Here is a 125,235-nt window from a genome sequence, read left to right as displayed (position 1 = left end):
CTGGTGAACCAGAGCAGCGCACGGAAATGCCGTTTACCTTCCCGCCGGAGCGGTACCTATTTATCTACTTGCACTTTAATGTGCTTTCGAACTGTCAGGTTGGCAGGAGCAGGGACCGAGCAACGGGAGCTCACCCTGTCGCAGGGATTTGAACCGCTGACCTTCTGATCGTAAAGTTATAGGCTCTGTGGTTTAACCCTCAGCGCCACCCGCGTCCCTTGAGCATCCCTACCCCATGATTAATTTTAAGCTTAGGAAAGAGATCAGGTGTTACTATCACATGGCTGCCATATCCCGGCTACAAATGTACTTCAGTTCAGCCATGAAATACAGAACTGTTTCTGAGTTCTCTTAGTTAGCGTTGCCATATTTCACCCAAATAAATTTTGGGGGGAATTTCAAAAATCCAGACTTTTTGTTGATTTCCCGAACCCCCCCCCCCCAAGACACTAATTCCGTCCTTGAGATCCTGGACACGTCCAAGAAAATCTAGACATGTGGCAACCCTATCTTAGCCACCCGGACAAAATCACAGAGAAGCTCAAAGAAATGGGTCTGCAAGAGTTAAGAGTTCTGAAATTCTTTTCCTATTTAAACATTCCAGTGGCATTGAGAGCTTGACGAGGTTTGCTGCAAAGCCACAAACAGTTTCCTGACCGTTAACAGCCGGGGAGGGTGGGGAGAAAATATTCATTGCTTCATGAGCACTTTGTCAAAAGCTTCTCTTTATGGTGATCCATTTTCATAATGCTGGAGCTCTCTGCCAAGCCCACTCCTGGCAACTGCCGCAATCAATATGAATAAAAGCAGGTGGCTGCAGAACCTTTTAATCTCAGCGGCCGAGCAGCACAGAAAGTTTTCCTTGACTTCACAGACTGTTAATAGGTAGGCACAGTGAAATCCGCACCTGAAACCATTGTATTGGCAGGCTAAACCAGTCATTCAGTGGGAAATGGCAACCGGTGTGTGTGTGTAAATCAATGTGCCAAAGGCATCCCTGAACCAAGAGATACGAGCAGGGAAGAAAATAAATGACTGCAGTGTGTAACTTGGAGCAGAGCAAAAGAGACTTCGAGAAATACCGACATTTTCTGGATAAAGTCCTAGGGTGCTTCTGATGAAACATTTTCAGATTCTTAAGAGAAAAAGGGGAAAGCATTTGACCTTGCTAGGCAGCTCCCAATATCAAAACAACTTAGGGTTTCTACAATGGCAGTAATTAAAACCAATTGCATAAAATTGCAAAACACAGCAGAGCAGATAACATCCCACAAAAGGAGGATGGAGTTGGAAGAATTAAATGCCATCAAATGTCTGAGCGGACACGGCAGTTTTTACTAGGCATCGAGAAGACACCAGAGTATGTCTCTAGGAATGGGACTTCCTAGTACTTCAGCTGGGGTCCCAGTACCTGGCAGGTCCACATATATGCTCATATCTTCTTTTCAGCCACTTTCTTGCAGCTTTCTGATCACCGCAGGTCAATTGGTGGCTTGGCACCTCCCATTTCACTGCCATACAAGGCCCCCAATGTTGCATCACTCTGAGGCATTGTGGGAAATTGGTGGTTCCCAGAGCCAGCTGCCCAATGATGGCTGGTGTTTTTGCTGCTGCTGCCGCCACCAGGAAAGTGCAGTGATATAGGAGAGGGGCTTCATGGAGGGCACCTTGCCAGCTCTCCCCTCTCAAACCCTGCCAGATAGGGAGTTCTGCTAACAGAGGGACAACCTTGTTAACGCCCCTATCCCTTGCAGCCACTCAGCTTACCTCGTAAGTAAGGGTAGCTTGATAAAAATCTCGGATGAATAAGCTAATGCTCAGGCAGACTTGGATGGGAAGATGCAGTGCAGCGCGCAGTGTGAGCCTAGACCTTGTTGCAGTGATGGCTGGTCCATAAGGGAAAATGCAGTTCTTCCCCATCAACCTCAGCCTGCCCTCAGCCAACCTTCCCTTCGTACTTATAGCCACATTGGCAAACTGTGAAGTTCTTCAACTTTAGTATCAACAGAGAGGAGGATGGGGAGAAAATAGGAATGAGTTGACTCTGCTCTTGTGCCACCTACTGTTGGCCTCCCTCCTTTCTGCCCCACCAGCCACGACTGGTGTGTTTAACTTGCTCCCAACATTTTCCAAGTCTTCCCAGGTATATCGTTTATTTGTATTTATTTTACCAATGAGATTTCTTCCTCTCCCTTCACTGTAAGGAACCAGGGGAGGCTACAAAAACAAGGCAGACAGTTACAAGAACAGACAAAACAGTTGCAATTATTAAAAAGTGTTGGTGCTGATCTTTAAATCCCTAAATGGCCTCGGCCCAGTATACCTAAAGGAGCGCATCTACCCTCATCATTTGGCCTGGATACTGAGGTCCAGCTCCGAGGTGCCCTCACTGAGAGAAGTGAGGTTACAGGGAACCAGGCAGAGGGCTTTCTCAGTAGTGGAATGGCCTTCCACCAGATGTCAAGGAAGTAAACAACTATCTGACTTTTAGAAGACATCTGAAGGCAGCCCTGTTTAGGGAAGTTTTTAATGCTTGATCTTTTATTGTGTTTTTAATATCCTGTTGGGAGCCACCCACAGTGGCTGGGGAAACCAATCCAGATAGGCGAGGTATGAATTAATAATAATAATAATAATAATAATAATAATAATAATAATAATAATAATAAACACCCAATTCTTACACAGAGCAAGTCCCACAAAACAAAACACCTAAACTGTGAAATGTCAAGCTAAAGGAAAGCATCTTCAATATACCAGGAAAACTATACAAGGAAGATGTTGGACGCACCTCTTTGAGGAGGTGGTTCCATTTTTACGATCTGCCACAGAGAAAGACATCTCCTGGTCCACTTCTGAGGGTGGCAAAACTACCAGGAAAACCCATTTGCTGATCAGAACATCCCAGAGAAATTGTTATTAAGGGCAGCTGCTTTTTAGGTATTTGGGACCTTTTTATAGTTGGGGGGGGGTGCTCTACACATCACAGATTTGCAAAATAGCAACAGCAGCAACAACAACAACATCCACTTGCTACAAATTCTGAACTGGTAAAGAATTTATCCACCCCACCATTTTACCTCCTGAAAACATGGCCCTCAAATCAGCCTTGTTTCAGAAGTCTTTAAAGCGTGTGTAAGAAATATTCTCTCTTGAGGGTGCAGGAGAAATTGACCTGCCCATTCTAATTGCCTGGTGGTAAATTTACAAGAAAACAGTGAGGCAGAGACTCTCAGGCAATCAATGGTACTGTAAATTTTCCTGGAGAATGTGACTTCACTTCTAAACTGCCGTGTGTGTGTGTGTGTGTGTGTGTGTGTGTGTTTAAAGAAGTCATGTCCTTCGACCAAATTACAATGCTGTAGTACTTTCCTTGGAAAAATGACGCTTTGGCGAGTGATGACAGGAAAGCAACGGCAGGGTGGATTCTGTAATATCGCAGGAAACAAATCCTGGTGTTCAGTTACAATTTTGGATGGCTACTGACAATTTCACGAGGACAACAGGATTGTGATCATGAGTCAGTGGCGTAGCGTGGGTTGTCAGCACCCAGGGCAAGGCAAGTAATTTGCCCCCCCAACCCGTGGATTTGCGCCCCCTAACCCTAACCCCCAGATGTTGCGCCCGGTGCGGCTGGCCCCCCCTGCACCCCCCACGCTACGCCACTGTCGTGAGTGGTTTTAAAATGCTTGCGATATTGTGCCCTCTTCTCTGCTCACAATTACTTCCCTCCAAATTGCTGCCTCTAACAATCCTCCCCTCCACCACCACCACCCCTGCTTGCAAAACCCCAGTGCAAGCAAAACAAACATTCGGCAGCTGCTACACCTGCAATGGCAGTCACCTTTCAAGAAGCAGCACCTCCAGCTTGAAAAACTGGGTGATGTTGTAAGCCAGTATGTTCTCATTTAACCTACCGAAACAGTGGCTTCTGCAGGCATAGAGAGGTATCAGGGCACACAGTTTTTCACTGCAAAGCGAACAGTTGCACAAACTCCTGTTGTTGTTTTTTAACATGGTCATAAAGAAATGGAAAATGCGGATGACATGAGGGTCGTGCTCACATTGGCCATGTGAAATTCACCCAGAGGTGCCGTGTTATTGGAACCAATTGCTTGCAAATGTAACCAGCCCATGGGCAACCAATCTCTGCACAGCTGGCATATAGACATATGCACAACATAGGCTAACTGATCATTATAAAGGTAAAGGTAAAGGGACCCCTGACCATTAGGTCCAGTCGTGGCCGACTCTGGGGTTGTGGCGCTCATCTCACTTTATTGACTGAGGGAGCCAGCATACAGCTTCCGGGCCGTTTACCTTTCCGTCGGAGCGGTACCTATTTATCTACTTGCACTTTGATGTGCTTTTGAACTGCTAGGTTGGCAGGAGCAGGTATTGAGGAACGGGAGCTCACTACGTCATGGGGATTCGAACTGCCGACCTTCTAATCAGCAAGTCCTAGGCTCTGTGGTTTAACCCACAGCAATAATCCCATAAGATCATCCCAGGGCTTCTGTGCTTCTCCCCATTGCGTCTATTTTCTTCTGTCTCTAGTGGCTTCTTCCCAGGAGTTTCGGGAGAGCACTGCACAGCATCCCTAATCACACACGCAGTTGTGAGTGCACACCATGACATTCTCACCGGAAGAGGCTGCCGAGAGGCAACATACCACTAGGATTATTAATGCCAGGGCTGGGGTATTCACCCTCTCCAGATCAAGGCTGCATCGCTCAGAGTTCAAACAACCCTCTTCCTTGCAACGGGGTGGGTGGGTGAGAATGACAAATTGGACAGTGGAATTATCATGATGCAATCTTCCCCAAAGGGACATCTGGGGCCAGCGATGCCCTGCGACAGATTGAAGATGCATCGCTCCATTTGTCGACAGAGGCAGGCTTGCCTTCTCATTTTCATGCCCAAGTTCTGTGCCCAAAGGGAGGAGGGCAGACGAGGATCAGAAGACTGGCGCAATGACCTTGCAATGACAGAATTTTAATGCGCGGCCCGTGCGACTGAAGCAATGCAGCAGCAGCCTGCCAGCCTGCTCCTCTCTCTCTCTCTCTCTCTCTCTCTCTCTCTCTCTCTCTCTCTCTCTCTCTCTGCCTCTCATTCTCCTCCTTGTGCTCCAACGTACACCAGACATTTATGTAACTCCACTTCTCGCCTTCCAACTTGTCCTTACCTGGGGTCAGCAAACAAATAGCCCAATATTTATTTATCAAACCGTCAGGTCCGTTTACACTCAGAGAACTGCTTTACATAACTGGCGACAAAGGAGTTAAGAAGGCAGTGACATTCAAAAGCCAAATGCAGATGCTTAATGCAGGCAGGCACAGCATGTTGGCATCAGTCATGTTCTTTCCCAGATAGATATTCACCTCACACCCAGCCCAGCAAAGTGTGCACCAGTCGATGCAACACAGAGGCACGTCATGATGCTCATTCAGTCCCCATTGAGCGTGATGAGATGTGCATGTGAAGACTTATCAGTAGCTGCTAACCCTGGTGGTTGTGTTTTACCTCCATTGTTGGAGGCAGTGTGTTTCTGAATGCCAGTTTCTGGGAACAACAGGAGGACAAAGTTCTGTTGTGCTTAGGCGCTGCTTATGGGCTTTTCACTGGCTCTCCAGAGTGGAGTTCTTTCCATCCTGTTGGTCCAGTCCTTGGTCTTGGTGCTACCACAGGTAAGGTTGGTCCAGGAGATGGGATCAATGAACATAAGTTCATAAGATGAGTCTGCTGGATCAGGGCCGTGTATAAGGTAAAGGGAAAAGGGACCACTGACCATTAGGTCCAGTCGTGGCTGACTCTGGGGTTGCAGCGCTCATCTCGCTTTACTGGCCGAGGGAGCCGGCATACAGCTTCTGGGTCATGTGGCCAGCATGACTAAGCCGCTTCTGGCAAACCAGAGCAGCACACAAAAAAAGGTACCTTCCCGCCGGAGTGGTACCTATTTCTCTACTTGCACTTTGACATGCTTTCGAACTGCTAGGTTGGCAGGAGCAGGGACCGAGCAACGGGAGCTCACCCTGTTGCGGGGATTCGAACTGCCAACCTTCTGATCGGCAAGTCCTAGGCTCTGTGGTTTAACCCACAGCGCCACCCGCATTCCTTAGGGCCGTGTTTAGTTAGCCCCAAAATGGAAAACAAGCGAGGTCCCAACCAAAGAAGAATGGCAACTTAAACTATTGGAATATGCACAGCTTGCGGATCTAACTTATAGAATAAGAGAACAGGAAGAACATTCGTTTAAAGAAGATTGGAAAATGTTTATTGAATATATGGGGTGATAACTGTGTACACTTGGAAATGCTGGCAGCATTAAGATAAATTCAACAGTGTAAATAAGTTTGATGGAAGTAACAATGGAATTACTGAATGGTTTAGTTTATATAAAATATGTAGGGATTTATGTTATGCAAAATGAACCACAGAAAGAGAAGAAGGGAAGTCATTGATTCTCACAGTGCCCAACCAGATGCAACAGTCCTCTTCCCATAATTTTCAGCAACTGATATAGTAAGGTATACTGTCTCTGACAGTGGAGGTACTACATAGCCATCTTGGTGAGCAGCAACTGAGAACCTTATCCTCCAACCTCCATTTATAGAATTAGAGTTGGAAAGGACCCTGGGGATCATTCTAGTGCAAACCCCTGCAATGCAGGAATATGAAGCTGTCTAATATGGTGATCAAACCTGCAACCTTGGCATTATCAACACCACGCTCTAACCAATTGAGCTAGGTTTTAGCCATCCACATTGATTTGCATCAGTATATATCGTGGCTGCGGATGCCATACAGTGTGAAGAAATACCTCTCTTGGAAAGTCAGGGATTCAGAACTCTTTTGAAGAACCGAAGTGAGGTCAGACAACTCGTGGTAGGTGTCTGTTCAAAGCACTGGTTGCTCTGTTAAAAATCACATCCTCCCCCTCTTTTATTTCTTACACAAGCACAGATGATAAATCAGGAGGCGTCTCTTCCCGTTCAGCAGTATATTGATCAATATTAACATCCTCCCATACCTTCCCAACTTCCTGAATTCTTCTGTGGCTTCTTCTGTCATTTGATAAATGTGTTATGACACAATTTACCTGCAGCTCCAGGGCTTCTCCACCCAGCAGGAATAATACAAATCACCAGACAAAAGGTGTAGATTTAAGAACTAGAGGTGGGAAGTTGTTTTTTGCAACAGGAACACTGGAATGTAATTACATTTCCCCCAATATTGGTGGAATCTACAAAGCTTTAAATATCATTGCATGCACAGAACAAGCAGTTCTGTGCAACGACGCTTGCATTTATCAATGTGTTAAAAAATGCATGCAAAAAATTATCAAAGAGATCCCCCCTGAAATTATCATAAGGTGGGGACACATCATCATCATCATCATCATCATCATCATTATTATTATTATTATTATTATTATTATTATTATTATTTGCTTACCTTACTTTTGAAATGGCCAAGGGGTGTTTGTCAGCATCCTATATTCTCTCCTATATATCATCTCATCACTTCAGCCTTCCCGGGTGCCCCATGTAGTGTATTCATTCATTTATTGAACTTAAATCCCACTTTTATCTCCAAGGAGCTCAAAGTGGGGTACATAGCTCTCCTCTCCCTCATTGAATCCCCATAACAACACTGTGAGGCAAGTTAGCTTCAGAATCACCAACAGGCCCAGGGTCACCTAGGGAGCTGCATGGCCAAGTGGGGATTTGCACCCTGGCCTCCCAGGTCCTTCTCTGATATTCAAACCACTGCACCCAACTGGCTAACTTTAATAATGCTGCACATGTTCAGTAGGAAAGCGACCCTTATGGGCAAACAGCTTATATGACCTCATCGGGGGGATGCGTGTGGCGCTGTGGTCTAAACCACTGAGCCTCTTGGGCTTGCCGATCAGAAGGTTGGCAGTTCAGATCCGCACAACGGAGAGAGCTCCTGTTGCTCAGTCCCAGCTTCTGCCAACCTAGCAGTTTGAAAGCACACCAGTGCAAGTAGATAAATAGGTACCACTGTGGCAGGAAGGTAAACAGTATTTCCGTGCACTCTGGTTTCCGTCACAGTGTCCCGTTGCGCCAGAAGCGGTTTAGTCATGCTGGACACATGACCCGGAAAGCTGTCTGTGGACAAACACCAGCTCCCTCGGCCTGAAAGTGAGATGAGCACCTCACCTCATAGTCACCTTTGACTGGACTCCAGGGCTCCTTTACATTTTTTACCTTTACCTCATCACAGTTGGGGTGGTGCTTGTTTTCTCCTTTCTGCAGCCCCTGAACACTTTGAAACAGGATGGAGGTGACACTATTGTGTATATGCATTTGAAATGATGTGTGTCATTCCTCAAAACGGTTAAGTTTCTGTCTCTTTATAGTGTTTCTGTGTTTTATAAGGGCTTGCAATTACTTTTCCTGGAACAGCACAATGGAAACAAGGTCTTGGGGAAGACCCTGCCAGGGCCAGTTTAAGAGACAGAACTTGGGTGAGGGGACCGTGCTCCTGTGTTAACTGTTAGGTTGCAATTTTTGCGATTGCGATTTAATTTGCATTATGTATGAAAACCCTCGCATAGGGACCCACTGGAAATCCCTTTGCTAGGGTCTTCCTTCCCCTCGAGGTGCCCGCCTTGGCAGTTTCAGCCATTGATATTGATCCTTATCAGTGGATCTGTTGTGATACAGGTGAACATTCAAACCGCAGGAGACATGGAAAAGCATAATGTGTACAGAGGTATTCAGTCTCGTGGAGCGCAGAATAAACAGAGTATTGGAGTGAGTGTCTGCATATATAGCAGGTATGATCTGTTCCCTACAAACTATATGCAGGAGGGGGATACCCCATGGACCTTGCAGAACCTTTCCCCTCTGCTATTAATCCTGAACTTTGCTCAAAGCCTTTCCGTTTCAAAATCGCTTTATTTATTTGCCAGCGCAGAGCAGCATTTTGCTTCCAATACATTTCCCGCCCCCCTCAGCCTGATTAATCTAGTGCCCCTTTCTAGGGCTTGCTGCCCTGAGATGGAGAAACTCTAAATAATGCACAGATTGATCTTAAAGCCAGCCATATAAGCCACGCTATGCGTCTCTAATCGCCTTCAGCTAATTCAGGCCCTCTGTAAAGATGAACGGCCAACTCTTAAGATATTTTGGCTTTTGTGCTAGAGCGTATTTTGTTTTGTTTCTTTGCCTTTCTAGAGTTTTAAATAGTTATAAATTACACACACACACAAAAATGCACAGACGAAAGACTTTGGCTACTCTTTGGTATGCGACATCAGGCTAATTCCACTGCTCGCTTTCGAAGTCTTTTCAATTGCACTCAGGCCTTCCAAACAGTCCCTATGAAGCCCCGGGGGCTTTCAGCTGAAGGACTCTTTGTTGTATTCAAACCTCGTCCCATAGGGGTTGCTGCTGTTGCTCAGTTTGTGGAGGGCTTTCGAGATTCCACTGGGTCCGCAGCAGAAAACGCCAACTGTCTTCCTGTGGAGATCAAAAACAGGGTCACCCAACTCATCCATGATAGCTCAATACATTTGTATGCCTGAAGCAGAGCCCAGATTCCCTCTCCTCCCCCAGCTTGAAGACCTTAAAAAAAGAGGTCAGGAACCATTTTGGCCCAGAGTGGTCCAGATCCTGATCTCCTCACACCATTGGCCAACTTTGACAGGTGGGTTTTGCTTGACAAAACTAATTTCATTGGCTTGTATCCAATGTAGTGCTAGATAACTCCTTCCATCAGAGCAAGGATTTCCACTTGCACAAATTATTATGATAGTGTCAGAGCTGCTTCCAGATCCGAGCTCACAGAGGATCACGCTAGCCAGCGTTCACTGTATAAAAGTCTTTATTGATTTACAGTTTCCATTTCCAAGCTGCAGCGCGCAACTCTACGTCTTATAAGCTAGACCGGCGAAGCTCCGTCTGAGTCCCCGCCTCCTGTACACCAACTTAATACCCTAGCCTTACTCCACCTTTTCCTCCTGACCGTTCTTCTCTGGGTCCCTCTGCCCCCCGTGGTCTCTTCCTTCCGGGACTCTTCTGACGCTGACCCCCCGGACCCTTCTGTCTCCTTGCGGCGGGCTTTAGGACCTGGCTCCCTTTCCGGGCTGCTTACTGTGCCGCCTTCCTGTGCATTTGAACTTGGCGCGCGCGCCCAACCTCCCACTTTCCGTTTGACCGTTTCTTCTCTCTCCGATGGAGGTGTGGCCACTCCTGACTCATGTCCTCCCCCCTGCGGCGAGCCGCCTGATCCCGATGCCTGGCGCCCTTCCTCCCCACTGCGCTCTGTTGGGGATGTTGGCCCCGATTTCCAACTGCTGCTCTCTGAACCCCCTTTTGTCCCTTCTTCCTGGGGTGTCCCCCTAAGCTCCCCCCTTGCTCTGGTCACTGGCGCTCCTTTCTGTGAATCTTCCGATTCACTGGAAAGACTCGGAGATCTCGGGTCGTCGTCATCGCTCATCTTTCCTTCGGACTCCTCCCCTTCACTCTCTGTTTCCTCCCTTGCCCTCGCCTCTGCTCCTGAACCCCTGACAGATAATAATAATAATAATAATTTATTATTTATACCCCGCCCATCTGGCTGAGTTTCCCCAGTCACTCTGGGCGGCTCCCAATCAGTGTTAAAAACAGTACAGCGTTACATATTAAAAACTTCCCTGAACAGGGCTGCCTTAAGATGTCTTCTGAATGTCAGGTAATTATTTATCTCTTTGACATCTGATGGGAGGGCGTTCCACAAGGCGGGCGCCACTACCGAGAAGGCCCTCTGTCTGGTTCCCTGTAGCCTCACTTCTCGCAATGAGGGAACCGCCAGAAGGCCCTCGGCGCTGGATCTCAGTGTCCGGGCTGAACGATGGGGGTAGAGACGCTCCTTCTGATATACTGGACCGAGGCCGTTTAGGGCTTTAAAGGTCAGCACCAACACTTTGAATCATGCTCGGAAACGTACTGGGAGCCAATGCAGATCTCTCAGAACCGGTGTTATGAGTGAAATGGAACTTGCCCATCTCCTCCTCCTGTGTGCCCCCTAAATCTGTTTTGGGTTCCCCCCAACCAGCCCTCCAGAGCAGAGATTTAAGAAGGCATGGGGCACATGGTGGGAGAGGTATAAATACATTATTATTATTATTATTACAGTCATACCTTGGAAGTCTAACGGAATCCGTTCCAGATGTCCGTTCGACTTCCAAAACATTCGGAAACCAAAGCATGGCTTCTGTTTGGCTGCAGTAAACTCCTGCAGTCAATTTGAAGCTGTGGAAGCCCCATCGGATGTTCGGCTTCTAAAAGAATGTTCAAAAACCGGAACATTCACTTCCAGGTTTTGATTGTTTGGGAGCCGATTTGTTTGGGAGCCAAGGCATTTGAGATCCAAAGTACGACTGTATTTTATTTTATTTTATTTAATAAAAAATCTGATTCCCTTTTCTGCACATTTCCCTTCCCTGTCATCTCTTTTGCGGTGCAGTGATCAGGACCGTGCCCACTATTCCAAGTGATAGGCCTAACTTTATTTTCTTCTTTCCTAACAATCTCTAGCATGAAATCCACCTTTCTCACAGGTACTGCATACTGAATCAAAGTTTTCACCGAGTTATCCCACCGCAGCCCCCAAATCTCTTATCTCAGCTCAGAGGGTCTGTTTTTAAGACGAGAGCAGGTGGCTGTCACACTTCACCAAACCTGTCCAGACAGACCTCTATGGGGCCGATGGCAGGATGCACAAATTCGCTGGCATCTGTCCATCTTCGTAAGGAACGAGGCTTTCAGTCTCCCAAGGGGAGGCTGTAATTAGTTTAATTGGTCTGGTGCCCAAAGAAGCTGATCCCGGATTGACAGGACCCACCAAGGGTCTCCCACCTATAATCTCCCGTGGGAAAGTCACAATTAACCATTCTTTCAACACTGCCAGGGCCACTTCATATGTGACGACCCAGATATTTATGATGCCAGATGTTCTAATCACTTCCCAGGCATTAATGTAATTTTTCAAAGAAGACTAAAAAACAACAACAAAAAACTCACCAACATCCTATTTTGCAAATTAATTCTACCTAAAGTTGCAGACTGATTAGTGAGCTTTGGAATTACAGTTTGTGTTTCTTTCTGTTGTTATATTTTGCTGAATGCTTCAATAAAGGTGGTTGGCTTTTGTTTTGTTTTTAAAGGTTTGGAAGCACCTTATAGCTCTTGTTCTTTGCCAAAGTTCTGAGTTGTCCTATATCAACATTATTCAGCCATCTGAGAGACCCTAGAGGGGTTTATCAATCATCCCCTCTTCCCAGGGAACTCTCTGAGAATTGTAGCTCTCCAAAGGAAATAGGGTTCTCACTGTCGACATGCGGAGGGCAGGGAGGCCAGCTGGCTAGCCCCAGCTGGGCTGTCTCCTTCCAGCCATCCCGCTAAGAAGACCATCGGCCTCTGCTCCGATGTAAATCAGAGACCCGGGCTTCAAAGCCAGGGCACACTATCAGCAGATCTCACTGCGCACACAGAATAGGCCTGAGGCTTGTCAAAGCATACTACAACTACAGATTTATCAATCATAAATCAGGACAAAGAAACATGTCTCTCTCTTCGTCTTTTCAGAGAGAATAGGAAAAGCAAAAGCTATAAACACAATGGAAGTTCCCAGCAAACTGTGCTGGAATGTAAACAGACATGTGACGCAACAGTTCCACACGTCTGCTCATTGAGGTGGAATAGAAATCTCAACACTCACAACAACTCTCTGTGTCCTGAACAAGCTACAGCTCCCAGAATGCTTTGAGGGAAGTAGCGGCTGATTAAAGTGGTACCACAGTGATTTAAATGTGAGTGTGGCCTAGCTCCATAGTGACTGGCAATGGCTCTCCACACCTTCAGACCGTTATCACTACTAGCCTAATCTACAGATGGCAGGGATTAAATGAAAGATCTTCTACACACAAAGCAGACACTATGGCTCTACAACAATTGTTGCTTTGAGATTCTTCCTGTCGTGATAGCTGCCCCATAACAACATCGTACCAATGAAGTTCAAGCATATCAACTTAGGTGCTATCTACTAAACAAGACTCTTGGTTCATCTAATCCAAAATTGTCTCCTCTGATTAGCAGCCAGGGATGGGGGAGGAAGCTGATTCAGTCTGCATTTAAAGGAGAATCTATCAGTTTTGTGTTTTCCGAAACAACACGTGAATCGAAGCACAACTATCCTTTGAAATTCACTCTTGCCCAGATTTCACAACCAAGTTCTCCAACCAGACGTTCACAAAAATACCTGCGTCAGGAGAAAGTGCGCCTAAAAACGAAGATAGTACTAAATTAACACCAAAAAATGCATTATATGTGTACTTTAGCCAAATCCGTGTATGAACATGTGTTTGTTGGGCAAAATCTCTGCTAAAAAGAGATGAATGCTCGTGAGGATTTTTTAAATAATAATAATAATAATAATAATAATAATAATAATAATAATCACAAATTGCTGCAGGAAATGCAGATTACTGAATTAAGAGTGAAATAATGAGGAACTGAGATTAACAGACCCGTCCATTCCTATGGTCAGGCAAGGCCTTTCCTTCCTAGCAGCCCATGCTCCTATTATCTTGAAAAGCAAAACTGTGCCTTGGACATTCTGATTGCAATGCATCCAATATACTAATAAGCCAACTCATTCTCCAAGGGCTGTTCCTTAGATAACCCAAATGTTGCTACTGACACAAGAGAGAGGTCTTTCCAGGCTCGTGGGAACCCCACCGTTTGCAGAGGTACCGTATTTTTTGCTCTGTAAGACTCACTTTTTCCCTCCTAAAAAGTAAGGGGAAATGTATGTGTGTCCTATGGAGCGAATGCAAGCTGCACAGCTATCCCAGAAGCCAGAACAGAAGAGGGATTGCTGCTTTCACTGCGCAGCAATCCCTCTTGCTGTTCTGGCTTCTGAGATTCAGAATATTTTTTTTCTTGTTTTCCTCCTCCAAAAACTAGGTGCGTCTTGTGGTCTGGTGCGTCTTATAGAGCGAAAAATACGGTACCTTGAATGTTAAAAGTGCTTGCTAGCTTGTCGCCAGTAGATGGCACACTTTTGCTCAGCATTGTTCAAATGAAGAACGAAGATGTAAAGCCCTGCTAAAATCATGAAGGCATCAGAAGGGAAAGGCTGTGAAAGTTCGTACCACATTCCATTTGCTGGTTCTGACGGAGTCGCCAGATTCTTCGTTCCTTGTGATGCAATGTGGCAAGAATTTATCCCAAGGGAGCTGTGGACAGGGATCTGTTGTACAACGAGCTAGCTGGGTTCTTAGAGGTGCTTGAACTGCGGTCCCTACATCCTTAAAAGTGTTACATTTTTGTGCCGACGAAAGAGACAAGAAGAGGTGTACATCAAGGAGGAGATGAAATCTTCTGGTGAAATTGATTGGTAGCAGATTCAGGGCGGGCAAAACAAATCACCTCTTAAAACACCGCACAATGGACCTGTGGAACTCCTTGCCACAAGATGGGATGGTGGCCAATAGCTTAGGTGGCTTTTAAAGGGGATTGGGCAAATCCACTGAGATAGGAACAGGTCAAGTGGCTTTTAGTTGACTCCAGGTTCAGAAGAAGGATGCAACTGAGCCCTAGTTACTATGAGGTCAACAGCAGAGAAAGGCATTAACAGTGGGTGTCCCAGAACCATCTTTTTTTGCCATTGTTTGCAACAAAGCACTGTCTGAGCTTGGTCTTTGCTCTGGCCCCCCAGGGCTGCTCGTATATTCCCATGCAGGGTCTATGTGTGCTTCTAGGAACAGACAATTTAGCAGCCCTCTGTCATTGCCGCTCTAAGCTGGAAGTGGGAGACTTCTAGAGTGCCAATAACATCAGAGGCAGCCATGATGCCCTCAATAATAATAATAATAATAATAATAATAATAATAATAATAATAATAATAATTTACCATTTATACCCCACTCATCTGGCTAAGTTTCCCCAGCCACTCTTGATGGCTCGCAATCGAGTGTTAAAAACAATACAGCATTAAATATTAAAAACTTCCCTAAACAGGGCTGCCTTCAGATGTCTTTTAAAGATAGGATAGCTGCTTATTTCTTTCACATCTGAAGGGAGGGTGTTCCACAGGGCGGGTGCCACTACCGAGAAGGCCCTATGTCTGGTTCCCTCACTTCTCGCAATGAGGGAGCCGCCAGAAGACCCTCGGTGCTGGATCTCAGTGTCCGGGCTGAACGATGGGGGTGGAGACGCTCCTTCAGGTATACAGGACCAAGGCCGTTTAGGGCTTTAAAGGCCATACATTCTGGACTAAAAAAAAGTCCCATCAGCCCCAGCCAGCATGGCCGTTGGTGAGGTCACATGGGAGCTCTAGTCCACAGGATGCTACTCTGTTGCATACAGGTAAGCAGCCCCTTTTTCTACAGCCCTAAATGTTGAAGGTGGATGATTTCCATTGAGACCGTGGGGTGGGGTGCAAGGCTTTCAATATGGCACCCGTCCCTTGCTACAATCTCAATCCTTACTGCCCACCTGCCCAACTCGGAAGGAGGAGAGGGAAAGACAGGGATCGTGTTATTTGGAAAGGAAAGTGTTAAAGCAGTTGATTCCTAGAGAGCAGAGATGGGCTGCAGAGAAAGTGCTAGTACAAGCTATACAGGTCACAAAGGGCCAAACAACCTACTGAACAGCTGTGCAAGGGAACATTTGCCCTTCGAGAATTGTGCCGCTGTTCCATTGTGTTGAAACAAGTTGGATTTCCTAAGTTTTAGGGGCAGGAAGGGAAGCTGAACAGTAAGAAGACGGGAGGGAGGGCATTTTGACCACAGCACCATGCAGATACGCTGTAAAAGTGAGTGATCAAAATGGTTTTTCTACAGTAAAAACTCAGTTTAGAAGCAGCGGCTATCTTCAGAATTTTCATTAAGGCAAAAGTATTTCTTGAAAAGAAAAATAGCACTTTTTCTTTCTTTCTTCGGTATATTATTATTATTATTATTATTATTATTATTATTATTATTATTCCACCCTTCATCATTAAGATCTCAGGGCACTTCACAGAATAAAGTACAGGATAAAAACAAGTAAATAATTATAAAACAAAACAGCAAAACAATATCCCCCCTTCACACAGACACATTTAAAAGGCTGTAGAATATTAACCAGCCAAAGACCTGGTTGAAGAGGAATCTCTTTGCCTGGTGCCTAAAAATATATAAGGAAGGTGCCAGATGATCTTCACCTGGGGAGAGCATTCCACAACAGGGAGCCACCACAGAGAAGGCCCGTTCTTGTGTTGCCACCCTCCGGACCTCTCATGGAGGTGGCATACAAAGAAGGGCCTCAGATTATGAATGGTTTATATGGGGAGAAGGGATGTGGGTGGCTCTGTGGTCTAAACCACTGAGACTCTTGAGCTTGCTGATCAGAAGGTCGGTGGTTCAAATCCCTGCGACGGGGTGAGCTCCTGTTTCTCTGTCCCAGCTCCTGCCAACCTAGCAGTTTGAAAGCACGCCAGCGCAAGTAGATAAATAGGTACCGCTGCGGTGGGAAGGTAAATGCATTGTGTGCTCTGCACTCATCACGGTCCTTCGTGTGCCAGTAGCGGTTTAGTCATGCTGGCCACAAGACCCGGAAAGCTGTCTGTGGACAAATGCCGGCTCCCTCGGCCTGAAAGCGAGATGAGTGCCGCAACGCCATAGTCACCTTTGACTGGACGTAACCATCCAGGGGTCCTTTACCTTTGACCTTTTATGTGGGGAGAGGCAGTCCTTGAGGTGTTGCAGTCCTGAGCTGTTAAAATAGAGGACAGCACTGTTGGCCAGGGAAAATATGGCCAGATCGCTTAGCAGTCCTCCGGTGCAAGCCCTACTGAAATCAATGGGAGGCTTGTGCAGGGGATATTCCCTGTGCAATGCACCCTAAAATGATTTGGGACAAACCATCTGGCAGCGCAGAACCAACCCGTATTGCCAGACAAGGCATTTCAATATGGAAGAATGGAGCAAGACACCAAATCTCTGTGCATGTTATGAAAATGTATAAAGCTCCCACCGTCCCCAGCAGTTCTCCGGAAGACGAACTGTTCCGATTGTGGAAACTGACAGTCCTTTTGTTAAAGCCCCATTTCTCAGATGCGACAGATTTGATAACGCCAAACCATCAGGCGCTTGGGCGCATTAAGTCATTTCCATACAAATACAGTTTATTAAACTTGCCCAATTCCCTTTCTCCGAGATACTGCGGAAGCCGGGTTAGGAATCTCACTTACTGTCGGTTGCACTTGGCGATTTCATTAAACAGGAGTTTCCAGCGAGGCCGACCAATCAAAAGCCGGCGGTTCAGCACTTGGTATTTCTCGCCAATTATTTTCTGCAAGAAACAAGACATCCCCTTTGGTGCGCCTCGCATGACGGCTGCAGATCAATCACCGGCCACTTTGCACGTCAGCCTTGTGCATATAAGAGCGGCCTGGTAGGCTGCTCGATCCATTGCAAGCGCCTGCTCTGGCATGGCTGGATTTGCAAGTGTGCATCTGTGCATGCGAAAGGATTGCTATGGGAAGTCTACAGGGTACCAGCGCCCCTGTGCCCTGGCAGGGCCTACTGCAGAAACCTGCCCTGGGACCCACCCTCTAACTAACAGCCTCTGGCCCCATAATGGAATAAGAATCTGACACTTTTATGAATTTCAATAGGGACAAATATAAGGTTTGACACTCAGGCAGGAAGAACCAGTTGCACAGTTATAAGATGGGGGACACCTGGCTTGCCAGAAGTGCACGTGAAAAGGATCTAGGGGTCTTAGTGGACCACAGGCTTAACATGAGTCAACAGTGTGATGCAGCAGCAAACATAGCTAATGCTATTCTAGGCTGCATCAACAGAGCTCTAGTGTCCAGATCAAGGGAAAGCGTGTTCTCCTTCATGGAGAGCACGTGTTGCGGTGGGGTCTGCTGAGCCACCCCTCTGTTACCAGGTAGGGTCTCTAAAGATGGCCTGTGGCAGTGATTGGTTCACTGGGTTGCTGGGGTAAAAGTTATGTTGCAATTTTGGTGGGAGGGGTAAAATGTTTAAATACTCTGCACACAGCCTGGAGCTTTCTCTTTGCTGTGTGCAACGGATCACCCGCCCACCCGCCCTTGAGCAAGGGGTTGTTGCATTGACCTTGCTATGCCTGTCATGGGGTCGTCCGCCTTGGAGCAGGGGCCTGGTAGGAATTTTGTCCATCTGGCAGATTGGCTGGGCCATTTGGTTTTGCCTACTGCGTAGCAAATCGTCACAACTTGTAAGGTTGCGGTTAGGCATTGGTTATAAATTGGTGGAGGAGGGGTTAGGATAGGCTGGGCCTGCCCCTCCATGGTTGCTGCAGAAAGGGAATTCCGTTAAAGGAATCCTGGGGCTTGCCATCTTTTTGTCCAATCCCTGGAATGGGACTAGGGCCGGCAAGCCTTCGGGGAGCAGGCGGGTGAGAGGTGAGGGTCTGTGACTCAGCTCCATTTCTCCCCGACTTGCTTTCCCCCGCACTGTCTTTCGGTGGTGCCCGGAAGTCAGTTCTGTCCCCAGGCGGGGGGACAGATAGTCTTAACCGATGCCTAAACAACCACTCACGGTTTTGTATTTAAATAAAGTTGTGGCCAAAATTATGCCAAAAACCTTAAACAAAAATTAAGTGTGCATTGTGAGTTATTTGGGGGGTGGCTTGGGGACCTCGACACGCAATTAAAAGTACCACTCTATTCTGCCTTGGTCAGACGACAGTTGGAATACTGTGTCCAGTTCTTGGCACCACAATTTAAGGAGGATATCGACAAGCTGGAAGGTGTGCAGAGGAGGGCGACCAAGATGATCAAGGGTCTGGAAACCAAGCCTTATGAGTAACAGTTGAAGGATTTCCATTAGCAGACCATTCATTTTTGGACAGAGCGAAATGTGGTGTTAGTGATGGGTTGGGCTGGAAACTCTCGCCTCCCCAGTAGCAACAGATTATCCACAGTGTTCTAGCCCTGTGGCAAGAGTCTCTCTTATGACCAGATTAGTTTCCAGTTGTCTCCCCAAGGCCCCTCTGCAGCTGGGCATACCTGCATCCCATCTGTTCGACTGAGGTACAGTTGAATGTTTACAAAGTCTGGTCGATTTTCTTGCCAGAGCTGAAACAGGAAGAAAAAGGAGTAAAGTGTTTGTGCGGAGGGGAGACATTAAGTGAACTTGCGCATTTCCTCTTAAGCAGAAACAAAGATTCTCTTGCCAAATCCCCTGACAGAGACAAATATTTAACCCATCATGTCTCTGTGCCACATGTTGGGTGGTATTCAGTGAAGCTGGGCCAAAACGCCCTTGGACATTAAAGGTAAAGGGACCCCTGACCATTAGGTTCAGTCACGGATGACTCTGGGGTTGCGGCGCTCATCTCGCTTTATTGGCCGAGGGAGCCGGTGTACAGCTTCCGGGTCATGTGGCCAGCATGACTAAGCTGCTTCTGACGAACCAGAGCAGTGCACAGAAATGCCATTTACCTTCCCGCCGGAGCGGTACCTATTTATCTACTTGCACTTTGATGTGCTTTCAAACTGCTAGGTTGGCAGGAGCTGGGACCAAACAACATGAGCTCACCCCGTTGCGGGGATTCGAATCGCCGACCTTCTGATCGGCAAGTCCTAGGCTCAGTGGTTTAACCCACAGCGCCACCCGCGTCCCAGTTTAAGTTTAAATTCAAAGATTTGTTGAAATCTCATAAATGATAATGATGAATATGATGATAAGGATAATGACAGTACAGTGGTAGCTCGGTTTTTGAATGTCTCAGAAGCCAAACATTTTGAAAGCCGAACGCTGAAAACCCGGAAGTAAATGCTTCCATTTTCGAATGCGCCTCAGAAGTTGAACGGCTTACACAGAGTCTCTCCCCCCCCCCAATTTTCTCTGTTGTATTTGCAGCCAGCCCTCTGCGCCTCAGTTTTCAAACGTTTCGGAAGTTGAACGGTCTTCCAGAATGGATTTCGTTCGAAAACCAAGGTACCACTGAATTTTTTGTCCAAGTGTGTATGTGTGCATACACACATGCATGAACACACACCCTGTGCATGTTTGTATGTGTACACAGGAACTAAGCATGTTATGCATGTTGCTGTGTACACACACACTGCAAACCACCAGTGTCTGCATAGCTTTTCAAAATACATGCTTAATTGCCAAGTGTCACCTAAATTCAATACCCAACACTCAGCAGGCTACCCCAAGAACAAGCGTTCTTTCAAAGAAAGGGTTGAGGTTTCCTTCAAAACCAAGTCCAGGGAAATATTTTTTATTCGTCTTACCTTGTTATGCAGCTCGCAAAGCAGATCAGCAAACCAGCGGAACGACGCAATGTCCCTGCACACCCATACGAAGTACAGCCTTCTGAGCTTGTAGTGTTCCCAGCCGTCACTTTTATGCAAAGGCCACGTTTCAGGGAAGAAGGAAGAAATTGCTATTTCAGAAAGCTGCACCAGCTTTGAGAGGCATTGTGTTTATGGCACACAGTTTGAGTTGCTGCAGTTCAACCAGAGGATGGGCAGAACTAATATGGACAGCTCTGCATCTCGAATGGGACTTCCTTTCCTGACTCACCTGTGCATGCAGGAGACAGAGGCTATCTCTTGCAATGTTATGGGAAGCAGCCACTGATGATGAGGTTCGCTGCCAAGGAACGGCAGACCAGAAACCGCAAGGCAGTTGGGGTCTTGAGAGTGGCAGAACCAAAGCAGATGCAACAACAGTTGTGCATGACCACCCCATGTTCTCCTCCTCTCTTCCCTTCCCTCCATCCCCCTCTCTTTCACACTCTCTTCAAACTCGGGAGGTGCCGATTGGCCATCAACTTGGATGGCTTTAAAAGAGGACAAACTGATGGAGGGAGAGGACTGTTGATGGCTGTTCTCTGCCCTTCACAGCAATGTTTCTGAATACCACATGCCAGAAACCACAGGAGGGGAGAGTTTACAGGCTTTGATTTGACTTAGGGGAGAAGGAGTACCTCTGCTGAGGGAAATGTCGTGCTGCGAAAAGTGAGGTTACAGGGAACCAGGCGGAGGGCCTTCTTGGTGGTGGCGCCTGCCCTGTGGAACGCCCTCCCACCAGATGTCAGGGAAATAAACTACCTGACTTTTAGAAGACATCTGAAGGCAGCCCTATTTAGGGAAGTTTTAATGTTTAATAGGTATTTTAATAGTTATTGTTTAATAGGTATGTTAATATTCTGTTGGAAGCCACCCAGGGTATAAATGTATTATTATTATTATTATTATTATTATTATTATTATTATTATTATTATTATTAATGTTTGTTGCTTTATCGCATTTTTAATATTCTGTTGGGAGCCGGCCAGAGTGGCTGGGGAAACCCAGCCAGATGGGCAGGGTTTAAATAAATTATTATTATTATTATTATTATTATTATTATTATTATTATTATTATTATTATTATTATTGCTCCTTCTGTGGCCGTGTGTTCACCTTTGGTCCCCACCCTGCACTCAGCTCTCACCTGTGGCTCCTTTGCACCTGTTGCCTTCTGCACTGCCCCTCCTGAAAAGCCCTGTTTTGTTTTGTTTTAAAAAACCCTAACTCATAGTTTTGAAATTCTAGAGACAACCCCGTTGTTAGGGGACGTATCTAGGGGGGAAATTCTAGTAACTCTTGCAGCAGGTGGGAGAGAGGAAGGCTTTAGTGCAATGAGGCTTACATACAGCAGGGTGTTGAGGATCGACGCAAACGGAGTCACCCCGATGCCTCCAGCCACACAGAGGCTAACCTCGTAATGGAAGCACTCCTCAAAAGGACTTCCAAAGGGACCGTCCACATACAGCCTGCAGAAGGATGAGAAAAACACGGTTTTGAAAATTAACACCATCATCATCCTGTTCAAAAGATATCATAATATGTCTTAGGCAAACATGCCTGTTTCTCCCCCTGCTGCTGGGTCCTTCGCCAGCATCATCTGGGAGCCTCCCCTTCGCCTCTCACTCTGATGTCAGTTCCCTGACAACAGCTTTTTGCTTTTCTTTTTAGTCCTGACGACTGATTTCTGAAGACCTTATTTTCCTCTTGCAAATTAAAAAGCAAGCAGAACATCTTACAAACAGACCCAATTCTGTCCAAAAGAAATAAAAGGAGATTATAAACTCCTTGGGCGAAAAGGGTGCGTTTTTTCACCCCGGATGAGGAATTTGCTGCCTTTGCCTCTGAGACTGCTTCTTCCCTGGAGAAAAGAAATAAACATCTTTTTTTAAAAGAGCAGTAAAATATAATTCACCCATGCATATGAAAATAAAGTCTGAAGCAAATTGATTCAAGTGGGTTTTATGCAGGTCTCTTCGCTATAAGTTAGACATCGTACCTTAAAGTCGCTGAGATCTATAAAAGAAGGAAAACCTACCAATGAGTAGAAAGTTCTGCAGGCTCTCCTTTGCCTTGAAAGAAGACGTTCAAAGGAAACAATTTGTACACTCCATTAGTTTGTAGTAAAGCTGGAGCCAGCAGAAGTAAAATAGGAATAATGAGACAATCATGCTTTGGTGGAAGTGATGCAGGAAGCCTACGGAACCTACTGGGTGTCAAAAAATAACTACCCACCTTCTACCTTCATAGCAGACCTTTCCCATCCTGAAAGCATCATCTGTTACAATGTTGGAGATGGAGCAGAGAATTCCTTAGCTCACACCCAAGATTTCCATATACCTTCCAATGTTATGTACCATTCTGGAGAGACAGTAGCCAGGCAAGTAGGGTTTCAGCTGGTCTTAAAGGGCCCCAAAGCATGTGACAGAACAGAAGAGGCTCTGGTCTCACTGTGCATTAAAAAAAATATCATGCCACTTTATAAACAGTCATGGCTTCCCCCTAAAGAATTCTGGGAGGTCTGGTTTCTTAAGGGTGCTGAGAGCAATGAGAAGCTTCCTATTCCCCTCCCAGAACTACAATTCCCAGAGTTCCCTGGGGAGAGGGATTGACTGTCAAACCGCTCTGGACACAAGGTGTTAGAAAAGATTTCATTTAAACCACATCATAATTGGAATGTACCCTTGTTGTTGCTGTTTATTATGTTGATTCATTGCTTTCTCCTCCCCCAAAAAGTCTCAAAGTTGTAAAATATCAACCGGCTCTCCAGCCTTTTATAAAACCACGTACACAGAATAAACATAGAAATAGCTAAAGGAGCTCATCCAACCAAAGCAGGAATTAAATGGGGGAATCCTATCCCACCCCACAAAAGTGGACCACCAAATATGGATCACCAATCATAGTGAAATGCATTCTAAAAACCCCAAACCTGGGCAAACACAAATGCCTTCGCCTGGCACCTAAAAACTGACAGTATTGGTGCCAGGCATGTTTGCCTAAGACATATTATGATATCTTTTGAACAGGATGATGATGGTGTTAATTTTCAAAACCGTGTTTTTCTCATCCTTCTGCAGGCTGTATGTGGACGGTCCCTTTGGAAGTCCTTTTGAGGAGTGCTTCCATTACGAGGTTAGCCTCTGTGTGGCTGGAGGCATCGGGGTGACTCCGTTTGCGTCGATCCTCAACACCCTGCTGTATGTAAGCCTCATTGCACTAAAGCCTTCCTCTCTCCCACCTGCTGCAAGAGTTACTAGAATTTCCCCCCTAGATACGTCCCCTAACAACGGGGTTGTCTCTAGAATTTCAAAACTATGAGTTAGGGTTTTTTAAAACAAAACAAAACAGGGCTTTTCAGGAGGGGCAGTGCAGAAGGCAACAGGTGCAAAGGAGCCACAGGTGAGAGCTGAGTGCAGGGTGGGGACCAAAGGTGAACACACGGCCACAGAAGGAGCAATAATAATAATAATAACAGCTCAGCAGAGGGGGAAGCAAATCAGTGCAACACCAGGGAGAAAGGGGAGCAGATGGGGGAATCGGAGAGGGGGCTCCAGGACTCTTCACTGGACATCAGTGAGGAGAGCCCAGGTCCTCCGCTGCCCACGCCCTCCCTGCGCAGAAGGCTCCCGCGTAGTGAGAGGAGGAGGAGACTGGGTGTCAAACAACTTTTATGTTGGAAGAGGTTCAAGAAACGCCCACTGACGGATTCTGCCAGCGATTGAGGCAGCCACGATGAGCAAGGGCTGTGCAGTCAGAAAGGCAAATTAGCCCAGAGAGGCACCAGTTTACGCACGAGTAACTCATACCCACTACAGCTCTTTAGGGATTTCTCTCTTTTTGTTTGTTTCCTGTAGAGATAAATAAATGTGTAACACCACTGCATTGATAGCAGGGCTGAAGAGCCTGTGGCCCCCTAGGTGTTGGTGAAAAGGGCTGGTTTTCAACATTGTGTGATATATCAACAGCTATACTTCGTGATACACCGATATATCACAATATCTAAAATAAGAATGGAGCTATGTTGAGACATTGGCTGGCTTCATGGTTGTTCATTATGATTTTTGCGCGCGCACACACACACACATATAATGATTCGCCATATATGCCAGGTCAAAAAAATATGAAACTGATATCACAATAAGGGCTTCAAACCATTTTTGGACAATATATCGTTCAGCCCTAACACATGTCATGATTCATGATATATTGCAATATATTACTTTAAACCATGGGTAGGCAAACTATGGCTTGTGGTCGGATCTGGCCCAATCGCCTTCTCAATCCGGCCCGCAGATGGTCCGGGAATCAGCGTGTTTTCACATGAGTAGAATGTGCCCTTTTTAATAAAATGCATCTCTGGGTTATTTGTGGGGCCTGCCTGGTGTTTTTACATGAGTAGAATGCGTCCTTTTATTTAAAATGCATCTTTGAGTTATTTGTGGGGCATAGGAATTTGTTCATATTTTTTTCCTTCAAAATATAGTCCCCCCCCCCCCAAGGTCTGAGGGACAGTAGACTGGCCCCCTGCTGAAAAAGTCTGCTGACCCCTGCTTTAAACAGCCACGCCTTCTCCCAAAGAATCTTGGGTTCAGTTGTTTCTTAAGGATTCCCAGAGTTGTGAGGAAATCTCTATTGCCCTCCCTCTTCAAAGGGAACTCTGGGAGCTGTAGATTTGTGTAGGGAACAGAGGTCAGCCATGAGCTGTCAGCACTCTTAGCAAACTACAGTTCCCAGAGTTCTTTGGAAGGAGGCCACAGCTGTTTAAAGTGGTATGTACCATTTTAAACCCTTCCCTAACTTCTGTTCCCAGTATTTGCTGCACTATTCAACCGCCTTCCTCCAAAATAAATTGGGAGATGTTTGGCATTAGCCAAACATCAGCGCTGCTTCCGTTGCTTCTGAGATCCACAACCCAAAGTTCAAGGCTCCATTAGCCCAAGGAAGCTTTGTCCCGTACATTTCATTTTCTAACAAGCCAAGGTCAGCCCAGAGGCCAGCTTGCAATGATTACTGCTCGGGTGAAGGATGATTCCCTCCTCCAGCTCCACAGAAAGCCAGGCAGACTTTTTCTTCTCCTTTTTTACTTGGAGATATTGTAGCTGGTGACCTAAGCTTCAGGTCGGCTGCTATTGCGCCACAAACTGGGCCTCGCTGTGTGCCTGGAGGCAGAAGACTGCGCCTGAGTAGACTGCTTGTTTTAGCTCGTCACTGAGCAAAAGACTCAGGGCGGCAATTAGTGTAGAGTTCAAGCCACCCTGTTGAAGGCAGAGAAGGAGAGGAGCTGGAAAAGGCCACCGCTAAGTGGTCAGGGTTGCAGAGCGCTGTCCGTAAGAGGCCAAGCTAAGACAGGCATGACAACTTGAAGCCCACTAGCCATTTCATGAAGGGCTTGGAAGATCTTCCAGCTTTTGCTGCCTGGCAAGGAGGACAGATGAAGGTGGTGGTGGTTACTGAGAACGTGGATGTCCTGGCTGGCCATAATGAATGGGCAACAGGCCATGCTTAGAATCATAGAACTGTCGAGTTGGAAGGAAACCCAAGGGCCATCTAGTTCAAGCCCCTGCAATTGTGCTGGTCCCGGGGGGTTACCATGCAGCATGGTCCGAGTCCAGTCTGAGGTCAAGGGTGTGGTATGGGGGCTGTCCGTCAAGGCTGAAGCTGGGTCCAAGGCAGGGAGTCGGATGAGGTCAGTAACTCTGGCAGAAGAGCAGTACAGGGTGCCGGCAGGAACAGGTTACCAATAATGTTGCTCCCGCAACCTGGGACTGGGCTGGCTGGCTTTTATCTGCCCTGAGGCATAGGGCGGCCCCGGTCTGCAGGTGACTCGCCTCTCCTGGCCTGGAGGCGAGCACTCCTCCTGCGAGAACATAGTTCCCTCCGCCTCTCTGCCCTGAGCCTCTGCAGCTCAGGAGAGACTGGAGGGTTACTGGACCCAGAGGCAACCTCACCTTCCCCTGACGGGTCTGAGAGTGAAGCACCTGCAGGCAATGGGTCCTTGATCACCTCCAGAGCAGATTCAGCTGGTGTCTGCTCCTGAGGATCTGGCACAGGTGAGGGCCCTTCAGGTTCAAGCCCCAGCCCTGGCTCAGCCAGTCCTGGAGGCGGGGACTCCTGTGCAGGCTGGGATTCCTCAGGTTCAGCCTCTGAATCCGATTCCCAGGCCATCACACCAATGCAGGAATTGCAGCTAAGGCATCCATGACAGATAACCATCCAACCTCTGCTTCAAAACCTCCAAGGAAGAAGAGTCCACAACCTGTTCCACTGTTGAACATCTCTTAATGTCAGAACGTTCTTCCTGATGTTTCATCAGAATCTCCTTTCCTGTACCTTGAAGCCATTGGTTTGAGTCCTACCCCTCCAGAGCAGGAGATCACAAATTGTGAGGACTACTTTAACAGCAGATTCTGGAGGTTACAGCAAGAGTGTGTATCTGCAACGACAGAGTCTGAACCTGAGAACGTAAGGAGAGGCTGCCAGAACAGGTCAACAACCCATCTGGTCCAGCATCCTTTTCACACAGTGGCCAACCAGATGCCTGTGTGAGCCAGTGTGGTGTAGTGGTTAAGAGCGGTAGACTCGTAATCTGGTGAACCGGGTTCGCTTCCCCGCTCCTCCACATGCAGCTGCTGGGTGACCTTGGGCCAGTCACACTTCTCTGAAGCCTCTCAGCCTCACTCATCTCACAGAGTGTTTGTTGTGGGGGAGCAAGGGAAAGGAGAATGTTAGGCGCTTTGAGACTTCTTTGGGTAGTGATAAAGCAGGGTATCAAATCCAAAATCCTCCTTCCTCCTGTGGGAAACCTGCAAGCAGTATTCGAGTGCAACAGAGCTCTCCCCTACTGTGGCTCCCAAAAACCGAAATTCAGTAGCATTGTTGCCTCCAACTATGGTGGCAGAGCACAGTCTAGTACCTAGCTCTGTCGTCCATGAATTTACCTAATTTTCTTTTGAAGCCATCTAGTTGGGTGGCCATCACTACCTCCTGTGGGCATGAGTTCCATAGTTTAAGGACTTCCTTTGATATGTTCTGAATCCTCCAACATTTAGCTTCATTGGATGTCCACAGGTTGGAGTGTAATGAGAGAGGAGGAAAAGCAAAGGAGCCCATGGAAGCCCTCTCCCCACTCTCCCCCATAACATTAGAAAATGGTCCTCAGCTTCATGGAGCAGACACATAGGAAGCTCAGGTCATTGGTCTATCAAGGTGAGTACTGTTTACACAGGCTGACAGGGACTCTTCAGAGTTTCTTCCAGCCCTACATAGTGATGCCAGGGATTGATTTACGGACCTTCTGTTTGCAGAGCAGATGGTCTATCATTTAGCTGAGGTCTTTGTGCATACATTTTGGCTCAAGGTACTCTGTAAATGATGTGATGTCCTTAAATGGCACTAAGGAAGGAAGGAAGGAAGGAAGGAAGGAAGGAAGGAAGGAAGGAAGAAAGAAAGAGAAGAAGAGAGAGAAGAGAGAGAAGGAAAGAAGGAAAGAAGGAAAGAAGGAAAGAGAAAAGAAGGAAGGAAGGAAGGAAGGAAGGAAGGAAGGAAGGAAGGAAGGAAGGAAGGAGAAGAGGAAGGAAGGAAGGAAGGAAGGAAGGAAGGAAGGAGAAGAAGAAGAAGAAGGAGAGAGAGAAGAGAGAGAAGGAAGGAAGGAAAGAGAAAAGAAGAAAGAAAGAAAGAAAGAAAGAAAGAAAGAAAGAAAGAAAGAAAGGAAGGAAGGAAGGAAGGAAGGAAGGAAGGAAGGGAAGGAAGGAAGGAAAATGCAAAAGAAAGATAAAGAGAGAGAATAAGAAAGAAGAAAGAGAAGAAGAGAGGGAAGGAAGGAAGGTTGTACTCTGTGCTATACGGCATACTTCAATTTTCTTCTTTTTTTAAAGTAGCAGCCCAAAATAAAAATATTGGGAGGAAATCCACTCAATTCTGTATTGCTACCAACAGGCCTATAGCCTGACACCTCACTCTACTGATACCCACAATGCAAAAACAGAACAGAACAGAACAAAACCCCATCCCTTTCATCCTGACAGCTTCTGCGCTTTTTGGTCTCAGCACAAAGCAGCTCCAGCTAGCTGGTTAGACACCACTTGCAATAGCTTTGGCACCTAATTTCATTGGCTGCTACTGCTGTTCTGTGGCTGCTAGCCACATTCCCCAGCTGCTAGCTGTCCAGCTATTCTGCAGCGCACCTGATTTTTGCTTTGGGGACAGAACAACTAGGTTGCTGGAAGATGCCATCAATGCTTGAGCTCTGGAGTGAACGGGAGAAGCAGGAGGGTAACAAAGGGCTGTGCAAATTCATATTACACACATTGCATCCTTCCTTGTTTGCATCCTTCACTGCTTTTCCTCCAGAAGGCCCCCTGTCACTCAGTGGTAGGGCAAGCAAAATGTCCCACATTCAACCCTTGGCTTCTCTGGAGAGGGCTGAGACAGACCCCTGCCTGAAACCCTGGAAAGTTACTGCCAGTCAAGTCAGAGTTGACAGAACTGAGCTAGAGCTATTTTAATAAATAGGGGTCTTAGTAGACCACAATCTGAACATGAGTCAATAGTATGACGCAGCAGCAAAAAAAGCTAATGCTATTCTAGGCTGCATCAACAAAACTATAATGTCCAGAACAAGGAAAATAATAGTCCCATTCTATTCTGCCTTGGCCAGACCACACCAGGCATAAAGGTAAAGGGACCCCTGACCATTAGGTCCAGTCGTGGCCGACTCTGGGGTTGCGGCGCTCATCTCACTTTATTGGCCGAGGGAGCCAGCGTACAGCTTCCGGGTCATGTAGCCAGCATGACCAAGCCACTTCTGGCGAACCAGAGTAGTGCACGGAAATGCCGTTTACCTTCCCTCTGGAGCGGTACCTATTTATCTACTTGCACTTTGACGTACTTTCAAACTGCTAGTTTGGCAGGAGCAGGGACCAAGCAACGGGAGCTTACCCCGTCGCGGGGATTCGAACCGCCGACCTTCTGATCGGCAAGTCCTAGGCTCTGTGGTTTAACCCACAGTGCCACCAGGCATAGTGTGTCCAATTTTGGGCACCACAATTTAAGAAGGATGTTGACAAGCTGGAACGTGTGCGGAGGAGGGCAACCAAGATGATCAAGGGTCTGGAAACCAAGTCTTATGAAGACAGGTTGAAGGAGCTGTGGACATTTAGCCTGTAAAGAGGAGACTGATATGATAGCCATCTTCAAACATCTCAAGGGCTGTCACATGGAAGATGGAGGAAGCTTGTTTCCTCCTACTCTCGAGGGTAGGACCCCAAACCAATGGCTTTGGGCTACAAGAAAGGAGATTCTGGCTGAACATCAGGAAGAACTTTCTGACAGCAAGAGCTGTTCGACAGTGGAACAGACTTCCTTGAGAGGTTGTGGACTCTCCATCCCTGGAGATTTTAAAGCAGATGTTGGATGGCCATCTGTCATGGATGCTTTAGTTGAGATTCCTGCAATGCAGGGGATTGGACAAGATGACCCTCTGCAAGTCTAAGACTCTATGATCCAACTGCCACTTCATCCTTCCGTCTTTCCCCAACCCCTGTCTGAGAGAACCACCATTTCAAAGCTTCAATCTAGAAGAGCTTGGTCTCTAAAAGTTGCAGCGTGCCCTGATCCATTTTTAAACAACCCACACCAAGATTCCTTTGAGGCCAAGAAGCCGATGCAACTGAGCATGGAGGTGGTCAATATTCCAGCAGCTCATGGCGCAATTCAAACAGAAAAGCTTCCCAGAGGAAAGCTGAGCGTGGAGATCAAGAAATGTCATGAGAATGCCAAATGAGGAGCATCAGGGAGAGGGGAAGCCTGAAGGAGAGGCCTAAAAGTATTTCATTTGAATGCTCCTCGGAGAGGCGCTTGCAGCTTCTCATCTTGTGCCAGCTCCGCAGTATTATGAAAAAAAAACACACGAGAAAACACAGCATGAAAAACATGTCGCCAACAACGTACCTCACTGAGAAATGTTCATGAAATGGACGGCTTGGAGGATTCTCACCCACAAGAAGATGCTGTAAAGCCAGGGCAGCTGAGATTGCGCCCTTCAGATGTGGCTGGACTAGAACTCCCAAAAGCCCCAGGCAACAGCGCCAATGTTCAGGGGGCACAAGACTGCAGTGATATCCTGGGGACACTACATCAGCTTGCCCTACCGGGCTAGAAAACAGCCCTAAGCAGGTTTTCCAAATAAGCCACATGCCCCAACCAGACCATGCCCCTCGTCTGCACTCAAAGGCTACCAGCGTTTTGTAATTTCTGCAATGCCTCTATTGTGTTGCTGTCCTGCACTGGCAGTTCTGCAAGAGTTTCTGAAGAGAGACCACGTTTGCACAGAGAAGGGCAGCTGCATGAGGGATGGGAAGCCTGGGGGGTTCTGGGAGCTCCTTGTTTTGTCAGTGGCAAGACTTAATTAATGGATGGAATTGAGTGGCACAGGAGGCAGTGGTGCCCACTAGCTGAGAAGGCCTGCGAAGGGAAGTCGGACAAATGCATGGGAGGATGGCTCTACCTGTGCCAATTAACCCTTCACCCACTGCCGCCTGTCCCAGCTCACAGGCTGACTGCTGAGTGAAATCAGAGATGTGGAGAGCTTCTTTCAGTTCTTTTATTTACATCAACAGACTACACAGAGAGGCCATGAATTATGTTCCCTTCAGTCTCAAGACGTTGCTCAGAGTGCCTGTTCCACCCCAGTCCTGGCTCTGGCATAGCATCTGCTGCTGTTCATAGGTTTGCTTCCTAAGCACGGGAGCAATTCTGCAGGTGTAGTCAATGGTGTTGTATCTTTTACCCTCTGTTCCACATAAAACAACGAACACATAATTCTCCAAGTCTAGTCCATGAGGCTAGACCTCATTTAGTTGGAAAGACTGCACTAGACTTGGATGAGAGCATGTAGCTTGAAGAAGACGCACACATTTGTGCATAGCCAGGATGTCACAGAGATCTAGCTTTAACAAAAGTAGAGCAAGACTTCTCGTAGTCCGTAGCTAAACTGGCACCTCTACACGAATTGCTGAGTGTCAGAGTCTGACAGCCTGATAAATGAACATCTCCCTCTCCTTTTCGAAACCTCTTTTTTTTTACAGCTGATGTCAACACTTTCAGATCGCTCGCTGTATATTTGAAGCGCTCTTTATTTTCAAAATGGCAGCTATCTCCGAAATGAGAAAGGATATTGAGTCATGTCAGATCTGGTTTTCAATCTGTGTTCTCTGCTCAAAAAAAGAGAGAAGAAGTTAGAAAAGAGGGGGAAAGAAAAGAAGAGGATAAAAAAACATTGATCTTAGGTGCAAAGACCAATGTCGCATTGTAAGTGTCTGCACTATACATCTAATGCAGTATCATGCCACTTTAATCAGCTTCTCCCCAAAGAAACCTGGGAACTTTTTTATTAAACGTTTCCAGAGTAGTTGAACCATCCATCTCCACCACAAGAATGCTTAATGCCATCAAATCCATAAAAAACCCCACTGCCCTTGGCAAAACAAGTGGCCCTGGCAGAGTATTGGGGGGTACTTAAAAGGTAAAGGGGCCCCTGACCATTAGGTCCAGTCGTGGCCAACTCTGGGGTTGCGATGCTCATCTCACTTTATTGGCCGAGGGAGCCGGCGTACAGCTTCCAGGTCATGTGGCCAGCATGACTAAGCCGCTTCTGGTGAACCAGAGCAGCGCACGGAAACACCATTTACCTTCCCGCCAGAGCGGTACCTATTTGTCTACTTGCACTTTGATGTGCTTTCGAACTGCTAGGTTGGCAGGAGCAGGGACCGAGCAATGGGAGCTCACCCAGTCGCAGGGATTCGAACCGCCAACCTTCTGATCGGCAAGTCCTAGGCTCTGTGGTTTAACCCACAGCACCACCCGCATCCCGGGGGGTTACTTACATATCCTTAAATTGTGGATCTCCCTCCCCCACAGAGTTGTGTCTGGCACTTCCATTATTTTGGAGAATGCTGAGGACACACTTGAATTGTATGTTTTCAGGACCCACATTATTTCTGTGATTGTCTTAAGCTGCTTTTAGGGAGGAGATTTCACCCCTCCCATATCCAAGAATCTGCTGATGAGTCTGGTGATTTTCCAGAGAGGAGGGGCGGTGTTCTGCTCTTTACTTATTCCGCTCCAGCCTAACTTTAGTCAGTCAGTCAGTGTGTTGGAGAGAGAGAGACTGAGTGTTAGAGATTGTGTGTATAGATAAGGTTGCTGCTAAGAGCAGCAGCAGACACTCAGTGCAGTTCAGTTTTTTAGTTTAGACCTCATTTAGCTCTGTATATAGTTGTATATTATAGTTGTAGATAGAATAAAGAAGATATTCTACAGAGCTGCTCTCCGAGTCGTTTATGCTCTGCTGTACTCTGCTATACTCTGCTGTGCGACGACTGTCTATATAGTAGAAGTGAATCCGGTGCTCACAACTCTAAGCTGTGAGTCCACAGCACTTTGACCTGTTCCTGTGCAGAAGGTGGTCTCTGGAAGTGCTACCCAGCTCGTGTAGCCCAGTCGGGGCTGAAGTGGATGAGTCCAGTTGGTGACACTGGCTCAAGGGCGATGCTGACATTTAGTATTGTATACTAATACTTCCCTGGGACTTTAGGGTGAAGGGCAGGTAGTAAATTAAAACAAGAGCAACTTTCAGCTCAGCCCTAATTTTTAATTCAAACTCTGTTTTTCATAGGTTTCATAAATTTCTTCAATATTAGCATGTGTGTGTTTGTAGACTCTCTCTCTCTATAGCAGGGGTAGGCAACCTAAGGTCTGTGGGCCGGTTGTGGCCCAATTGCCTTCTAAATCAGGCCTGCAGGCGGTCTGGGAATCAGTGTGTTTTGACACAAGTAGAATGTGTCCTTTTATTTAAAATGCATCTCTGGGTTATTTGTGGGGCCTGCCTGGTGTTTTCACATGAGTAGAATGTGTCCTTTTATTTAAAATGCATCTCTGGATTATTTGTGCGGCATAGGAATTCGTTCCTTTTTTTTCTCTCCAAAATATAGTCCGGCCCATCACATGGTCTGAGGGACGGTGGATCGGCCCACAGCTGAAAAAGGCTGCTGACCCCTGCTCTATAGGGTATATTTATATATAGTCCTCAGCTTGTTTGCTAATGAGCTGTGATGCCAACGAACCATTTCCTGTAATGAGCATACAATTTCTTGCAAAAGATTAATTATATTATAAACGGCAGCCAATGGCTCAAAATAACATATGTAAAGATTTCTCTTTTAATGAGCAACCAAAGTGTGGCTGACTCTCCCTGTGTGGAAAACACAGAACAAAACGAAGCAAAAGAAAGGAAAGGGAAAGCAACCAGTCCTTATTCTTCTCTGAGAAGGGCACCGTTTCAGCCAATCCTGTTGCTGAGCTATAATGAAGGACCATTATCATTTCAAAGAGTGCTACAGCTCAATAATCTAAGCAGCATGAGATGGTGGTTCAAAGAGTTTGTAGTTTTAAGAGAGGGAGAGTACCCACTGCTTCTGTGGAAATGAACAAGGAGTTGAAAACGTTCAGCAGATCTCGCCATTAGCTGCCAGGAGACACAAGACCTCGAGCAGTAACAGCGGGAAACTGTTCCTTGCATCTAATTATATGATAAATACACACACACACCACAACTCAGATTTTTCTAAAAACACACACACAGGGATAGATTTGGAGGGTGGCATTCCATTGAAATTCACCAGTAAACATGAGCTGCCATTTCTTCTTTTTTTTAAAAAAAAAAAAGTTTTTTGAGGGTGGGGCAAATGAGCGAAGCAATTTCTGGAAGGCGAATGCATTCATAAGGGATCTCTGCCACACCTTACACTGGCCTATGTTGGTATTTTCAATGAATTTGAACACACTGAGAGTGTCTTATGAATGGTTCAACATGCTTCCAGATCACTGGCTATGCATCTAAGCTTGATCTGTCTCGACCCATTCATTTTTTGCATTGCAAATGAACACACATTGACCACTTCACAAGACTGCTTTAGCAGTGCCAACTTTTCAACTGCCACCCACTGCTGTGCCTTTTCTATACACATCAATTTGCTGCTAAAGGCACAAGAGCAACTTAAAGTTAAAGGTAAAGGGACCCCTGACTGTTAGGTCCAGTTGCGGACGACTCTGGGGTTGCGGCACTCATCTCGCTTTATTGGCCTAGGGAGCCGGCGTACAGCTTCTGGGTCATGTGGCAAGCATGACTAAGCTGCTTTTGGCGAACAGGAGCAGCACACAGAAATGCCATTTACCTTCCCACTGGAGTGGCACCTACTTATCTACTTGCACTTTGACGTGCTTTTGAACTGCTAGGTTGGCAGGGACCAAGCAACGGGAGCTCATCCTGTCGTGGAGGTTCGAAGCACCGACCTTCCGATCAGCAAGCCCTAGGCTCTGTGGTTTAGACCACAGCGCCACCCTCGCCCCTAAGAGCAACTTAATGTTCTCTTATTTTGCTGTTTCATAGGCCAACGCTACTTTGCATGCCATTCCAAAATCCCCACGCTTTTTAAAAATTCAAATTAGGTCTACTTTTTTCCGGCGCACCGAACTACTCACTATACCAGATTGACACTTGCAAACCCCCTGGGAAAATTCAACTTCGGTTGATTAGCACCGGAGAAATGTTACTCATGCAGGTGGACTGTCACAAATTTGGATCATCTTAAAGCTCTGGCTGAAAGGTGTCACAGAGGTTTGTAATTACCTGGCTTGAAATGCAAACTCGTCCAGCTTGCAAAGCTCGGCTAGGTTGCAAACTGAGCAGCATTTTCAAGCAAAGTTCCTTTCTAGCTTGGAATCGGAGCCCTCCCTCTTTCCCTGAACACCGCAAGGAGAGAAGAATGCAGATGGACATGATCACACTTTTCCAAAACTTCGAGGACAGCCACATAGATTAGTCCCCCACAGACCCAGATCTAATGGACAACTTACAGAAGGCTAGATCTTGGTTGAACATTAGAGGAAATGTTTCGATGGTGGGAGTCATCTGACAATGGAACCAATTATTGGGGTTAGGGAGATTTCCACCTCCCTGGAGGTCTACAAGGAGAGGCTATCTATCTATCTATCTATCTATCTATCTATCTATCTATCTATCTATCTATCATCTATCTATCTATCTCTATCTATCTATCATCTATCTATCATCTATCTCTATCATCTATATCTATCTATCATCTATCTATCTATCTATCTATCTATCTATCTATCTATCTATCTATGTCATCTATCTGCCATCCATCATCTATCTATCAATCTATCTATCAATCTATCTATCTATCATCATCTATCTATCATCCATCATCTATCTATCAATCTATCTATCATCTATATCTATCTATCTATCTATCTATCTATCTATCTATCTATCTATCTATCTATCTATCTATCTATCTACAGTGGTGCCCCGCAAGACGAATGCCTCACAAGACGAAAAACTCGCTAGACGAAAGGGTTTTGCGGTTTTTGAGCTGCTTCGCAAGACGAATTTCCCTATGGGCTTGCTTCGCAAGATGAAAAAGTTTTGTTTCCTTTTTCTTAACACCGTTAATACAGTTGCGACTTGACTTCGAGGAGCAACTCATAGAACGCGGTGTGGTAGCCTTTTTTGAGGTTTTTGGTGATTTTTGAAGCTTTTCCAAAACTTTTCCGACACCGTGCTTCGCAAGACGAAAAATTCGCTAGACAAAAAAACTCGCGGAACGAATTAATTTCGTCTTGCGAGGCACCACTGTATCTATCATCTATCTCTATCAGCTGAGGATGCTTTAGCTCAGGGGCTGAATTCTCTGTTTCCAGGCCACATCATTTTTTAGTACTCAGAAATCCAGAAAATTACATGCCCCAAATCTCATGAGCATGCTTGGCACCATCCCGGGCACAAGGAGTCTTGGGAAAGGGGCACCCAGCATTTCATTGGCGCAGCATTCAATGTGCCAGAAGAGTAAAGGGTAAAGCACTCAGTTTATACAGTCCACACTAAGAGAAGAATTTGGCAGGGAAATGTTGTTCAATTGGTAATACAGTTGCATTTTTTTCCCTTAAGAGTATCATTTCTCAAAATATCCAAATGCAGAAACATATATGCATTTTGTGCACTGAATCAGACTGTTGGTCCAACTATTGCAATATTGTCTACTTTGACTGGCAGTGGCTCTCCAGGGTTTCAGGCAGCAGCTTTCCCCAGCCCTACCTGGAGACGTCTGGGACATGTTGGACTCCAGGCAGAAGCTCCACCACTGAGTTACAGCCCTTACAATCCTAATCTGGAACAGGGTGGTAGTATATTAACTTCCCTCTGAAATGTTCCGGGCCACAACCTAAGGGATCATTCATTACTCAATTTTTAAAGTATGTGGCAGATCTGTGCACTGGATTTGGCCAAAGCCTGAACCAAATTGAGCTGATTCGGGTAAGATCCAGACTCTGGCCGAATCAGGTGGTGACAGACACAGATTGCTTTGGGGCTGGGATTGGGTTGGCTGTTTCCTGGGTCGACCTGAGTCAGATCAGGTGGTGGTGTGGATGTACCTAGTCCTGGAATGTGTTTGAATGAAGCAGGGAAGCATTTCAATTCAGAATGCTGTGAGGGCTTCCTTCTCAGAGCCAACATGAAATATACTCAGAGTCGAGAGTGGATTTCATGCTCTTTATTCAGCTCATAGTGGTGAGGAGGATTGGAAGTTTCCCCAAAGTATCTGCTTTATATACATTATTTACACAATGGGCTGCACGTGATTGGCTAATTCTGGGATTCTCCTGTAGGCCAATCAGGTTGTGGATTCACTTCCACCTGGAGTTGGATTGGGTGACTCCTGCGGACCAATCATACTGCTGCATTGTTCTAGGACCAATCAGGCTGCTGCATTTTGGATCCTATTGTTCTAGGACCAATCAGACTGCTGCATTTTGGATCCTGTTCAACTCAGTACATAACACAACAGCTCTGCTATTTCTATCTCTGCTTTGGAGCCAGTTAAGAACAGTTGCCCTGTTGGTTTTTGAAGCCATTCTTGGCAGTCGTCTGTTTTAATGAAGTCTCTCTCTCTCTCTTTGGCCCAATCCCTCTTCCTTCTGGTCATCGAATGCTCGAATTCCAATGGTCTTGATCCTCCGCTCAATCTGTCCCTGCTGTGCTCCAGAGAACCTTCTCCCCTTCATCTCGTGCCACCTGGAACAACCTCCTCACATCTTCCCACTACACTGTTTCATTTCAAATCTGTGGCAAAAATGCCCTCTTCCTTCCCCTTTCAGCTTTCTTCATTTCTTCATTTTGGTTTTTTTTAAAAAAAACAAAACCCAACCTCGGTGTATTTTAAACTCAACATGCAAAAAAAAAGAAATATTCACACAGTTGAATAGCAGCAATAAAGGCTGCTGTGAGGACAATACAGATTATCGTATCGTATCGTATTGTATCGTATCGTAAAGCATACTAACTACATGAAGCCATACAGATGATGATGATACTAAAAACAACATCATCAGACAAGCAGAACCATTCTATGTCCCCTTACTTGGTTCAATAGGACTTCCTCTTCAGCATTCATAGGACTGAAGTCACAATTCTAGTAAATGTTTATCAGCACTATATACTCTATAAAATGCATGAGGAACTCTTTGCTGTTCCAGGCTCACTTCCTACTTGCAGCGGCTCAACCTCTCCTTCACTGAACACCCAACCCACAAACATGGCAGTAATAGACACCTTCCTTCCTTCCTTCCTTCCTTCCTTCCCTCCCTCCTTTCTGTTCTAAACACAGGAGAGGCGCAAAAAGCTTCTCTCTGCGAGACAAGTGTGGCGGTAGCTGAGGAGAGGCGCTGAAAGACCATTTTGGGGTCCTATCTCTTTTTCAGGTCTTTTAGGTGTGGCAGCCATTTTGTGCTATGTCACGCTCCCATGGCAGCCATCTTGCAACTAGATCACACGGCACTTTCACAAAATTCCAGATAGATTTGTCAGCCCCAAAATGTTGGTTGCCTCCAACTAGATAACTAGACAGATCGATGTAGACCAAGTACAACAAGAGAAGACACAAGAAAAGCAAGGTCCTGTTACCCCATATCTGTGCTACCTCTTAGTAAGCATGGTTGTTGCCATTTTGGCTACCTAAGGGGCAGCACTCAAAGATATCGTTTGGAATTGAAATACAGAGTAGGTATACAGAAAGCCAGGTCTCAAGCATGACAGAGGGTGGATCTTCACACAGGGGAAAAAATGCTAGAAATAAGTCATAAATTAAATCGTTGTAACAAAAGAGAGAAAAACGCTATGTAAAATCACATTAAAAAGTTTTGTGCTCTACAGCGCCATCTGGTGCTGCATGTTTATAATGCATTGAAAACAATGGTGTTTTTTTACTAGTGTAGCTGAGTCCCAAGTGCAGAACCCGGAATGGGGTTATGCAGATGAGGAAGTGGAGCTATGCAGATAAGATGAGGCTTCCTTCTCAACGGTTATAGGTCACCAGGGGCAAGGGGCAGATTTAGCCCCCATTCCTCAAAGGATGTATTTCTGTATGCTCACATAGGGGGTAAAAAAAATGAAAAACCACCCCATTTTGGGATACTGTTGTGCTGAGGTCAAAACCGAACCTCCATCGCTGACAGACCCAAAGACATTTTGCACGTCTTGCATGATAGGAAAAAATCTCAAGATCTTTGCAGCATGCAAGCTCCCCCCCCCCCAGCCCTTGATAATGACAGACAGCTTGTTAATTAACAATGAAAGTGGCATCTGATTCTGATGGGCACCTTCTAATTATGGATGCACTCTCATCTATCTCTGTCTTACCTCTCTTTCTTCTGAAAACTAGCAAGCTCTCATTAGAAGGTGCCTCTAATTTGGCTGCGACAAAAGCCCGGTTCCTGATTCAGTCGGCTTGCATGCTTCAATGGTTGTAGCAGGCTGTGACGTGTGTGTGTGTGCACCTACCTAGGATGCCTTGTTAAAAATCCAGGTGCATCTGTCATCACGAGAGAAGGAATACCAAAAGATACACAGAGGGATTAACCTAACTAGACCCTTCCTTGTGTCGATGCACAACATCAAGGAAAGCAAGATGCAGCCCAGACACTGAGATCAGTGACTTATCCATCAGTCTGGGAGCACAGAGAGCCATCTCTTTTGCACCACGGGAAACCACAGGACGAAACTTGCCCTTTTTTCTTATCTAATTCTTCCCAATGAGAAGGTAACGTTTACTTACTTAGGATAACGCCTCTGTTGGAAGACCGGCAGGATCTCAGCATCCCAAGTGGAATGGAGGAACAGCAGGTCCCGAAATCTCTCTGTCAAACAGCAATAACAACAAAAATGATGTAGACTTTTTGTTGCAGAAGGTCATGGGCAGTATCCAACTAGCTCAACTGCATGGGTGCAAGGCTTTTATCATATGTGGTGGACTTGTAAGGTAATAAAAGCTTTCTGGGAGATGATATAAAATGAAATGAAAAAAAATATATGCTTAAAATAACCTTTGTTAAGAAACTAGAAGCTTTTCTATTAGGAATTATAGGTACCAACATCCCAAGCGAACAGAAAAGACTTTTTATGTATGCAGCAACAGCCGCCCGGATGCTACTAGCCCAGAGATGGAAAGAAGATAAAGTCCGTACCAGAGAGGAATGGCAAACCCAGCTGATGGACTATGCCGACATGGCAAAACTGACTGGGAAACTCAGAAACCAAGAGGACTGAAAACATTATAAAAGAATGGGGGGTGGGAATTATAAGTTATTTAGGAGACCACTGTAAGCAGATGGAAACATTAGCAGGATTTTGATTTCGCTCGTACTGTAACAATTAGCATGGATAATATGGCCTGATATAAAAATTGGAGCATGGAAGAATATGTAGTATTAAATGTTGAAAATGTGACCCCGTGGAGGGGGAGGGGGGAAGTCTGGAAATTCAGAGGAATCTACGTGGATATAATTTTCAATTCTTTGTTTATAACTCTGTACAGTGGTACCTAGGTTTACGAACTTAATCCGTTCTGTAAGTCCGTTCTTAAACCAAAGCAATCTTAAACCAAGGTGTGCTTTCCCATAGCAGCGGAGGACTCAGTTTACAAATGAAACACACTCAACAGGAAGCGAAACATGTTCTGCTTCCAAGGCAAAGTTCACAAACCAAAACACCTACTTCTGGGTGTTTGGCAGCGTTCTTAATCCAAGTTGTTTATAAACTAAGCTGTTCTTAAACCAAGATACCACTGTATTAATAAAACTAAATAAAAATGATTTTAAAAAGAACCCTGCTCCAGAGAGGGGGTGGATGGGAGAAGTTGGGTTGAGAAAGCATAATTCCTTGTATCGATGGGATGAATTTCTTGAACACCACCCCAGGCCTGCATGCCGGTACATAAGAAGAAGAAAAACACAAAAAAGACCAGTATCAAGGAGCACCCCCAAACCACACACTTGCGCCTTCAGAAGGAGTGCAACACCATTCAGAACAGGCAACTTGTCTATCTTGCAGACCCACCTACCCAAAGATTGCCCCAGGATTCTTGTACAATTGATTGGCCTTTACCCGGCCCACCACATGTGGAGAGAGGTTGTGTGTTTTTGCAAGCCAAAGCCAGCCTACCAAGGGCTTGGTGAACTTAGTGGGTTTTTGCTGGGTAAACTTTCCTTCCCCAGGATTCAGTGTGCTTTAACTGTACGGTGGGCACGCAGCCAGAGAGCGAGAGAGAGAAAGAGAGAGTTAGTTCAGGAGCAGTGGGCTTAGTTTGATGCCAAAGCATATTCTCATTCATAGAGAGCACATGTTGCAGTGGGGTCTGGCAGGCCACCCCTCTGTTGCTGAGCAGGTTAGTTTGGATGACCATCCACAGTGATTGGGCGGTTGGGTTGTTGTGCAAATTTTGGTATTGCAATTTAGGGGGTTGGACCAAAGATTATAAAGTAAAGTCACACAGCACTGACTAGGCTCTTTTGCTGTGTGCATCAGATCACCCACCCACCCTCCCTAATTTAGGGATCTTGGTTGACCTTGCTATGCCTGCTTTGGGGGCAGGGGCCTGGTAGGAATTTTGTCCAATTGGCTGATTGGCTGGTGCCATTTGGTTTTTGCCAACTGCGTAGCAAATCGTCACAACTTGTAAGGTTGTGGTTAGGCATTGGTTAAAAAATTGGTTGGTGGAGGGGTAAGGATTGGCGGTGCCTGCCCCTCCAATGCTGCTGCAGAAAGGGACTTCCGTTAAAGGAATCCAGGGGCTTGCCATTCTAAGGGTGCTTAGAGCCACGCAAGCCCCCGGGAGCATGCGGAGGGGGGTGTAAGGGTCTGTTGCACGGCTCCATGCTCTCCCCAATATGGTTTTACCTTACTGGCTTTCACTGGAATCCGGAAGTCAGTTCTGTCCCTGGGCGTGGGGACAGATAGTCATAACCAATGCCTAAGCAACCACTCACATTTATGTATTTTAATAAAGTTGTGGCCAAAATTATGCCAAAAACCTTAAACAAAAATTATGTGTGAAGTGTGAATTATTTGGGGGTGGCTTGGAGGACCTTGACACGCAAATTATCTTATGAGTTCCTAACACTCAAGGGTTAAATGTTCTGCTGTGTGATCACCTCCTATGAGGAGGTGGTGGCAGGGGACCCATTGATGCTACAAACATCCGTAGCTTCCTTTAAGGAGCTGGGCGAAGAAAACCACTTGGAAAGACAAAAGCATTCCTAGAGAGTTAGAACATAAAGCCACAAAGCCTCACGAAACAAATTCTCTTCTCTCTCTCTCTCTCTCTCTCTCTCATGTTCCTGGTGAATGGAGAAACCCTCCTCCTGGGGCAGCAGGCCTAAACAGCTGCACTTCATACACAATTAATCCTTGCTTTTTTTGGTTACCGGTGCTGAAAATGTTCCAGAAGAGAGACAGACACAGCGCTGTTTAGAGGAGGCCAAAATGCCACAGAAAAATGCATCAGGGCTGAAGGGTACCGCATGGTCAGGAACTGGCTTGTCCCCTTGAATAGGTCTATATCTGTGTAGACCACCAGATTCCTCCTCCTCCTTCTCCTGATCATGGTCAATTGCTCAGGGGTCGAGAACATGCAGACAGTGCCAGCTTCAACCTCTGACAGGACTCCAGTTAGAGTAGCAGGACTGGAAAAGATCTCTAACTGAAGCCTTGGGGATTTGCTCCTGGCCACAGTAGACCAGTGGTGAGGAACCTGTGGCCCTCCAGATATTGGTGGACTTAAGAGCTCCGTCAGCCCCAAGCAGCATCACCAATGATCAGGGTTGGTGGGAATTGTAGTTCATCAACATTTGGAGGGCCTTCCTGCAGCTACACCCCCACACCTGAGGTGGTAAATTGCTGCTCAAGCATTTTATTCTATTCTCCTGCAGCCACAAAAGCCAGCAGTAAGGGTAATGTCTACGAATGGGTAGAAAACTACCTTAAATGTGTAGAGCAGAGGGGGCAGTCTCCCTCCCCTCCCAGCTCAGAGCCATACTGGCAAAGAAAATACTCTCCCCCTCGCCACAACTTCTGCTGATCTGAATATTTAAAGGAAAAAATAATGTTTAAAAAATAATTTTGAGCCACACTAAATCCAGACACGCCCATAGACTTGGGGTATCTGACACTCCTGAGCCACTGAATTTGTATATAAAATAAAAGTAGACCAAATGACAAATTAGCAGTCTTGAGAACTTTGGCCCTTAGGCACTTCTAGCTGTGAGGTTTTTCTCATTAGCCTTCGGTTCTCACAAGCAGATGTCCACAGGAAACTTGCAAGCAGAACATCTTTCTCCCCACCTATGATTTTCCACAAGTGCTATTCAGAGACCTGTTGCCACTGAGAGTGGAAATAGAACATAGCCATCATAGTTAGCCTTATCCTCCATTGATTTGCCTAATCCTCTTCTAAAGCCATCCAAATTGGTGGCCATGCAGACTTCTTTTGCAAGAACAAATTCCATCGTGTCTGTGTATGTGTGTGTGTGTGTGTGTGTGTGTGTGTGTGTGTTTTCTGGAATGTTTCTGTCCTTGGGTTTCTATGTGGTTTCAATATGGTGAGGCAACCCTTCCACCAAAATAAAAACAGCCACCTGTGTAACGAATGGAAAACATTAGGCACAAATTCCTAAATCGCTTACTCTAGAGTCACGCTATTAAAACTGGAGACCTTGCAGACACTAGCTAGGATCCACAGCTTTGCAGCTGATCAGCACACAGCCTCGAGTCAATTTTCTCTTAGCAATTCTCTGAGCTGAAACACACACACACCACCAAAAGCACTTTGAAAACTCCTTCAGTTTCATCTTCCTGGATTGCAGCTTCAAATTGGGGCGAGCGGCAGAGGGAGGGAGAGAATCTTGCATGACTTCTTCCCATTTGTGTTTTGAGATAGGCAGTCTGATATTTAGCGGAAGAAGGATGGGGAAATAGAGTAGATAAGAGAGATATCCGAGGGCTTATCCACAATTCCCCTTGTCCCGTTGAATTCCCCCCAGGGGAAAACAGCTCCTCAACACTCAATAATTTTATTATTTGCTAGATTGGAGTAAACAGCGATTTGAGTTTTCCCCAGATTTCCCTCTGTTCCGATTCATCACCAAAGAATGGGTTTTCCCTTGGGAAGGAGTGGGGCAAGAGGAAAACCCGTAGAGAACCATGCTTTCTAGGCACAGTTCAAGCTGCAAGAAGCCTTTGGGGAAGAGGAAGGCTCCCATTTGCTGTTCAGTGGACCTGTCTGGCTGAAAACACTGAAAAGTCTCGCTGTAAATGCTTTCATTCAGCAGCTGCTTTGAAGCGAACAGGGCAGTGTGTACAACCATCAGACCCCAGCTGGATTCTAATTCAACTTCCTGTTCACATTAACTTGGAGAGTCTGCTGGGATGGATGCTCATGCATTTTCCCAAGACCTGGTCTCTTTGGAGGTTCCATTTCCTGCTAACAGCTGACTGGAGTGCAGTGCTGAAATCCTTGAGAATCATTTGTTGTGGGAAACCCTTTCTCCTAACAAAGAAAACAAAACAAAACGAACCTTCTCCCAGCCCCCTCGGAGCAAGAGAAGCAGGAAATGTTCTGTATAGGGAGAAGAGCTCTTGGATGAATTACCTCGGCAAATTCCCCTCCTTGAGGAGGCTACCCATCGTAGATAGCGAAAAGTTTTTCTTCTCCCATAATAGTAGAAACCGGGGACATCCAAGGAAGCTGGATATTGGAAGAGTCAAGGCAGGCGTTTGGTATTTCATCTTGAAAAGATTATTTATGTATGTGTCGACAGCCACAAGAATGCTTTCCGCCCAGAAATGGAAGGAAGAGAAAGTCCCAGCAAAAGAAGAATGGATCATCAAGATGCTGAACTATGCCAAAATGGCAAAAATGGCTGTGAGATCAGACGCCAAGATGGCAAGAAATTTAGTAAAGAGTGGGAAAAAAATTATACAGTACCTTAAAGATCACCGTAGATATTTAAAAACGTTGGCAGGATTGTTAGAACACTTATAATGTGACAAGGCTAAAGTTAAAAATGGATATAAATCAAATTTGAAAAATGTAATTAGATGCAGTAGAAAGAGAGAAACATTGGAAATCGGGCGGGGGGAAACCAGGTGATTCAAGTAATCTCAGATGTATAAAAAATTGAAAATGATTTAATTGTATAAGGATACTATTTAAAAAACGGTGTGTGTGTGTGTGTGTAAATATATGCATATATGTGTGTGTGTGTGTATATATATATGTGTGTGTGTGTGTGTGTGTGTGTGTGTGTATATATATATATGAAGAGTCAAGACAGATTAAAAAAAGTACTTCTTCACATGGCATGTGGTTAAGGGATGGAACCCGCTCCTTCAAGAAGGGGACAACAGAGGAAGGGATGGTTGGACAGTGTTCTCAAAGCTACTAACATGAGTTTGGCTGCATGGCTTTCTTAGAAATTCCCTACACAGCGGCCACAGATCTGTGAGTGGGCATGTGGCCAAGCAGAGATTTGCATACCTCTGGGGCTTGAATCTTGTGTTGTAAGCACAAAACAGCATCTATTCCCATGAAAGAAGTGCGTTTGGGATTTATGTTATAGCTGGCACAGAGAATTGCGTTCCTTTTTGAAAAGATAATTGCTTTCGAGTGCACACCTTGGAAGAAGCCCACTGGGAACCAGGGCAGGTTCAGTGAAGGAACAAAACCAGATGGAGACAAGGCAGATGGCAACTAGCTGACCAATCTAGCACAAAGTCAAAAGGCATGCAACATTCTCCACTTCCTTCCTTTATTTTGGAGGTAGCTAGTACTATCCAGGACAGTTACGAGGAGCAGTGAAAGGAATCTTCTGCAGGCAAAGCAGAACCTATTGTTGTTCTTGTTGTTGTTTAGTCGTGTCTGACTCTTCATGACCCCATGGACCAGAGCATGCCAGGCACTCATCCACTGCCTCCTGCAGTTTGGTCAAACTCATGCTGGTAGCTTCGAGAACACTGTCCAGCCATCTCGTCCTCTGTTGTCCCCTTCTCCTTGTGCCCTCAATCTTTCCCAACATCAGGGTCTTTTCCAGGGAGTCTTCTCTTCTCATGAGGTGGCCAAAGTATTGGAGCCTCAGCTTCAGGATCTGTTCTTCCAGTGAGCACTCAGGGCTGATTTCCTGAACAATGGATAGGTTTTATCTTCTTGAAGTCCATGGGACTCTCAAGAGTCTCCTCCAGCATCATAATTCAAAAACATCAATTCTTCACCAATCAGCCTTCTTTATGGTCCAGCTCTCACTTCCATACATCATTACTGGGAAAACAGCTGTTGTTGTTGGACTACAACTCCTATCATCCCTGACCACTGGTCCTGCTAGCTAGGGATGATGGGAGTTGTAGTCCAACAACAGCTGGGGACCCAAGTTTGAGAAACACTGACACCATAGAGCTTTGGCCCTTCCCCTAGCAGAGGTGTGCAGGACCTTTGACCTTCCCAGTGCAACTGAACTACAACTCCCATCAGCCAAAGCACAAGCCGACTACCGTATTTTTCGCTCTATAAGACGCACCAGACCACAAGACGCACCTAGTTTTTGGAGGAGGAAAACAAGAAAAAAAATATTCTGAATCCCAGAAGCCAGAAAAGTTTTTCTTCTCCCATAATAGTAGAAACCGGGGACATCCAAGGAAGCTGGATATTGGAAGAGTCAAGGCAGGCGTTTGGTATTTCATCTTGAAAAGATTATTTATGTATGTGTCGACAGCCACAAGAATGCTTTCCGCCCAGAAATGGAAGGAAGAGAAAGTCCCAGCAAAAGAAGAATGGATCATCAAGATGCTGAACTATGCCAAAATGGCAAAAATGGCTGTGAGATCAGACGCCAAGATGGCAAGAAATTTAGTAAAGAGTGGGAAAAAAATTATACAGTACCTTAAAGATCACCGTAGATATTTAAAAACGTTGGCAGGATTGTTAGAACACTTATAATGTGACAAGGCTAAAGTTAAAAATGGATATAAATCAAATTTGAAAAATGTAATTAGATGCAGTAGAAAGAGAGAAACATTGGAAATCGGGCGGGGGGAAACCAGGTGATTCAAGTAATCTCAGATGTATAAAAAATTGAAAATGATTTAATTGTATAAGGATACTATTTAAAAAACGGTGTGTGTGTGTGTGTGTGTAAATATATGCATATATGTGTGTGTGTGTGTATATATATGTGTGTGTGTGTGTGTGTGTGTGTGTGTGTGTGTGTGTGTGTATATATATATATGAAGAGTCAAGACAGATTAAAAAAAGTACTTCTTCACATGGCATGTGGTTAAGGGATGGAACCCGCTCCTTCAAGAAGGGGACAACAGAGGAAGGGATGGTTGGACAGTGTTCTCAAAGCTACTAACATGAGTTTGGCTGCATGGCTTTCTTAGAAATTCCCTACACAGCGGCCACAGATCTGTGAGTGGGCATGTGGCCAAGCAGAGATTTGCATACCTCTGGGGCTTGAATCTTGTGTTGTAAGCACAAAACAGCATCTATTCCCATGAAAGAAGTGCGTTTGGGATTTATGTTATAGCTGGCACAGAGAATTGCGTTCCTTTTTGAAAAGATAATTGCTTTCGAGTGCACACCTTGGAAGAAGCCCACTGGGAACCAGGGCAGGTTCAGTGAAGGAACAAAACCAGATGGAGACAAGGCAGATGGCAACTAGCTGACCAATCTAGCACAAAGTCAAAAGGCATGCAACATTCTCCACTTCCTTCCTTTATTTTGGAGGTAGCTAGTACTATCCAGGACAGTTACGAGGAGCAGTGAAAGGAATCTTCTGCAGGCAAAGCAGAACCTATTGTTGTTCTTGTTGTTGTTTAGTCGTGTCTGACTCTTCATGACCCCATGGACCAGAGCACGCCAGGCACTCATCCACTGCCTCCTGCAGTTTGGTCAAACTCATGCTGGTAGCTTCGAGAACACTGTCCAGCCATCTCGTCCTCTGTTGTCCCCTTCTCCTTGTGCCCTCAATCTTTCCCAACATCAGGGTCTTTTCCAGGGAGTCTTCTCTTCTCATGAGGTGGCCAAAGTATTGGAGCCTCAGCTTCAGGATCTGTTCTTCCAGTGAGCACTCAGGGCTGATTTCCTGAACAATGGATAGGTTTTATCTTCTTGAAGTCCATGGGACTCTCAAGAGTCTCCTCCAGCATCATAATTCAAAAACATCAATTCTTCACCAATCAGCCTTCTTTATGGTCCAGCTCTCACTTCCATACATCATTACTGGGAAAACAGCTGTTGTTGTTGGACTACAACTCCTATCATCCCTGACCACTGGTCCTGCTAGCTAGGGATGATGGGAGTTGTAGTCCAACAACAGCTGGGGACCCAAGTTTGAGAAACACTGACACCATAGAGCTTTGGCCCTTCCCCTAGCAGAGGTGTGCAGGACCTTTGACCTTCCCAGTGCAACTGAACTACAACTCCCATCAGCCAAAGCACAAGCCGACTACCGTATTTTTCGCTCTATAAGACGCACCAGACCACAAGACGCACCTAGTTTTTGGAGGAGGAAAACAAGAAAAAAAATATTCTGAATCCCAGAAGCCAGAACAGCAAGAGGGATCGCTGTGCAGAGAAAACAGCGATCCCTCTTGCTGTTCTGGCTTCTGGGATAGCTGCGCAGCCTGCATTCGCTCCATAAGACGCACACACATTTCCCCTTACTTTTTAGGAGGGAAAAAGTGAGTCTTATAGAGCAAAAAATACGGTATATCAGACTTCAGCCCGTCCACGTGAAGTCTGGGAAGGGCTAACCACCAGTAGGGGGAGTCCTGTTGATGCACATCAACTAGGAAATCCCCCGGGGTCACCGATAGGGGGCATGCCTTAGGCCCTCACCTCCATAGGCTTCGGACAGGGCCACGCCCCCTGGAATCCTTTACCGGACTACCCTTCAATATGCGGGGCAGGTGATGGCGCTTCCTCCCCTCTTCCATCTACAAAACAATACCAATGCCTAACTGCCAATACCCAGAAAGTTGTGACAATTTGCTATGAGGTAGGCGAAAACCAAGTGGAAAAATTTGCCAAGTGGAAAAATTCCTACCAGACCCCTCAATGGCGACCAACCAAGGTCCATAGCAAGGTCCAGGAACGAAAACCTTATAGGGCGGGAGGGTGGGGAAAGCAGGAACAGCTGGCAGGCAGCAAAGAGGGAGATCCCCGGCCGCATCCTGGTTTAAATAAGGCAGGCCACACCTCCAGAGCCAGCCGACTGGCTCGCCAGGAGGTGACGCGGCCGGGAATCCCCCCCATCACGTGGGGGCTGGGTTCCAGCCATCGCGCATGTGTGATGGAGCCGTGAAGCCCGCAACTCCACCTCCTCTGAATGGCAGAAGTGGCCTTTCTTACAGCTGCTGAAACAGTTGTTTGGAGCTGCCATCCCCCATTTTCTCCTCTCTCCCAAATACCCATAAAATATAACTGCATAATCACATGACGTCATTCCATGGTGAATCTTTGACAAGAGGCTTGTCTGACCCCTTCCCTTCCCTATGTTCCATCATTCCGGTTGTCTAGACAAGCTTTCCTATATAGGTTTTTCTGCTGACTCTGGTTTTAATTATTTGTCTTTCTTTCTCTCACGCTTTTTTTGCATTCTTTCATCTTTATGTTTGTTTGCTGATTTTGCATCTTGGTGTTTTTGGTGAATTGGGGAAGTCAGCACACCTCCACTTGTGTGATGTATCAGCTAAGCATGCAGAGTCCCAGCAGAGTTTTCAGAGATTTTCTGCTCCCAGCAGAAAGCTTGTCCCAGAGTCGTTGGTTAAAGGGAAAACCTGTCTCCCACACAGTTCAAAGGGTCTACTGCATCCAGACACAAGACAAAGCTAAAGATTGCTACCTACTATGTAAAGTTCTTTTGTTCTTTGGAGTAAAAATACATAGGTACAGATCCACTAACACTAAGGTAAAAGGTAAGGTAAAGGACCCCTGGAGGGTTAAGTCCAGCCAAAGGCGACTGTGGGGTTGCGGTGCTCATCTTACCTTCAGGCTAAGGGAGCCAGTGTTCGTCCGCAGGCAGCTTTCTGGCTCATGTGGCCAGCATGAGTAAACCGCTTCTGGCACAACAGGACACCGTGATGAGTGCCAGAGCGCACAGAAACACCGTCTAACTTCCTGCCGCAACGGTACCTATTTATCTACTTGCAGTAGCATGCTTTCAAACTGCTAGCTTGGCAGGAGCTGGGACAGAGCAACGGGAGCTCACCCCATTGTAGGGATTCGAACCACTGACCTTCCAACCAGCAAGCCCAAGAGGCTCAGTGGTTTAGACCACCGTGCCATGCTAGCTAAACCCACAGCCTCTTCCCCTTGACTCTCACAGATTAAGAGTTTGATAGCATCAGGATCTGCAAAACAGGACTTGATGAAAGCGAACCTGATCCAACATTCCTGAACCAATGGGAACAGCAAGGCATCCATGGTGTTGCCATGGTAACCCAGTGTACCTGGCACCCTTATCTCACAGCATCCAGACATGGGGGGTGTGCTGCTAAAGACACGAGACCTGAGCACTATGCAATCTAACCCATTGTTCACATTGCCCCGGCACATCCCCCTTGAGCAATGCTTGGGGACACCCTGTCAGTCCAGAGGCACTGCGATAGGAAAATAGACCACTGGAACGGGCACCTTGCATTTTACCCTATGCAATTCCATAACTCACGGCTCCTCATCGTGAAAACAAGGTGATCTTTGCAGCCCGGAAATCACACAGGGCTTTTTAGCTCAGCCACATACACACAACACTACAGGGCTCTCCCAACCTGAGATTTCCAGCAACTCTTTCACTCTTCTGGTTCTTCTTCTTCTTCTTCTTCTTCTTCTTCTTCTTCTTCTTCTTCTTCTTATTATTATTATTATTTTGTTATTTAGTCGTTCAGTGGTGTCTGACTCTTCGCGACCCCATGGACCACAGCACGCTTTATTTATTTATTTATTTATTTATTTATTTATTTATTTATTCCCCATCCACTTTGGGCGGCTTCCTACAAAATATTAAAATACAATAGTCCGTCAAACATTAAAAGCTTCCCTAAGCAGGGCTGACTTCAGATGTCTTCTAAAAGTCTAGTAGTAGTTCTTCTCTTTGACATCTGGTGGGAGGGCGTTCCACAGGGCGGGTGCCACTACCGAGAAGGCCCTCTCCCTGGTTCCCTGTAACTTGGCTTCTTGCAGTGAGGGAACTGCCAGAAGGCCCTCAGCGCTGGACCTCAGTGTCCAGGTAGAACGATGGGGGTGGAGACGCTCCTTTAGATATACTGGACCGAGGCCGTTTATAGTCTGATATAGTCCCATCTAGGTCTGAGATAGTCCCATCTACACTCACCCACTGAGGTGTTAGGGGAGCAGCAGAACCTCTGGTGGGGGACACGCCATGCCTTGTTGGATTTCTCCAGGGAGGAAAAGGCTCAGGAGTAAACCCTACAAAAATCCAGAGGGCAGTCCCTATCACAGTTTCGCGGTACCTTGTATGCCTCCTTCCAGGAACTCCTGCAGCCCAGCTGGTGCCAAACGCCTTGCTCTCCTTTGGGTCACATCAGCAAGGCCAAGAGGGGAGTGGCCTTGTCACGTGGCCAGCCCAGGACCTCCATCCACACTGTCCTGGCTTGATCCCCGGGGAGGTCACTTTGGTGATGCTAATGCAGAGGTTTGGCTTCATCCCCGGAGGTGAACTCCATTGTCTCTTGAGACATATGGGTGCCAACAACAACCACCCATTTTTACATGGGTGTTCAATTGCATACATGACAGGTACACACAATCAAATCTATCAGGACCTATTCTTGAATTCATTCTCTCTCTCTCTCTCTCTCTCTCTCTCTCTCTCAGACATGCATAAGCACGGGCTCTGGGACTTGGACACATGCAAACAAGTTTCCCAGCTTTTTTCCAAGCCTAAATTCTGAAGGAGAGGCATACCGTATTTTTCACTCCATAAGACGCACCTTTTTCCTCCTAAAAAGTAAGGGGAAATGTCTGTGCATCTTATGGAACCAATGCGTGGTCCCTGGAGCTGAATTGCCCAGGGGCGAAAAGCAGATTGTGCTTTTTTTTTTTTTAGAAAGAGGGAAGGGGGTGTTGAAACAAAGCCGCTTAGCAGCTGATCAGCAAGCGATCGGGAGAGGAGATAAGGGACTCTAGTGATAAAGGAGGCTGCCATAGCATGAACCACAAAAATCATACACCCACTGTTTCGTTCAGAATATTTTTTTTTTCTTGTTTTACTCCTCTAAAAACTAGGTGTGTCTTATGGTCAGGTGCGTCTTATGGAGCAAAAAATACGGTACTTCATGGAGACTGCAGCTGAGGGAGGGAAAGTTAAAACCTTCCTCTGCATCTAGTGATTCTCTTCATGAAGATTTTCTGTTCTCCAAGCTACTAGGATTGAAAGATTCCTGTTTGAGCTCCACACAAAGTTTTATTGCCACACAGGAGTGGGGGGGGGGTTCAGTGGAGTTGGGGCACAGTGCATAGGGAGAGGATAATTAACCCTTGCCTCACCAGACCCAACTTCCCCAACATGCCCTCCCACACACAGCACACTATTATTAGGCATGAAAAGAGTGTTCTGCCCACTGGAAAGGCAAGCTGGTTTGAACACTTCAATGGGAGAGGAGGGGAGGCTGTTGGCTTGATGAGGCAGCCTTCTGGACCAGCAGTTCACCAAGTCTGCTTTAAGGGGGCAAAAGTATGTCACACACCCCACCCAGAATGCATTGCAGCAATCTTCCCTGGAGGGTAAGCAAGACTTGGATAGCTTTAGGCCAACAGCAGCACTTCCGCAAAGGGTGAGCAGAGCAGCCAAGAGATGACATGGCATAGTGGTTAGAATATTGGACTAGGACCTAGAAGATCAGGGTTCAAATCTTCACTTGGCCATGAAGCTGACTGGGTGACCTTTAACCGTCACTGCCTCTCAGCCTAACCTTCCTCACAGGGTTGTTTGGGGGATTAAATGAGGAGTGAGTGCACCAGGTACACCACCTTGAACTTGGAGAAAAAGAGGGGATATAAATGCACATTATTATTATTATTATTATTATTATTATTATTATTATTATTATATAACATTATTATGAACAATAAACAACAGAGATACAATGACTTATTTATGCCTCTTGCTCTATTCTTCTCCCACTCTGGGATTAACTCCTGTAAGGTGATTTTTTTTTAACACTGAAATAAAAATGAAACTCTTGCAGAAGGAAGCTCGAAAAGAGATTAAGGTGATAATTGCTTGATCTCTGTTTGTTTACCGCCGTTCATTAGAAGATTTTTTTTCCCTTTAAAAAGTCACAAGCAATTAATGAAAGTTGGCTAATGAGTGGGCTGTGTCGCTCACCTCGTTCTGAAGCCACAGTCTTATTTCTCTAACCCCTGCCCACTCACTAACTCCTGGGGCCCCACCAGCTTGCATCCAGCACTGTCAAACTGTGGTCACTATCAATTACATGCTTCAGTTCTTCAGCAGCTCTAATCACATCTCTTGGGTTGCGGAGGATGATGCATTGCTCAGCGAACAGCTCTGACTTTTTATCGCTAAATTATCGCAAGCAGCAAAGGACCTCAGTAGCCTTCCAAGCACAGGCCCTACTCAGTAGGGCCAGCCAGCCCCAGGGTTGAGGGGTTACTCAGAAAGGTGCTGGCCACTGTTGGCCACCGTGATTTGTAATGCACCAGAACTCTGGCACTTCCAGAGAAGTGCATTGTGGGAAATTCAGATGGTGGATGCCAAGTTCTGTCATTGGTGGTTCAGAGGTGCTAGTCAACAGCCAAAACTGGGAAACGTCCAAGATTTGGAGAGTTGCCATCAGTTGAGACAGAGAGAGAATAGTGGGCTAAGCAAATGAATGGCTGATTCAGTATTAAGAGAGATTTATCTTGGTAAAGGGGCACTGTGGGTTCAACCACAGAGCCTAGGACTTGCCAATCAGAAGGTTGGCGGTTCGAATCCCTGTGATGGGGTGAGCTCCTGTTGCTCAGTCCCTGCTCCTGCCAACCTAGCAGTTCGAAAGCACATCAAAGTGCAAGTAGATAAATAGGTACCGCTCCAACAGGAAGGTAAACGGCGTTTCTGTGCACTGCTCTGGTTCGCCAGAAGCGGCTTAGTCATGCTGACTACATGACCCAGAAGCTGTACGCCAGCTCCCTCTGCCAATAAAGCGAGATGAGCGCCGCAACCCCAGAGTCGTCTGCGACTGGACCTAATGGTCAGGGGTCCCTTTTCTTTTTATCTTGGTAAAGGAAAGGCCCTAGCTCAGTCATAGAGTTTGTGGCAGAGGTTTATTCCAGCCTAGCTGTGTACCACACTTACAATTGGCAAGAAAACTTCTAGATGTAAAATCTGTGCTCTGCCACTCTGCCTCATATATTGGCAATCTTTTAGGGCTGTACCCAGCTAGAGTTGACTCACTGGAATAAATGGCCCTAAGTTAGTTATGCCTATCAATTTCAGTGGGTTTACTCTGAGTAGGACTAGCATGATACATGACTAGCAAGATTTTTTTTTTAAAAAAAAAATGGGTAGTAGGGTTTAAACACCTTGCCAACAAAGGTCCATATAGTTAAAGCTATGGTTTTCCCAGTAGTGATGTATGGGAGTGAGAGCTGGACCATAAAGAAGGCTGATCATCGAAGAAGTGATGCTTTTGAATTATGGTGCTGGAGAAGACTCTTGAGAGTCCCATGGACTGAAAGAAGATCAAACCTATCCATTCTTAAGGAAATCAGCCCTGAGTCCTCACTGGAAGGACAGATCCTGAAGCTGAGGCTCCAATACTTTGGCCACCTCATGAGAAGAGAAGACTCCCTGGAAAAGACCCTGATGTTGGGAAAGATGGAGGGCACAAGGAGAAGGGGACAACAAAGGATGAGATGGTTGGACAGTGTTCTCGAAGCTACTAACATGAGTTTGACCAAACTGCGGGAGGCAGTGGAAGGCAGAAGTGCCTGGCGTGCTCTGGTCCATGGGATCACGAAGAGTCGAACACGACTAAATAACTAAACAACAATAACAACAGGGTTTAAACTCCTATAGCCTAGAAGCCCCTCTCCAGAGTCTACTGGTCCCAGTTGCAGTTATTTGTTGCTATTAGAAGTGCACTCTGCACATGCTCAGTTGAGGAACGTTTGTTGATGTCCCAGGACTAAGCTGCAGCACAAACACGTGCCCTCACACACAGCTCAGATGCTGATCCAAGGCACAAATTTTGCCGTGAACATATGTGTTTCATAGGGAAGTTACATGTGTTACATTCCACTTATTTTTGTAACGCAGCATAAAGCGAGCCTTGCAAGCAAAACTATCAGTTTAGCATTCATCCTAATTATTCTGTGTACTATATAGTTTCTTTTGTAGAAGACTGTGCAACGTCGTACAAACATACCTTACAGTATTAATGTCAGCCTGAAATATATTTAGGAAAGGAAGCAGGAGGAAGGTTAGAATGTTTCTTGGATTTGCAGAATGCTTTTATGTAGCTGGTTTTGTTCTGCTGGCTGTTGCATTCTTGGAAAGTAAAGACAAGCCCTCTGGCCACAGCTGTCTTCAAAGGATGTCAGCCTTAAAACAAACACGACACGGTACTAAAAGGTGCCGCAAAGGGATGCAGATCAAATAAAGGAGCAGAATGAGTTGGAAACGAGTGACGTAATCTACAAAATATTTACCACAGCTAAGCTTTTGGGGGCGGAAGAAAGCAACACAGGTCATGCTCATGAACGCACTGATGGTACTTAGCACATTCATGGACCACAAATCACATGTTTGCAGTCAGCTCCCAGGCTGCCATAGCAATTTATGGGGGATCAGGTCATGTGAGGCTCTTCTTTATAGCCTCATCCTGCCCGCACCACTCCCTAGAATGGGAGGCAGGGCAGGTGAGAAGAGGAAGAATCTGATCCAGGAAGTCTCATGAACCTATTTCATCAAAGTGATGCAGGTCACATGGCAAGCACGGGGTGTGTGTGTCGGGGTGTGTGTGTTGTGCATGCCCGCAGAGCTATCACACAGCCACAGTAACCAACGTAAACACTCGCCCTGACCTAGCCACTGTGATCCACGCGACGGTCACCTCCAGACTGGATTATTGTAACTCGCTCTACGTGGGGCTGCCCTTGAGACTGACCCAGAAACTCCAGCAGGCGCAGAATGCCATGATGAAACTCCTTACGGGGTTTTTGCTGCGGGATCACATTCACCCAGTGCTATACCAGCTGCACTGGCTCCCGGTGGAGTACAGGATCAGGTTTAAGGTGCTGGTTTTAACCTTTAATGCCCTATACGGCCTAGGACCCTCGTAGCTACAGGACCGCCTCTCCTGGTATGTCCCAGGGAGGACCCTACGGTCTTCAAACAAAAACACCTTGGAGGTCCCAGGCCACAGGGAGGTTAGGCTGGCCACAACCAGAGCCAGGGCTTTTTCGGCTGTGGCCCTGATCTGGTGGAACGCTCTGTCACAAGAGACTAGGGCCCTGCGGGACTTGACGTCTTTCCGCAGGGCCTGCAAGACAGAACTGTTCCAGCTCAGCCTGACCCCACCTTTGGCAATCCTCACAGAACTCTAGCCCAATGGTTGCCATTAATTTGATTTGAACTGATCTTATAATGAAATGATTTTAGAATGTTGTATTATTTTATTGTTGTTAGCTGCTCTGAGCCCGGCTTTGGCTGGGGAGGGCGGGATATAAATATTTTATTTATTTAATTATTATTATTGTTGTTGTTGTTGTTATTATTATTATTATTATTATTATTATTATTATTATTAGAACCTGTTATTTGAACACTCTCCTCTGTCAACACTTATAGAGGGTTGCCTACACTGAGTTTGTCACAACAAAAAGCTACAGACACTTGCAACACCTTAAAGACTAATGAATTGTGTCATGTGCTAAGCCAGAAATAAGTAAACTGTGGCCCTTTAGATGCTTTGGTGCTAATATATATTAATCTGTTTGCTCCCTATGCCAGGCTTGATCAATGGGAACTTTGCTCTCCTACTTCAGTGGGGCTTTTTCTGTAGAACTCCAGAAGTTGTTGAACTCCAGCTTCCATGGGTCAAGCTGGCTGGGGCTGATGGGAGTTGGAGTCCGGCAATATTTGGAGGGCCACAGGTTGCCCAAAACCTGATGTAAGTTTTTTCTTGAACTAGAAACTAGATAGATAGATCTACAGACAGATAACTATTGGGCTGGATACAGCTAAGGCGATGTGCTAGTGGGAGCCAGAACGAGTCCCGCTAGTGCAACGGGACTTGCCCCCTCCTTCCCTCTGTGCATCCCCCCCCCATGTCCCTGCTCCCCAAATTGGCTCTGCAGGGTCAGGACAAACCCCAGCTCAGCAGGCAGGCGAAGAAGATGGGAGATCATGCTGTTGAGCAAGCAGAGACGGTTCTGCCGATGGTAGGTTTCCACCCACTACTCTGAACAGCAGTGCAAAAGCACAGTTTATGACAATTTGATTAGAGCTTAAAAGTGCGCAAAACGACCCTTCACTGCAACCGGTAATAGCAGGGGCCGGCATCCTAAGGCCCATGGGCCACAAGCGGCCCACGGGAGTTGTTTAACCGGCCCACGAGCTGCCCCCAAACCGAGCCGCCCGCTCGGTGAGTCCCACGCACTGTGCTAAACCAGCGCAGCACAGCACGGCGCGGAGACTCGCTTCCGTGGCACCAGAAATTGTGTCTGTGCAGACGCCGAAAATCACGGGGAGGAGTGCAATCTGGCCCACAGAGGGATCTCTGCTGAAGTGAAGTGGCCCAGGCAAGAAGAAGAAGAGTTTGGATTCGATATCCCCCTTTATGACTACCCGAAGGAGTCTCAAAGGGGCTAACAATCTCCTTTCCCTTCCTCCCCCCACAACAAACACTCTGTGAGGTGAGTGAGGCTGAGAGACTATGTGTGACTAGCCCAAGGTCTCCCAGCAGCTGCATGTGGAGGAGTGGGGAAGCGAACCCGGTTCACCAGATTACGAATCTACCACTCTTAACCACTACACCACACTGGCTCTCAAGATAAATCTTGCCGACCCCTGGGTCATATAGTAATCAGGAAAATGAGAATGCAATCAGCCACTGATGCTGTTGGCATCCATTTATATATGTGGGTCCCACCCCTACCCGATTTCATCCTTCTCCACCACCATCACACACTGACCCATGACTCAAGTTTGAGCAAATTCATTTCCTACTCCCCTTGCTATCCAGCCTTTCGAATTCCCCTCCCCTTCCTTGGATGCTTTTAAGCAGAGTTTGGCTGGCCATCTGTCATGGATGCTTTAGCTGAGATTCCAGCATTGCAAGGGGGCTGGACAAGATGACCCTTGAGGTCCTTTCCAACGCTACAAGTCTACGGAAATTAAAAGTAGAATTCCTCATTTCCTGCAGAGGCCCAGTGGACCCCAGTGACGTTCTCACACAGCCCGAGAGAAGCATATCAGAACATGAAAGCAACTCCGTAATCTCAGCATGACATAGGTGTTAACTAACCTGGAAGCCAACCAAGCGGCTGGCATTAAAAAATCCCCTTATCTAGCAAATGCACATTTCAGCACTGACTTCCACATCCACCGCATGTGGCCCAAAGGCAAGCAGGTTGCTGCACACAGAAAATAATATTTTGAAAGGAAAAAGCCAAGACACGGGCCGTATTATTAACAATTAGCATGACAATCAGAACAATTTGTCTGGACTCAAGACAACAACAACCAAGTGAAATGTATAAGGACAGCTGAATGAAGCCATCAGCACAACCGCAATAGAAATCACCCAGGGTGGGGGGCAAGCCCCTTGAAATCATGTTCTAAACAGCGTATGATTTGAAATTGCCCTCTAGATGGAAGCTGCTGAGGAAAGGGGGATTCACGTCAAAGCCATCTGTTAAGAAAGAGATTAAACCAACATTCACCTACCTGTCCAGTCGCCAACGACCTTAACGTGGACCCCAAAAGTTGCTTCAGAAGCTGTTGGGCACTGTGGAGGGAAATAAAATGAAGCATATTGAAATGCAGTTGTGGGGGGAAGTAATTAGCAATACAGTTTAACCCACAGCTCCACCAAATCTCCCTTAATACTGAATCAACCATTCATTTGCTTAGCCCACTACAGTGGTACCTCGGGTTACAGACGCTTCAGGTTACAGACGCTTCAGGTTACAGACTCCGCTAACCCAGAAATAGTACCTCGGGTTAAGAACTTTGCTTCAGGATGAGAACAGAAATCACACTGTGGCGGCGCAGCGGCAGTGGGAGGCCCCATTAGCTAAAGCGGTGCTTCAGGTTAAGAACAGTTTCAGGTTAAGAACGGACCTCCGGAACAAATTAATACCACTGTACATCAATAACATGTGAAGGCCTCTTCTTCTTTTTGAAATAAGATTTTTTATTGAGATTTCCCCATAATACGATAAGATTACAACCATCTGAGATACAAAAAAAAGAGAAAGAGAATCAAAAGAGAAAGAGGCAATAGAGATAAAGAGAGGAGAAAGAGAGAAAGAGAGAGGGGAAAAACAAAGCAGAAACGGAGAAACATTAGCAAAAAATTACAAAAAAGAGACTTCCGATGTTCCTTCTATTCTATTCTTTGCTGGTCACATACTATAAGAAAATATTACTTAAAACCATCTGTCAATACGAACAACTATCTACTCTACTTTCTGTTAAACAATATCTCCTCTAAGTTACAGGGTCTTTTTTAAAAAATGGAAATGGGATACTGGACATTTATTTGAATGAATGGGAGGATGCTTGGTTACACACACACACACACACACACACTCCCCTGAAAAGGCACATGACGAAAGAGCCCACAAAAACCAGAGCTGCCTGGCCAGAAATGAGAATTATGCAGAAATGCAATTTTTGTTATGAGAGGTACTGCAGGTATTCCCTGCCCACAGGGCCCCAACGTCAGTCCCAGGTACCCAATAAAAAAGCAGCGACAAACAGGTACTAGATGATGGGAAATATCTATCTCCTCCTGAGACCCTGGAGAGCTGTCATCAGTCAGATTACACTGACTAGGTAGACAAGCATCCTGACTATTGTAAGGTAGCTTCCTTTGGAACATAACATTTAAGAGTCTCATGTTTTCATTTTAAAGACAGAGCCCTCCTGGGAAAGAGGGGGGGTGCCTCTGTGTGTATCATATAGAAGCAAATCGGGTGTGATTTTTCCTAAATTTTTTTTTATTCTTGCTTCTCTCGCCTGGAGATTTAATTAATGGAGTTACCAGTTGTCAAAAGCACATGGCCAATTGACTAAGATTACTATAACCACTTCAGCAATCATCATCATTATTATTATTTATTTATTTATTTATTTATTTATTTAATGGAGTCTTAATTAATGGAGTTATCAGTTGACAAAAGCACAAGGCCAATTGATTAAGATTACTATAACCACTTCAGCAATCATTATTATTATTATTATTATTATTATTATTATTATTATTATTATTAAATTAATGGAGACTTAATAAATGGATCCAGTTACAGATAGGGAGCCGTGTTGGTCTGCCATAGTCAAAACAAAAAAATTCCTTCCAGTAGCACCTTAAAGACCAACTAAGTTAGTTCTTGGTATGAGCTTTCGTGTGCAAGCACACTTCTTCAGATACACAGAAGTAAGTGTGTAAGTAAGTTCTTCAGTACCTCTGAAGTAAGTGAAATATGGAGAAGTCCATCTAATCCTGCTTGCCCAATTCCACGGACACTCCAGTAGCATCACTACTGGAGCCAGTGTGGTGTAGTGGTTAAGAGAGGTGGACTCGTAATCTGGTGAACCGGGTTCGCTTCCCCGCTCCTCCACATGCAGCTGCTGGGTGACCTTGGGCCAGTCACACTTCTCTGAAGTCTCTCAGCCCCACTCACCTCACAGAGTGTTTGTTGTGGGGGAGGAAGGGAAAGGAGAATGTTAGCTGCTTTGAGACTCCTTCGGGTAGTGATAAAGCGGGATATCAAATCCAAACTCTTCTTCTTCTTCTTCACTTTAACAAATTACTCGTAAAAAGCCCGATTCCCCTCCTCTCCCCTTCGGAATTTAGGAAGGATATATTTCAACACTGTCTACAGATCCTCAGGGCTCCTTCGGGGATTCTTGGATGCCTTGCTCGGCTGATAAATCTCAAAGAAGGAAATGTCATCTACAAACTAGATGGAGAGAATCCAAGTTTTGCCTAATACAGTGTAATTTAAACACATACACACGTGTGTGCCGTGTTCTTTTGCATCATTCATAGCCCATATCTGTGTAATGCTGTACCAACTGTGTCCCATCGAGATTAATGCAGCCACCAGCCTGTCAATTGATTAAATTTTTATTCTATATGCAATGTTTGATGCATTACTGTATTTTAATATTTTGTTGGAAGCCGCTCAGAGTGGCTAGGGAAGCCCAGCCAAATGGGCGGGGTATAAATAATTTATTATTATTATTATTATTATTATTATTATTATTATTATTATGCTGCCCTTCACCCAAAGATTGCAGGGCAGTTTGCAATATAAAAACACAAAGATATATACCATATTAACAAATGAAAACAATAACCTCCACCTCGCCCCAAATACAATTTATAAGGCCATAGATTGTTATCAGACCTTCCGCTTTGGGAGAGCCTAGTTCTACACTTAAAATCACGGAAGGTCACAATATATGGAGTTGCATTCAGACTGGGTAGGGAAACATTTCCCCTGTGGGGTGTTGGGAGGTGTGTGCCACTGGCTGCCCCACACAACCCCATTGCAGCCATTTAACATGTGTGTTGGGGGAGTGTTTTGTGAATCTCCCTACTCTTAGATCAGAAACCCTGGTTAGATCTTGGTTCGTTTACACTAAATAGGGTTAAAACAAACAGTGGTTTCCTGCATTTAGATGTAACAGGAAACTGTGGCTGAAAGCTTTAAACTCCCTGCGTGGATGCAGGAGGGAAACTCACATTGGTTCTAACTTTAGGAGGATGAGAGTAGTTCAGCATTATAGCAAAGAATCACAGGAGTTGGAAGGGACCCTATGGGTTATCTAGCCCAACCCCCTGCAACACAGCGATCCTTTAAAGCCCTAAATGGCCTCGACCCAGTATACCTGAAGGAGCGTCTCCACCTCCATCGTTCTACCCGGACACAGGTCCAGTGCCGAGGGCCTTCTGGCAGTTCCCTCACTGCGAGAAGCCAAGTTACAGGGAACCAGGCAGAGGGACTTCTTGGTAGTGGCACCCGCCCTGTGGAACACCCTCCCAGCAAATGTCAAAGAGAACAACAACTACCAAACTTTTAGAAGACATCTGAAGGCAGCCCTGTTTGGGGAAGCTTTTAATGTTTGATGTATTACTGTATTTTAATATTTTGTTGGAAGCTGCCCAGAGTGGCTGGGGAAGCCCAGCCAGATGGGCAGGGTATAAATAAATTATTATTATTATTATTATTATTATTATTATTATTATTATTATTATTATTATTAGCATCCTGCCCACAGCCACCCCTGGTTGGGCTTGAACCACCAACCTTCTGGTTAACAGCCAGACACACTGATCCACTGCACCACACAAAGCAATCCAAACAGCAAAGAGAACACACAGCCTCCTTTGCCCCTTTCTAAAATTTGTTATAGGGAGCTGGCTGGGATTGAACCAGGAACCTTTTATATATAATTTTTATTAAATTTCCTGTCTTACAATTTAAATTGCTCGTTTTTACATCCTTAAGAAATCTGTGACTTCCCCTTTTCTCTTTCCATGGTTCATTTTATATCTCATAAATCCCTGCATATTTTACAAAAACTATGCCATTCAGCATTCCATTATTGCATCCATCAAAACTTATTTGCACTGTCGAATTTATCTTAATGCTGCCAGCGTTTTCAGCTCTACACAATATATTCAAAAAACGTTTTCCAATCTTCTCTAAACGTATGTTCTTCCTGATCTCATATTCTAAGTCTGCAAGCTGCGCATATTCTGTGAGAGCTTAAGTTGCCACTCTTCTCTGCTTGGGACCTCGCTTGTTTTCCATTTTGGGGCTAACAAAACACAGGACACAGTAGTGGCATACATAAATAACCTTTTTTTGACACCTGGGAATATCAGTCTGAATTATCCCCAACAGAAAGGACTCTGGGTTTTTTTGGGGAAAGTACTATTAAACATTTTTTTCAATTCATTATGGAACATTTCCCAATACGCTTTTACCCTTTTACAAGTCCACCACATGTGAAAGAACGTTCCTTCCACCTCTTTGCATCTCTAGCACTTATCTGATTCAGTCTTTTATGTTATGTACTGAAGTTCTCACCCTGGGCAAGCAGGGGAATACTGTAGATAGTTCAGGTCCACATATGCAAATAAGGGGTTGAAAGTGACATTCAGTGATTGGATAGTTATAGAAAGTTGTTACAGTTACGTTGTACTGGAGCTCTATATAAGCAGGCTGGCTGAACCCTTCAGTTCAGTTCTGCTCTGGCCTATGAATAAACAAGAGCTGTTTGAAGAATCGCTGTGTCGTCTGATATGTTCACCCACAACATAACATTATATATCTTAGCAAGCTTCATGCAGGCTTGAACCAGGAACCTTTTGCACTTACACTGTTGAGCTATAGAGATTCTCTGTAACTCTGAACCAGGTCAGTATATTGATCAATCTGAAAGCTTGGAGCAGGCCAGTGGGGGCGGAAGAGCTCTTGCCTTCTGGCCCCACCACCGGAATGCTTCACTTTCACCCAAAGTTCTTGATGAACAAAGTTGATGCACATATAATTTGTATTCACAGGGTGTCCCTCTGCAATCAGGGAATATTCATTTATGAAGGGAATAAGGCTTCAGCTGGTGAATGTATAAAGACCTGCTATGTTTATATACGGCACATCTCTGTTTATAGAGAGCTTGCACTGCCAAATTTCCATGGAAATCCTTAAGATCCACGCAGGCTAGGATTTATTTTTATTTTTTCTAAGCCCACAAAACAAAACATGCTGTCTTAGGATCTTTTCACGCACCTCTTGCCACAAAAATGGCCATGTTCTGCTCTTGTTGCTTGTGAGAGAACGGCTGGATGTGTACAAATCAGCTGTTTCGTACATAAACATGATCAGCTTTGGCTAAATTTCACTTGCCAAGCTACTACTAGGGGCACAGCTACAGAGGCCAATTGATAAGTTGGCAACATTGTCACTAAAACATGCACACAGCCAGTTCTCCGACAAGTGTAGGGTAATATCTATTCTAAATAAACAACACACAAAACTAACAGAGTTTAGTTTCAGAAACGAAATCCCAAATTACTTGTTTAACGTAGCTCATGCAAATAAATGCCTATCATGAGGGAAGATAGTGGTAAACATAATATTCAAGCTAAGTCTGCAGCCCACCAACTAGACCAGGGGACCAACTAAGGTCCACGGGCAGGATCAGGCCCAATTGCCTTCAGGATCCGGCCCATGGACTGTCCATGGATCGGCGTGGGAATTCTGTTCATTCGGGCTGCGCCATTTCCCCCCCTGCGCCATTCCGTTTCCACACACACACACCGTGGCGGTGGCGCCTCCTCCCTCCCTCCTCCTGGCTTCTCCCCGCCCTGCCTAGAGGAGGAAGGGGGCTGGGCTGAGCTGGCTGAGCGCCATTTTAAGAAGCTCCTCTCCAGAGCCAGCCCTTTCGTGCTGTTCATCTTCCCTCTGCCATTGCTGCCCTGGTGCTCCTGTGGGCCAGAGAGAAGAGAAGAAGAAGAGTTTGGATTTGATATCCCGCTTTATCACTACCCGAAGGAGTCTCAAAGCGGCCAACATTCTCCTTTCCCTTCTTTCCCCACAAAAAACACTCTGTGAGGTGAGTGGGGCTGAGAGACTTCAGAGAAGTGTGACTGGCCCAAGGTCACCCAGTAGCTGCAGGTGGAGGAGCGGGGAAGCGAACCCGGTTCACCAGATTACGAGACTACCGCTCTTAACCACTATACCACACTGGCTCTCAAGAGAGAGGAGTGGATGAGCATGCTCTGCCTACCCACGAGAAGCAGAAGCAGCGGTGGGGCTGGGGGGTGGAAAAGAGGACTACTTGCCCCCCTCGCCTCTTCTTCCAGCTCTCCACCCTAGGTGCTGCGTCTCTGGCCCGCCACAAGACCTGAGGGACAGTGGACCGGCCTGCGGCTTAAATTTTTTTGCTGACCCCTGAACTAGATCATAAAATTGTAGAGTCATCTAGTCCAATCCTCCACAATGCAGGAATCACAGCTGAAGAATCCCATACAGATGGCCATTCAACTTCTGTTTAAAAACTTCCAATGAAGGAGAGTCCGCCATTTTGAGGTAGTCTGTTCCCCTGTCAAGCAGCTCTTACCATTAAAAGCTTCGTCTTAATGTTTAGTCGGAATCTTCAATGAATCCATTGGTCTGGGTCTTCCCCTCCGGGGCAGCAGAAAACAAGGCATGTACAAACGCCTGCATTTTCTACAACCAACTCTGCTTATGAAGATCACAGGTAACCAAACAATTTAACCGCTGTGTTGCAAACAATAGTCAGTAATATCCAAGGCAACACAATGACCAAATACAATGATACGATATCAATATACACTCTTTATATAATGTGAAATATATGAAATCACATAAACAGAATCTCTGAATTCAAAAATATGCACTCTTAATGGATATGCACAAAATATGCACTCTTAATGGATTCTCTTGAAAACATAAAACCAAATAAACATAAGTCTTATAAGTCTCAGAAGGTCTTTGAATTTGAATCCATTGGTTTGGGTCTTCCCCTCTGGGGCAGCAGAAAACGAGGCATGTACAAACGCCTGCATTTTCTACAACCAACTCTGCTTATGAAGACCAAAGAAGAAACAGAAAAAGACAAGGGAAGAAGCACTTCGTTCCCACCAAGGCACACCACAAATAAGGACCAAACATCTTCTCCTTGATCTGGTGTGCCCCTTCGATTATACAAAATTTGCTCCCTCGTGCTTGATTCCTTCCATCTGTTGCTCCTGTAGCCGGATGGAGGCAGGGGTGTTTTTTTATGTATATATATAGATATATAGATTTCCCATGATATAAAATGAGCTTCTTTGTTACTAAAATAACTCTCAGGATTCACAGCGACTGATGAGGTCAGGCAGAGCCCAAAACAGCCAGCAAGCAGCCAAGTCTGGAGTTCACACAAAGGAAAACTCACAGCTGTGATGAGAGTCGTATGTATGTACTGGATATAAGGCTTCCAGCTCTCCACCCCCAGTGCTGGATATAAGCCTTACTGGATATAAGCCTCATAAGGCTGGATATAAGCTTCACTGGGTATAAGGCTGAAGCTATTTGTATTTTCAGAAAGGATGCTCTATTGGACACCTGTTAAAACTGGCCAGCCTTTCCCAACCTGCTGTTGTTGTTTAGTCGTGTCCGACTCTTCATGACTCCATGGACCAGAGCACACCAGGCACTCCTGTCTTCCACTGCCTCCCGCAGTTTGGTAAAACTCATGCTGGTAGCTTCGAGAACACTGTCCAACCATCTCGTCCTCTGTCATCCCCTTCGCTTTGTGCCCTCCATCTTTCCCAACATCAGGCTCTTTTCCAGGGAGTCTTCTCTTCTCAGGAGGTGGCCAAAGTATTGGAGTCTCAGCTTCAGGATCTGTCCTTCCAGTGAGCACTACGGGCTGATTTCCTTCAGAATGGATAGGTTTGACCTTCTTGCAGTCCATGGGACTCTCAAGAGTCTCCTCCAGCACCATAATTCAAAAGCATCCATTCTTCGGTGATCAGCCTTCTTTGTGGTCCAGCTCTCACTTCCATATATCACTACTGGGAAAGCCATAGCTTTAACTATACGGACCTTTGTTGGCAAGGTGATGTCTCTGCTTTTTAAGATGCTGTCTAGGTTTGTCATTGCTTTTCTCCCAACCTAGTACTCTCCAATTATTTTTGAACTACAACTTGAACTACAATGGCTATGGCTAGGGATGATGGGAGTTGTAGTTTAGCAACATCTGGAGGGTCATTAATGGTCACTTCAGAATGGAACCTAATGGAAGTGAAAATATATCATACCTGAAAGGCACTGAGCCCTGTGAGGAGAAATGGTGGCATTATTGTATTTTTGGTTTTTGGGGTTGCAAATAACTTTGGCACTCCTTCTTTTTAAGTAAGAAGCTGTGTATAAATTTAACCAACCTAAACCAAACCCATTGCTGCAAATGTATAACCTGAGGCATCTTTATATAAACTACATGGCAGCAGCAGGATTGCCAACTTAAGAAAAATAAATGGTACTGCTCTTGGGGGTTTAGCAGCAGCCTGACTAGCAAATAAAACTGAATAAAATAAGTCAATGAATGATGCACTCCCATGCATTAAGGCGAAAACCCTCTTTATCACAGTGGAACTTGCTTCTATGCATTGATGCAGAAGCTGAGGCTGAAAGGGGTTTTCCCCCGCCATGAGATAAATAGCTTCACTTGTTCTCTGCCATTAAAGGTACAGATGTGGATCCACTGGACAAAATGGAGGGCTGAACCAGCTACACCTTCCATGGACGGCACCTGTTTAGGCCCCTGGCTCCACCTTCCGTTTGGCCCCACCAGACCAGCCACCACTGATTGTCAGGAGCTCGGCCTACACTCGAGTAGGACCCTGGCAGAGACACATGCCCAACTGGCATGTTCCCACCCTCCTGGTTGATCATTTGGGAGCTTCAAAAGCTTTCTTCAGCCTGAACATCACAGCGACTGATGCCAACCAACACCGGCACACTTAGGGATCCACAGAGTTTGCGCAGTTGCATAACAGACCTCAGCAACTCAGCATTTTGGCTAATCTACTTTAATTACATATAAACACACATGGAGCACTGCAACATGGCTCCCTCTCTTTCTAGCATCAGCAAAGAGGAAAAGAACAAAGGACAATAGTCCCACTTCACGGAACACAGTAACACAAACATCCTGTTTCCGTCACTTCCCACTCTGTGGAGTTAAAACATATACCATCATGTGAAAGACAACAATCCCATGACTGCAATCACAGAGCAGGAATTCTAACATCGATCACTTGGAAACAGAAGCCATGGAAGCAAAGGAAGCATCTCAGTCAGCACCATCCTCCTCCTCATATCATGTTCGGCCACAGTTCCCAGCATCCCTTACCATTGGCTAAGTTGGCTGGGATGAGTGTGGTTGTAGACCTGCAACACTGAGGGACCCAAAGTTGAAGAACGCTGCTCTACAAAGGCCCCTTGTCACTCGGTGCTATGGCACTTGCCTTGCAAGAAAAACGTCCCACATTCAATCCATGGCATCACCAGGTAGGGCTGAGAGAGACCCCTGCCTTAAACCATTGGGGGGGGGGCTAATGGCAGTTCGTGTCAACAGTACTGAGCTGGAGGTATTTTAATAAATAGAAGTCTTAGCAGACCAGAAGCTGAACATGAATCAACAGTGTGATGTAGCAGCAAAAAAAGGCTAATGCTATTCTAGGCTACATCAACTTGGAAAACCAAGCATCATGAGGAATGGTTGAAGGAGTACGTTTAGTCTGGAAAAGAGGAGACTGAGAGATGCGATCTTCAAATATCTTTTAAAAAATCATTTTTATTACGTCTCCTAAAATATTCCAAAACATCTATCATCGTATACAATCCCCCCAACCCCCCCCCCACAAAATACAGTGGTACCTCTGGTTAAGAACTTAATTCGTTCTGGAGGTCCGTTCTTAACCTGAAATTGTTCTTAACCTGAGGTACCACTTTAGCTAATGGGTCCTCTCGCTGCCGCCATGCCACTGCTGTGTGATTTCTATTCTCATCTTGAAGCAAAGTTCGTAACCCGAGGTACTATTTCTGTAACCTGAAGCATGTGTAACCTGAAGTGTCTGTAACCTGAGGTACCACTATCTAAGGGGCTGCCACATGGATGATATTGCAAGCTTGTTTTCTCCTACTCTGGAGGGTAGGACCCAAATCAATTGCTTCAAGTTATAAGAAAGGCAGTTTCAACTAAACATCAGGAAGGCCTTTCTGGAAGTAAGCTGTTCAATAGTAGAATGGACTCCACTTGGAGGTTTTTAAGCAGAGGTTGGATGGCCATCTCTCACAGATGCTTTAGTTGAGATTCCTGGATTGCAGGCAGTCAGACTAGATGATCCTTGTGGTCCCTTTCAACGTTACAATTTTATGATTCTATGATCAAGTATATAGCAGTTTCCCATGTGGTTGCTGACTGGTTATTTTGATCCCCCACGTACAGTGGTGCCTCGCAAGACGAAATTAATCCGTTCCGCGAGTCTCTTCGTCTTGCGGTTTTTTCGTCTTGCGAAGCACGGCTATTAGTGGCTTAGCGGCTATTAACGGCTTAGCGGCTATTAACGGCTTAGCGGCTTAAAGAAAAAGGAAACAAACTCGCAAGAACTCGCAAGACATTTCGTCTTGCGAAGCAAGCCCATAGGGAAATTCGTCTTGCGGAACGACTCAAAAAACGGAAAACTCTTTTGTCTTGCGAGGCATTCGTCTTGCGAGGTACCACTGTACCACTTTCCCCCAAAAATACAGGCAATAATTGCACACCTTTTCATGCAAAGATGGCATAAAATTATTTTCTGCATCAACAACAGCCTCTCATAACAACTCCAACGTTTTATCAGTAAAGCTGTAAAAACGTAGTTCAGGCTTAGGGCAGTGGGGAGGGGTGGAGGATGAACAAAAGAGAAAGGGAGTGGAGACACCAATACAGGAACACAAGAAAATAAAACTTCTGCTGCACACAAAATATGCAATTTATCCAGCACGATGCATTACAAATACCCCTGCTTATCCCAAACCATCTTTAAAATAGGTCATCCTGAGGTTCAGCTTCTCAGAACCAAATTAGATGTGGCATTAAATGTGTTGTTAACAGGTATATAGGTTTTTGTTTGGACAACAAAATCCTAAGAGGGGGCTTCGGTGGGGGGGGGGGCACATCAGGACCACAGCACATAGGGAGAGGAGGACCAACCCTTATCTCCCAAGCCACACTTCCAACTAAATCCCCGACCCTTCACTGCTATTCAGAAGATTCTCCCATTGTCACCAATGGGAGCAAATGGGACCGCCAGTTGCAAAGGGGAGGGGATTTTTGCTGGGTTCGTCCTTGCATAGAGAAGAATTAAGCTTACTAGGTGTAAGCTAGTAATTGAATTGTTCATATCACAGAATAAAGTGGCAGTATATGACGCAGGGGGCGCTGTGGTCTAAACCACAAAGCCTAGGGCTTGCCAATCAGAAGGTCGGCGGTTCAAATCCCCGCGATGGGGTGAGCTCCCGTTGCTCGGTCCCTGCTCCTGCCAACCTAGCAGTTCAAAAGCACGTCAAAGTGCAAGTAGATAAATAGGTACCACTCCGGCGGAAAGGTAAATGGCGTTTCCGTGAGCTGCTCTGGTTTCGCCAGAAGCGGCTTAGTCATGCTGGCCACATGACCCGGAAGCTGTCTGCGGACAAACGCCGGCTCCCTTGGCCTATAGAGCGAGATGAGCGCACAACCCCAGAGTCGTCCACGACTGGACCTAATGGTCAGGGGTACCTTTACCATTTTATATGAAAATGAACATTATTTTTCATTTCACTGTAGCAAAGGTGTTGTTCCATTTCAAAAAATAAAATTTTATTTTATGGTTTACTATTGTTTGTATTTTGAATCAGATATATATGGGACACCAAAATATTTTAAGTGTTTAGGTCAGGGGTCAGCAAACTACGGTGCGTGGGCTGGATACGTTAAACCACCTCCCAGCCCTTGCCGCCCGCTCGGTAAGTCCCCATGCAGAGCTAAGCCGGCGCAGCACACCGGTTTAACTCCACATAGGAACTGAGTTCCGGGACACAGCCATGGCTTCCTATTGGCTGCAGGAAGCTCCTGCAGCCAATAGGAAGCCGCAGATGCCGCCTCCTCCCCTGCCATGGCTCCGAAAGCCGGCGGGAAAAGAGTAGCGGGCATATGTGCATGGGTGTGCATGCTCCCGCACGCAGGCAATCCAGCCCACTGGCAGAAAAGTTTGCCGACCCCTGGTTTAGGTGCTCTAAAGGTCTTAATCTGGCCTTCCCATGTATATCTAATTGGCCGCTGTGAGGACAGGATATTGGACTACATGCCTGGCCTGATCCTGCTGGCTCTTCTTAAGTTTATGCATTGCAAGGACCAGATGGTTTCTCCCAACTCTACAATTCTATGGTTCTATGTTCCTAACTTCCATCAGCTGCAGCCAGCAGGGCTGATAGGACTACAACTCCCATCTTCAGTGGTGCTTATCCATCTTTGCTACCAACTTGCATCCTCTATCACAGCATTCTCCAACCTTGTGCCCTCCAGAGGTTTCGGGGCTACAAGTCCCATCAGTTGCAGGCAGCATCCAAAGAGTGCCATGCTGGAGAGGGCAGAGAGACTGAGTCAGCATCACATCATTTCCAGGGGGGAAAATAGGGGGATACAAGAAAAACAAAAGTATGCTGAGAAAGCTGGCAAAAATCCTCAAGCTGCCAATGTTGCTACTTAGTCAGCGCAAGTAGGTCAAACAGGAGCAGGAGGGGAGGCAGACAACAGTATTAATATATTGCCTACATTTTCTATAAGCGCAGCCCCAAGTCTCGCATTACCCTCAAAGCAAGAGGCACTCACACATACACATCTCTAGGCAAAAGAGCAGCCCCAGGCACAACACGACCTAGAATTTTTTTAAAGGAAAATTTCTGTCCATTCCTTTGGCTGAGCAAAAAAAATGGGTTAGAAGTTTCCCCATCACTGGAATGCCATTAAAAACAACAACAACAAAATTGTATTTTGTTCACGAGTAGGAGACACGCAATTAAGAGGCTCACAGTCTTGCCAGAAATACAAAGTAGGAGTTCTGAATTCCAGCGACACATTTAGGCTTCTCTTCCCCAAGCATTGACTCCTACTACTGGAGTGCAATAGATGGTACGGACTGCAGAATCAGCTGGCCATCCTCAGAGAGGGAATGACAAAGGCTTGCATCTCTCAAGGGACGTATCCTTTTTAGGTTGTGAGCCTGGGGCTAAGGATTGTCTCATTTTGATTGGATGTAAGCTGCTCCAGGAGACCTTTTGGCTGAAGAACAGAAGTACAAATTATCCAAATGGAACGTCTTCGGCCCTGTATACCTGAAGGAGCGTCTCCACCCCCATTGTTCAGCTCAGACACTGAGATCTAGCTCCGAGGGTCTTCTGGAGGTTCCCTCACTGCAAGAAGTGAGGTTACAGGGAACCAGGTAGAGGGAGGGCCTTCTCAGTATTAACGCCACCCTGTGGAACACCCTCCTGTCAGATGTCAAGGAAATAAACAACTACAGTGGTATCTTGGGTTAAGTACTTAATTCGATCCGGAGGTCCGTTCTTAACCTGAAAGTGTTCTTAACCTGAAGCACCACTTTAGCTAATGGGGCCTCCTGCTGCCGCTGTGCTGCCAAAGCATGATTTCTGTTCTCATCATGAAGCAAAGTTCTTAACCCGAGGTAATATTTCTGGGTTACTGCAATCTGTAACCTGAAGCGTATGTAATCCGAGGTACCACTGTATATGACTTTTAGAAGACATCTGAAGGCTTTAAATGGTACAGGGATTCTTTAAATGGTTGGTGTTTTATTGTGTTTTTAATATTTGTTGCAAGACACCCAGAGTAGCTGGGGCAACCCAGTCAGGTGGGTGGCATATTATTATTATTATTATTATTACTACTACTACTACTACTACTACTACTACTACTACTACTACTTGTCCCAATGGACACCCTCCACCACTGCCTGCAAGGCTGTCAAACTATCACAGCCATGTCATGTGAGTTGGGACACTGCTATTGTGCCACTCATTCTTCAACCACTCACCAGGGACGAATCTACACTCATGGCTTTTAACGTTAAGGAAGGGTTTTGATAACCATATGGACACATGGCATCCTACTTTTAACGTTCATAATGAATTATAAAAATGCGACACCACAGGGTGTTGCAGAGCAACCAGCAACTGGTAAGAGGGAGACAGAATTTTAACGAAAGAAACAAAGGTAAAAAAAAAAAAGCTTTATTTTTATAAGTACACCCTGTGATGTTTTAGAACAATATAGGTAATACCGTTCTAATGACGTTAAACAGGTCTGTGTAGATCCTGCCCAGGACTCAGGTAGGGCACGCCTGGATATGATTCTGGTGTAGCACAATGCGGTTCCATCCGTGTTGAATCTCACCTATTTCCTAAAGCCACCATGTTAATTCACAGCAGACACCCTGTGTTCAGGCTCATCCCCAGGAGGGGAGGGAGGGGGAGAAAATACTGTCCTGCATTACAGGGTTATTGTGAGGATTGCAAGAAGATGGTGCATGCAAACACCTCTGAGAAACAACGGCAACAATGTTCTAATCGGTGACGGGGTACAAAAATGAACCAGCAAATTTGACAAAGGAAAATATAGGAGCATTCGTCTGCCGAAGATGCGTAGAAAGCAAATACCAATAGCACAAATATTAAAAGATATTCCTTACCAGCGTTAGGGTGAACGGGTGGCTTTCTACTGATGACACGCTGGGACAATGCAGAATGATGTACTGAAATGGCAAAGATGTCTCTTAGAGATGCTGCTTCTAATATGCAGTAAGTCTTCCCCACTTCCCTCCAGAAACTCAGCCTCCCAATCAAACTCCTCAACCCTGTTTGTTTTAGCTCTGCGGATTTTATTCCTCTGACCTCATTTGTAAATTGCTTTGTTGCAGCATAGTTCCTTTTAAGCATTCATACATAACGTGCCCACTCCAATTGCTTTCTCTCAAGCTGTTGTTTTATTAAGCGGCTGATGTTTCTAGCAGTATTTGGCACTGGAGTTTGTGGGGTGGGTGTTTACAACATGATTATCATTGGATTTTATTATCCAAATATGTGGCAAAAAACCCAAAGGTCCATCGCTGAGTCTATCAATACAAGCAGCCCAGTATAAACTGCTGCTATGGTGCAGCTAGGCTTAACAAAATTTATTCAGAGATACGATTTAAATGTTGGAAGTGCTCAGCCACAAATTTCCACCTGGTGGGATCATCAAGCGGCATTTGATTTTTGGAGCAGGAGTATGGAATTGGCTCTGCTGATGCATTTGCATCAAGAAAGAGATGTTCAACAATGGAATGGTCTCCCTACAGAGCTTGGGGACTCTCAATGGTTCCTCTTCATCCTGGAGAAGAGTGACTAGCAGGGTGCCACAGGGTTCTGTCTTGGGCCCGGTCTTATTCAACATCTTTATCAACGACTTGGATGATGGACTCAAGGGCATCCTGATCAAATTTGCAGATGACACCAAACTGGGAGGGGTGGCTAACACCCCAGAGGACAGGATCACACTTCAAAACGACCTTGACAGATTAGAGAACTGGGCCAAAACAAACAAGATGAACTTTAACAGGGAGAAATGTAAAGTATTGCACTTGGGCAAAAAAATGAGAGGCACAAATACAAGATGGGTGACACCTGGCTTGAGAGCAGTACATGTGAAAAGGATCTAGGCCACAAACTTGACATGAGCCAACAGTGTGATGCAGCAGCTAAAAAGGCCAATGCAATTCTGGGCTGCATCAATAGGAGTATAGCATCTAGATCAAGGGAAGTAATAGTGCCACTGTATTCTGCTCTGGTCAGACCTCACCTGGAGTACTGTGTCCAGTTCTGGGCACCACAATTCAAGAAGGACACTGACAAACTGGAACGTGTCCAGAGGAGGGCAACCAAAATGGTCAAAGGCCTGGAAACGATGCCTTATGAGGAACGGTTAAGGGAGCTGGGCATGTTTAGCCTGGAGAAGAGGAGGTTAAAGGGTGATATGATAGCCATGTTCAAATATATAAAAGGATGTCACATAGAGGAGGGAGAAAGGTTGTTTTCTGCTGCTCCAGAGAAGCGGACACGGAGCAATGGATCCAAACTACAAGAAAGAAGATTCCTCCTAAACATTAGGAAGAACTTCCTGACAGTAAGAGCTGTTCGACAGTGGAATTTGCTGCCAAGGAGTGTGGTGGAGTCTCCTTCTTTGGAGGTCTTTAAGCAGAGGCTTGACAACCATATGTCAGGAGTGCTCTGATGGTGTTTCCTGCTTGGCAGGGGGTTGGACTCGATGGCCCTTGTGGTCTCTTCCAACTCTATGATTCTATTCTATGATTCTATGATTCCTACCTTGCAGGTTTTCAAGCAGAGGTTGTGTGCCATCTGTCATAGATGACGTACAGTCATAGCTTGGGTGACAGACGCTTCAGGTTGTGTGTTTTTTGGGTTACAGACCGCCGAAACCCAGAAGTACCAGAATGGGTTACTTCCAGGTTTTGGTGGTTGTGCATGCACAGAAGCGCCAAATCGGAACCCACGCGTGTGCAGATGTGCTGTTGCGGGTTGCGGATGCTGCAGGTTGCAAATGTGCATTCCGCACGGATCATGTTCACAACCTGAGCATCCACTGTATAGTGTAAATGGGTCCCAACCCAGCAAATACCAGTTGCTGGGAAGAGATAGTCTTCTTGCCTTGCCTATTGTCTTCCCAGAAGCTCCTGGTTGGCACGCTCGGAAGCAGGGCGTTAGCCGAGACGGACCCCTGGCCTGATCCAGCAGGGCTCTTATGCCCTTATACACTGTCTGCTTTCGGATCTTTGTTTTTACTGAGTTTGGCTGTCTCTGAGAACACATGGATTGGGTTTGCGGCCGAACCTTAATTCCAGTTTCTGCTCCTACCCCACTCTCCTGCATTTTCTGTTGCATATAATAGTAAACCTCGTGGATATCTAACAAAGATGATGGAGGAGGAGGAGGAGGGGGAGTTTGGATTTGATATCCCGCTTTATCACTACCCAAAGGAGTCTCAAAGCGGCTAACATTCTCCTTTCCCTTCCTCCCCCACAACAAACACTCTGTGAGGCGAGTGGGGTTGAGAGACTTCAGAGAAGTGTGACTAGCCCAAGGTCACCCAGCAGCTGCATGTGGAGGAGCGGAGACGTGAACCCGGTTCACCAGATTACGAGTCTACCGCTCTTAACCACTACACCACACTGGCTCTCTCCCTGAAGGATTCAGGGGATGCAAAACAAAGTAATTTTTTCACACCGTGCAGTGCTAAACTCTGGGACTTGCACCTCCAGGAAGCAATGACTGTCACCGACGTGGGTGGCTTTCGAAGGAGATTAGACAAATTCATAGAGGATAAGGCAATCAATGTCTACTAACCATAATGGCCATTCTCTGCCTCCACAGTTGGAGGCAGCAATGCGGTGGAAGCCAGAGGAGTGGGAAATGCTCTTGAGTTCAGTTCCTGCTTGCCAATTTCCCAGAGGCATGTGAGAACATTGACCTAGCAGGCTCTTCTTATGTTCAGGACACAAGAGTTCAGGGGCCAGGAATAGAATCCATTAGCTCACCTGTCCAGGTCTCGCTTTGAAGTCCTCCTTCACCATCCGCACCTCAAGGACATCGCAGGGGTGGCTGATGGCCGCAGTTATCGTGACAGGTTTATTGCTACTACAGATGTAGCGGTAAAGCCTTTCAGCACAGTACAAACACAACGGTCCAGAGATCCAGAGCCATGTCTGAAAAGTGGGGGACATGACCAAAGTCTTGTAAGCCAAAACACTGACTAGTAAGCCAGTATTCAAATCCCAGATGTGCCTCCATGGAGTCACAGATTTGAATCTGGGTCCACTCAGTCCTTCTCTGGCACTCTAAGCACAACACTGCCGTCACAGTAAAACACTTCATCTTAGAAGAGACATTACCATCTCTTGCAGAGAAAAGAGGGAAGTCCCCAATTAGAATTGTGCTTAGAACTTGCAAATAAATGCAAATACCTGCATTGAAAATAAAACTTCAAAAAGTCTGCTAACAAAAGACATTTAGTCCAACAACCTTTAGTTTAACTGACAACCTTTCGTCAGCTGTTTTAGTGCAGCAATCCCTGTTCACTGATTAAACGTTGCAGCAGACTTCTTTTAGCCAGATTGCCTCTGGCTTGTATGCCCCTTAGTACCTCTGCTTTATCTTCCAAACCATCTCCTCAGACCTCAAACAGAACCACAAAGGCACACATGCGCAAGTTTGAAATCTTGGCCTAAATGACAATTTCTCATTCCCTCAAACTTATCTGAAAACAGCTTTTTTTCCCCCGAGCAGTTGGAATGTTTATGAACATTCCGTGTTTTCACATCAGCAAAGCCAATTGGTTTCTTCACTACCACGAGCAAAATACAGCGAAGATGTTCATACAAACCTCGGGGAAATGGGCTTGAAATTTTGGTTCCTCGGTGCACACAAAGCTGCTTTGAAGAAGTGGTTCCAGCTCCACCAACCCTCTAGGGAGAGGTTCCAGGGCATTTTCAGACGGCAGCTTTTCAAAACCAGGCGCAAATTGCCTGTCCTCCTGAATTGTTGCATTAGGGTTCAAACACCCTGGCGGGTGCTCCTTTAGATTAGTTTGGTATTTCAGAACTCCTCTAGAGAAATACAAAGAGAGAAACGTTTTGTTTTGTTCTCCTTTTAAAAATTTGAATTTCCCCCCATCTGAAGTTCTGATGAGCAGAAAATAACTGATCAAAATGTACAACCTTAATTATCATAAGCCATGCATATCTTGCAGTTTCCTGTGTGATCCACATCCTCAGTACACTCTACACCTGTTCCTCCACTCCGCTGGTCTGGGCAGCGGAGGCAGCCCCCCTGCTGCCGCCACTTCCTCCTGCTCGGATCTTGGCCATTTCAGCTGGAAGGAAGGGGCATTGCCCAGAGGCGTCCGTGGCTTCAGATTGGCTGCAGGAGCTTCCTGTGGCCAATCTGAAGCCGAGCCAGCATCACGGAAGTCAGTCCCCACGTGGCGAGGCCCCCGCGCCACACCGGTTTAGCGTGGGGACTGACTGAGCGGGTGGCAGGGTCCACAAAGTTCGTGGGCCAGATTAATGAGCCCGGTGGGCCGCATCCGGGCCCCAGGCCTTAGTTTGCTGACCCCTGACCTAAGCCCTCAGCTCAGAAAATCAGCCATCAGCAGAAGCCACCTCAGAACAGAGATATAATATCAATTCTTTAGGGAACAATCCTGTCCTTCTATTAATTTTATGGTTAGCGGCATATTATGCTTCAGCGGGAGAGAAAGGAAGGGAAATAACCTGTCTTCTATTGAAACAAGGCCAATACTGGCCTTTGCAGAAATAATATGCCTGAGAGCCCTGGTCCTTTATTGGTTTCAGATTTGCATTTATATTAAAATGAAGGGGATTTGAAGACACAATTAGGAATCAAAAGTGGTGCAGGGGGCAATACAAGGAAATCCAGTTCTGCCCACAAAACACACATGAATAGTTAAAAATAGTGAGGTGCCAAGGTAAGGAATTTCTATGGGTTCCCCTCTTTTTCCAATAGATGTTATTGCATATAATAATCAACACTCTTCGTAGATGTTGAGCGACACTGGAGAAATGTAACAAACTACATCCTGTGTGATCCCTCTTAAGGAGGGAGGGGATAACTCAAAAGCAAACATTCTTCTGTTTGGCTTCTGTTTCGTACAATCAAATAAGTTTTCTAACTTTTGTTTTGTTGCAGTAAACACAATAAAAATAAAAGAATGGAAAGGAAATAGCTGACTTAGGAAGGAAAATGAAAACCTTTTTCAGATACAGAAGTATATACACAAGACATACTCTTCTGAAAGGGACACGTTGTAGTGAATCATCTACTAATGCCCTGATTCTCTGCCAAGATATACAATATATTATTGCAAATTTAGAAGCACACAAAGCACTTGACAGCAGAAGCAGTGCTACATTATTCATTTTTGTCACCAGCACTGACTTATGAGACTATACCTAAAAGTGCCAAAAATACAGTAGCTCTGCTTAGTGCTGGGCTGAAATCCCTCTCCTAATTTTGCATCCTCATTCACAAAATCAGGAGGGAAACATGGGGTCAAAACTCCTGGGTGCTCCTCCAGCTCCATGGCTTGCGGGTGCCATTTTGTTTCCCCCATAATACCCGTGAGAACCAGGCTAAGTAACCATGGATATATTTTCTCTGTGGTGTGCTGTTAGTAGCATACTCTAGTTTGTGTACATTAATGGAATTGTGAGGAGGGGGCTTGGGATAGGAACCTAGGAAGCTGTCTTAAACCAAGCCAGACCAATGATCCATCTAGCTCAGAATGGTCAGCAAACAAGGTTCTCTCCCAGGCTTGTTTGGAGTTGCCAAAGATTGAACCTGGAGCAGTCTGAATTCAAGACAGGTACTTTACCATTGAGCAATGGTCCTCCCCAAAACCTTTGAAATGTAGGGACTCAGGTACACACATATTATCCAGGCCTTGTGAATGACTCGACTTGCAAAACGATTGAAGGAAAGCTCGGGTTTGTATTTAAGGATTTAAGGACACATATTGGCTGTTGATCTCGAACACAGCAGCCACTCATATCACAGATCACCTCTAGCAAACAAGATTTGCTCCCCATTGAGCGGGCATAGAAGTTGGTCCTTGTGCTTTCAGGAACGGGATATTTCCATGTTATTTGATTTCCAGGAAAAGATCTCTTTGCAGCCTCCTTAACCTTGAAAATTGCAAGAGTAAAGAGACCAAATTTGGGGTGGTACAGTGGCATACAAATCCCAGGTTTAGTCATCAGATATCTGTAGGCAGGGCTTGGAATATCCACTGTCTGAAATCATGGAGAGCTTTGACCAATGAGTGAAGACAATAAAAACACAAGAGGTTTAAAAAAAGTAAAGGTAAAGGGTTCCTGGACAATTAAGTCCAGTCAAGGGCGACTATGGGGTTGCAGCGCTCATCTTGCTTTCAAGCCGAGGGAGCCACCGTTTGTCCACAGACAGCTTTCTGGGTCATGTGGCCAGCATGACTAAATTGCTTCTGACGCAACGGGACACCATGACGGAAACCAGAGCGCACAGAAACGCTGTTTACCTTCCTGCTGCAGTGGTACCTATTTATCTACTTGCGCTGGCATGCTTTTGAACTGATAGATTGGCAGAATCTGGGACAGAGCAACGGGAGCTCCCCCCGTCCTGTGGAATCGAACTGCCGACCTTCTGATCGGCAAGCCCAAAAGGCTCCATGGTTTAGACCACAGCACCACCCACGTCCCTAAGAACACAAGAAAAGCCTGCTGGATCTAATTCAGTATTGTCTTCTCACAGTGACCAATCAGACATCCTTAGGAAACCTGCAAGCAAAGACCTGAGAACCAGAGCACTCTCCCTTCCTGTGGCTTCTAGGAACTGGTGTTCAGAGGCATACTGCCTCCCCAACTGTGAAGCCACAGCATAGCCATCATGGCAAGCGGCCATTAGTAGCCCTCTCCTCCATGAATTTGTCTAACCTTCCACGTTGGTGGCCATCACTGCCCCTTGTGCGTGAGAGTCCCATAGTTTAACTATGTGCTATGTGAAGAAGTTCTCCCCCCCCCATCTGTTCTGAATCTTTCAAAATTCAGCTTCACTGGTGGTCTATCAGTTCCAGTGCTTTGTGAGATGGAGAAAAACTTTTCCCTCTCCACTTTCTCTTCACCATGAATAATTTTATAAATTAGTATCATGTTGTCTGTTCTCTAAACTCAAACACTGCAACCTCTCCTTGTTGGCTTTTTGCAGTATGGTAGCGCTGCAGAGAGCTTGCTGGGGAGATCATGCATTAAAAAGAAAGGACTCAAAAATAACTTAAAGGTTTTAATAAGAAAAACAAAAACTCCATTAACACTAAATATATTAACAAACAAACATGACCCAACCACCAACCCATCCCCCAGGGTAATGGGAGAGCTAGATGCTGCTCCTTATATACTCTACCCAAATGCTGACACACCTTAATCAAATACAACTCAGCAGCACCTGCTATGTTACACAGCTGTAAAGCCGGGTCTCGTTATCTTGCTCTGGCCCTTGCTCTGGCCCCTTAAAGACATACACATGGAGTGGAACAATGATGAACCTTTACATTTAAAGAAACCATTCAACATTTCCCCTGCAGTTCATCATTGTGGAACAAAAACATAAAGCATACTTTGTACATGTTTTTCATGTGTAACCTTTGGAAGTGCTTTAGTAAAAATGTCCGCAATTTGATTGTCACCTGGAACATATTTAAATACAACCATTTCATCAGCAATTAGTTTCTTTACAAATTCTAAACGTAATCTTAAGACTCTAGTGCGCTGCGTATTAGTCTCTGAACACAGGATAGCAAGTCCACTCTGGGAATCAAGGTAAACTTTTACTGGTAGTGTTACTTGCATCTGTAGGTCTGCAAATACTTGCAGATACCATTCTACATCACGAGTGGCCTGAACGCATGCACATAATTCACTCTCTGTTGTGGAGAGACAAATAATGGTTTGTGTCTGGGACTTCCATTCAAATGGACAACCGTTGTAACAAAACACCATACCAGACACACCCCTGCAATTATTTTGTTCCACTGCATGAGATGCATCGCAGAAAATTTCAAAACCTTTATCAATACTGTTGTAAACTGCAACCTATAATGTTTGGTATGTTTAAGGTACATCACCACCTTCTTAAGAGCAGAGAAACATTGCGTAGTGGGCTTTTCCACATTGTGATGCATCTTTTAACAAAAGTTTAACTGTTTCATATTTTACACTTGGTGTAATATTCGCCTGGAATTTGTTGAAAACTCCTAGCAACTAGTCTGGCCTTGTACCTTACAACTTCATTTTTGTCATTCATTTTAACTCTATAAACCCATTTTGAATCAATAAGTCTCATATCTGGGGTTTGTGGTACAAGAGACCAAGTGTTATGCTCTTTTAAAGAAGCTATCTCAGAGTTCATAGCTTTATACCAATTTACAGCTTGGTGCTTAGGTAAATTCTGAACATCATTGTAGCTTTTTGGCTCAAAAACCACCTTATTGGCATACACAGTATTAAAATGTTCATCTGCGAAACGTTGCGGCTTCTGCCTCTTTCTATCTGAACGTCTCAGTCCGGAAGGAGAGTCAGATTCCTCAGACTTAATGGGACTAAGTGAACTACTAGTTTCAGGTTGTAAATCATCATTGTCAGACTGAAGAGGTGCCTGTAGGCTAAGCTCACGGTCAGAAAACTCAAGAGAATCTAACCTCTCCTCAGGTGCCTGTGACTTTAAATCCTCAAACAAATTATCAGATCCAACAGGCTTTTTGTCTTTCCCCATTAATTCAGAAGCACCATTTCCTGCTACTGCTGCTGCTTCTTCCTCTTCTTCCTCAGTATCATTTATACCATCAGTATCTTGGAAAACAGCAACTCCATTCCAATTTACAGTTTGTATCATGCTTCTGGTAATATGAAATTTGCCAGTTGCTGGTATGTAAATTCTGTACGCCCCCTGCTGGTAGCCCATTAATTTTCCCTGTACACTACGCTCACCCAATTTCTGCTTAGCAGGATAATGCATAATTACATCTGAACCCCAAATACGTAGGTATTTCAGATTAGGGCGTTTTTTAAACAGCTTCTCATAGGGGGTGACATCTAAACCAGAATGATAACTGCGATTTCTCACATAACAAAAGGCATGGAGTGCTTCAGCCCAAAAGTCTTTGGGCAGATTAGCATCGTGCAGATAAGTTTTAACCCCTGCCTGCAGGTCACGCTGCACAACTTCAACAAGCCCATTTTGCCAGGGACTTCGGGGGCAAGATAACTCATGAGTAGTCCCCTGCGCTTCCAGGAATTTCTCAAAATCCTCAGAAACAAATTCCCCGCCCCGGTCAGAAAACAGGTTCTTAATAGGTTTGTTAAAGTGCGTTTTTACCCAGTTGCAAAAAACCTTGTACTTCTCAAATGCTTGGGACTTCTCAGCTATTGCATAAGTCCAACAATATCTACTATACTGGTCTATGAGAGTAAGCCAGTACTTAGAACCTCCTAATGATGGTGGGAGTGGCCCAACTAAATCACAATGTACACGCTCAAATGCCTCAGTTACTTTCCTATCTGAGCACCTACCCTTGCGTGCAACCTTAATCTTATTCTTGCAACAGGATAGACACTGCATAAAGAATTTGCATGGTTTTAAGTTGAGGCCATCGACAATATTCTTTGTCTTAATTACATCAGCAAAATTCAGGTGTCCCAGAATTCTGTGCGCCATGTGGACACACCCAGAATGTGGTCTTACATTCCTCAACCCCTGGCTTAACTGTGCTGCTCTGCAATTTATAGGCGACTGGGAGTAGGTGCGAAAATACAGTCTATATAAACCATCAGATTCCCGGGCATACAATAGACGTTTGTTCCCCTCGAAAAACTCACACATAGACTTTAAGAAACGCACAGTTATGCCTTGACGGGCAAAGCACCTTACTGACAATAAATTGTCCACTGACGGGCAGTAAATGCAGTTCGCTATTGTAATGTTTAAAGAGTCAAGTTTAACGGTACCCCTGCCAAGCGACTGCAAGACTTGTGAATTGGCTAAATGTACATTACCAATTTCCTCTTCGAAAGAAATAAACAAGCTTCGATCATTGCAGACGTGCTGCGATGCTCCTGAGTCGATAACAAAAGACTTCCACTTGGCACCTTTAATTCTTTTACGATGTTTAGTCCGAGCGTGAAAAGCTCGCGGCTCGTTTCTGTCCCTACTATACGATGCCGGCTGCTGGGCTGACGACCGTGATTGACGAACAGAAACAGGCTTGGGAGTACTTTGCTTTCTTTTGGATCTGCAGTCCCTTGCAAAATGTCCTTGCTTATTGCAGAACCAACAACGCTTTGCAGCTTTAAATGCAGTTGTATCACCACAGGTTTGCATATGGTGTTCCTCATTCTTTCTGGAAACAGGAGTGCTTATGGCACAAGCCTCCCTTCTATCCAACTCGCCCATTAATCTTGCCGTTACCCCTTCCACAGTTAATTGTGCTGGTGGAACAGCAGATATCTGGCTAGCTATACCATCAAAGTCCTCATTAAGGGAACAAAGGATGATAAAAACATACTGAATATCAGGTATCTCCATGTCCCTTCGAATTAACTCGCCGCGTATTGCCTCCAGACGTCTCAAGTGTGCTGCCAAATCACCACCAGGCTGCAACTTCGTCTGGTACAACTGCTTGAAAAACGTCAATGCAGACGCTGACTCTTTTCTAACATGCACCGCTGCAAGACTGTCCCACATTTCTTTGGCAGTTTTCTTATTTCTTATATAGACTACTTGCTGGTCGCTGACTGCCAAATTAATTATCGCCCTGGCTTTTGCATCTCCTTTCGACCAAGCATTAGTTACAGGGTCAGGAGGGTCATCAGTTACATAGGTCCATACTTCTCTAGAGGTCAAAAGCGCCTCCACCCGAAAGGACCATAAACTATAGTTCTCATCTGTTAGCTGTGGGAAGACCAGAGCCTTCTCAGCTTCTGGAACCCGGTCAACCATTCTGGAACTCTTCCAGACCCACAAAAACTACGCTAACAGGAGAAGGAGTTTTCAAACCTTTCTCAGAGTCCAAAAATATGCAGTCATCCACTCAGCAGCTGGGCCCATAACCAAAGATGTTGGCTTTTTGCAGTATGGTAGCGCTGCAGAGAGCTTGCTGGGGAGATCATGCATTAAAAAGAAAGGACTCAAAAATAACTTAAAGGTTTTAATAAGAAAAACAAAAACTCCATTAACACTAAATATATTAACAAACAAACATGACCCAACCACCAACCCATCCCCCAGGGTAATGGGAGAGCTAGATGCTGCTCCTTATATACTCTACCCAAATGCTGACACACCTTAATCAAATACAACTCAGCAGCACCTGCTATGTTACACAGCTGTAAAGCCGGGTCTCGTTATCTTGCTCTGGCCCTTGCTCTGGCCCCTTAAAGACATACACATGGAGTGGAACAATGATGAACCTTTACATTTAAAGAAACCATTCAACACTCCTCACATGGAGGAGTCTTGGTTGCCCAAGAGCCAATGTGGTGTAGTGGTTAAGAGTGGTAATCTGGTGAACCGGGTTCGCTTCCCCGCTCCTCCACATGCAGCTGCTGGGTGACCTTGGGCTAGTCACACTTCTCTGAAGTCTCTCAGCCTCACTCACCTCATAGAGTGTTTCTTGTGGGGGAGGAAGGGAAAGGAGAATGTTAGCCGCTTTGAGACTCTTTCGGGTAGTGATAAAGCGGGATATCAAATCCAAACTCTTCTTCTTCTTTCTTCTTGGCTAGGTGGCTCAATGGTCTGAGAATAGCACAGATCCCTGATCTCACATGGGATTACACATTTCCCCAACCTGTACTGAAGAAATCAACTTGCTTCTCCATGGGGAGGGAGGAGGGAGAAGTATTGTTACAAACTTGCTCCCCATCCAAACTTCATTGCAGATCCACTAACTGCTCCCCTTCCACACTCTCGATGGCCAAGTATTCATTTTCCTCTGGCGGTTCTGCACTAGATCAAAGCCTGAGCAGATGAAGTCTTAGGAAGTGTTTTGCCCATCTGGCTCTTGTTGTGGCAATGACTCAGCCATCAACATATAGGCCATTTATCCAGGCAGAGCAACTGGCAACTGGCAAAACTCCATCGCAGCAAAGAGAACAAAGGTGATTAACACCAGCTGAGGACATGGTCCCAGAGGCTCCCATAACTCCAACGTCTGCTATGTCATTGATTGAGAGCATGTGTCTGGGCCCTGGCCAGCTTGGCTATTGTTGGCTAAACTCAGAGGACCAGCCAGTTTAGGCTCGGACCAAACATTAGTCACCCATTGCACTTTTTTGTTTTTCAGAAACCAAAACAGCAAAGTGAGAGAACATGGGAACATTGGGGGGGGGGTACCATTCCAGGGTTTAGAGGACCCAGAGGCAAACTGCAAAAATATCAAAAGGGGACGGAATGTATGACATAGGATGCTGAAGGATGCTTTCAAACAGCCAAAAAAAGATGTCAAGGAGAACAAGTGGAGTCAAGGCAGTTTTAGGCTAGATGTCTCGACGGAGCTTACATGTACCAAGCTGGGATGGGAGGGGGGGCGGAACTAATGTTTTGCATGTGGCCTACATTGTGCAAACCCACGTAATCTGTTTATTTGCACATCAGTTCATTGTACTCTTCTTAGCCATGGGAGAGGCAAAGAGCTATGCAGAGAGCCCCATCCACTGGAAATCCTGCCAGTTTGAGAGACTTCACTCACAATGAGCACAAGTTTTGAGGCATAACTTTACAGCTTTAAGGATTAGAAACTCACCCCCTCCCCCAAAATATAGATACAGTGGTACCTCCGGATTTGAACAGGATCCGTTCCGGAGCCCCGTTTGCATCCAGAAGCAAACGTAACTAGCAACGGCACATCTGCGCACGCGCACGTCATTTTTCGCTGCTTCTGCGCATGCCGTCATTTTGAGCGTCTGCACATGCGCACGCGGCGAAACCCGGAAGTAATGTGCTCCGTTACTTCCGGGTTGCCACGGACCACAACTCAAATGTACTCAACATGAAGCATATTCAACCTGAGGTATGACTGTACTCTGGCCTTTATAATTACTAAGGATATTTTGGACAAGACATACATGGGCAAATAATTTAAAAATGACCCTCCTTAGCTTGTATGTTAGGAATCATTCCTTGAAACGCAGGTGAGCCAACACCTTTTACTTAATATGTCTACATGCACGTGAATCCTGCCCGGTCTGTTTTTCTATTTACCCTTAGTTTTCACCCAAATCCTGCTAGGAGGAAGCACACTGAGAAGGGACTCAGAAGATGATTTCAGGGTCCAGGTAGGTCCGTATGGAAAGAGGAAGTCCTTGAGGTATTGTAGTCCTGAGCTGTTTGAGGCTTTATAGGTCAAAACCAGAACTTTGAATTGGGCCCAGGAACTAACTGGTACCCAGTGCAGTCGGACCAGAATTAGTGTAATATGCTCAAACCGCCTCCTTCAAACAGACAAGGGCCACCTCGTCTTGTAAAAAGGCATTGATCACCTCCCTGGCCCAGCCAGCTGTTCCCTCCTTGCTGTTTTTTATCAGCCAAGAGGGACAACAGTCTAGAGCAGTGGTTCTCAACCTGTGAGTCCCCAGGTGTTGTTGGACTACAACTCCCATCATCCCTGAGCTCTGGCCTTGCTAGCTAGGGGTGATGGGAGTTGTAGTTCAACAACATCTGGGGACCCACAGGTTGAGAAAGGCTGGTCTAGAGGGTAAGTGGTCACTCTGACTGATCCAAGCACCTTGTCCACATCCTCAAGCCTTACCAACTGAAACTCATCCAACACAACAGGACTAGACTGTGCTCTGGACACCCCATGAGATTCATCTGCTATAACAGCAGATTCAAGGTCTTGGTGAATGCAAGTAATTTTATCCTCAAAATGCTTTGCAAACAAGTCACAGCGAGCTACCGTTGGTTCTATCACCTCCTTTGGGCCAGCCTGTAAAAGGCTTCATAAAACCCAGAAAAAAATAATAATAATAATAATAATAATAATAACAATAATAATAATTATTATTATTATTATTATTATTATTTATTATTTATATCCCACCCATCTGGTTGATTTTCCCCAGCCACTCCGAGCGGCTCCCAATCAATACAGCATTAAATATTAAAAACTTCCCTAAACAGGGCTGCCTTCAGATGTCTTTTAAAGATAGGATAGCTGCTTATTTCCTTCACATCTGAAGGGAGGGCGTTCCACAGGGCGGGTGCCACTACCGAGAAGGCCCTCTGTCTGGTTCCCTGTAACCTCACTTCTCACAATGAGGGAACTGCCAGAAGGCCCTCGGAGATGGATCTCAGTGTCCAGGCTGAACAATGGGGGTGGAGACGCTCCTTCAGGTATACAGGACCGAGGCCGTTCAGGGCTTTAAAGGTCAGCACCAACACTCTGAATTGTGCTCGGAAACGTACTGGGAGCCAATGCAGATCTCTCAGAAAAGCTCTACCAGGCGACATAATGAGGATGCAATGGCCTTCACTGCCACTAGGCAGGCTGGATAATGAGCCCTTACCAGGGTTCAGTTGCATTCATTCGAATCTTTCCTCCATTTGCGTTCAAGCCATCTCTCCCAGCTTGTTTCCTCATTAAAACCAACATTGTATCTTAGTCCCATGACTTCAAAACCAGTAGTAAAGTCTCACCACCAATGCCCATAGCATGGGTGCTGAACTCATCTTCATTTCAAAACATTCCTTTGAAATCTGCTAAATTCACACAGCTCCAGAGCTGCGGTTTTGCCTGTCCTGCCCTGGCGTGCTTCAGTTTTTATGGCATGCTTCTGTGGCTGGGCTTCATCAACAAGGGCAATAACTTACCCAGAAACATGCAGCATCAGCAGAAAGTAGAAGACAAAAAAGAGGTTGTGGGTGTACCAGAAGATGTCATAATCAGAAACCCTGAAAGGAACAAAGTACAATTAAATGTTAGGCAATCAAAGCATTTTGCATTGTTGAAGTCACTTATGCTGAGGAGGCCATATTCCAAGTAGTTGCTGCTCAACTTAAATCTGGATACATCATATATTTTTATTTTTAAATCTGGAGCAAGCAAAAACATGTTTTGTTTACTCCCAGGAGAGGTTGTGCCCCCCCCCAAAAAAAGTGAGCATGATCTAGATTGCTGAAGGACTAGACTAGGAGAGGGAAAGAAAGAAGGACAGAGAAGGAAAGAAAGAAGCCCAGTATACCTGAAGGAGCTTTTCCACCCCCATCATTCAGCCCGGACGCTGAGGTCCAGCTCCGAGGGCCTTCTGGTGGTTCCCTCACTGTGAGAAGCCAAGTTACAGGGAACCAGGCAGAGGGCCTTCTTGGTGGTGACGCCCGCCCTGTGGATCGCCCTCCCACCAGATGTCAAGGAAATAAACAACTATCCGATTTTTAGAAGACATCTGAAGGCAGCCCTGTTTAGGGAAGTTTTTAATGTCTGATTTCTTTATCATGTTTTTAATATTCTGTTGGGAGCTGCCCAGAGTGGCTGGGGAAACCCGGTCAGATGGGCGGGGTATAAATAATAAATTATCATTCTTATGCTTACTCTTACAAAGCTAATGAGACAAGTTCACAATGGCTGCGCACACACTTTGTACTTCCAAGAGCCATTTTTCTCCCTCTGTAATTGTCCGTGCTTGTCCTCATTGGGCCACTTTCAATCTAGATTAATTCTAGAGCCTACTGTCCACAAGACTGAGTTTGACTACTTGATACATGTTTGAAAACCCTCCCCTTGATTAGCTGATCCGCAGAGCCAATCCGTCCATGAGGCAGCCTGAGGCAGCTGCCTCAGGTGACAGAATCCAAGGGCGCCTCTGTGTGTGGGGGGGGGGGCACTTACACACACACACACACACCGAAGCAAAGGGAAGTGGCTGTGGCGGCTTCCAGGTTTTGACAAGGACTCGCTAGGGCCCTGCAAGATCTGAGAGCTCCTCACAATCTCACAGGGCTCTCGTACAATCTCAACAAAACCCATAAGTCGCAGTCACACGATCCTGGTAAGTAATGCTTCAGAGGGGGTGGCATGAGCGCAGGATGGCACCTTCCTGTTTCACCTCAGGGGGCGAAACAGGCCGGGCTGCCCCTGCTTACCCAGCACATGTCCCAGCTGAAGGAAGAAGGAAGTGGCAATGGCAATATTATGGGATATGCCCACCCACAATGCAGTCCTGCTGGTGTGGATACACCTTTCAGTGCTAGGACCACCTCCATCCATTTTCAAAAGGATGCGCCGGGGGTGGAAACGCAGGCTCAATCTGCACTGAGCTTTCCTTTCCAGTGTGAAACTTGTTTGGGGAAAACGCGCTTTTCGGGGGTATAAAATATGAAACAGGTCCAGATTGTGGGTGGACTTGGTAGGAAAATAAAAGCGAGATCTCTGTGTGGAATGAATGCAGAAAATAATGTTGCATGTACACAGCTGTACTCACTTCACTAAGAGTCATTTGGTCAGATTAAATACAAACAAACAAACATACAATTACCTAATGGCATAAGTAGAGGCTGTGGACATTAGGAAGAGCACCAACACCATAAGAACCCCAGTTAATCCAGGAACTGAAAAAGAAATAAGAACGGTGGTCGTAGGGTGTATTGGGGGAAAGTACACTAGTCTTAGCATTTCTTTAAAAAAAAAAGTCATTCATCATATCAGACTCTTCTCTGTGTATACGCTTTGTGGAGGGTGTTGACACGAGAAAGGGCCTTTTCAGTGGTGGCTCCCTGCTTACAGAATGCTCTCTCCCCAGGGAGGTATTATAAGCTTTCTTGGTTGAAATCGGTCCTAGTCAGCTTATGCTGTTCTGGTTGGGGGTATCTACCAGGATAGAAACTGGCAGTATCTCTACTGCAAGAGTGGTCAGAACTTTATCAGTGTCGGATGTTAGCATCCAAAATGCACGTGTAAAAGGTTTATGTTTGAAACCTTGTGACCCTGTGAGGTCAAAGACTCTGGGGCAGCTATTTCAGTCGGCTCAGTTATTAACAGTCTTGTTAAACAGCTAGAACAGCAGGTGTATTTTGTGTTGTGCTGCATTAATAACCCAACTACATTAGTAAAAAAAAATTAAAAAGCGTTTTAAATTCATTATAACATGGTGACACCAGATGGCGATATAGAGTCTCATTTTACGGGAACGTAATTTCCCATTATGAAGTTTATAATGCATTTTCCTGAAATGATTTTTTGACATGTCTAGATCCAGCCTTAGTCATCCTGTAAATGTTAGCCTGTAATAGTTTGACCTATGTAAGAGAAACATCCACCTGCATTGTATATATCATCAAATCATTGAATTGTAGAGTTGGAAGGCACCCAAGGGTCATCTAGTCCAACCCCGTGAAATGCGGGAATCTCAGCTAAAGCATCCATGACAGATGGCCACCCAACCTCTGCTTAAAAACCTCCAGGGAAGATTAATCTGCAACTGCAAGTGCACTAAGAAAAAGCTGTATGTTCTTAAAAACTTCAAACGAGGGTGTCTTGCGTAGTTTTTATAGGAGGGGAAAGAGAACTAAAGGGTCAAACGACTCAGGGCTGTTTTCCACATAATCTGCAGATGGGGGGAAAGTCTAATTCCCAAAATAAGGAGAGTGGGTATTGGGGGAACCAGCACTGTTATTATTTATTGCATTAGTTAAATTTAAGTTTCAGCCTGCCTGCCTATGTGTGGACAGGACTGCAATCCTATGTAATCCTATGTAACTAACACCTGAGAGCAAGTTATAATGAACCCAGGGGGACTTTCTTCCAAGTAACTATGTCTAGCAATGGTCCATGACCATTCAACAGAATGAAGATTATTATTATTATTTTGAAAGATGCAAACTTTCCGTTCTATATGCGCAGCAAAAAGACACTGTGACTCCATCTTCTGTATGGAGCAATTATGTGTCACATCTTTAGAATGGAACAAACGTTACTGTGATTTTTTATTTTTATTTTTTTAAAAAAATCAAAGTTAAAAAGACAAGACAAGACATCGCTGCTCATTTCAACAAGGAATTCTATTCTTTGTTCCAGCGAAGAGCAGCGATGCTGCTGCAATATCTAGTAATTTATAATACTAGACCATTTCTGTTTTTCAAAGCGTAGCCTGGAAAGTTAGCTGATTCAACACAATCCTGCAGTAGCTTTTGCTGACTTACCTGTAGCAAAAAGGAGTTTCCTGGGATCCTGGAAACCAGAGACAGACAGTATGAATTATTGAGCAAATTTACCCAGGGATAACTTAATCTGTATTCTGGGCAAGAGCTGGTGCTTCTGTGTTTGAAATGCTGACTTCCTCAAATCATATGTAACATCCAAGCACTTTCAGAATGCTGATTAGGAGCACTCTTTCTCCCTCTGTGTGTGTGTGTGTGTGTGAGAGAGAGAGAGAGAGAGAGAGAGAGAGAGAGAGATGGACCACAACAGCCTTTGCCAACCTGGTGCCCTCCAGATATTTTGGACCAGAACTCACAGCATCCCCAGCCAAACAGGAAGCAAAGGCTGGACAAGAGCAGCCCAGGGCAATGAGGAAAGTCATTCAGGAAAGATGGGTTATCCAGGATGAGAAAGAAAAATGAGGGCCTGACCACACATTCGTTTTCCCCACGCTTTCTTAGAATTTGCCTCGGATCCACAGCACCAGTCTCCAAAAGCTTTTCATTTATATCCCGACAAAGGAACATGAAAAAAATGCATTTTTGCCACTGTGCCAGAACAAAACAAAAGCCACTTAAAACCTGAACAGAAACTTGTTCCCCTTCCCAGGGGTGAAACTAGGCTTTATTTCACCCAGGTCAAAGGCCCAGTTTGGCATGTACTTTGCACACATTAGCCCTATACGGCCTAGGACCCTCGTACCTACGGGACCGCCTCTCCTGGTATGTCCCACGGAGGACCTTACGGTCTTCAAATAAAAACATCTTGGAGGTCCTGGGCCACAGGAGGTTAGGCTGGCTTCAACCAGAGCCAGGGCTTTTTTGGCTGTGGCCCCGATCTGGTGGAACGCTCTGTCACAAGAGACCAGGGCCCTGCGGGACTTGACATCTTTCCGCGGGGCCTGCAAGACAGAGCTATTCCACCAGGCCTTTGGCCAAGGCACAGTCTGACCCCCTCCTTTGGTAATCCTCATAGAACTCTAGCCCAATGCCATTAATTTGACTCTGAATTGATTTTAGAATGAATTGATTTTAGAATGTATTTCAATCAATTGATTGTGATTTTATGTAAACTGTGTTATTTTTACAGTGGTACCTCAGGTTAAGTACTTAATTTGTTCCGGAGGTCCGTACTTAACCTGAAACTGTTCTTAACCTGAAGCACCACTTTAGTTAATGGGGCCTCCTGCTGCTGCCGCGCTGCCGGAGCATGATTTCTGTTCTCATCCTGAAGCAAAGTTCTTAACCTGAAGCACTATTTCTGGGTTAGCGGAGTCTGTAACCTGAAGCGTATGTAACCTGAAGCGTATGTAACCTGAAGCGTATGTAACCTGAGGTACCACTGTACTGTTGTTAGCTGCTCTGAGCCTGGCTTTGGCTGGGGAGGGAGGGATATAAATAAATTATTATTATTATTGACACACACAGGTGAGGAGCCTCAATGGTGCCTTTCCGGGGGCTTCACTCAGGGCAAAAGCCCAGTAGATACGGCTCAGCCCCTTCCAATCCTCCTATTGTGGGCATACAGGCATTGCGACACATAAGTGAGCGATGTCGGGTGTGTGACCCTGGTGCAAAAGTGGCGAATGAATGGGGAGCGCACGCCACCTGAGAGCACTGCTTCAAGGGGCCACCTGATGATGGCAGAATGGGAGGCAGCAATTTCAGGGAGGAGGGAGAAGAAGTCCTGCCCACTCACCTCGCCATGGTAGCTGGCTGCATTGAGCACCAAGAACTCTTCATTGTAGTTCACAGAGAAGTTCAGAGCGTTCACCAGGTGAGCAGCAACGTGGATCACTAGAAAAGAGAGGACAACTCAGCTCATCAAAATGCTCTCAGAAGGTTTCATCCCCTGAAGCAGGGGTAGGGGAACCTTTCATTCACAGCCGCGTTTCCCTCTGGGCAGCCTTTGGCAGGACACCTGCCAGCAATGGCCGGGGCCAGAGGCAGAAGTGGGCAGAGCAACAAAGGCACATTTTACCTGGATAGTTTCTGTACACTCTCATACACCCCACCACCCTCCCTCTATAGTGCTATCTTGGTTTGCATACGTCTTGGATTACAAACACGTCAAACCTGGAAGTGTGTGTCCCGGTTTGCAACCTTTTTTTGGATTACAACCCATTTTTTTAATTATTACGAACAAATTTATTTTGGAGGCCCCATTGGTGAAAGCGTGCATTGGGTAACAACCTGTTTTGGTTTACAAACGGACCTCAGGAATGGATTATGGTTGTAAACCAAGTTACCACTGTATTATATATTTTTTATCATCATCATCATCATCATCATTATCTATTAAGTTAATATACTGCCCTTTATCAAAAGATCCCAGGGCAGTGTACAACATTAAGAACACATTTTATGGAGCACAATGATAAAACATAATAAAAGCATAATAAAAGGCAGCCTAATAATAAAGCAATCATAGTACAGAGGTACCTCAGGTTAAGTACTTAATTCGTTCCAGAGGTCCGTTCTTAACCTGAAACTGTTCTTAACCTGAAGCATCACTTTAGCTAATGGGGCCTCCTGCTGCCGCTGTGCCACTGGAGCACAATTTCCATTCTCATCTTGAAGCAAAGTTCTTAACCCGAGGTAATATTTCTGGGTTAGCGGAGTCTGTAACCTGAAGTGTATGTAACCTGAAGCGTATGTAACCCGAGGTACCACGGTAACAGGCCCCCACCCTAGCTTTAACAGGTCATAGATTATTTAATGGCCAAAGGCCAAAGGAATGTTTTCACCTGGCACCATTCCACAGTCGGGGAGCCACCACCAAAATGGCCCCTGCTCATCTTGCCACCCTCTGAACCTTTCGGGGACGGGGGGAATAGGGAAGGGCCTCAGATGACAAACGCAGGGACTGGGTCGGTTCGTATGGGGAGAGGTAATCCTTAAGGTATTGAGGTCCTGAGCCGTGTGAGGCTTCAGTACCAGCACTTTGAATTGGGCTCGGGAACTGGGGGTCTCCCAGGGCTGAGGTCCCCCACCCCTGGCCCAAAGGGAGGGTAACCACGTCCCCTGCTTTGGCCCACTATTTTGAAGGGCTGTCAGTCCTTGATTCGAAAGGAAACCAACATCCATGCTGAATGATTTAAATTGGATGCATGCTGGTATCCGTTCTACACCATAAAGCTTTCAGCAGGATTTCATGTGCAGTATCAAAGACAACTCTGCAGAGCTTGGACTCCCCATGCGCCCAGACAAAGACCTCCTCCTCCGAGACACTGGCAAATCTGAGAAAACTCTCACAGGTGGGTAAGAAGAAGTGTGGAAAGAGGCTACCCCATTGTGTACATCTGAAGAAAAGCCACAGAGCCCTTGTAATGCTTAGTGGACTTCCTAGCGAGAGCTGCCGCTTATGTCAATGAACGAACATACCTGAAAAGACACATATCGTCACACCACACGTCACATGGAACGTCTTGCTTTTGTCCAGAAGCCTCCTGGTTTTTCGGCTTGCCACCTGGAAAAAGAAGTCCGCAAGTGAGCCAGCGGTTCTCACCTCAAAGTGAATCAGCAGTTTGTGAGAAGAAGACAGACCCAGCTCTCCTGGTAAATATTGAGGTGATTTGCAGTAGATCGGCAAGGATTTCTGAGTCCCGGTTGCGCAACTAAAGCAGCAATAAAAATGAATCCCCTCCACTGCACCTTAAATTATATTGACGAAGTGAAGGAAGCTGGGGTTTATTTTATTTTTACAGGAGGGCTGTGAGTTCTCTTCAGCTCTGGTACTCAAAAGGAATTCACGGGCACAGTGAATTCTCAGTGTACGTCTCTTTCAGCTGGCTGGTGGATCCCAAGGCTCTTGAACAAAACAAGTCTGAAGCCTGCACACTCTTGGTCTAACCTATGGCTCTCCAGATGCTGGACTAAACAGATCCCATCAGTCCAATGGTCAGGGATAAGTCCAACCACATCTGGAAGGCCACATCCCTGCTCCCTGTTGAACTACAGCTCCTGTCAGCTGTAGACCAGTGGCTACATTGGATGGGGATTATGAAAACTGTATTCCAATGACACCTGGAGGGCCAAAGGTTCCCCAGCCTTGCTCTAAGAGCAGAGTCTTCCAATCTTGGGACTGCAGGTGTTGTTGGACTAGAGCTCATGTCCTCCCTGACCACTGGCTAAGTTATCTGTGGATGATGAGAGTTGTAGTCAAAACACATCTGAGGACTAATGGTTGAGGAACAGTGCTCTGGAGCAAGGCTGGACTCCAACTCCCATCAGCCCCACCAGCACAACCAATGCTCAAGGGTGGAGACAGTTGCATAACATCTGGAGGGCCAAAGGTCCCCCAGTGTGATGGCCTGGGACTCGGGCTCAGACTTGGAACCACAGGAGTCTCAGTCTGCACCGAATCCTTTGCCTCAGGCATCATCTGAACCAAGTCTGGGGTCTGATCCTGAAGAGCCCCAGTCTGCACAGGTTGCCCTGCAACAAACACCAGCTGGGCTGAGTCAGGGGCCTGAGCCTGCCCTGGCTCCAGATGTGGGGATTACCTCGTTGTCTTCAGCTGGGCCATCACTTACAGCTGCTCCACTACCGGTTGGGTCAGGGAAGACTGAGGTGGCCCCTGGATCTAGTAACCCACCAACATCTCCCGAGCTGCAGATACTAAGGTCTGAGAGAAAGAGAGACCTGAGTACTTGCAGGAGGAGTGCTCACCTTCAGGTGAAACAGGGAGGTGAGTTGCCGGGGGATCAGGACCGGCCGCTACCCCGACAAATATAATAGGCTGTTGGACCCCGCCCCAGGTTGCGGGAGCAACATTGCTGTATGTTACATCCTGCCTGAGATCCTGTACCTGTCTGCCTGGTTTCCTGCCTTGTCTCCTGCCTTGGCCCTGTCGGACTGACTCCTAGCGGAACCTTCAGATTCTGGTCTGGTCTTGGACCGCGTTTCATGGGTTACCCCCGGGCCCAGCACACCCAGCTCTACTCAAGAGCATCACCAGTTCCCCACCACTAGTGCACACAGAGATCATTGTCAGAAGCTCTTCCCTGATCATTAGCCTTCCTGGCTGTAGCTGGAGCCCAGAGATATTTGGGGGGATACAGGAAGCCCATCCTGATCAAATTTGCAGATGACACCAAACTGGGAGGGGTGGCTAACACCCCAGAGGACAGGATCACACTTCAAAACGACCTTGACAAATTAGAGAACTGGGCAAAAACAAACAAGATGAATTTTAACAGGGAGAAATGTAAAGTATTGCACTTGGGGGGGGGAATGAGAGGCACAAATACAAGATGGGGGACACCTGGCTTGAGAGCAGTACATGTGAAAAGGATCTAGGAGTCTTGGTTGACCACAAACTTGACATGAGCCAACAGTGTGACGCGGCAGCTAAAAAAGCCAATGCAATTCTGGGATGCATCAATAGGAGTATAGCATCTAGATCAAGGGAAGTAATAGTGCCACTGTATTCTGCTCTGGTCAGACCTCACCTGGAGTACTGTGTCCAGTTCTGGGCACCACAATTCAAGAAGGACACTGACAAACTGGAACGTGTCCAGAGGAGGGCAACCAAAATGGTCAAAGGCCTGGAAACGATGCCTTATGAGGAACGGCTAAGGGACTGGGCATGTTTAGCCTGGAGAAGAGGAGGTTAAGGGGTGATATGATAGCCATGTTCAAATATATAAAAGGGTGTCACATAGAGGAGGGAGAAAGGTTGTTTTCTGCTGCTCCAGAGAAGCGGACACGGAGCAATGGATCCAAACTACAAGAAAGAAGATTCCACCTAAACATTAGGAAGAACTTCCTGACAGTAAGAGCTGTTCGACAGTGGAATTTGCTGCCAAGGAGTGTGGTGGAGTCTCCTTCTTTGGAGGTCTTTAAGCAGAGGCTTGACAGCCATATGTCAGGAGTGCTCTGATGGTGTTTCCTGCTTGGCAGGGGGTTGGACTCGATGGCCCTTGCGGTCTCTTCCAACTCTATGATTCTATGATTCTATGATTCCATCCCTGTCCTCTGAGTATGCCTTTAATCTTCAATTAGCTCACACATAACATCTTCAGCCTTGAGCATCCAGGTGTCTCATAAATTGTGTCTTGGAGGTGGGATGGGATACTGCAATGAAAGTGACTCATTAAATGTGGTGATACAACCTCCCTGCCACCCCACAAGGAATTGAAAGCAAAAGTCAGAAGGTGAGCTTGTCACCTGCAGCCTCCCATTGGCTTTGTGCTAGCTCACTAGCTATACCCACATGGTTCTTTCTTACCTTCCGAGATCCTCGGAGGAAGGATAAGAGAATCCGACACATGGGCAAGAGGACCAGGCTGCAGTTGAGGTTCAGGACCGACGCAGAAGCTCTGCTGAGGCACAATCCTAGCTAAACAAAAACAGCAAGGGTCAGAAGCAGGCCTGCTCAGGCTCCCAAGCCACCAAGCTGAGAAGAGCCCACAAGTCACATCTTAGGATCTGTGGAGAGACCGCAGCTCAGGAGCAGAACATCTGTCTTGCATGCAGAAGGTGCCAGGTTCAATCCCAGCCATTTCCAGTTACTCAGGGTAGCAGGGGATGAAACAGGCCAGGGGTGAGGGACCTATGGTCCTCCAGATGTTGCCGGAATCCAACTCCCATCGTCCCTCACCATTGGGCATGCTGGGTGGAGTTGATGGCAGTTGGGATAAAAGCAGCATCAGCCACAGCTTTCTCACCCCTAGAATAAACGCTTCCCTGCCCCAGACCCTGGAGAGCTCCTGTCATTCACACAAGAGAGGAAAATACTGGACTGGGTGGACAAACAGTTTCAGCTAGTGTTAGGAAGTTTCCTTTGTAACCATTCTTGGCAATACCTCTGACTTCACCCCCAGAGGTGCACTCCATTATATATCGAGACGGGCGGAAGCCAACAACTACTACTACCTCTAACTATAGAACATGGGTAGGCAAACTAAGGCCCAGGGGCTGGATCCGGCCCAATCACCTTCTAAATCCAGCCCGCGGACAGTCCGGGAATCAGCATGTTTTTACATGAGTAGAATATGTCCTTTTGTTTGAAATGCATCTCTGGGTTATTTGTGGGGCATAGGAATTCATTCATATTTTTTTTCCAAAATATAGTCTGCCCCCCACAAGGTCTGAGGGACACTGGACCGGCCCCCTGCTGAAAAAGTTTGCTGACCCCTGCTATAGAAGCAAAGCATAGCTAGAAGCCATTCATAATCTGATCCTCTATGAATTCATCTAATTCTAAAGCACCCAGAGGTTCTCCATTCATGCCATAGATCACTGGAAAGCAAAAGGGCTACAGAGGCTTAATCTTTTTTTTTTCTTTTTCTTTTAATGAATGCTAAAATCTCAGGGAGAGGTCCTAGGGCACACACAGCCGTGACCCAACTTCCTGTACTTCCGAGTGTGCTGGCCAAGGGAGATCACGCGGCATCCCACGGACAGCTGCTGCCTGGAGGAGTCCGAAAGCCAAATGGCAAAGCTCGTGCCTGCTCTGGAAACTGTTGCTCTGAACATCCACATGGATGTTTGCATTCCCAGCGTCCGAGCACATGTCTGCACCACCCACAAGCGATCCTGCGTATCCACTTTCCAGGCACCCTCAAATTGCATTTGCAGCCACTCTCCTCTCCCAACATCAACGGAAGATGTTCAGCAGGCATGCAAGCCTTTCGGAGATTCAGAGCCGAAACACATCCTGCAATGCAACTGGATTGGCTGTATTATTTCAGACTGTGAAGCGGGGAAGGGCTCTAATTGCCTGACTGCTTTACACAGCAATCCGTGCAGACAGAAAAGGATTATGTCAGGAAGAAGGACCTTTCCCCCGAAACATTGACTTTCGATCTGCAGGGTCGCCCACCTGTCAATCATCCGAGGGCACATGCAGGCAATTAAGAATACATCCTTCCACAATGGTTAATTAATGTCTGTTTTTAGCACCCTGGGGATGCCTGGGATTGAACCTGGGACCTTCTGCATGCAAAGCAGATGCTCTACCACTAAGCTACAGACCTTCCTCGAATGGGCTGCTATAGCAGGGCCTTTCTAATGTTCACAACTGTGCTAATCTTTAAGGTGCCACGAGGCTCTGCTATTTTTGCTGTATTGCTTGCCCTCCAGAAACAGAAAGAGGAGAGCAAGCATTAGTCTACAACCGGCAGGTCTAAACCCACATCTGCATCACAGTCCGAACTGTGGTGAGTTGTCCCAACGGCTTTACTATCACACACGGTAACAAATTAGGAAGTTTAAAGAATATTTGAAAAATATGTTAATATTTAAATCTTAGAATAGCTCTGGAAGTAGATATAGGCTGTAGGGTTAGAAGTACAGTGGTACCTCGGGTTCCATACGCTTCAGGTTACAGACTCCACTAACCCAGAAATAGTACCTCGGGTTAAGAACTTTGCTTCAGGATGACAACAGAAATCGTGCTCTGGCGGCGCGGCAGCAGCAGGAGGCCCCATTAGCTAAAGTGGTGCTTCAGGTTAAGAACAGTTTCAGGTTAAGAACGGACCTCCGGAACGAATTAAGTACTTAACCCGAGGTACCACTGTAGAAGATAGTGTATTTTAAAATAGTACTATTTGTAAGTGACAAAATGTGAAGATTTTTATGGTAAAAGTAAGCGTGATAAAAAAATGGTTAGAAATTATGATATATGTAAACTGCTAAAAATGAGGTAAAAGGAAAATCAGATAAGGGGGACTTGGAAAAGCTCACCTAACAATGACAAGAATTTGTTTGTATTGTATTGTTTTTCTGTTTGTGTTGTTTAGTTGTGTTATAAAATGAATTTAAAAATTTTTGGGGGGAAAGAAAAGAAAAAAGAAATGGGTCCCACCATTCACGTTGGGGCTAAAAGTGGCTCTCACATCTGCAAAGGTCGAAGACTATCGGAGTAGGGTCTTTCAGCCTGGGAAAGAGGAGGCTGAGGGGAGATATGACAGCCACATTCAAATATCTCAAGGGCTCTCACATGGAGGATGAAGCAAACTTGTTCTCCCCTTCTCTGGAGTGTAGGACTCGAACCAATGGCTTCAAGCTCCAAGGAAGGAGATTCCGACTCAACATCAGGAAGAAATTTCTGATATTAAGAGCTGTCCAACAGCAGAATGGTCTCCCTCAGAAGGTGGTGGACCCTCCTTTCTTGGAGGTTTTTAAGCAGAGGTTGGAGGGTCATCTGTCATGGATGCTTTAGCTGAGATTCCTTGCATTGCAGGGGGTTGGACCAAACGACCTTGTAGAGTTGGACCCTTATAGAATCATAGAATCATAGAGTTGGAAGAGACCACAAGGGCCATCGAGTCCAACCCCCTGCCAAGCAGGAAACACCATCAGAGCACTCCTGACATATGGTTGTCAAGCCTCTGCTTAAAGACCTCCAAAGTAGGAGACTCCACCACACTCCTTGGCAGCAAATTCCACTGTCGAACAGCTCTTACTGTCAGCAAGTTCTTCCTAATGTTTAGGTGGAATCTTCTTTCTTGTAGTTTGGAGCCATTGCTCCGTGTCCGCTTCTCTGGAGCAGCAGAAAACAACCTTTCTCCCTCCTCTATGTGACATCCTTTTATATATTTGAACATGGCTATCATATCACCCCTTAACCTCCAATTTTACAAAGCTGTATGAGTCTATGACTGCAGTGTGAGAGTGTTTCTCTCAGTGTGAGAATCTAAGCAGTGCAAGCAGGTCCCTATCTTCATTTGGCAAAATGAGGGAGGGTCTAGGTCGAAAGAAGAATGGCAGGCGAAATTAATGGACTATGCAGAATTGGACAAAATGACAGGATGGATTCAAAACCTGCGGGACCAGAGATTTACAGAAGATTGGAAGAAGTATATGAATTATTTGAAGAGCAACTGTAATCAACAAATTGCGCTAGTAGGACCACAAGAAGTTTTGTAAGGAGAAATATACGAAGTGTTACAAAGTAGAAAAAGATAGATATACAGTGGTACCTCGGGTTAAGTACTTAATTCGTTCCAGAGGTCTATTCTTAACCTGAAACTGTTCTTAACCTGAAGCACCACTTTAGCTAATGGGGTCTCCTGCTGCCGCCGTGCTGCCAGAGCACAATTTCTGTTCTCATCCTGAAGCAAAGTTCTTAACCCGAGGTACTATTTCTGGGTTAGCAGAGTCTGTAACCTGAAGCGTATGTAACCTGAAGCGTATGTAACCGGAGGTACCACTGTATTGGTTATGAGTTTGAAATGTAACAGGGAAAATAAGAAATGCATACTAAAAGATTAGACTGGAAAATTTTCAGACGGGACTGATGGAAGTCAAAAAAAATGAGTAAGATGTAAAAGTATGTTTAATTTATATATATATATATATATATATATATATATATATATATATGAGGGTCTAGGTCTATGCTCCTTCACCCCACTGTTTCAAAAGCCAGCCTTGTACTACGGGGACTAAGGAACAAAGCATTTCCATTTCCCCACCACCACCACGATGTGGAGGTCACAGAGAAGAGCGAGGCTCCTCTCATGTTGGAGCAAAGGACGTACAGAGGCCTCCTTATTATCTATCCCATCAAGGGGCAGCAAACTGATGGGACATCTGGACCATATTGCAGACGAGAAGATAATAAAGGATGCAATTATGACATAATGAGAAAGCTTTCTCCAGAGAAGCGGCAAGACAGTGGTGTAAACAAAGGAAGGCTTTTCATTCCTAACTGCAGAGCTATATGTGGCATTGCTTCCTGAAAAGTGTCCTTCCGGCATGCAATGAGGGTTTGGGACCCTGAAGCAAAGCAGGTAATCCCTCCGTTAGCATCTGAAATGGGATTATTTATGAAATATACTCGGAGTCGAGAGTGGATTTCATGCTCTTTATTCAGCTCATAGAGGTGAGGAGGAATGGAAGTTCCCCCGGAATGTCTGCTTTATATACATTATTTACACAATGGGCCCCACGTGATTGGCTAATTCCGGGATTCTCCTGTAGGCCAATCAGGTTGCGGATTCACTTCTACCTGGAGCTGGATTGGGTGGCTCCTGTGGACCAATCAGACTGCTACATTCTGGATCCTATTGTTCTAGGGCCAATCAGACTGCTGCATTCTGAATCTTATTGTTCTAGGACTAACCAGACTGCTGCATTCTGGATCCTATTGTTCTAGGACCATTCAGACTGCTGCATTCCGAATCCCATTGTTCTAGGACCAATCAGACTGCTGCATTTTGGATCCTATTCAACTCGGTACATAACAATTTATCTGAGATTATACTTCATCATAGAGCTGGAAGGCGCCATGAGATGATCTAGCACAGTGTTTCTCAACCAATGGGTCCCCAGATATTGTTGGACTACAACTCCCATCATTCCTAGCCAGCATGACCAGTGGTCAGGAATGATGGGAGTTCTAGTCCAACAACATCTGGGGACCCACAGGTTGAGAACTGCTGAATTCTAGCGCAACCTTCTGCAATGCAGCAATCTTTTTGCCCAATGTGGGGCTCAAACCCATGACCCTGAGATAAAGAGTCTCATGCTCTGCTGACTGAGCTATCCCTCGGTATGCGCTTGAGGACCCTGTCAAGGGGGATGGAGGAATCTGTTGCCCTCCAGATGTTCCCATCAGCCCCCCAGCCAGCACGGCTAAAAATAAATAGAGAAAACCCAGCAAATCGGTTCATTCTGTCTCACTGACTTGTGCCTCTAAGGAGAAGGCTCTGCTGCAAACCTATGCTCTCTACCCGCCAAGCCAAATCTGATCCTCGGCTTGTACAGGAAAATCACACACACAAGCAAATGCAGTTGAGCTGAAGCCAGAACGAAAGACAAGATTCCGTGCTTTTCATGCTGCTTTTCCTGCCCCTTTTGAAGGAGAAACCTCCTTCCCCAGATTTTGACTACCCCACTTTCCTCAGCCAAAGGACTGTCTCCCGGTCTTCTTTTACATGCTGTTACATCACTGGCCACTTTGACACCATACATGTAAAGCACTATGATATGGACTTAAACAGCCATGGCTATATTATTATTATTATTATTATTATTATTATTATTATTATTATCGGAAGACCAAAAAAGTGGGAGAAGAAAAGAGACATCATCACAACCTAAAAGAAAAGCTGAGCTGCTTTTCACCTTTTCCATCTCATGTGAAGAAGAAAAAGAAGAAGAGTTTGGATTTGATATCCCGCTTTATCACTACCCAAAGGAGTCTCAAAGCGACTAACGTTCTCCTTTCCCTTCCTCCCCCACAACAAACACTCTGTGAGGTGAGTGAGGCTGAGAGACTTCAGAGAAGTGTCACTGGCCCAAGGTCACCCAGCAGCTGCATGTGGAGGAGCGGGGAAGCGAACCCGGTTCACCAGATTACGAGTCTACCGTTCTTAACCACTACACCACACTGAGATAACATAACACTTTTGCAAATGTGGACACCACCATCACTGATTCTTTATGTGTGATTCCTGCATTTCAGGTGGTTGGACTAGACGATCCTTTGCATCCCTCCCAATTCTACAGTTCTTTAATTCTATAATTGTGCAACCTGGCCTTGCGGGAAACACAGTCCAAAAGCAACCTCAGTTATAAAATAGCTTGATCTGAATATGAAGCCCTCCATCCCATATATATATATATATATATATATATGCAGGTTTTGGTGTCTTCGGGTGTCTTCCCGTGTAAGAGTTGGGGTGTCTAGGCGACGTTTTGACGAGGTCTCACTCGTCATCTTCAGGCTGGTGCTTTCGGCTTCTTGTTACTGGAACAGAGCAGGATCTCAGTGTTTGAGTTCCTATAAATACTGTTGAGGGGGTGTGGTGTATAGCCTCCAACGTTCTGGGCAGAGAGGAAGTTCCCAGGTTAGTGTGCCTTTTCTTCTTTTGTTCATTAATTACTTGAGGGATATCTTGAGTGATTTCTTGAGTGATATTCTGAGTACCACTTAGGAGGGTCATTAGGTGTGGATTAGTTGCTAAAGCTTTCGTGTCTTGACCTCTTGAGCTTGTGAAGAGTTTTTCTGAGAAGATGGCTGTACTGCACTTAGTTGTGCTCTGGCTTGGCTTCGTGTATAGGGGCGAGCTATGGTTTTGTGCCCTGTGTCAGCCAGATCTGTGTAGGGATTGCAGGGGGGTGCAGCATCCGGAGGTGCCACTATGGTTTGGCTACTGGATGGTGTCTGTAATTTATCTGTGGAGAGGGTCTGGGTTTGGGTCTGGTGTGGTTGATTGGAGATGGTGTTCTGTGTGCCTCTGGTTCTGGTGTCGGTTTTTGTGGGGAGGGCTAATTTCCAGATGTCTGGCAGGCGGGACGTGTCGTCACGCTTGTTCATGTTGTGAGGGTGTTTCTCTATCTCGATGGCTTCCATGATTATTCTCTTGTGGTGATGTTCCATGTTAAAGAGCAATTTGGAATCTGCAAAATTAATTTCGTGTCCTGTTTCTTTCATGTGTTGGAAAAGAGAGGAAGTTTTTTCTTCTTTTTTGACGGCATTCTTGTGTTCTGCGATACGTGCATTTATTCGTCTGTTTGTTTGTCCAATGTACGTGGCTGGGCAGACTTTGCAGGGTATTTCATAGACCCCTTGGTTTTCCAACTGGATTTTATCTTTGGGGTTTCTGAGGATATTGGCTATTTTTTGGTTGGTGCAAAAGGCTGTTTTGATATTGTGTTTATGGAGGATTTTGCTAATTTTATCTGTAGTGCCCTTGATATAAGGAAGGAGGGCCATGCCATTGTTTTCTTCTGTGTCTTGGTTTTTGGGGGGTGTTTCTTTTTGGATTAGCTTCGTAACCCTGTTTTGCTGGTATCCATTGGCGATTAACACATTTGAGAGATTCTGTAATTCAGTTGTCAAGTGGTCTTTGTCAGCCAGGCGTTTGGTTCTGGAGATGAGAGTCTTGGCTACGGAGTTTATTTGTGCAGGGTGGTGGTGTGATTGTGCATGTAAGTAGCGGTTGGTGTGTGTTTTTTTCCGGTAGATAGTGTGTCCTAGGGAGCCATCAGGTTTTTTGTAGATTAGGACGTCAAGGAAGGGAAGTTGGTTGTTGGCTTCTATTTCCATAGTGAATTGTATTTTGGGGTGTAGGCTGTTGAGATGTGTGAGGAAGCTATCTAGTTTTTCCTTCCCGTGTGGCCAAATTACATATATATATATATTACATATATAACATATATATATATATATATATATATATATATATATATATATATTGCTTTAGACAACCATTTTTGAACAGAAATCCCAACATACATCAAAAAGAGTGCTGCCTGCCTCCTCTCTTCTCCCCCACACAAGGGATAACAACAGAAATGGCTCTTTGAATTTCAGAAGGCTTTGGAATGCCTGAAATCAAAACAGGGGCAATTATTCCCTTCCTAAAGAAAGGGAGAACTGTAACCCGATCCTGGGAGTGTTTGCTCAGAAGTAAGTCACACCAAGTGCTGCGGACTGAATCCAAAGCAAGCAAGCATTGCAGAGCACCTTAGCAGCTGAGGCGAAAGCATCATTCCCTGCCCGCCCGCCCCCCCCCCCCCGACAAATCCACAATGAGAAAGAACAACAGAAACCAGAAACGTTTTCTGCATCTGAATCTTACAGGATACGTTCCCCTATCCTTGTTATCTGTGCCTCATAATAGCTTCACAGTGCAACAAATGCATCAGAACTTTTACTTCTGTTATTAAAAACAGAAATCAACTTTCCAGGCCTTATGATGACATGGGCGGCTGTTGCTTTTTAAAGGCAGGTTTTTTAGGTTCCTTGAGCCACCTTGCGACAGGGAGAAAACCAGCACATGAAGATGCTCTCATTATTACACCTCCGCATAAGAAATAGTTGTTCTTCCTGGATTTCTGCCCTGAAGCTTTGAAAGAAACGTTGCAATTAAAAAGAAGGCAGCACCAATGGGTGAAAGGATGAGTTTAAAACTGAGCGAGCAATGCCTTCACTGCTCTATTCAATACAGGTGCAATAAACAAAGAGACTTTGAAGTGCAAAACCTATGCGCAGCACAAATAACACGTGCACATTTGAACATCTAGGTTTCCTTGCAAAACACACACGCAGAAACAGCCATCAGGGAAGAATCTTGCCTGGGGTGTAAATAGCCGTCTCTCAGTCTTGATTCCAACTGCAAAACGGGAATAACGTCGCCCCATTATTGTTGTTCCAGAAAAGTGTGCATTAGGTACATCCACCTTTAAATGTAAGCTGTATCAAAATTCTCCCCCATCTTTAGCTAAAACATCCTGGGTAGACTACTTCCCCTCCCTTTTTTCCTTTTTTCTTTTGGCTGACAGCGCTTTCCGAAAGAAAACCGCACCAGGACTCGTGAGGGTACGATAGGAAGGATGGGAAGGTTCATTTTATTTAAAGAAAAGAAGCGAAGATCCTTTCCCTTGAGAAATATACATCAGGAGAGCTGGCTTGTAAGCGCTCTCGCCGGAACGGGCCCACGAGGTTGGTTAAAGTTACCATGACTAACAGTTGCAAGCCCAGCCATCCGCTGAGTGGGGTTCACATGCCAAAAATGATGCCTGCAGCTGGGAGCTGAGGAAGAACAGACAGGCAGGGAGCTCTCTTTTCCCAGACCCTGGACAGAGTCGTTCCTTTAATTCAGGCACAGAAACAGTCTCCAGCCTATTCCTTTCCCTCCCACCCACCCCTGCCCTTACATAACCCCTCTGCCCCCCCCAAACATTCACCCCTTCTCCTTCTCGTGAGTCACCAAGAAGCCTTGAATCTTCCCGGTTAGCCAAAACCTTCCATTTCCTTCTCGTTCCCAGAGCCCCAAGGAAAGAGAGCAGGGGAGAGAGAAGGGGGGGGAGCGAACATCTACCACTTACCCCCAGCATCTGATGCAGATAGTAATACTGAGGCCCCCAATAATATATCCGGAAAGTTTTCCAAAACAGCCCCACGTTGAGAGACAGCCAGAGCAGCTGAAGGAAGCAATGGGGGGGGGGAGGAGAGAGAACAAATTATTATTATTACATGTAGAAAGGGCATGTGCAAAACCAGAACTCTCTCCACCAGAGAGAAGACACAGGCAACAAACTCTCAGGGCAGGGGGAGGCTCAAAAGCTGAGTGAGAAAAAGCAAGACAAAGGCTTTTAAGAAATAAAATGGGGGGGGGGGATAGTTGGGCCACACCAGCTGTGTTTTTGGAAGGTTTCCAACCGTGATGATCTCACTGTAACATGGGATGCTTTCAGACCATCACTATTTTCCGGTGGGATTCGCTCACATATCAGCAAATTCAGATTACATGCTTATTTACAGTATTTAAATTCCATCTTTCTTTTTCCCCCTGGTGTACATGATCCTCATTTAACACCCACAACAACCCTGTGAGGTAGATTAGGCAACTGGGCCCAGGTTACCCAGTCATGGGGCCAAGGGACGTTTTGAAGCCTGGTCTCCCAGGCCAACACTCTAACCACTGCACCACCCTGCCTCTCTCAATTGCAGCTGATTGGGAGCTCTTGCGCAATAAAACCATTCCCCACCACACCACACCCTCTCAAAATAATCAGACTTTTCGCAATAAGGAAAAGGACAGGAAAATGCTCTGGAAAGTGTGGGATAACTCTTTCTTGATGGAAAGTTATCTATCCTCCTTAGCGGGGGTGTGGGTGTGATCACAATGATTATTCAATAAATAGCCAACACTGTCTAACCTCCCTGTAAACAAATCAAAATGAATGCTCAGTAAATGGGTTGTCTGGAAGAACCGTCCTGTGTGACTGCAAATCTCCAATACGCTCTGGACTCCCACCACAGATATTGAAATACTTTATTGTCACTTGTACAACTTGTATACAGTGAGATTACACAAGCACCCCCCACTCAGCTCTCTTAGTCTTAATTCCCCTCATTTACTGGCATCCACCCACCAAACCCAAAAGTCAGTTGCCCTGTTGTTATCTTTTCATTCAGCAGCCTAACAGCTCACAGATAGAAGCTGTTCTTTACCCTGTTGGTGCGACTAATCATGCTTCTATATCTTCTGCCTGAGGGCAGGAGATCAAGAAAGTGCTGGCCAGGGTGTGAATCATCCCTGCAAATTTTCCTCACTCTCCTGAGGCAACGTTCTTCCACTATTTCATCCAGCGGATTCACAGGACAGCCCATAATATCTTGCACTGTATCTGCCACCCTCTGTAGGCACTTCCTATCAGATGATGTCAAACCAGCGTACCACACAGTGATGCAGTATGAAGGGACACTTTCTATTGTAGAAGGAGATCGTCAAATGTTGATTGACATCATTCTTTCACAATAGTCTGAGGAGATGGAGTCTCTGTTGGGCTTTCTTAACCACCTGGATTGTATTGATTTTCCAAGTAAGGTCTTCACTGAGATAAACTCCTAGGAATTTAAAGGAAGAGACTCTCTCCACACAGCCCTCCCCAATGTACAGCAGGGCTAGTTCTCCTCTCTTCCTCCGAAAGTCCAACGCCATCTCCTTTGGTGGTTGGATCGGCCCATGGAAAGCAATGAGACAATAACAGCTTAAGTCCCTTTGAGTTCAGTAGAAACTAAGTGCAACTAAGGCCTGGTCCACACTTAGCTTTCACCTCACTCTTTCCAGGCAGGGGTATACGCTTTAAGGCTCTGCGTCCAAGCACTGGGATTTATTTATTTATTGTCCCAAGGCAGTCATGGCTTAAGGAGCATAGATGTCAGTGGGAACTAAGTGCAGCTGGTTTAGTGTGTATTCAACCCACAGAATTTACAAATAAGGAGCCACGATGGCGGGGAGTGGGCATGCACATTGTCCCCAGCAACTTGCTTCAGTGGGGTCTGTAATTAAAAATGATAAGAGATCGCTTTTGGCGCTGAGGCTAGCAAACATGATGAGCTCAGATAGCTCTAAATGGACCTGGCAGCTGCAGTACATGATAACAGGGTAATCATGCAGTCTCAGCCATCCCAAGAATGAACCCCTAAGGCTAGATCTTAAGTTTAGGATGGGGGGGTGACTAAGAGGAGACCTGATAGGAAGTTGTCTTAATGGCTGTATTCTCCCTCCACTGTCAAAGGACACATGCCCCTGAGTGCCAGCTGCTGAGAGCCACAAATGGAGAGAGTGCAATTTTGCTCAGGCACTGCTTGCAGGCATCCCATAAGTAAATGGTAATGTTTAGGTAAATGGTAAAGGACCCCTGGACGGTTTAGTCCAGTCAAAGGCGACTATGGGGTTGTGGCGCTCATCTCGCTTGCAGGATGAGGGAGCCGGTGTTCATCCACAGGCAGCTTTCTGGGTCATGTGACCAGCATGAGTAAACCGCTTCTGGCGCAACGGGACACTGTGACAAATGCCAGAGCGCATGGAAACACCGTTTACCTTCCCTCTACAGTGGTACCTATTTATCTACTTGCACTGGTGTGCTTTCGAACTGCTAGGTTGGCAGGAGCTAGAACAGAGCAACGGGAGCAATGGGAGCTCACCCTGTTGTGTGGATTCAAACCGCTTACCTTCCAATCAGCAAGCCCAAGAGGCTCAGTGATTTAGACCACTGCGCCATGCTAGCTAAACCTAAGGGAGCCGGCGTTTGTCATGTAGCTGCCCCCTGCCTCCCCTTGGCTACACCCATGGGGGGAGACACAGAAAGCATGGTCGGAAGGGGGCCACAGTCCAAAAAAGGCTGGGAAACTGGTCTAGCCAATGTAGCCTAGTATTCTGCTCCCCACAGTGTCCACAAGAAGGCACAAAAGTCATAGCAATCTCCTGCAACCATATTATTCTACATGGAGGTGCCAGGAATCAAACTTGCACATGAAGAAAATGTGCATGATCAGTGAGCTGTGGCCCCTCTGTGCATTCTTCTTAAAGGTAAAGGTACCCCTAACTGTTAGGTCCAGTCATGGACGACTCTGGGGTTGTGCGATCATCTCATTCTATAGACCAGTGTTTCCCAACCGGTGTTCCGCGGCACACTAGTGTGCCGCCGGACGTTGCCTAGTGTGCCGTGGGAGGGAGGCGGGCGAGTCGGGCTAATCCTCCGACGAGCTCCACCTCCAGACCCATTGCTCAAATCCTTTAACCCAGGAGGGTGGGGGGGGGGGAGAAAGAGAAAAAAGAAAGGGTGGGAAAAAAGAAGGGGAAGAGAAAATATTTTTTTAAAAAAAAGGAAAGAGAGGGGGAAAAGCGAGGGATGGAGGAAGGGGAATAAACAGAAGGGGAGGACAATGAAGAGGGGCGGGGCTTGGCAGGCAGCAGATAACTGGGGAGGGGGGCGCGGCTGGCGGCGGCTCAAGGCAGGAAGGGAGGAGCTGCCTCGCGGAGAGTCTTGGGCTGCAGAGATTTCCCGTTCAGGAGCGCGGGAGGCCACGCCGTGGATGGGAATCTCCTCCTCCTCTTCCTCCTCCTCCTCCAGGAGAGAGGGTGGTCCGCCCCACCGAGTCGGGACTGCTCAAGCGTGGGAGCCTATAGTTAGAGCTCAGCTCCTTTTCTTGCCTTCCCCGCCCCCCCACGGAGCACATTTTCCTCGCCCCCCCAACCCCCGCATGTAGAATAGAAGCCCTCCAGCCTCCACGGTGCACAAACTCTCCCCTCTGCAACGAAGCGCTTTGTTGCATATCTTTGGTGAGGTTTTTAGGCAGCCTTGGTGCACCTTAAATCAGCGCTAATTGCGCCTGGACGCAGTATTTACTTCCGAGTAGGCCCCCTTCTCCCCCCCCCCCCCGGTAGCACCTGACGTTGCTATTCGTATCATCAGGTTTGTTTGTTGATAATTTAATTGTTTTAAAAGCATCATGCTAAAGAGCTCTCTCCCACCCCCAGACCCTTGGGCAAAACAGAAACACACACATACACAAACACAGAGATTGAGCCCTGCAGGTTTTATGAAATGAATGGATTCTGAATGCCTGTTTCAGTGGCTTGTCCGCCTTAGGCTGCTGGGCCAGACACCTGTTACACGGTGCAGTCCGTAAGCTGTGAGCGCTGCTACCTGCCGCCGAGACCACGTAACGACAGTCTTGAAAGACCTACATTGGCTCCCAGTACCTTTCCGAGCACAATTCAAAGTGTTGGTGCTGACCTTTAAAGCCCTAAGCGGTTTCGGTCCAGTATACCTGAAGTAGCGTCTCCGCCACCATCGTTCAGCCCAGACACTGAGATCCAGTGCCAAGGGCCTTCTGCCAATTCCCTCACTGTGAAAAGTGAGGTTACAGGGAACCAGGCAGAGGGCCTTCTCGGTAGTGGCGCCCGCCCTGTGGAATGCCCTCCCATTAGACATCAAAGAGATAACCATTACCTTCTATGCTGTTACTATTTTTTTATTTTTTTTTTACATAAGTAAAAAGTGACCTTTCCCCATCTGGCATGGTGGTGTGCCTCGAGATTTTTTTCATGAAACAAGTGTGCCTTTGCCCAAAAAAGGTTGGGAAACACTGCTATAGACCAAGGGAGCCGGCGTTTGTCCGCAGACAGTTTCCAGGTCATGTGGCCAGCATGACTAAGCCGCTTCTGGCAAACCAGAGCAGCGCATGGAAACACCGTTTACCTTCCCGCCAGAGCGGTACCTATTTATCTACTTGCACTTTGACGTGCTTTCGAACTGCTAGGTGGGCAGGAGCTGGGACCGAGCAACGGGAGCTCACCCCATCTCGTGGATTCGAACCGCCAACCTTCTGATCAGCAAGCCCTAGGCTCTGTGCTTTAGACCAAAGTGTCACCCGCGTCCCATGTATTCTTCTTAGGAATCTGCTATTTGTCTCTTTAGTCCAGATGCATCTAGTCTGATTGGGAGTGGCCCTCTGGGGCAGGGATGTGGAAGACCTGTGGCCCTCCAGATGTCAATGGACTACAGCTCCCACCTGAAAAAGGTGTCAGTCAGAGGTGATGAGAATAACAACATCTGAAGCGTGTCAGGTTCCCCACCCCTGCTCTAGGGTTCAAAGGCTTTCTCCATCATCCGATGTTTCTAATAGGGGATGCCAAAGACTGGACCTTGGCATGATATGCTTGCCACCTTCAAATATCTCAAGGGCTGTCAGATGGAAGAGGGAACAAGTTGTTTTCTCCTGCTCTGGAGGGTAGGACTCAAACCAATGGCTTCAAGTTACAAAGAAAGAGATTCTGTCTAAACATCAGGAAGAACTTTCTGACATTAAGTGATGTTCAACAGTGGAACGGTCTCCCTTGGGAGGTGGTGGGCTCTCCTTCTTGGAGGTTTCTAAGCAGAGGTTGAGTGGTCATCTGCCATGGATGCTTTAGCTGAGATTCCTGCATTGCAGGGGGTTGGACTAGATGAGGCTCGGGGTCCCGTCCAACTCTACAGTTCTATGATTCCGTTATTCTATAACATGATTCCACAATTCTATGAACCTGAAATCTTATCCACGCAAAGCAGGTGCTCTACCTCAGAGCCACAGCTCCTAATGGTAAAGACAGCTGGTCCCCACCACAGTTGTCTGGGATTTGAACCCAGAACCTCTCAAATGCTGAAGAAAGAACAATGCCCCTAAACAGACAATTCAGATTACTGGATTTGTAGGAACTCTAAGACCAATGGTGACCCACCAGATGCCCATGGAAAGCTCAGACCCAGGACCTGGGTGAAATAGCACTCTGCCCACATCTGATCTCCAGCAACTGGCATTTGGAGGTATACTACCTCCAACAGTGGAGGCAGAACACCTTGACTACTAGCCACAGGTGGCCTCATCCTCCACAACTTAGTTGAAAATTTGTTGAAAGCACTTTTTAAGTCTTCCAAGGCCACCCATCACTAACACCTTCCAGCCTGAGTGAACGTAAGCAAAGGAGAAATGAATCCCGATGAAGTTATCACTGTATAACCCTGACCGGTTGGGAGAGTCTGCAAACCCTGCACAAGCACAGAAGATCTGTCCATCAAGCATACACTCAGAACAAAAATGTGAGGAACTGAAATTAATAGGGAATTTGGGAAAGGTCCTGAACTCATTTGCTTTCAGTGCAGAAGGTGCCAAGCACAATCCATAGCTTCTCCTGGTGGGCTTGGGCAGAGACTCCTGCCTGAAACTTTGAAGAGCCAAAACCAGCCAGTGTGAATGATAAAGAGTTGGGTGGACCAATACAGTGGTACCTTGGTTCTCAAACACCTTGGAACTCAAACACTGCAAAACCAAGAGGTAAGTGTTCCGGTTTGCGAACTTTTTTCGGAAGCCAAATATGTTCCGTTTTGAATGTTACGCTTCCAATTTGAGTGGCACACTTCCGTTTTGAGTGTTACGCTGAGATCTGTCTGTTTTTGCTATTTATTTTGCCTTTTTGTTTCTGTGGCTCCTTTTGTGTGTGACTGTGTGGAACCCAGTTCAGCTACTGATTGATTGATTGATTGATTGATTGTGTGACTGCAGTACATTGTTTATTGTTTTCATTTTATGGATCAATGGTCTTGTTAGATAGTAAAATTCACGTTAAATTGCTGTTTTAGGGGTTGTTTTTAAAAGTCTGGAACGGATTAATCCATTTTGCATTACTTTCTATGGGAAAGCACGCCTTGGTTTTGGAACACTTTGGTTTTGGAACGGATTTCCGAAATGGATTAAGTTTGAGAACCAAGGTACCACTGTAGTAGCTTCCTAAATTCTCATGGTCATCTGTAGAATCATAGAAATGTAAGCTTGGAAGGAACCCTGAGAGTCATCTCGTCCAATCTCCTGCAATGAAGGAATCTCAACTAAAGCAGCTACCCAGCACTGAAAGTACTTTTTAATCCCAGATGTGCTTATACCATATGTATGTACACACACTCAAATACACACACACACACCCAGTTGGTTTGGGTTCCTCTGTAGCAAAAGCCAGCGCAGTTCAACAAAGGAGACAGTTAAAGGGAACCTCCATTTCAAATTCCAAGCTCCATTAATGTGTGACCCCCAAATTTTGGATCCCCCCCAAAAAAACTGATGCCGAAGTTTAGTGCTAATTTTGTGCCATGAACCTCGCATTTCATGCCACCTCCCGAACAGAGTACTGTAACTGACACAGCAAATCTGTTGCAAAAACACTACTTAGGTTTCAAACCTACACTCACATCTGAGAGTAAGCCCCATTGAACCCACTGACTTACTTCTGAGCAGCCCTGTCTAGGACTGTGTCGTTAGGCAAGCCTCTCATTCTGACATTGCAATTAGGACGGTGACGGTTTTACTTTATTAATAACCTCCCTTCACCCTAAGGTCTGAGGGCAGATGACAATAATAATAAAAATACAACATTAAAAATGGTTTTAAACAACTTACAGGGTGGGTCCTAAAAACAGACATTTCCGGTGTCAAAGACCAGGGAAGAAATGTGAGGGGCAGTAATGCTAACCTACCTTGCAGGCCTGTTGTGGGAATAATGTAAGCTGATTTATATGGGGAAATAAACACAGGAACCAGTCTTGTATCCAGTAAGGTCTTTGGCTGATCTAGCTCAGTATCAAGGCTGGCAGAAGCTCTCCAAAGTTTCAGAAGTCTTTCCCAACCCTACCTGGAGATGAACCTGGGGCCTTCTACATGCCAAGCAACTGCTCTGTCAATGAGCTATGAGCCTTCCAGAAGGGAGGCAGAGATGGTTTTCTCCATTAGATTTCAATCAAAAGCATTGATCCTCACCCTGTGACCCTGCGCGTAATGCCCAGAACCTGCCCACGCTCAGGAGCGCTCTCTCCTTTCCCCTTCTTCTACTTCCTGGCCTTTCCCCACACAGGACGGCTCCGAGCTCGGCGTTCCCGAGCAGGGCTTGGACCCAACCCTGCGTGGGGGGAAAGGGCAAGAGCGCTCCTGAGCATGGGCAGGTTCTGAGCATCTCTGGCGCGCAAGCGCAGCGAGAGCAACATCCTTGCGATGGAGGCGGCGAGGCTGCGCGCACCCCCGAAAGGCAAAGGTCCCTCTTACCAAAAGGAGGTGTTTGCTGCCCTCGTTGGCGAGCCAGCTCTGGCAGGAGGCAGCCATGGTCCCGGCCGATGAAGGAGTCCCACCACCGGCTCTCTCTTTCTCTGCTTTTGTACTTTGGGGGCGGCCGGAGGGAGAGGCTTGGCTTCCTTTTCAGCCGCTGGAAAGCCAAGCCTCCCCCCTCCCCTCTTTCCGGCCTCCCCCCTCCCCTCTTTCTCTCCTCTTCCCTGGACCCCCTCCCCTCCTCCCCTCCTGCCCCGCGGGGAGAAATCTAGTCGCTTCTCCCTCCTCCTTCCCTCCCCACCTTCCCTGCGCCTAGCAGACAGCTCCAGGGTGGCGCCGACGGGCTCCTTTGTCTGGGACGAGGAGGAGCGATTTTTCTCCGCGCGTGGAGTTGGGGGTCTCCTGCGCTCCGAGGAATTCACCTCTCTCTCTCTCTCTCCTTGATGGTGGGGGGGGGGCTCTTTGCTCGTGCAACGTTTTTCCTGTGTTTTTTGCACACCCGTCGTCCCATCACCTTTATGATTAGTTTGATGCCAGAGCGCGAAGTTGTGGTTTTACTTCGAACAACAAGAACAGCAGCAACAGGTTTTGAAACAGTTGCAAGAGAGGCAACAAAGAAAGAGACGTTCGGCAGGTGAAGCTCTTACCGTCTCGCACTGCAAAGCCCCTCTGTCTCCAGACTTGCGAAAAACTCCCCCAGTTGGTTGCCTGGCTTGCAATCCAGCTATTATTTTTTTTAAAGAAGAAAGAGAAGCGGTAGGACCTCTGTTTCAAGGAAAGGGAAAGAAATTGCATTTGGCTCAGTTTTGTAATCACAGCAACAGCAGTTTCTCCAAGCATAGTCAAGAGGTTTTATTTGTTTGTTTGCTGGTTTGCTTTGCTTAAGTAATTAATTGTTCTTAGAATTATAGATGATCATCTAGTCCAATGCCCTGCAAAGCAGGATTATTATTTTTTGCCCAACCTGGGGCTTGAACTGATGACCCATGAGATTAATAGTCTCATGCTTTTCTTGCACCTCATGGGGAGTTATGGGGACACCTTGCAATAGAAAGAATCTAGTGAAAAAAAATGAAAAAGTAATAACAGAGCTCTTAGCAATACATAATACCACAACATGGCAATGGTGAAGAACAGCAGCGAAATCTACAGAAGTGATGTTTACATCTCAAATCCTTGAATGTATGTAATATGGGGAACAGGTGAATCTCTCATTAGGAAGAGAGCACCATTTAAAAATGGGATGCGGGTGGCGTTGTGGGTTAAACCACAGAGCCTAGGACTTGCTGATCAGAAGGTTGGTGGTTTGAATCCACACAATGGGGTGAGCTCCTGTTGCTTGGTCCTTGCTCCTGCCAACCTAGCAGTTTGAAAGCACATCAAAGTGCAAGTAGATAAATAGGTACCACTCTGGCGGGAAGGTAAACAGCATTTCCGTGTGCTGCTCTGGTTCACCAGAAGCAGCTTAGTCATGCTGGCACATGACCAGGAAGCTGTACGCCGGCTCCCTCGGCCAATAAAGTGAGATGAGCGCCACAACCCCAGAGTCGGACATGACTGGACCTAATGGTCAGGGGTCCCTTTACCTTTACATTTACCATCACAGTGCTGTGCAATAGCAGAAACCTATGCAAGAATGGATAAAAATGAAACTCTTATCATCTGATAAGTTCTGTATTTAGTAACAGTGCTTGAAGCAACAAGACCAGAGATATACTACCATATTTTAACATCTGAGCAGAAAGCTGGGTGGGTAACTGAGTGCTTTTAAGGATAAAACAAGCGTCAAATAGAATTGAGTGGGATGAAATGAGAGTCCAAGTCTTTATCTTGCTCAAGCTTCTTGTCTGAAGTTTTTTTCCGGTCTGCCACTCTGCTTAAATTCAGTTTGAATCGTTCTCCCAAGAAGATTATCATTTTTAAAAATGGAGAGAACAGTACCCATTGAGCAATTAATATATATTATTTCCCCCAGTCTAATGCACTCCAACAAATAAGGTCCTGAACTGACATTTGCTCTAAAGTGTTTCGCTGATCTTAGACCAATAAATGTGGAGGAGGGAAAGGCAAAAATGTTATATACCGAGTCGAAATAATGAGCCAATTTTTTGGCCGAAATCTTCCGATGTATTTTTTGCAGTATCTGAATTCACCAGCAGGAGAGTGTGAAAGTGCAGCCCCCAGATTCCACACCCCAGGAGTTTCATTTCCCTCTCTTCCTCTTTGAAGCATGAAGACCAATTTCCCTCTCCCGAGTTCCATTCAAAATATAACATAAGGTCACCCGGAGCGATGTCCTCAAATAACCCCTCCCACACATTCCTACCTTAAAGGAAAACGAAAAGCAAGGAGGCAGCGCTGCCATGCGTGGCAGCAGGGCTGGCAAAGGTAAACAGAGCGGGATGGGAATGCAAGGAACATGAGTGCGTGGGAACAGCATGACATCAGCAAGCCATGACAAATGGCTAAAAAGAATCAACTGGATCCATTTGATCCTGCTGTCTGGGTGATATTACGTTTCATCTCATCATCATCATAAACTTCATTGCACTAGCCAAAGGCCATGGTATCATTCACAAAGGGAACAAAAGGAAAAGCAACAATAAAAACCATAAAAACATCAGGCACTGCAAATACAGTAAACCATGATCGCGTCTCCTAGAAGTTATTTGTTGCATACGATAGAATATGCCAGCTTAAATGTCCGAATCACCTTTGCAATTGACCGCTATTTTATCTAGTTCTTTTCTCCTGATCTTCTTAGCTGCCAACGCATATAAAGGTAAAGGTAAAGGGACCCCTGGCCATTAGGTCCAGTCGTGGCCGACTCTGGGGTTGCGGTGCTCAGCTCGTTTATTGGCTGAGGGAGCCGGCGTACAGCTTCCAGGTCATGTGGCCAGCATGACTAAGCCCCTTCTGGCGAACCAGAGCACATGGGAATGCCATTTACCTTCCCACCACAGCAGTACCTATTTATCTACTTGCACTGGTGTGCTTTCAAACTGCTAGTTAGGCAGGAGCAAGGACTGAACAATGGGAGCTCACCCCACTGTGGGGATTCGAACTGCCGACCTTTTGATCGGCAAGTCCTAGGCTCTGTGGTTTAACCCACAGTGCCACCCACGTCCCGCCAACGCATATAGTGCTACTTTATAAGTGACAAAGTCATCAGTATCACTCAGCAGCCATTTCACCCTTTCCACCCCGTTCAAGTGTGTTCCATTCATGAGCAGGGGTTTATAAATTGCTCTCTTGGCTCTATATATAGTGGGCATTGCAATACATAGTGGTACAGATCCTCTACGCAAGGTTGCGCACACAGGCAAAGTCTCTCCTTGTGCTGAACTTTGCCATACTCACCATCCACCACCGCCAAGGGCAGCGTTTCATCTCAGTTCCTAGCACATAGCCTTAGGAAATTGACACAGACACCCCCCCAACACATTATATAAGAAATGAACATTACATACCCTCCAACATTTTGCCAGTGAAAATAGGGACATCCTAAGGAAAAGTGGGGCATTCCGGGATCAAATCAGGTTCTGGGATTCTGTAAATCCAGGACTGTCCCTGGAAAATAGGGACACTTGGAGGCTCTGACATTAAACACAATTATTGTTATGGATTGCTTAGGGCTATACCCTGGGTTGAATGTCCAATGGCAGTGTTTGAATTCCACAGAGGGTGGCTCAATGCAGTACTTTTCTTCCCAGGACCAAAAAGCAGCTTGTACGTAGATGGTCCTTTGGTAGCCTTCCATATAGGACCAGATTCACTTTGTTTCCAAGGAGAGGATGCGTGCAAGACTGAAGTTGGCTCCACCTGCCACTGGTTCTGGCTCCACCTGCGAACAGTTGGTCCTTCTGCCCCACCGGTCTCAATGGGCAGCAGCCACCACTGTTGTCTTCCTTGAGTGATGGCAGCTCTCCACAGACTCTGGCAGAGGCCATTCCCATCATTCCCTGCTCTCCAATCCTTTCAGTACGTTTCCGAGCACAATTCAAAGTGTTGGTGCTGACCTTTAAAACCCTAAACAGCCTTGGCCCAGTATACCTGAAGGAGCGTCTCCACCCCCATCGTTCAGCCCAGACACTGAGGTCCAGCTCTGAGGGCCTTCTGGCGGTTCCCTCCCTGCAAGAAGTGAGGTTACCGGGAACCAGGCAGAGGACCTTCTCGGTAGTGGCACCCGCCCTGTGGAACGCTCTCCCATCAGATGTCAAGGAAATAAACAACTATCTGACTTTTAGAAGACATCTGAAGGCAGCCCTGTTTAGGGAAGTTTTTAATGTTTGATGTTGTATCATATTTTTTAATATTCTGTTGGGAGCCACACAGAGTGGCTGGGGAAACCCAGCCAGATGGGTGGGATGTAAATAAATTATTATTATTATTATTATTATTATTATTATTATTATTATTATTATTATTATTTCAGCTGCAGGTGCCAGTGATGGAACCTGGAGCTCTATCTCTGAGCCCTAGTCAACTCCCTTATAAACTGCTGCGTTGAAATGAAAAGGAATATGCAGTTTGCAAGCTGGCCAGCATGGATCCATGCACAAGGCCCATGTGGGGTGCAGAAAATAATTTATTGCTTAGCTGATTTGCAACACATTTCAAATGTGCAGGTTCTTCCTCCGGGGAAACATTAGGAGATGCAATTAACCTTCTGTTCTGACATGTTCTCATCCAGATCACATAAAGGTAGACAGATTCCCCCCCCCCCCCGAAAGTAGAAATAGGAAAAGAACATTCTTCTCTGGCTTGCTGCTTATAGTCACAGTCACCTCCAAGACTGGTTATTCCCTCCCCCCCCCAACCGTTTTTATTGGGGGGGGGGTTAAGAAAGATTTTTTTAGAAAAACAAAAAATGTAGCCCATCATCAGTTGATGTTTCCTCTCTCTCAACTGTCAGTGGGAGAGATGGAAAGCAGAGCTCATTATCATATTTTTAATATTCTGTTGGGAGCTGCCCAGTGTGGGCGGGGTATAATAATAATAATAATAATAATAATAATAATAATAATAATACTCTATTGGCTTTGCTGTGACAGTTCTATTGGGAACCTCTTACCCCGAGCTACACAAGCTGTTAGTTACTATAACAGTAACAGTACTATAAAACTCAGTGCCTGAGTTTGATTTCTTTTTCCTCTTCCCTCCCTGTCCTTTCCCCTTTGTGGGTTGTGTTGTTGTTGTTGTTGTTGTTGTTGTTGTTGTTGTTGTTGTTGTTGTTGTTGTTGTTGCTGCTGCTGCTGCTGCTGCTGCTGCTGTTTCAGATTGTAACCCCGCAGGCAGGGACTGTATTGTTTTAATTGATTGTATGGGAGCCCTTTCGGCTGAGGAGTGGAGCATAAATGCTCAAAATAATTAAATAAATTGCAAAACACAGGAAGAGTCTCACATCGCCAGGAAAGGAAAAAACGATCGCGTTAAGTTACAGCAAAGCAATAACAGGCGCAGAGAAGCAAGTCAGGAGAAGGAATTGTGCCAGAATGAAAGCTGAGGAGTGGGGCGGGGTATGCACACTGAAAAAATAGCTCTTTCTAAAGAGAAAATAATACCCATCAAAATGCAGTCCTTTGCATATTCGCATGACAATTTCAATTTATTCGATGGGCCTCACTCCCAAATAAATGTGCAAAGAGTGGCAGCAGGACCTGAGCACAACAGAACTCGACCTCTATTTTTGTCCTGACTTCCCCCTTCCCAATTTTCCTGGCCTGTCACATCTCCTGTTCCACACGATCATATCCCTGGACCCAGTATTAGATGTGTGTCTTCTCAGAGTTAACACGGTATCCATAATATTATGAAGTCCTCCCTCGTTTGTGCATAGTCCCCTGTATACATGCATGCATACATACATACATACATACATACATACATACATACATACATACAGAAAATGCCAATGCAGGGCGAGAGCGCTGAGTGACAGCTTTTTCTCACCCCATTCTCACAATGGAGAAAGACTCCAAAAAGCGGAGTCCCCCACCTTCAGCCTGAAGTGGTACATTCCATCTCCATCACCTCATTCTCTTCAAGAGTTCTGGAGCCATCAGAGGATGTCCTGCATCTCCAGTCCTTAACTCAGCCCAGTGGAGGCTGGTCCATTAGGGAAAATGGGGCACTGCCCCATCAACGTCATTCTGCCCTCAGCCAGCAGCCACTTGCCTTTTCTCCTACTTATAACCAGTGCACTGCCTGCCAGCTCCCTTCCTCTTTAGCCTCAGGTCTTGCCCTTGTAGAATGCAACAGGGAGGAGGAGGAGGAGGATGGGGACCAAATTAGATCTTGTTGGCTCTGGCACTGACGCCACCTACTGTTCAGCTCCCTGCCTTTCATCCTACCAGCTGCCCTCACTGCTTATTGCCCTATTTTCTCCCCTATCTCCATGGCAAGATTCTAGCCTAAAACTGGAGTGTGAAACCTTTTTGTTTTGTTGAGGGCCACGTTCCTTCAGAGACAATCTGTTGGGGGCCACAAGATGACAGTAGGTGGGGAGAATCAGAGCCAAACAAGGGCATGGACGAGTCTTTCTCTGAATTCCTTTCTGCTACTCTCACCTAGGCCTTTAGCATCTAGATGACATTAGGACTGCCCACCTCTGGCCTAGAATAATACCATTTCTTTCTCCTTATTGCACACTTGCCACTCTGCCTTCATAATATTGCTCAGATCTCCACATATCTCCCTGGCAACTACCTATAAACAGCAGGGCTGATTTCTGAACTCATAAAAATCTACAATGAATTATAAATCACTTATTCCTGTTTTCGTTTCGTTGGAGGGGAAGAATCATTATTATATGGCCTTGGAAAGGAGGTTGGTGCAAACCATTGCGCCCGCTTCCAAAATAAAAATTCCTACCCTATTACTCACGCTTATTTGTCTAAGATGTTATGAATGCTGTGTAAACTAGAATAGCCAGAAAATGACATTAATTTCTCCATTACCTTGGCCTCTTGTTATGATTTTGTTTTGCATGTTATCTTTTCTTGATCAAGACTATTTCATTGTTGAGCAATCCCAAACCTGAATTTGAGCCACAGGTCAGGTCTGGAAGTTGGGTTCCTACTGCCCAAGCACAACTCTGGAACAGCTGAACCAATGTAAAAAGGAAAAACGAAAAAGAAGGACTCTGAGCATGTGCTAAAAGGGTTATTTGGGTGAGGTCTGGTTTCCGGATGGCATAGCTACGCACACTGAAGGAGCTGAGTATGTTTAGCCTGGTAAAGAGAAGATTGAGAAGTGACATTACCTTCAAATGCTGTATCAAAAAGGCTGGTCATGTAGAAGATGAAACAAGCTTGTTTTCTGCTGCTCCAGAGGTCAAGACTCAAACCCATGGATCCAAATGACAAGAAAGGAGATTCTGGCTAAACATCAGAAAGAACTTTCAGACAGTAAAAAAGGTAAAAGTAAAGGACCCCTGAATGGTTAAGTCCAGTCAAAGGCAACTAGGGTACAGTGTTCATCTCGCTTTCAGGTCGAGGGAGCTGGCATTTGTCTGCAGACAGCTTTCTGGGTCATGTGGCCAGCATGACTAAACCGCTTCTAGGGCAACAGAACACCGTGACAAAAACCAGAGCACACGGGAACGCCATTTACCTTTCCACCACAGCGGTACCTATTTATCTACTTGCACTGGTGTACTTTCAAACTGGCAGGAGCTGGGACAGAGCAATGGGAGCTCACTCCGTCTCAGGGATTCGAACCGTCAACCTTCTGATCGGCAAGCCGAAGAGGCTCAGTGGTTTAGAACACAGCGCCACTGGCATCTGACAGTAAGAGCTGTTTGGCAATGGAATGGACTGCTTCAGAAGGTGGTGGGCTCTCCTTCATTAAAGTAAAGGGTAAAGGTCCAGTTGCGGACAACTCTAGGGTTGCGGCACTCATCTCGCTTTATTGGCCAAGGGAGCCAGTGTACAGCTTCTGGGTCATGTGGCCAGCATGACTAAGCCGCTTCTGGTGAACCAGAGCAGCACACGGAAACGCCGTTTACCTTCCCACCGGAGCGGTACCTATTTATCTACTTGCACTTTGATGTGCTTTCAAACTGCTAGGTTGGCAGGAGCAGGGACAGAGCAACGGGAGCTCACCCCATTGCTGGGATTTGAACTGCCAACCTACTGATCAGCAAGCCCTAGGCTCTGTGGTTTAACCCACAGCGCCACCCGTGTCTCCTTCATTAGAGGTTTCTAAAAACAGAGGTTGGATGGGATTCATTTGCTGTGATTCCTGTATTGACCCTTCCAACTCTAGGATTCTATTCTCAACCCTCCCACCCAGGAAGAGCACAAAACAGGATATTGATTTGAATCAAATTTTCATTTGCTGATATATATGCATATACACAAAATTAAAAATGATGGCTAAACCTTAAATATAAATAAAACACAACTCATTAGAGTGACCAGGTGAGGTGTGTCCCCACTCAATCTGCTGTCCGGGAGCTAAGTGTTGACTGGCAGGATCTCTGCTCCTCTTCCTTGTGGTTCATTCATCTTTGATCCTGGCCTGCATCCTAATCCCTCCAGATCCTGAAAGGATGGGGAATCTCTGGTCTGGGTCTAAAATGCCAAAAGCTAAAAAAATACCCATGGCAGATCCGAGAAGATGGGTGGGGGTAGGAGAAACTATGCCTCTTTGCTGTAACTTACATGATTTCTGACAGGGCATCCCTATTCTGTTTAAGCTAGTTTTAACATCACTCCTTCTGCCCAAGGAACCCTGTGGTCCATAGTTCACTGAGGAGGGCAAGTCACCTTTAACAGATAATTATCACCATGTCCACTGGATTATTTGGAGGCATAGCCATGACAAGCTGGTATCAAACTGATATAAGTGGCAGTGCAGATAATAATACACCCTTAAAAGCAAGCAGGAAGAGCTTGCTCAGGTATCACTAGACAAAGCATGGCCAAGAATGCTGATGAGATTTAGACCTTTGTCATTTTGATGCTTCCTCATCTAGACTTTCCTTTTTAGTTAATTGGGAGGGTTGAGTACATCTTGAGTTTCTTACTGAACTTCCTATAGGAGTAGTTGGTAAGATCTGTAGGATCAATGTAATCTTCCGATATATTTCTATGACCTAAACAAGAATGTGTTCAGCATGCAAAATTGCACAGCCAAAGAGGGCATTTGACACATCTTTGGGGCTCAAGGTGTCTAGAATCATTAATCTATGCTCTAGATCAAAGGGTTCAAAAAGTGGCTCTCCGGGCTTAAACTTGCAAGGATGCTTCACCATCAAAGGTCAATGCAAAGGCAACCATTTGGAATGGCTTTGGACAATGCAGCAGATTGCCCGTTGCATTCCTGACAAGTACGTTCCATCCCTTCAAATCCTCCTTATCCAAACAAGCTAACATTCTCCTGCTGCTTAAGGATGAGAACAAAAGGGGAGAATAGGACGCAGCTACATTGTTTGTTTCCAGGAGAAGTCATCAGTGTAGAAGTTGCACTTGGTTGATGATCCCACGTGCCCCAACTGTCCCTTACTGAACAAGGGCAGTTCCTATCTGCTCAGGACTGTTGATCAGTGGTCTGTGTGCAAATGGCCAGTCCCGAATGCAAGCTCTGACATTTTCATCTCCAGCCTGAAACCCTGAAAAGCCACCACCTCTTCTTTGCAGAAAATGCTGTGCTGGACAAACCAATGGTTTGGTTATGCATAAGGCTGTTGTTGTTTAGCTGTTTAGTCGTGTCCGACTCTTTGTGACCCCATGGACCAGAGCACGCCAAGCACTCCTGTCTTCCACGGCCTCCCGCAGTTTGGTCAGACTCATGCTGGTAGCTTCAAGAACACTGTCCAACCATCTCGTCCTCTGTCGTCCCCTTCTCCTTGTGCCCTCCATCTTTCCCACCATCATGGTCTTTTCCAGGGAGTCTTCTCTTCTCATGAGGTGGCCAAAGTATTGGAGTATCAGCTTCAGGATCTGTCCTTCCAGTGAGCACTCAGGGCTGATTTCCT

The 125,235-nt window shown here is 46.0% G+C and overlaps 1 protein-coding gene across 5 annotated transcripts; it reads right to left on the bottom strand.

Annotated features, from left to right (window-relative positions):
- Positions 1 to 8,907: 8,907 nt before the first annotated feature.
- NOX4 (NADPH oxidase 4) lies at positions 8,908 to 115,547 on the bottom strand. 5 transcript variants are annotated; one of them, XM_083499689.1, is made up of 18 exons: positions 115,254 to 115,547; positions 107,219 to 107,314; positions 97,662 to 97,768; positions 94,814 to 94,898; positions 93,129 to 93,226; positions 91,433 to 91,460; positions 89,770 to 89,842; positions 88,109 to 88,189; positions 77,079 to 77,301; positions 76,234 to 76,401; positions 73,333 to 73,395; positions 58,740 to 58,800; positions 39,551 to 39,632; positions 21,707 to 21,826; positions 20,297 to 20,405; positions 19,061 to 19,129; positions 17,252 to 17,352; positions 8,908 to 9,491 (listed from the first exon to the last, which is right to left on the bottom strand). In XM_083499689.1, the coding sequence occupies exons 3-18, from the start codon at positions 97,701 to 97,703 to the stop codon at positions 9,371 to 9,373; spliced, it is 1,524 nt and encodes a 507-aa protein (XP_083355815.1). In that variant the 5' UTR covers positions 97,704 to 97,768; positions 107,219 to 107,314; positions 115,254 to 115,547; the 3' UTR covers positions 8,908 to 9,370. The 5 variants fall into 5 exon arrangements, with proteins under 5 accessions (XP_083355815.1, XP_083355813.1, XP_083355814.1 ...); XM_083499687.1 differs by having other exon boundaries at positions 97,662 to 97,772; positions 115,254 to 115,385; XM_083499688.1 differs by lacking the exons at positions 107,219 to 107,314; positions 115,254 to 115,547 and adding an exon at positions 107,367 to 107,385 and having other exon boundaries at positions 97,662 to 97,772.
- Between the last annotated feature and the right edge of the window lie 9,688 nt (positions 115,548 to 125,235).

Source organism: Podarcis liolepis (genome assembly GCF_965112155.1).
Source record: "Podarcis liolepis genome assembly, chromosome: 4".
NCBI classification, from domain to species: domain Eukaryota; kingdom Metazoa; phylum Chordata; class Lepidosauria; order Squamata; family Lacertidae; genus Podarcis; species Podarcis liolepis.
The sequence above is the reverse complement of the archived record's forward strand: the minus strand, read 5'-3'. Positions and strand labels throughout refer to the sequence as shown.

What these genes read in the sequence shown, in the direction of transcription:
- NOX4 (XM_083499687.1), bottom strand. Translation starts at nt 115,310, where the DNA reads ATGGCTGCCTCCTGCCAGAGCTGGCTCGCCAACGAGGGCAGCAAACAC. An exon ending in TCAAAGCGAGACCTGGACAG is followed by an intron (nt 73,396 to 76,233) that starts GTGAGCTAATGG and finishes TTGCCATTTCAG; the next exon opens with TACATCATTCTGCATTGTCC. An exon ending in GTCGAACAGATGGGATGCAG is followed by an intron (nt 17,353 to 19,060) that starts GTATGCCCAGCT and finishes TGTTTCTTGCAG; the next exon opens with AAAATAATTGGCGAGAAATA.